Source organism: Lagenorhynchus albirostris, chromosome 11 (assembly GCF_949774975.1).
Source record: "Lagenorhynchus albirostris chromosome 11, mLagAlb1.1, whole genome shotgun sequence".
NCBI classification, from domain to species: Eukaryota; Metazoa; Chordata; class Mammalia; order Artiodactyla; family Delphinidae; genus Lagenorhynchus; species Lagenorhynchus albirostris.
The window spans coordinates 16,433,587-16,577,765 of record NC_083105.1 but is presented as its reverse complement, the minus strand read 5'-3'; the positions used below and the strand labels follow the sequence as shown (position 1 = coordinate 16,577,765).

At 46.6% G+C, this 144,179-nt stretch overlaps 1 protein-coding gene across 1 annotated transcript; it reads right to left on the bottom strand.

The window, feature by feature from the left end:
• Positions 1–74,516: 74,516 nt before the first annotated feature.
• Positions 74,517–139,802, bottom strand: NUAK1 (NUAK family kinase 1). Its single transcript, XM_060165111.1, has 7 exons — positions 139,254–139,802; positions 109,912–110,032; positions 94,176–94,327; positions 91,552–91,617; positions 80,419–80,538; positions 78,499–78,631; positions 74,517–75,686 (listed from the first exon to the last, which is right to left on the bottom strand). The coding sequence occupies exons 1-7, from the start codon at positions 139,506–139,508 to the stop codon at positions 74,533–74,535; spliced, it is 2,001 nt and encodes a 666-aa protein (XP_060021094.1). The 5' UTR covers positions 139,509–139,802; the 3' UTR covers positions 74,517–74,532.
• Positions 139,803–144,179: the final 4,377 nt, after the last annotated feature.

Genomic DNA, 144,179 nt, shown 5'->3' with positions numbered 1-144,179 from the left:
TGGTTGGGAGTCCGCCTGCTGGTGCAGGGGACACGGGTTCGTACCCCTGTCCAGGAGGATCCCACATGCCGCGGAGCGGCTGGGCCTGTGGGCCATGGCCGCTGGGCCTGCGCATCCGGAGCCTGTGCTCCGCAACGGGAGAGGCCACAGCAGTGAGAGGCCCGCGGCCCGCAAAAAAAAAAAAAGCCAAGTAGTATAAAGAGGGCTTTGGACTTCTGAGAACCAAAATCCACAGCTGAAAGTAGGCAAATACATGCCTGGACCCAAAGGCAGCTCATGTACTGGCTGGTCCAGTTACATTCTCCTCATTCAGGGAAATCCCTGCCGCATGCCAGATGTTGCACATCTGTGGTTAGCACTGTTCCTTTAAAGAATAACACAGATTCTTCTCCAGGCAAGCCACACATTTTCATTTCATCCTGTGGTCAGGAGGGAAACTGTGCTCCTTCAGACGAGTTTCAGCTGACAGACTGCTCTGGGGCACGTCTTTCAGGGAAGCTGATTCATCTTCTCTGTCGGCTGCCTGTGAGGGATGCACACCTGTGTCCCAGGATGACTTCAGAGAGAAGGGAGACAAAAGACCACGTTGGGCTCCAGCTGCCTCTGCAGCCACTCTTACCGTGGAGCAGACACAAGTGCAGCCATGCCTGGTGGGCAGTCAACAATGGGGTTGTTTATGTTCAGCTCCTGGGACCCCCCCCCACTGGGGGCTCTTCCTCTGAATTCTGTCCCAACTGGCGGCTTCGGTCGGGGGAGACTGGCTGACATCTGGGCTTGATTTGATCCCCTACTTACCCACCTCTCAGTCATCCACATGTTACATTTTTCAATCACAGCAGAATGCAAGCTGCTCAAAGATGCTTTGATGGTGGAGCCCCAAATGGGGATGGAGGTGCAGTCAAACCATGCCCACATTTAACTGATAAGAATTCTGCTCTGTGGGCTGGGTGAGAAAGAGAAAAAAGAGACTGAAAGTGAACAAGATAATGGATATGAGTGACTTGACCTTCCATCCCACTCCTAGGGCAGATGCCCTTTAGTGAGTGTGAGAAGGTGTACATGATCTGTGGTTCCCACAGTATGTCTCAGCTCCTGTGGGCCTCTCACTTCATGAACGTCTTGCCTTGCTGAGTATACTTGTCAAAATAAGTAGAGCGAGCTGCTCTAACAAACAATACCAAATCTCAGAGGCAACACACAACAGAGGCTAATTGCTTACCCACAGTCACAGTGTGAGGTGGGTCTGGAGGTGCTCCTTGGCGACTGTCCTCTTAGCAGCGATTCAAGGATCCGGCATCTTCCATCTGTGACACTGCCATATGAAACACTGTGGAAGGGGCTGGAAGCTGCTGCAGGTTGGACTCTGAGATGGAGATGAGAGTGCAGGACATTTAATATGAAGTGCTCTTGGGATTGATATTAATACATGCGGAAGGGAGAGAAGGATGTAAGCGTGGGCCGAGAGGGAAGCTGAGATGCAATGCAGCCCCCAAAATGTCTCCTCCAAGCCAATGGAGAACTCTGGGACTGGGTGGCCTTTCAGAACTGTCTTGGGTTGGGGCAGGGTGGCTGTGCTGTTCAACCTCTGTGCTTAACAGTCACTGGATGTAGACGTGGACCATCTTCCAGAAGCACCCCCAGCAGCTGAGGAATTATGTTATTCATTGCTAAAGGGAGATCTGGGCGGCTCATCACAAAATCCACCACAAGGGGACTAGAGCAGGAGTCAGCAAACCTTTGGTAAAAGGCCACATAGTCTCTGTCACAACTACTCTTCTCTGCTGTTGTTGCATGAAAGCAGCCAGAAGCAATAGGTAAACAAATGAGTGTGACTATATCCCAATAAAATTTTATTTACAAAAACAGGCTCACGGGACATAGATGATGGAAGTAATTAAGAGCCAGCTCTATCAATGACTTAGATCACTCCTGTCCAATTTCATTGGCCAGAGCTCAGTACCTGGCCCCAATGTAACTGCATAAAGTTAGGAGATGGAGTCTTTCTATGAGTCCCAAAAGAAAATAAATGGAATTTGTGAGCATCTAGCCAGACTCTGCCACAGTGTGACTCTTGAAAATCATTTCTTAAACATGAAACAGCCCTGAAATACAGCATACATTTCCTCATCTCTATTGCTAAATAAAATATTTTACACTTTAAACTCAAAGGAGACTTGGGAGATTTTCAAGAGTACTTCTCACTGTGTGTGAACGTTGCTCCTTGCACTGACTTTGGAACCTAATCCCCATGTGAACTCTGACTCCACATCGTGTGAAAGGGTGAAGAACAAGAGTGATAAATTAAGAGTTTGGGATATACACACTACTATATATAAAATAGATAAATAACAAGGACCTACTGTATAGCACAGAGAACTATACTCAATATTTTATAATAACCTATAAGGGAAAAGAATCTGAAAAAAAAAGAGAAAAAATATATGTATAACTGAGTCACTTTGCTGTACACCTGAAACTAACACAACACTGTAAATCAATGAGACTTCAATTTAAAAAAACAAAACAAAACAAGAGTGAGGAGTCAGACAGACCTGGGTCTAGAGCTCAGTTCTGCCATTTACCAGTGCTAGTAATTGGTCACATTTCCTTCCTGATCCTCAGTTTCTTCTTGTCTAAAACAAGATGCTAATAGTGCCTACTTCATGTGGGTTTTGCAAGGATGAAAATGCTGCTATATACCTAAAGCACCTAGCAGTTGGCACATAGAAAGCACTCAATAAATGCCAAAGATTATCAATTCTTTCTTAAGAGAAGGAGCCTATAATAAAGGTGATCAAAGCCTGCTGGGGTGGCCCAATGCATTCCTCCATCTCCTGGACCTTGATTACATCTTCTATGAGATGATCAGAGAGTTCCCCTCGGCATGTGGGGTCGGGATGAGTAAGAGTTTCTGTGACGCTTGTAATTAAAAATAAATAGAAAATGATAGTAATACTTACCTGACAGCATTGTTGGGAAGATAAAGTTTATGTCAATAAAAATGTGTTGAGAGCAGAAATATGCCAGGCAGTACAGTAGATTCTAGGGAAACAAATATGAATAAGATATTGTATTGGTTATCGATTGCCCCAGAGCTTAATGATTTAAAACAACAATAATTTTATGGCTCCCAGTTCTGTGGGTTGGCCAGGTGGCTCTTCTGCTGATTTCAGTGGGGCTCACTCACGCAGCTGCAGTCACCTGGTGGCTTGGCTGTGGAGTGCTCAGCTGGGACAGCTGGGAAGGCTGTCTTCCATGAGAACAAGCACAAGAATGTACCAATCCTATGTCTGCATCATGATTGCCAGCATCCCATTGGCCACAGCAAGTCACATGGTGAAGTCCAGCATCAGTGTGGAAGGGGACCACACAAGGGCGTGGCATGGATACCAGAAGGAGAAATTCCTTCAGGGCCATTATTATAACAACTTACCCCCAATATCTTTTATGCCCTTAAGAAAGCTGTCATCTTGCCCGCACCAGATGTATCACTTTCCACAGCCCACCTTCCCTGGTATCTCCCAAGGAAACATTGATAAGAGAATCACCCAGTGAGCTTGCATAAAATTGCATAAGTCTGACTTTCCACCCAGACCATTAGGCATTATTATATCCATCTCACATCGTTAGATCACTCCTATTCAGATCCCGCTGGTCAGAACCCAGTCACATGACCCCAATATAACTGCAAAGGGGGCTGGGAAATGTAGTCTTCCAACAAGTTCTAAAACTGAGAAATGGCTCGACCCTCACAGAGGCTCTTACACTTATGTTACTTCTGCCTCCACAGGGCCCCTCACACTCTGGGAAGCTCACAGTGAGATCCTCCTTTGCCCTTTGGCTTGACTTGGCTGACAGTGAAGCAATGGAGGGGAGATGGTCTAATCTGTGGGGCTTGGACTGCTGGCCTGAAGTAGGATAGGATGGCTCAGGAACATCCAGACATTAGCCCATGGTCTCAAAGTCCTGGGCATAAGCCGCTTAAATGGACACTGGGTGGTCCGTGCAGCCCTGTAGAGTGTGCCTCTACTTACCTTCCAGGAAGACAATGTAGGTTGGGCAATGGTCTGCTTTTCTAGCAAGGCAGCATTTGGTGAGTTGTTCCTCGTCAACACCAGGAGTCAACTAGGACTCCTCCCAGCACACGAAGGACAAAGCCTCACCCACCCCCTCAGGCCTTGGGGTGAGCCCTAGGTCTCCAGGAAGTGTCCCACATGGGGCTTCTTCTCCCCCGTCCCCTACCTCTCTTGTCTCTCCTTGATCCTTCAATCCTCTCTTTAAGCCCTTCCCTATATGGGATCTCTGCTCTGATTTTTTTCTAGACACGCCAACCCTCCTTAAAGGTTGGGTGGTGGGGACATCTCAGAAAGAAGGTTGAATTGAAGGAGATGAAGGAAAGCAGGACCATGGGGAGACCACCAGGCTAATAAGACTCAGGGGACAGATAGAAAAGATACTTAATTGGTAGAACCAGTAGAACTTGATGATGTGGGGCTAAAATGTGGGCCTCATTGGGCTTCCCTGGGGGCGCAGTGGTTGAGAGTCCGCCTGCCGATGCAGGGGACACGGGTTCGTGCCCCGGTCTGGGAAGATCCCACATGCCGCGGAGTGGCTGGGCCCATGAGCCATGGCCGCTGAGCCTGTGCGTTCGGAGCCTGTGCTCCGCAGCGGGAGAGGCCACAGCGGTGAGAGGCCCGCGTACCGCAAAAAACAAAAAACAAAGAAAAAAAAAGTGGGCCTCCTCTTCAATGTGCAGAAGTGCCTTAAAGGTGTTAAAATATTAAATATTTTCTTTCTTCCACAGTCTCTCTTGTAACTTTTCATGGTCCTTTTTCTTTGCTATTTAATGTCATTCTAAGTAAAGAAAAATTAAAATTTTACAATTATTAGCACAAATTTTTTACCATTCATCTTTATCTTGTGCAATGTCTGTTTTAAATGCAAATATAAGAGCACTTAACTCATACACAGAATCATCAAAAGTGCACAATTCTTGTTTCAGAGCTCTTGCATGCCTATGTATTTTGTTTTTGCCGAAGAGCAGAAAATCTGCGCAAACTAACCCAATTGTTTTCATTTCTTAGTAATACATGCACATCCAGCAAGAATGATGAGGAAGGAAGGAAGAAAGGAAAGGAAAAGGAATTACAGATTGCCCTATGTTTCCCTTTCCTTCCCTATCTTCATTTTCAGCCTAAGCAAGGGTATGACAGGGTTCCTTGGTTGTTTGTTTCTTAGAACACCACTGTCTTCTTTCTGTGTTCCAAGAACATTCTGTCTAAAATGGAAAGCATGGCCTCTTGGAGTGGTCAGTGCCTCTACTTAGCCGTCCATAGACATAACACACTTGCCTTATACACTGGTTCCCCCTTATCCGTGGTTTCTCTTTCCACAGTTTCAGTGACCTGTGGTCAACCGAGGTCTGAAAATATTATATGGAAAATTCCAGAAATATATAACTCATAAGTTTTAAATTGCACGCCATTCTAAGCTGTGTGATGAAATCTCACACTATCCTGTCCATCCTATCTGGGATATGAATCATCCCTTCGTCCAGCGTATCCTGCCCGTTAGTTGGTTGGTCACTCGGTAACCATCTAGGTTATCAGATCAACTGTCAAGGTAACGCAGTGCCCTTATTTTGCTTAATAATGGTCCCCAAAGGACAAGAGTTGTGATGCTGGCAATTCAGATCTGCCAAAGAGAAGCCATAAAAGTGCTTCCTTAAAGTTCTTGACTTAATAAGGAAAGAAAAAATCATAAGCCTAGGTTGCTAAGATCTACTGTAAGAACGAATCTTCTATCTGTGAAATTGTGAAGAAGGAAAAAGACATTTATGCTAGTTTTGCTGTTGCACCTCAAACTGCCAAAGTTACGACCACAGTGCATAAGTGCTTAGTTAAGATGGAAAAGGCATTAAATTTGTACAAGATATTTTGAGAGACCACATTCACATACCTTTTATTATGGTGTATTGTTATAATTGTTCTAATTTGTTAGTAGCTATTGTTGTTAATCTCTTCCTGTGCCTACTTATAAATTGAACTTTATCATAGGTAGGTATGTATAAGGAAAAGCAGTATTTATGGGGTTTGGTACTATCTGCGGTTTCCGGCATCCTTTGGGGGTCTTGGAACATGTCCCCCACAGATAAGGGGTACTACTCTATTTATCTGGAGTCTCACTGAACCCCTCCACATCATGAGTCCACTGAAATTTGTGCTCAGGACATCACAAATACTACATGTGAATGGGGCAGCGAGGGCCGGCAGACACGCGTATTAGGCACGTTTCTTCGGCTCACACACACGCTCCATTGTCCAATCAAATTTCACACACAAAACTCAAGTTCAAATGTTTAAACATTTCAAGATGGCAATTAAATCAAGCCCAGGGCCCTTCCTCTGAGTGCAGGGTCCCTCACATGCCCATGCAGCTGAAATAGCCGTTTGGAATTTTCACAGTCATCTCCAGCTAAACACATCCCAAACTGATGTCTTCAACTACCCACCACCACCACCATCAAATATTCTCCGCGTCTCCTCCTCTGCCTCTTGGTAAATTGTTCTTGCTGACATCACACACCTGTGGGCACCTCTCTTCCTCACCACCAGCCCCTCGCCTCCACCACCTCCAAGCCACTGCCAAACCCTGAGGATTTTCAGCTCCAAAATATCTCAGTTGTCCTGGGCTCAGCTGTCCCCTTTTACTTATCTCCACGACTTGGTGTGTAAGCCACCATCAACGCTTGTCTGCACGATTGTAATAGCCTCTTACTTGGTCTTCCGGCTTCCAGTTTCACCCCTTATGCTCCGTTCTCCACAGAGTTTTTGGATCAACCTAAAATGTAAAGACTCCGTTCAACCCCTGCTACTGAAATCCTTTCATGAACAGGGTCCTTCTGACCCTTCAGATCTGAGCTCGAATGTTACTTCCTCGCAGAGGCCTTCCTGGGGCCCCCAGTACAAAGCGGGCCCGCCCCATACCCAGCCCCTTCTTCTCTCTCCGAGAGCCAGTTCTTTTCCTTTGCCACACGTATCACAACTTGAAACTATATATTTGGGGGTGTTTCTTGAGCTGGAGTATACATTCAAAGACAAAGACTCTGTTTCATTCACCACACTATTTACCCAGCAACTAGCACAGTGCTTGGGCCTTGGTGGGCACTCGATTTTTTTTAAGAAATGAATAAAGGGATTTATGAGGTGAAGAAGAAGGAAGGGTCTAGGCTAACACCAGGGTCTCTGGCTGACATGACAGGGGCCAGTGGTGGCACACAGAGGGAGGGGCAGTTCTGCGGGGAAAATCATGAGTTTGGAAAGAGAACGAGGTGATGCACGTGGGCTTGCTTTGTGAGCTACAGACCTTATAAACGTGCAATAGTAACAGAAGCCAAGTCGAGCTAATGTGAGCTGAGGTCACAAATCCTCAAGACCAGCACGCTTGAAGAACGAATGAAATAATTATGCTTGGATCACAGGCATAAACCAGTACTCATCAGCCAACAGGACATTTGGTCACCCTAGGAATAGATTATATAGACATAAAGATAAATATAGACACATATAGGCTGTGTCACAAGGCCCAAGAGCAAGAGTGCAGGGGCACCTCAGATCATTCTAGAACTGATAATTAGAAAGTGCTTGGGAAAAAGGCAGTTTCCTCTCTCTCTCTCTTTCTCTCTCTCATTCTCTCTCTCTCCCCATCATTTCCAGTTCCAACTTCCCAGGGAAAAGCTCTAACTGGCCCAGCTTGGGTGGTGCCAGTGCCCTCCAGTTCACTCTACTGGGACCAGGAAACAGGAGACTGATTCACAGACATGGTTTCCAGGTAGGACATGAAGCTGGGCAGACTCTCAAAAGTGATTAACCACAAAATATAAATAACGTTATGGTATTCCAGCTCAGCTGGCAAGGTGTGATGTCACATCAAATAAGTGGTAGAGTCAGATATTGTCCAAAAGCTCCTAGCAGGGAAAGATAGTCAGGGAAGACTTCCTGGAAGTCCTGATCCTTGAGAGATTGGGAGAGTTTGGATGGAGGCAGAGGAACCAGAGAAATTTCAGGAGACGGGAACGGCATGCACAAAGACCAGGAAGCAGGATAAATGATCATTCGTAAATTGGTCATTCTCATTTGTCTTTTGCTATTCCCCTATTTAGCCTCATGGTTTGTTATTGTGAAGTCATGTGTTTTTTTTTTTTGGTAATAATTTGTTTGAGGACTTGCAACCTTGCTCCCCGTCATCCTCTTACTCCTCGTAGGTGGGCAGCAGTGAGCAGCTGGCCATAACTGGCATCGTCTACAGGGTCCAGGCTGTAGGATTGACTAATAAGTGAAGCCATTTTATGAGAAGCCATTTTTTTACCAAAATTTCTGTAACAGAGCTTTCCTAATCATGCATTAGTGGGTCAACCAGTGTTTTTTGTTTTTTTTTTTTTTTTTTGCTGTACGCGGGCCTCTCACTGTTGTGGCCTCTCCCGTTGCGGAGCACAGGCTCCGGACGCGCAGGCTCAGCGGCCATGGCTCACGGGCCCAGCCGCTCCGTGGCATGTGGGATCTTCCCGGACCAGGGCACGAACCCATGTCCGCATTGGCAGGCGGACTCTCAACCACTGCGCCACCAGGGAAGCCCTTGTTTTTTTTTTTTTTAGTGATTTAATACAACAGAATAGTACATATTAAAATTTATTGCAGGAAGGAAGGGTAAATATCGCTTCATGAAACTGTTTCAGTCACATTTACATGGATGCGTGGGTCATGGTCAAAAATATTTCAGAACATTGAGTCACACTCTCCTTTTATTAACTTCTACTCCTGAGGAATGGCTTTATGGGAGAGAGTATGGAGGTCAATGATGTTTACTGGATGCTCTCCTAAGATTTCAAATGCGATGGAAGGGAATCCTCCGGCTTTGGGGTTTTGTGCTTTAAAGAGGTGCAGACATGTATGTCATGCTCAATTATAAAGTGCTTCTCTTCCCTTCCTCTCCTTCTCCACTCCCATCCTCCTTCTATCCATGAATAGGTCCATGGACATGGAGCTGACAGAAGAGGAAGGGCACAGGCTGATACGTAACAGTGACGCATGGCACGGACAAGAATTTGCTGCTCATCAGCCTTAGTGTGGGTCCCTCTGACGGGCAGCTCATGGAAATGCCTTACTAGTGACTGGTCATGACCCTGGGACTGTCTCGCTAAGCTACAAAACGACCAGACTTCCCTCCCATCCACGAACAGATAACCCAAATCTTCAGACGACCATGCCAGGCATTCAGGTTCACCAGGTTGCTCAGAGTGGACCAGCCCCTGAGGAGCATGCTAAGCAAATTCCCAGGGGTCTAGCTACAAGGTCAAGATGTTAAGAGCCCACAGATTCTGTCCTACTCTTCCCCACCCACGGAAAAGTGCAGCCTTTGGGTCACTGCACAGGCCACTGAACAAATGCCCATTTGGCCCGTGAGCCAAGACTCGCTTACTGCACTGTGGGAGGTCAGTTTCCTTTTTCCCTAAGAATCCAACATTGAGTTTCCCAGTCGCTCTTCTCGTTATACATTCCAGCTGTTTCCGGCAGCCGCCTGCTGGGTGAGAGCAGTGGGCTGGGAAACCTGCCTCCAAGACCAGCCTCCAGCACTCTCTAGCCATAGCTCGGCTACAAATCCTCTGTCCTCCTGGAGCTCTGTTTCTTCATCTGCAAAATGGGAGAACCCTTCCTGGGCTGCCCTGCAGGGCTGTGGATGGGATCAGGTGGCACGATTGCCACTTCCCCTTCTGGAAGCCTAAGGTAGTGGGCATACAATAAGCCACTGTCCCTGATTGCAGTCTGGTGGGAGTCAGAGGGGCAGGGAGAAGGGAGAGGCCGGGGTTGATGCTCAGACGAAATGCTGACCCAGAGACACCTTCATTGTACTTGGCCCTTGGACCACCCACAACTTTCCCAGCAATCTTGCCTCACCTTAAAACCACCCAGCAAGAAAAGGGGGAAACTACTTCCCTCAGTAAAGCCCTCGGGTCCTCCTTCTGAAACCAGAGCTTCAGGAAGAGCAGCGAGTGAGTGGAGACCCAGTGTTTAGTCTGTGGCAGTTCATGTGCATAGGACCACTCAGGAGGGTCTAGCTGAGCTACCAAGGCCACTCGGAGGAGTCTGTCTGTGATGGAGGCTCATTCGAAGGGCAGCTGAGCCCAGGACAACTGAGGCTGAGGTGAGATGCTGGTCCAGAGTGAGTGAGGACCGAAAGGTTTAACAGGCTGTCCTCAGTGTGCAAGCTGGGGTCAGGCATGGGATGGGCTGTGGTCAACCGGATGGGCTTCCAGGTGGAGGCTTCTGGAGTAATGTGAGGCGTTTTGGCAATCTGAGAGCTTCTTCCGCAGTAGATCCCTGAAAGGGAATGTAAACAGCATGTGGTCTCCTCGGGGGCCCCGTGCGTGACTAAAGCTGGGAAGGGAAGAGCCCGGACCCACCCCCCACTTCCGTCAGGCTCCCCACCTTGAACCCTGGGACAAGCCAGCAATGGTACCCCAGCGTCTCAGCCCCTCCAGAGGTGGAAAGTATAACAGGAGAAACATCTGCCTCTCTTCATGGGAGTAAAATGGCCTCCGTGTGTGCGTCTCTGCTTCCCCCTCAGGCCTCCCCTCTCCCATCTCTCTTTCTTCCCGACTTTTATAAACATCATATGCGATGCCTGGGCTCACAAGCCAAATCCCTGAGATACCTGGGTGGTTCTGACATGTGTGGTACATTTTCCCCCATGAAGGCCTGGCTGCCAGGTCAAGACACGTCCCTGAAGAGAAGCAGGGAAGGAACAGGAAGCGGGGATGAGTCGGAGGTGTGAGGAATCCAGGGAATGAAGGACAAGCTAGACTCACCCCCTGGAGGTGTCACCACCTTCTCAGCCCATGCACTTAGTGACAGCTGGGGACACTTTGATTTGTCCCTTCCTGACGTTGAAACCTCCTTAGTCCCAGACCATGCCTTCCACCTGCACCTTATCTTGTCCAAAGCTTAATGCCAGGACTCAGCAAGTCATAAATACTGATAAAATAAAGAATGTCTAGTGGATGTTAAATTGTTCAATACATCAGGCTGACTGGACATCTCCCGCTCTAACTGAAGGGAACAGGGACAGCAAAAGCAGCTGTTCCCTGCTGCCTGCCAGCCACTCAAGCCTGCGTTTTGACCAACATTCACCAAATGTGAGCACCCGTGATTATTTTTTTCCAGCATTATTGCAAAGTCCCCCCTCTCGGGTTTTTCCCTTTTATCTCCCAGCCTCTCTTTTCCTAGACGCATCAGCCCATGTGCTTCATAAGAGACCAGAGATACTCATGCTGATGAATTGCTCTGGATATAGGGAAACAAGTTCGGGAATACAATGGTCCTTGTGTCATAGAAAGAGAGAAGATGCTCAACCCCCTTTCTCCATAACACTTCATTTTATCACTGCCTGACATGATAGTGTATGTGTCATATATATCTTCTGGGTCCTCCACTCCAAGATAAGCTCCGTAAGGACAGAGACCTTGACTTTTAGGGTCAACTGCTCGCTACTGTATCCCTAGTGCCTGGGACAGTGCCTGGAACATTGTAGGAATTCCGTGAATATTTATTCAATGAACAGATGGTTGAGCGAATCTCTGATCAGATTGGATTATGAATGACAAGTGAAATGTCTAACCACACAAACACAGTGGGCACAGATATGCAAGTACAACCACACACAGGACTGGGAGGGTTTGTGCATGAATATGATAATGATAATATTAATGGCTAAAAGTCATGCCTTTCTATGCCAGGGACTGCGCTAAGCATGTACAAGCACTGTCTCAGTGAATATTCACAATGTTTTGTGCTACTTTAAAAATGACAGACCTTTCAAAGAGATTAAGTGACTTTGGCAAAATCAAGACTTAGTTAAGAGCAGAACCAAGACTGAAGGCAGACCCATCTGCCTATGAAGTCCATGCATTTTAACCATGAAGCTTCCTCAAAGTCATCATTTCATTCATGCATTCATTGTGTCCAGTGAAATATTATTATATTATTGTTTGATTTCTCATGGATGCCTAACCTCCATCACTAAGTTAGAACTTCCTAGAGCTAGGGACTATATCTTATTTCCTTATTATATTCCAAGCAGAACCCAGTACTATGAGCTGCACAGAGCAGATACACAACACAGATCTATCCAATTAATTAATTAATATAACCATAGAGGACATCACAAAAGAGAACTCAACTATAGATTACTTTCAAAGAAAGAAAGAAAGGATAAGACAGAGGTGTCAAAATGGCCCTTCCTGGCTGGAAACCCCTCCCGGTTAGGGTCAAGTTTTATTTCTGTTTGTATTTTCAATGGTTCACAAAGTTCTTGGCATCACGCTTGTTGCATGAATTAAGAAAAACTGGTTCATAACCTGGGGTCTCACAGAGTGGTAGAATTGAAGACTCTTGGGGATATTTTATCTAGACTTCTGAAGGTTTTGATGGTTAAGCACCTCATGTGATGTCTAGCATACAGAAAATACTCAAAAAATTCATTGACTAAATCAGTAGTGGCCTCCTAGTAACCGGCACAGTATCTGATATAGAGTAAATATTCAACAACTGGTTACTAAATTGTATGATCAAATGATTTTTGCTGATTGAATAAAAACTAGTTTCCATTTATTGAGCCAGGCACTAACTATTTTGCATGAATCATCTCATCTAACCCTCACATTACTCTACGGAGTAGGTATTATTATAACTTGTATTTTACAGGTAAAGAAACTGAGGCTCAAAAAAGGTTAAGTAATTTGTCTAAGATCCCACAGGTATAAGGGGTGGAAATAGGAATTGAATTGATTCCAAAGGTTTAGCCATGATGCTTGGCCCTGCCCTGTCAGCTCCTTCTGGCAGAGGCACTGTGACCTGACAACATGATGGTCCTGGAAAGACCTAAGTCCATGAGCCCGCTTCCTGGAAAGAACTTCAGGTACATGGCACAACCTTAAGGGGGCGCCATCTTCTGACTTCCCCAGTGGCCCACAGCCAGAATCCCCTCTGTTCTCCCTCCCTTGCAGTAACAACTTCAAGGCTTGGGTAGGAACATAAAAGGGTTGAGGGCTCTTGGTCCACACGGGGTGTCCAGTATCCAAGTTCTTTGCTTCCATTGTGTGATTTAGGTGTCTCAAAACCATGTGACGTAGATACTGATTTTATTCCCATTTTACGGAGGAAGAAACTGACGCTTAAGGAGGTTGAGTTTACTTATCCAAGTTCACGCAGCTGGGAAGTGGCAGAGCTGGGTTATGAACTCAGGTCATCTGGCTTCCCAAGCTCTTAACCACCACGCCTGCTTTATTTACATTTTACAGTGTCTAGGAACTACCAGTCAAGACATTACTATTTTTTCAAATTTTACTGAAGTATAGTTGATTTACAATATTGTGTTAATTTCTGCTGTGCAGCAAAGTGACTCAGTTATACATATATATATTCTTTTTCATGTTCTTTTCCATGATGGTTTATCACAGGATATTGACTACAGTTCCCTGTGCTATACAGTAGGACCTTGTTGTTTACCCATCCTATATATACTAGTTTGCATCTGCTAACCCCAAACTCCCAATCCTGCCCTCTCCCACACCCCCTCCCCCTTGGCAACCACAAATCTATTCTCTATGTCAAGACATTACTATTGATATAATAATTATAATCATGGCATAATTATAATCAGACAGTGAGTGCTTCCTGTGGGCCAAGCATTGTTCTAAGAGTGTATTCCTTATTTGCTCCTTCTGCCAATGCTACAGAATTAGGGCTATTAGCCGCATTTACTAACAAGAAAACTGAAGCTAAGGCAAAGAAGTAAGTGCTAGAGCTGGGATTTGAATGAGGCCTGGCGAATTCCAACAGTTGGACACTTCCAACCCCTCCTGGTATCCATGTCCTTAACCATTAAGCTTTCTGGTCTTCCTATTTTGACTTCACTTTTGCCTTTGAGGTTGTACTACATACCTCATCAACTCTATGTCTTGTGCTGTATATTTCTTGGGAGCAGTCAGGGAGATTACAGGAAGTACAAAGACTTGTTGATGACTCTACCTTCTACTGTACCAGTCAGGGTAGCCCTGGTTTTCTGCCCTTTTCTACAAAATCATCAGGGTAACACTCTCATAGGACAGTAAAATAGATGGACATTGGAAAGATGCTCCTGATCTGCTAGAATACATTTGGTTAGAAAAAATGTGTGATGGGACATAATCTCATTCATGAGCAGAAGGGCCTCCTCAAGGAGAATCTGTTTGAAATCGTCCCTTTGACCAACTGCTAAGCAACAGAAAGAGAAGTAAACCTACGTGCAGAGGAAGAAATGTAGATGCTAAGTGGAATGCCATTAGCAGGTAGGTTTAGACCCCTTCAAATTACATTGCAAAACCTATAAAAACTTTTTGGAAAATGAATAATTCAAAGAGATGGCTCTAGGTGTTTTCCAGAAATAAGTGTGTAACATTGTTATCATTAGAATCAACATTGTCAGAGCAAGTCTTACACATTAATTAAGCTGGCAAATGCTTCTGAGTATAATTTAGGCAATCAGGGAGTGATCGGCATAACTCCTAACATCTGTATGAATTCATGGTGTTCAAAGCTTTTTCACATATGTTGTATTGCTTTGTCCTTACCACAAACCACTGAGATCTACAGGATTTCCATTTAGAATTAAGGAGACTAAGGTTCAGATTTTAGGTTTCCTGAATTCAAATCCATTGTTTTTTCCATTACTCTTAAATATAATAATAATGATAATTAATAATAATGGAAATTAAGGGAATATCCAGGCAAAGCAGATATGTTCCCCTTTAACAATTCTGCCTGGGCCTCGTGTGACAGGTTGGCTTCTTGTATTTTATAAGAGATGATGAACAATGAGTTAAAAATGGATGCGATTCCTCCCTTCTGGATGATTACATTCAGGTAAGGTAATGGTGCTGCCCATCTAAAGAGTAAGCACTTGTGCATTCATCAAATGCAAGGACACAGGGCTTTGCTGGCACATGACGAGGTTTTGTGCAAATTCCAGAAAGGTGCCTCAACCTCTGAACTGACATGACCCCAGGCGAAGACACAGCTACTGACCAGCACAGTACTGGCTGGATTTAGCTCCCATTTGTCCTCCAGGCCAGACACCTTTGTCCAGTACACATATTGCACAACCAAAGGCAAAGATTCACACTCCAGAGGAGGTGAAGACGTACATAAATGGACCATTGCAGCGATGTAATTAATATTATAAAAGATTTAAGAAAGGTACTTCAAGATGATTAACTAGGAGTTCTGCTGAAACTTTTATTTTTAATACTATAGTTGACGTTTGAGAGAGCCCAACTGTTCTTTTTCGCTGACCCTAAATCAATTGAGAGATAAAATTTAAACATAAGCTGATATTAGAGAATGTGACTTTAAGACTATGGGCAAGTAGACTTTTTCATACTAAACCTCAGAATCAGATGAATTTACCCATCTGGTCAGTTATATACCACATTGGGTTTTCACTACCTACAGCCTAGCTGGACCCACCATGGGGCCTGGCCATGTCAAACTCAATTTTCGGAGAAGCCAAGCAGAATGTATGCTTCCTACAAAGTGGATTACATACGAGAAAGAAGGAAGAAAAGATTGAGATACCCATTCCCAGTTCCTTATCCCCAATTCAAAAGACCAGGAATTATAGAAGAGCTTCTCCCACATGGAGAGAAACATCAGAAATGGGGAAGGATTCCCACTCTACCCTTCTCTCCATTGAACAAATATGAAGATGTTATCCCTTTCTGTTCCCAGCAATAGACCATGCGCAGAGACCATATCTGTTCTACTCTCCTTTTTTTCTCCAGTACCCATCACAATACTTGGCATGTAGTAGGTACTCAATAAACATATTTCAAAAAAATAATGATTAAATGTTGACTGAAAAGCTCAGAAAAGGGCTCCAGAAAGGAAATGACATTTGAATTAAGCCTTAAAGAATCAGTAGCAATTCACAGGCATATTCTACCAAACATTTAGAGAAGAGCTAACACTTATACTTCCCAAACTCTTCCAAAGTATAGCAGAGAGAGGAACACTCCCAAGCTCATTCTACAAGGCCACCACCACCCTGATACCAAAACCAGACAAAGATGTCACAAAAAAAGAAAACTACAGGCCAATATCACCAATGAATATAGATGCAAAAATCCTCAACAAAATACTAGCAAACAGAATCCAACAGCACATTAAAAGGATCATACATCATGATCAAGTGGGGTTTATCCCAGGAATTCAAGGATTCTTCAATATATGCAAATCAATCAATGTGATACACGATGTTAACAAATTGCAGGAGAAAAACCATATGATCATTTCAATAGATGCAGAGAAACTTTCGACAAAATTCAACACCCATTTATGATAAAAACCCTCCAGAAAGTAGGCATAGAGGGAACTTACCTCAACATAATAAAGGCCATATATGACAAACCCACAGCCAACATTGTCCTCAATGGTGAAAAACTGAAAGCATTTCCACTAAGATCAGGAACAAGACAAGGTTGCCCACTCTTACCACTATTATTCAATATAGTTTTGGAAGTTTTAGCCACAGCAATCAGAGAAGAAAAAGAAATAAAAGGAATCCAAATTGGAAAAGAAAAAGTAAAGCTATCACTGTTTGCAGATGACATGATACTATACATAGAGAATCCTAAAGATGCTACCAGAAAACTAGTCGAGCTAATCAATGAATTTGGTAAAGTAGCAGGGTACAAAATTAATGCACAGAAATCTCTGGCATTCCTATACACTAATGATGAAAAATCTGAAAGTGAAATCAAGAAAACACTCCCATTTACCATTGCAACAAAAAGAATAAAATACCTAGGAATAAACCTACCTAAGGAGACAAAAGACTTGCATGCAGAAAATTATAAGACAGTGATGAAAGAAATTAAAGATGATACAAATAGATGGAGAGATATACCATGTTCTTGGATTGGAAGAATTAACATTGTGAAAATGAATATACTACCCAAAGCAATCTACAGATTCAATGCAATCCCTATCAAACTACACTGGCATTTTTCACAGAAGTAGAGCAAAAAACTTCACAATTTGTATGGAAACACGAAAGACCCTGAATAGCCAAAGCAATCTTGAGAAAGAAAAACGGAGCTGGAAGAATCAGGCTCCCTGACTTCAGACTATACTACAAAGCTACAGTAATCAAGACAGTATTGTACTGGCACAAAAACAGAAATATAGATCAATGGAACAGGATAGAAAGCCCAGAGATAAACCCATGCACATATGGTCACCTTATCTTTGATAAAGGAGGCAAGAATATACAATGGAGAAAAGACAGCCTCTTCAATAAGTGGTGCTGGGAAAACTGGACAGCTACATGTAAAAGAATGAAATTAGAACACTCCCTAACACCATACACAAAAATAAGCTCAAAATGGATTAAAGACCTAAATGTAAGGCCAGACATTATCAAACTGTTAGAGGAAAACATAGGCAGAACACTCTATGATATAAAGCACAGCAAGATCCTTTTTGACTCACCTCCTAGAGAAATGGAAATAAAAACAAACATAAACAAATGGGACCTAATGAAACTTAAAAGCTTTTGCACAGCAAAGGAAACCATAAACAAGACGAAAAGACAACCCTCAGAATGGGAGAAAATATTTGCAAATGAAGCAACAGACAAAGGATTAATCTCCAAAATTTACAAGTAGCTCATGCAGCTCAATATCAAAAAAACAACCCAATCCAAAAATGGGCAGAAGACCTAAATAGACATTTCTCCAAAGAAGACATACAGATGGCCAAGAAGCACATGAACGGATGCTCAACATCACTAATCATTAGAGAAGTGCAAATCAAAACTACAATGCAGGGCTTCCCTGGTGGCTCAGTGGTTGAGAGTCCGCCTGCAGATGCAGGGGACGCAGGTTCGTGCCCCGGTCCGGGAAGATCCCACATGCCACGGAGCGGCTGGGCCCATGAGCCATGGCCGCTGGGCCTGCGTGTCCGGAGCCTGTGCTCCGCAACAGGAGAGGCCACAACAGTGAGAGGCCCGCGTACAGCAAAAAAAAACCCCAAAAAACAAAAAACACCTACAATGCAATATCATCTCACACTGGTCAGAATGGCCATCATCAAAAAACCTACAAACAATAAATGCTGGAGAGGGTGGGAATGTTCGTGGGAATGTAAATTGATACAGGTGCTATGGAGAACAGTATGGAGGTTCCTTAAAAAACTAAAAATAGAACTGCCATACGACCCAGCAATCCCACTACTGGGCATATACCCTGAGAAAACCATAATTCAAAAAGAGTCATGTACCACAATGTTCATTGCAGCTCTATTTACAATAGCCAGGACATGGAAGCAACCTAAGTGTCCACTGACAGATGAATGGATAAAGAAGATGTGGCACATATATACAATGGAATATCACTCAGCCATAAAAAGAAATGAAATTGAGTTATTGTGGTGAGGTGGATGGACATAGAGCCTTTCATACAGAATGAAACAAGTCACAAAGAGAAAAACAAATACCATATGCTAACACATATATATGGAATCTAAGAAAAAAAAAAGGTCATGAAGAACCTAGGGGCAAGATGGGAATAAAGGCGCAGACCTACTAGAGAATGGACTTGAGGACATGGGGTGGGGGAAGGGTAAGCTGGGACAAAGTGAGAGAGTTGTAGTGTATATATGGACATATATACACTACCAAATGTAAAATAGATAGCTAGTGGGAAGCAGTCGCATAGCACAGGGAGATCAGCTCGGTGCTTTGTGACCAGCTAGAAGGGTGGGATAGGGAGGGTGGGAGGGAGGGAGACGCAAGAGGGAAGAGATATGGGGTATATGTATATGTATAACTGATTCACTTTGTTATAAAGCAGAAACTAACACACCATTGTAAAGCAATTATACGCCAATAAAAACGTTAAAATAAATAAATAAATAAGAATCAGTAGCCAAGACAAAGCAAGGTTGGAAGGGAATTGCAGGGAATTCAATAGGGGCAGCAGGATCTGTGAAAAGGGAAAGATGGGAGGTGACACAGGAGAAGCCAGATGGTAAAATGTCTCGTGTGCCAATCAAAGCAGTACTGGAATACAAAGAAGAGTAAACACGGATGAGCTGTGGATTAGTGGAGTAATGTCTGTGTTAACGTGACAGAAGCTGAGACCTTCTAGATATGCCTTCTCCAAACCTCCGATCTAAATGCCTATAGAGATGCACCAAAAGACAAAATCATCCTCAAGGGAGTGAACAGAAGATAAACAAAGGTTGTCAATTATATAAGTTGTGGGAGAAGTTCCACCATCCACTTCATGGGAGGAGATGCTGCTACAAAGTACATTCTAGAGCTTTGTCTCACGTGCTCTACCTTGAACCAGAATAGCAGAGCCCCCCAAAAGGCAGAAACCAACACTCTAACCCACTCGCACTGCCTCTCCCTATGGGCCCAGAATCCAAAGAGAGAGGTGCCCCTGCCCCAGGTACCCAGAAACTGTCTTCGGAGCCAGCCAGATCCCTGATCCTCTTCTTGCCTACATCAGCTCCTTCATTTATAGATCCTTCTAGAAAGCACTACTCCCAGCATAGAACATGCTACCATCTCGGGATACTTGGGTGCATTGCAAATGAAAGGAAACAGAACAGAGGCAAGAGGCAAGGGCAAGGTGGTGGGGGGACTTCTCATGGCCTTCAGTCCTTAAAAGTAGCTACAAAGTGCCTATAACTCAGAGAACCCATTGGTGGGAACAGGAGATGACTGGTCTCCCTCAGGCCTACCCACACTTGAAGAAGGGCAAACCTGTATAACATGCAGTTAATAGGCCAAATAAGATAAGAACTAAGTGACCATTGGATATGGTCTCAGTTAGGCATTAGGGATCCTAACCACAGTTGTATTAGTGGAACGATGGGGCAGATTGGAGTGGACTTAAGAGAGAATGGGAGGAGGGGACGTGCAGACAGAGTATAGACAACTCTTTGAAGCAACTTGGCTACAGAGGGAAGCAAAGAATAGAAAGGCTTTGGGAAAGTACGGTCACAGAAAGCTCATTTGTTTTTAAGATGGAAGGGATAACAGCACGTGTGTGTGTTTGCGGCTTTTGTACAAGAAAAGGTAAAGATTGATCATGTAGGGGAGAGAGGGGAGAATTGTTGGAGATATCCTTGAGTGGTTGGTTTTAGATTGAAATCACATTTACAGTAAGAAGAGGGTAGGCAAAGAGGGTGGGCATGGGTACTGGTACAGCATGGATGGGAGACAGAATTGTCACAAAATAAAAGATTGGGAACATGGACACTAGCTAAATAGATTAAGGTACATAGGAATAACCATTGCACATATTTTAACTCAAAGCCCTAAACTATAATGAAAAATAAGATGTACATGGTTTAAAGTACATAATAAAATAAATATAATGAAATAAGAAGAAAAGTAAAATAGTAATAAACTTCTTATAGTAAAATAATAATAATAAGAAGCAGCAGCTGGATCTATAACTCCAGTTTAAAGATTTAAAAGACTAGGAAGGGCTTCCTGGTGGCGTAGTGGTTAAGAATCCGCCTGCCAATGAATGGGACACAGGTTCGAGCCCTGGTCTGGGAAGATCCCACATGCCGTGGAGCAGCTAAGCCCGCACACCACAACTACTGAGCCTGCACTCTAGAGCCCGCGAGCCACAACTACTGAGCCCACGTGCCACAACTACTGAAGCCCGCGTGCCTAGAGCCCGTGCTCTGCAACAAGAGAAGTCACTGCAATGAGAAGCCCGCACACCGCAATGAAGAGTAGCCCCCGCTTGCTGCAACTAGAGAAAGTGTGCGCGCAGCAACGAAGACCCAAAAGTAAATAAATAAATTTTTTAAAATTAAAAAACAAATAAAAGACTAGGAAATGAGTGGTGGGGGAGGCAGAAAATGGAAAAGTAAATCCCTCAGGTATTCAAGGATTAAGTCATTGTTTGGCCCTCAAATCTGATAATTAGGGAAATATAGATTTCAAGACATCTCATAATCTCAAAACCCACAAAAATCAGTAATAGAATATAAAAACAGAATGTTTAGCTTCCAAATCACTACCGAAGATAAGTAGCAAACAAAACCATCTATATCACCTGGAAAAGATGAGATGAGAGGAAATAGGAGTATGTAAAAATCAGAAAGGATAAATAAAATTACACATGTAGCACCAATAACATCAGTAAGATCAATAAACTAAATGTGTTAATTAACCCTATTAAATGGCAAAGACTTTTAAGGGGCATAAAAGAGAAAAAAGAAAAATATTGAATTATGTGCTGCTTATAAGAGTTTCACCTAGATGAAAATGGCCTAAAATGATTAAAAACAAAAAGATGAATGAATACATTGTTGACCAACTGACATGCAATGTCTGGGCTAGTGCTGGTGGGAGAATCCATTCATGAATTCTCAGTTTGACACCATGGCAACTAACTCCGGAGAAAAGCATAACCAGAGCCAGTAAAATCAAACTACCACAGTCATTACTAATCTTTTCATCTCCCTCCTGGCTCCTTTCTTTGATTTCTACTGCCTGTGTGCCTCTTACTTGCCCCCAGGATCCAGACCTACCTGGGGCATGCTGTCCTACGTTTAAGGTTACCATCGAAGCTCATTGACTTAGAACTGGGCACAAGATCTTCCTTGAACAAGGCCATCCTCCTGTTCTACCAGTGTTCTTTTGGCCACGAAAGATCAATGAAATGTGTGGAAGTTGTCCAACCTTGACTTTTTTCTACAAATCAACCTTTTAAATACATGGTCCAGTGCAGAACCCCTGTGTCCTCAGATATAGAGGCAGACATGAACAAAGAGAAAGCAGGGGTGCCAATAACCAGAGGATACAGAAAGCAAAGCAAAAGTGCGCTGTATATGGGACAAAGAGGGTCATTTTTGACTGATACAAGGTAAACGCCACTGCAATGAAATCACTAATTTTTATGGACCCGGTGACAGAGCATCAGTGTTCATAAAGTGAAAACTGCCATTGCGTTATCTCAGAGCCGCTCATTTCTATTTGTATTCTGCCAGCCTCCCAGTTGGTCTCCCTACCTTCTCTCCTGCAACTCTCTAAACTCTCTCCCTACTGAAGACAGAACGAGATTTTTATATGCAGTCTGTGAGTGTCAGGGCTGTAATAGCAGGGATTACACCTTATGCTGTTCCCTTCTGAACACTCAGCACCCAGTGCCTAAATGTTTTAGAGTAAATGAGAGAGATAGAGAGTGATGCGGGATGAGGAGGTGGAAGAGGAAGGAAGGAAGGAAGGAAGGGAGGGAAGAAGGAAGGGAGGAAGGAAGGAAGGAAGGGGGGAAGGAAGGAAGGAAGGGGAGAAGGAAGGAAGGAAGGGGGAAGGAAGGAAGGAAGGAAGGAAGGAAGGGGGAAAGGAGGGAAGGAAGGAAGGAAGGAAGGAAGGGGGGAAGGAAGGAAGGAAGGGGGGAAGGAAGGAAGGAAGGGGGGAAGGAAGGGGGAAGGAAGGAAGGAAGGGGGAAGGATGGGGGAAGGAAGGAAGGGGGGAAGGAAGGAAGGAAGGGGGAAGGATGGGGGAAGGAAGGAAGGAAGGAAGGGGGAAGGAAGGAAGGAAAGGGGAAGGATGGGGGAAGGAAGGAAGGAAGGAAGGGGGAAGGAAGGAAGGAAGGGGGGAAGGATGGGGGAAGGAAGGAAGGGGGGAAGGGGGGAAGGAAGGAAGGAACGAAGGAAGGGGGAAGGGAGGGGGGAAGGAGAAGGAGGGAGGGAGGGAGAAAGAGGGAGGGAGGGAAGGACCACTTGGAAGAGCCAAGGATAGAGAACTAGTAAATGTCTTCAACAGGAGGAAAGAAATGGAGTAAGACCCCACTGGAGAGAAGGCGAGAGTCAGTAGCTGAGTGTTTTCTGAGTCTTCTGTTGGGGGAGCAGGGAGTCTGCTCCCAGAAAGCTTCCAGGAGGAACGGGACAGACCCTCAAAGGGATGGAGCAAAGCCAGGAAGATCTGTCAAATGAACCAAGTATCTGAAACCAGGACATCCTAAAAATCCAGGAATTCTGGTCAAAACCAGATAACCCACATGGGACAGACTGAAACTGTACCTAGGATGAGACCCCAGAAATTCAAAGGGCTCCACTAGAGAAGCAAACTAGCTAAACAGCCTATTTTACTTTCATTTCTCCTTTCAGGGGACATGAATCATTTGTGAGATTTGCAAATTTGAAGAGAAGCATCCATTGGGTAAATAAGGACAGGTCCTGTCACCTGGTGGCCACCATCATTGCAGGCCAGGATTGTCATCTTGGGGCATCCACGGAGGGCGGGCTGCAGGGACATTTGTGCTCCTTCTTAAGGACAGGAAGAAGCTCACATTCCTCCTCTCTGCTCCAGTCACCCTCCCTTCATCCCCTTCTCCCCCATCCCTACCCCTCCCTACACACACACACACACACACACACACACACACACACACACACACACACACACACACACACCACCCAGCCCCACTCCTTCCCTACAAACAGCTGTGTTCTCATGATTGGAATGATATGAGGTCTATTGATTTGGGGTTAAGAAGAAAATGTTTATAATTCACAAAGTCAGTGAATGGTTTCCTAGCAACTTTTTATATAACTATTATGAAATAATATTCTTTTGCTTTCTCTGTTTCTGTCTCTGTCTCTGTCTCTCTCTCCCTCCTTCCCTCCCTTTCTCTCTCATATCCTCTCCTTGACCACCAAGGATTCTTTTTCTGCATTAAATAACAGAACACATTGAGGGTTTTATAAAAAACTGCAAATCTCTCCCTAGAAAAACACATGTAAATAGATACATGTTCACTCACACTTCTGTACATACAGTATGAGGAGCTCATAGCACCCTTGAAACCTACCCATGGAACTCAGTTAATAACCCTTTCCTATACAGGTAACATCCCATAAGTTTGATCCCTGTCTCATCCAGGCAAGAAAAAAAATGGCCATGGGGTGGTTATCCCTGCAAAAATGTGATGAACTCAGCTTACTTCAAACTATCTCCCCCACCCATCTCCAGCATTATACATTCTAATCCCAAAGCATCAGTTCTCCTGCCCAGCAGTATCTCATCTGCCTGCTTCTCCCTGCCTCCCCACAGCTAGCTAGCCAGCAGCTAGGATATGTGAACACACTTTATGTCCGCCTGAGGAAATGCCATTAACACAAAGCACCTGCAAAGCTTTCCAAAGCCCAATACGCGTGGCATCAGTCTCCTCTGTGGGTTTCATTCTGCACCAGCCACCGCTGGGCATTGGCGAGAGCCATAGCCAGGTGCAGATGCTGGGATGCTCTCCTCTCCCTCGCCTCCAAACACAGCCCAAGGTCGACTTCACTGCTTCACGAGACCCAGGAGCCTGATAAATGTCAGCTGTCTGGGGATAGCCTGAGGTTCCCCATCAGGCTTCAATATCATCAAGTTGGAGCATGTCCTTCATCCAGTCCTTTATAAAATGAGAAAAAAATGGAGTAAAGGAAGATATTAACAATTATCTCTTAGTATTTACTATGTGCCAGGCACTGGGTTAGATGCTTGCCCTACACACCCTTCTTTAGTTCTCATAAAAACCTTCTAAGGTGTCACTTCCAGGAGTCAATATGGTGTGGGAATTAAACAGGCAGCCTCCAGAGACAAAGTAACCTAGTTGGAAGCCCATCACTGCCACCTACAAGCTGTGACTTCGGCCAAGTTGTTCAACCTCTCCGTGCCTCAGTTTCTTCCTCTGTAAGAGGACTCTCCTTTTACGTTATTTACATTATTATTCTAATAATGTTTTAAAACATCTCTGTTAGAGGGGTGTCATGAGGATTAAGTGAGCCATTGCATATAAGACATTTGGAACAACCTTTGGCAATAGGTAAGCACCCAATAAATGTAAGCCAATACCAATCTACCCATTTTGCAGATTAGAACACAAAGCCTGAGAGAGGTGAAGTGACTCTCTCAAGGTCGCATTTCTAAACTGCATCTCTAGCAAGTGAGTCTAAGGCCTGGAGTCATAAACACTCTGTGATGCCTCCAATCTTTCTCGAATGCCAAACCCTTTGAAATGCTCGCCTTTTCAAAGTCAGTCTTTATGACATCACATCATTCCTGTGATATTCCTGTCCAAAATGCAAACCTGCATCTAACTATAAGGAAACTTCAGATAAATCCAAGTTGTGGACCATTCTAAAAAATAACTGGCTCATACTCTTGACAAATGTCAAGGTCATGAAAGACAAAGCCTGAGGACTATTCCGTGTTACAGGAAACTAAAGAGACTTAACAATTACATTCAACACATGAGCCTGGAATGGATCCAGAGCCAGAAAAATTTTTTTTCTTTTGCTATAAAGGATATTAATTCATCAATTGGCAAAACTGAATAAGGTCTATGGATTACAAATAGCATTATATCAATGTAAATTGCCTGATTTTGATCACTCTAAGAGACTGTCCTTGTTTTGAGGGGAAATACACATTGAAGGATCTAGAGGTAAAGGGACATTGTGTCTGCAACTTCCTCTCCAGAAGGTCAGAAAAAGAAATGATAATATGTATAGAGAGAGGGAATGATCAAATGAATGTGATAAAATGTAAACTTTTGGGAAATCTAAGTAAAGCATATTGGGAGATCCTTGTACTATCCTTGCAACTTTTCTATAGATCTGGAATCACTTTGAAATAAAATGTTTCGGAAAAAGAAAGACAAAGAACCAATCTTTTCACTGTCCATGCCTGCCCCTGAGCATACTAGCTGTGAAACGTATTTTCTTACGGTCTCACCTATAGACACAGCTTCATTCCAGAGAAGGCTTCCTTGTTGCTGTTAAGACAATAGATTTGCTTTTCTAAGAGGGAAAATACTCCTAAACCATCCAGTGGGCCCTTTACATTAAAAGAGAGACTTTTAAAATTAGAAGGCATTGTTCTCTCTAGTCCAGGAGGATATAGCAATTCCTCACCCCTTTCCCCACGCCTAAGAAATGTTCATGGCTACAGTCATCATCTGACACCCACTCACAAAACCCTCTTTTGTCTGCCAGATTTTCACAGGCTTCTAAAGAATGTGGTGAATTTGCTGTTGCTGAATGTGGTTCATTTGTGTAAAATTCCTCAGCCCCTTTTTTCCATCCTCACTTTCATCATCCCTGCCCTTTTCTCCAATAGGTCACTTAAAAACAGAACCAGAGAGTGAAGGGTGGAAAGGCAAAGGCGACGGGAGAGACTGCAGTTCATTCAGTCAGCAAGCATTTGTTTAGTGAGCACCTACTATGTGCTGCCAGCCGGGCCAGGGACCCAGCAGGGAAGGAGGCAAGCCTGACCTGCCCTCGTGGAGCTTGCACTGGGAAAGTGAAGTGGGAGCGGCTAACCAAAGCTTGGAGAATGTTCCAGAAAGGGAGGTACAGGGTGCCGGCAGGGCATGTAGGAAGGGAGTCAACTTACTCTGCTGAGGTCCAGGGAAATCTTATGCCTGAGGGATGATCACATGTCACTTAGTTCAGAGAGAGTTGGGTGGGGAGTGGGAAGGAAAAAGAATGCCTTTCACTCATAAAAATAAACACCCATACTTTCTTAAAGCAAAACAAACAGCCCACAGTTAGTAGAAGGAAGGAAATAATACAGATCAGAGCAGAAATAAATGAAATGAAAAAAAAAAAACAGAAAAGATCAATGAAAGTAAGAGATGGTTCTTTGAAAGACAAGATTGATAAACTTTCAGCCAGACTCGCCGAGAAAGAAAGAGAGAGCGTCCAAGTCAATAAAATCAGAAATAAAAAAGAAGTTACAAAATGACACCACAGAAATACAAAGGATCATAAGAGATTACTAGGAACAATTGTATGCCAATAAATGGACAACCTAGAAGAAAGGGATAAATTCCTAGAAACGAATATCAAAACCTCAAGTTCTAACCCAAGCTGAAGTTTCTCCCTCCACACCCTGGCCCTTCCCAACCACTCAGTTCAAGCCACATCCCAGCTAGGAAGCCTCCAGTGAGCGGTGGGGACAGAAGGGTCTTTTCTAGCCCTGCTCCAGCTCCTCTCTTACTGGCTAATGCTGTTTCTTGCCCCTCCAGGGCAGAGGGAGAGCAGGTGTGAAAGGAAAACCCGATTTGGTTGGTGCTGGAAATGTGGCCATCTGTGCAGCAGATGAGGATGCTTTGGTGGTTATTGGAGACTCTCTCCTTTGTACTTCCCGCTGTCCCCTTCTCTGGCAAAGGTGACCTACCCCGGCTAATAACCACCACCTTCTCCCATACACCCCACACAGCCCTCACCTTACCTCAAAGTTCCACGCAGAAGGGTGAATCTGCCATGATGATCTGCCATGGGTTTCCCATCCCTTCCCTGCCACTGTAGCCCTCGCCCTTTGCTGTCCTGTCAAGTGTCACTCAAGCTAGTGTCTCGCATTTAAACTTCTCCAGGCCAGGGTCTGGCAACAGTCCCTGGATTTCTCCAAACATCCAGGCATCCCAAAGTTCTCCCAAGAACTCTCTGACTACACTCAACTCCATCCCAGTGGAGGCCTGGAGGCCATGAGTTTGCACAGCCCAGCCAGTGAGTGGGGGGGCGATGGGGACATATTTGTTTCTTCCTGGTGGCCTTCTCTGCTCTCTGTGAAGGGGAACTCCCAGTCTCTGACAACTTTCTGCACAGAAATCCTCCCTCCCCTTCATTCCGTGATCTGTCTCACCTTCTCTTAAACATTGGCTGGAGCAAGTGCTGGCTACAGATCACAGAGCTCGTTTGGGACTACCCTGTACATGGACAGTCTAGCACAGTGGATCTCAACTGGGGGCGATTTGGTGCCCCGTCTCCTCCACTTCAGGGACATTTGACAATGTCTGGGAACACTTTAGGTTGTCACACCTGGAGGGGTGTTACTGGCCTCTAGGGGGTTGAGAGGCAAGGATGCTGCTAAACATCGTATGATGAGGGGGACAGCCCTTCATAACAAAGAATTATCTGGTCCAAAACGTCAATAGTGCCAAGATGGAGACACCTGGTCTAGTACCTCCGTTTCTATAATGTTGCGGGGGAGTGGAGAGGTGCCTCTAGTTTTCAGGTTTGGGACCTTGGTCAAGAGTAGGAAAAAGCCCCATTAGACATCTATCCCTTATTATTTGTATTAAGAGCTCCTGAGGGAGAGTAGCTCTAGACTGGATTAATCTAGCATCTCAACTGTGCTTCAAGAGCCTTTGGGGGGGTGGACGTGGGCTGGGGGGTTCACGGTGTCATGCTCACTGTGCTGGCCCATCCGCTTAGCCTGGCTCCCCTCATGTTCCCAAGATGGCTGCTCTACCTCCAGGTGTCGTCTGCTGACTCCAAGGTCTAAGGGCAGAAAAGGGAGTGATTCCTCCTTACCTATTTAATCCACAAGGATAGCCATTCCCAAAGCCCCTGCCGACACGCCCTCCTAACTCCCTGCCAGCACTGCATCATCTAGCCACACCCAAACCTGCAGTGGCAAGTCGAAGTAGGGCTCCTCGACTGGCTTTCACCAATCAGGATTCGAGGATGGTTAAGGGCCAGCCTCTCCAGAACAACACAGTCACCCATTACCTAAGACTGAATTGTTGTCCTGCCAGCAAGTACAAAGGCAGAAGGAGAGCTGTTGGGTAGGAACCCAACGGTGCCTGCTACGTCCTGATCCGACGTACCTGGCCTTCCCCTCTCACAGCTTAGACAACTTGTTCACACAGCGGCTCTAGGGCAGTGCTTCTCCAACTTCAACACACATCATTGCGGCCTCGGGACAGAAGCTTCTGGACTTGGGACCCTTGCAGATTTTGCCTTATGTACCACTTCATCTGGCTGCTCATTTGTATCCTCATCCTTTAAACGGTAACCATTAAGTATAGCAATTTCCTGAGTTCCATAAGGTCATTCTAGCGAGTTATCAGACCTGGGGCGTAGGGATCGTGGGAACCCCTGAATCTGTAGCCGGATAGGATAGGATGTGGGTAGCCTGGATTCACATTCCCACGATCACACAGGAGGAAACTGTAGAGTCCAAATTTACACTTAGATTTGCACACCGCTGGGGGTACTGCTAACATTGTGTTCATGGGGATGACCCTCCTGCCACTGTGCATCGTTGTGCAACGAACAAGGGCACTTCCGCAGTGCTGGCCAGACTCTCCCGACCATCAGCGTCACCTGGGGCATTTATACAATAGGCGTTCCCAGCCTCACGCCCCGAAGATGCTGATTCAGTAAGTTTGGGGTGGGGCCTGGGAATTTTTATTTTTAACAGGCTCCCCCGGTGATTCTGACAATCAGGCGGTTTGGCAAACACTGTGCTGTGCTGTGTTTACCAGCCTCCTCACTCAGGTGTGTCCATCTGCCCGAGAGCCCAGCCCTTCTGTTGCCTAGTTTGGGTCGAGGACCTGACACATTCCTGGGCAGAGTCTCTAAGAGCAGGATATAGTCTTTTCCAATCTCCACACTGTTGCTCAGTCTTAACACTGGGAAGAAGTTTAATGAATCGGGCAATGGGAATCCCACTCAGCAAAGCCATCGACAGCCCCCTTCCTGCTTCCTGCTCTTCCTCCTAAATTCCCCACCTTGGCAACTGACCCACCATTCACCCAAACGGAGGAGGCGGGAATGTTAGGCACATCCTTGCCCCACTTTCTCCTTCACACCTCATTTCCTGATCACCACTTCCTAGCAACTTCTACCTCCTACGTAATACATGTCAGTCTCTCCTTTTCTTCTCTTCTTTCTTACTGCCTGTATGATACCCAGCTCCACTTTTCACCCAGACCGGCTTGCTAACAAGGCTTTCCGCTTTCATCCTTTGCCACCGCCCCACAGGAGGCAGATTGTATAGTCCAAAGACGGTTACAGAATCCCCCATCTCATGTATTCTTCTAGAATCTTGCCACTATCCATCAAAAGGGGGTTTAATATCCCTTCTCTTGAATACGGGTGTGTTTCGTGACTAATTCAATCAATAGAGTAGGCAGAAGTGATGCTACATGACTTCGGCTAATTCCTAAAAGGCGATTCAGATAACACTTTGCTCACTATGACCCTCACTCTCGATACCCTTGGTCTCCATTTACGCCTCCACGCCAGCAGTCAACTGCCCTGAGACCACCATGCTGGGAGGAAGTCCAAATTAGCCCACGCAGAGAGGCCACATGAAATGGTCCTGAAACTACACAGAGAAAGAGAGGTGCCTGACCAGCCCCCAGCTGCTCCAGTCCTACACCATTACAACTCCAGCCACCTCTGACTGCCACTGCATGAGAGACCCCCAAACCAGAATTGACCAGCTGTGCCCCTCCCAAAATTCCTAACCCAAAGACATCATGAGAGATAATAATAAAATAATTGTTTTAAGCCAGGAAGTTTTGGGAATGACTTTTTTATGCAGCAGCAGCTAACCAGAGCCCCATTTGATGGGCACACAGTGGCCAGAACCGTATGAAACAGAGCTACTCAAAGTGTGGTCCCTGGCCCAGGGCTGGAAAATGAACTGTATGTTACCAGTTAGTATAGAAATTGAGTAAGTGTTTAGAAGCTTTCACAGGGTGATTTTATGTTTGTTGAATCTAATAATAAAAAAAAAAATTGGACTTATGTTTTGTCTGGATTTGGTCAGAGCTGGGTTCAAACAGCAGAAGGGAAACCACTTTTGATTGGTTGATCAGACACAGCCCCTTTTGGAAACTGCAGGGCATTGAAAAGATGGAGTGAGACCTTGGGTGAGGAAAGGGAGGGGAAAGTGGACCAGGCAGAGACGTGAGTATGAGGGGACACCCTATCTAACGCAAGAAAAAGAGTGACATGTTGGGTGGACTGAAAGAAAGTGACGTGTCTTTAGACCAATGCTCACCTTGCGAATCCCTTCTGCTGCAAGTAACAGAAAACCCTACTACAGTGGCTTCAGGAAATAGTGGTTTTTCTGACTGCATCAGAATCTTGTGGAGACACCCCCATATCCTCTTGCCAGTGGACACTTCTGTGCACACTAGCCAGTCTTCCAAAGATCAGAACGTACAACTCTTCGAGAGCTTTCTCCAAAGTCGCCGTTCACTCTGCCCTTGGGGAGGGATGAGAAGTGCTGTTCTATATGGGCTCCCACGACCCCAAGCAGGATTAAACTCCGGGCGTCCAGAGGGGTCATTCCTAATAACTCACTCTTTATTGCCTTTCTTCTCTTCCTTGTCTCCTGCCCCATCTCCCTCGTCCACATTTCCTGGGATCACTTACTAAATAAACTACTTGCATTCTGCAAAGCTACAGCAGCCTGAGCAAGACAGAGGATGGTAGGTGGCAATGCTGGAAAGTAGACAGGGACCAGAGAGGTAGAAAGGTGCGGACTTGCCTAAAGACAGACAGAAGTAGTGACACAGCCGGAATTAGAAGATGCTCCCGGGATGGCGGGTCTGTGCATTTCATGAGGCTGCGCTGTGCTCACTAAGAAGTCAGGAGCAAAATCGCCAACCTCAAGTTGCCTCCAAAATGACCCCGGTGATTCTTCCTACAAAGGACCTCACCCGAATTCTGGCTTCTCATGGTTTCCTCCAGCCAAGCAGCACCCACCTCAGAGCATGTCTGATACTGAGGCTCTGAGACCAAAAAGAAACCAAAAGAGGCTCGGAGAGACTGGGAGTGCCGCTACAAGTATATCCACATCAGTCAGCTTAAAGTGGAAGAAACGGAGCACTTGAAGTCACAGACTCTGCTGTGCGTATGCCTCCTTCATCTGCTTGCTGTGTGACTAAGGGCAATTTTCTTAACGTCTCTGTGCCTCCCCTGTAAATAGACATAAGCTCATAATGCTACCTTGCTGAATCATTTCAAAACAAAACATAAAACATGGAAAAGTGACTTTAAGTCGTGCCTGATATACAGTAGGTGCTCAGTAATGGCCAGTCTCCTCTCTTCCCACACACTCTCTTTCACAACAGAACGAAAAATCAAGCAAAGATGTACTGACCAAATAATCAACTGCATTTGTCTGGCATTTCTCAGCCCGCTTGCTTTGCACGATTGTTTCTATGAGGCTAATACCTCATTACAATAACTCTACACTCTAATACCAGTGGGCCCATACACAGAGGCCCAACTTTTAAAAAAAAAACCCATTATAATCATGGCTAGTGGGCTCCCCGGTGGTTTGACCAAGAGCCAGGCCATAGTCAAATAATCAAACTGCAGATGCTGGGATAGCAAATCGGCTTAAATGTAAACAGTGGCAGAGACTCAAACTACAGAGGGGAGAAGAGAAGAGGAGGCTTGCGCAATGTTGGAATTTCCCTTCCATGTCCTCCCAAGTTAATTGGCCCATAAAATAACCAGGCTTGTTAATGAATAATAAGCTCATTCCTGAGAGGCACCTGGGTCAGGCGGTCACTCGGGGCCCGCTGGCTGTTGACTCTGTTCTTTGAGCTGAAAGGAACCCCAAGGGTGACGTGAAAGCAGAGGCACTGTGATCTCCATCCTACTGACTGCTCACGGCTACTCGGCTAGTTGGAAACAGGATCACAGGTCGTAGAACCAATCAGCAGAGGGAAGAAGAGGCAGATCAGTTTGGGGAGCCTGAAGCTTATACTTCGGGGTGGGGGGACCTTTTTGAGAAAAATCACACAAAACCATGCCTATAAAATATGCGCGGCCATCCAATACCGCCTTGAAGGAAAGAGTGGTCACCCCAACACGACCTAGCCCGAGAAGTGTGAGGGGAGGGGGAGAGAGGAGGAAAGAGACAGCAGACTGAGCCCACTGCAGCTGAAACCGCTTACAGAAACACATGGCCAGGTGAACACAGAGCCAGGGCCACCCCAGGCAAGTGAGGGACCCCAAAGCTTCAATAGCTTCATTGATGGAGATGGAGAACTAAGACCTTGAACTCCTGCGTTTTCCACATTTTGCTTCCTGATGTCATTCCATCAAACCAAGAACCTGATGCTATCTAACTTCAGAGCTGGGCTGCCAATAAGGGCGCGGTTTAACTAGTCATGGTGGGCAGGGCAGAGGATACCCAAGTGTGAACGAGGGCACCTGAGATTGTTTCCAAAACCAAACCACCAAGGGCTTTTTGATTCCCCAGGCTGTAGTTCTCTCTTCTATCCATAAGAAACTATTTCAAAACTAAATACTTCAGGAAATAGGCAGACACCAAAGCCCAATTCTTCCAAGGAGCCTGGACATTCAAAGAGAATTGTGGTTTAGACCCTCTGCGGGGTAAGGCTTTCAGTGGCTGAGAGCATCATGGTTAAAGGTGTAGGCTTTTAAACTAGGCAGATTTGGACCTGAGTTCTGGCTCTGCCGCTTACTAGTTCTGTGACCTGAGATAACTTACTTAACTGCCTTCAACCTCGATTGCCTCTTATGTAAAACTGAGGTAAAGATAATCTCTGTTTCATAGAGGAGGAAGGGTTAATTAAGATAATTCACATAAAGCCCTTAGCTCAATTTCTGACACATAATCATAGGAGACAGATTCAGTGGGATTAAGAACAAATTTACTGCCCCTTCCTCTAGGCTGAAAGTTTGTTTCCCCCCAAAGGCGGGAAGCCCCAGCCCCCAGGGGAGATAGGGCTTTAATGGAGGTAATCAAAGTTAAATAAGGTCATAATGTGGGTATCTGATCCAATGGGATTATGTCCTTATAAGAAAAGACATCCACCAGACAGCTCTCCACCACGTAAAGACACAGGGAGAAGGCAGTTGTGTTTAAGCCATTAAGAGGGCTCTCACTAGACACCAATTCTACTGGACTTTGATCTGGGACTTCCGACCTCCAGAACTATGAGGAAATAAATGTCTTCTGTTTAAGCCACTCCATGCACTATCTGGGGACTGCCAATCCCCCCACCCCCTCTTCCAGTTAGAGGGGTGGTCCAGGAATCCGGGATGGCCAATCAGAACACTTTAGCTCTCCAGCCACAGTGAATGGACAAGAAGTGGACACATGACCTGAGCCAAGCCAATCAGTCTTCACTGAGACTTTTCTGCTAAAGCAACCTGGGAAGATAACTTCCTGTTTATGGCAGTTCTTGGGAGGATGTGTAGTTATGGCTTCCAGTGGTCGTCTTCCTCCATCACAGGGAGTTAACCTGTCTATAGGAGGAGAAAATAAAGCCAATACAGAGAGGGAAAAAGAGCAAAGAGATGAAGAAAAAGAGGGCACTCTGAAGATGAGTGTGGCCTGGATCCAGCTACGCCTGAAACCTACATTGGACTTCCCAGTTATGTGAGCCAACAACTTTTATACTTTTTCCTGAAGCTAATTTGACTTGGGTGGTTGCGGGGTTTTTTTTGTCACTTTTGTCAAAAAGAATCCTAATACACTTCCCATGATATGCACTCTGACTGAACATTTTTGGCCTCATTTGGTCAGATGGGTCACCACTGGGCAGCATTCTGCCACAGTACGTCATACTGAAAAGTGGCCATTCTCCCTTGCTGTCCAGTCGTCAGCCACCAAGTGACATGGATGGCATCACGCCTACAGACCTCTGCAAAGCACGTGGCTGGCCCACACCACAGCATTTAAAGCAGGAAAAACCAAGTCAGGCTGCTCTGCTTAAGTCTATTCCAGGAAGGTTTAAACCTACAAGTGCAGTTATCTGAGAGAAAGTTAGAGGAGTCTGCCAGCCGAACAGGTTCAGCCAGAGGGAGTGGTCAGAGTTTTCCTGCCTCTCCCCAACAGGTGGCTTCCGAAGCTGGGACCGCGTGTCCAGCATCTGCTCTGGAGAGAGATGCAGTTTGTCGGTCTTGGCTCCTGTGTGCTGATGGGGTCGGCGTAGGAGGAGCCGGCACTTCTATCCACAGGATACAGAGAAGTGAAGCCAGCTTGATTTGAAGAGTGTCCAAGCCATCTGATGTGGGATCAGAGGGCACCGGCTCCTGGGGAAAGCACATTCCCACGTGCTTTTCGACAGCCCAGTGCAAATGGAACAGAGCCACTGCTGGGCCGCCACATCACTGCCCCAGCCTTGTGGGTGACAGCCCACCTGGGAAACAAGAAAGCAGAGCTTGAGAGCATTTCCTTCCCTCTCAACCTGTAAGAGGCTTTCACAGATGTCAGCTCATTTGAGTCTCCCTTCGAGCTTAAGGACAGGAGGAGGGGACAGGGCAGGGGTGAGCCTCTCCCATGTTTTACCTGGGGACACTGAGGTTAAAAGAGATTAAGTTGCTTTGTCAAAGCCACACTGCCAGTCCCATGCTTCAGTTTCCCTGCCTCAGCCTTTTCCAACTGTGCCTTATCTAGGCCCACTGACCCATCCTCCCGCAAAACCCACGAAGGCTTAAGCGATCCCTGCATTGTCCTGCCTGACCAGCTTGGAATGAAGCAGAAATTTCCTCAGTACACAGACAAGCACCCCGACACATGCACACATTCTTACGCATCTACATACACACATGGGCTTACACTCATTCACGTGTTCACAGGCATGTACATATGCTCATATATTCATGCGCCCAGGCTTATCGCAAACACATACACAAATACCAATGCAGGATACACAACAAAAAGACACACACATTCACCTATGGTGTGAATGTACCCTGGCGCCCCTTGAGGCAACTTCACAACACTGACCCCTAGAACTGATGCCTGCTCTCCTCTGTTGAACTGAGTCTTCCAGCCTGCGACCCCCTCCGCTACACCCCCTGATTCTAGTGATTTTATCCAGGACCAAGATCTGAGTTTTCTTTACTTACAGCCTCTCACTGATGCTCCAGGGCTATAGATCCGTCACGACAGCTGGAAAAAAATGTGTCACTAACGTATGTGGAAACGCAACAGAGAGGAGGTATGATCCAGTGGCAAAACCAGTGACTGTTCACTTGTGCCGAAACTAAACAAGGAGAGAATGCAAATAAAAAACCGTACTCCATATTCACTAAAACAGATGATAACTTCCAAATAAATATTAACAGATCAGATTTAGCACTGTAATAAAAGAAATACAAGAATCATGAAGAGAGACGTGTATCATTGTAATTCATTACATTAACTCACTCAAAAATACTTATTGTATTGTTTGGACATTTAACTCTTTGCCAATGTAGTACTGGCTCAAGTACAGAGCAACAGAACAAAATAGATGGATGAATATGATTAAGCCTACAAATATATTACTGGAACAGGAGATTCCAGAGACAGATCCATATCTAGACACTTACCATACTTTTTAGATAAAGGTGACAATTTAAGAAAGAAAAAGACCATCCAATACATGATATTGACACAATTTCTCATTTACAAGGGAAAAAATAAAATTAGATCCTACTTAATGCCATTCAAAATAATATATCCCAGATGCTTTAGACTTCAACATAAAAACCAAAACTACAGAGTATCCCCCATAACAAATGAATTCAGATATAGCACGACCAGTGATTGGCAACTAATTCTCATCTTCAGCACTGGAACACCAACCCCACCTCCTAAGTGACAACGTTTTGGGCCCTGCGTCCAGGAACATAATGGGGTTTTAGTATACCAGAAGAGAACTTGCAAGAATATTTTTACAACCTTGAGATGGTGAGAAGGCCTTTGTAAATAAGACACAAAACTCAGAAGCTGTAAAGGAAAGATTGACAGACACAACTACATCAAAATTTAAAGTCCTGTTGCATTAACACCAAGTGAAATTCAAAGGTGAAGCACTAAAAACAAACCAAACGTTCTCAATGGAGTAATCACTAGTAAATTTGATTACATAATTTACCCTACAGCCATTTGATGGACTCTTAATAGTGGTTACCAAAACTAATACAAAGTTATATACATATATATACAGGTGTAGAAAATTTTCCGAGACATAGAGCTAAGTGTCAAAAATGAGCCACAGAACTGGATAGAGGGATAGATAACAGATGATAGATCTCACTCACATTTAAAGAGCACGGTCCGGAGGGGTGGGATAGGGAGGGTTGGAGGGAGGGAGATGCAAGAGGGAAGAGATATGGGAACATACGTATACGTATAACTGATTCACTTTGTTATAAAGCAGAAACTAACACACTATTGTAAAGCAATTATACTCCAATAAAGATGTAATAAAAATAAAAATTAAAAAATAAAGAGCATGGTGAAAATTATTAGGGAAGTTCATAGAAAATGGGCAACACTCATCCATAATAAATTATGAACAGTTGTTATCTCTGAGGAGGAGAGTAGGGTCAACAGATAAGGGACAAATTTTACTTTTCACTCTTCAGCTTCTGGTTATTGAGTTTTGACAAAAAGAAAGCATTCGTGAATTTCATGTACTATGTAAGAGACAAAGAAAATCATAACATGTGGAATCAGTCAGGCTGCCATCCTGGCTCCGACGTCTATCAGCTTTGTGAGCTCTGGCAGTTGGCTCAGTCAAAATGGGGCAATAACACCTTCCTCCTAATAATGTTCTGATCACCAGATAAGTTATTACTACTGTTTATTGAGCACCTACTGCATGCCAGGCTCATTAAATGCACTATTGCCTTTTAAATACATTATCATGCTGAACTATAGTGGCAGCCTCGTAGCTACTGTGTTTTGCATGTAAGGAAACTGAGGCCCAGAGAGGTGAAGTCATTTGCCCAAGGTCACAGAGCTGGTAAGGAGCAGGCAGAGCTGGGAGAAAACCTAGATCTTTTGGACGCTAAGATCAATGCTGATTCCTCCCATATTTGCCACTAGAGGTCCTTTCGTCTTCTCTCTCAGATGGGTGGTGCTTACACTGGGCTTAAGCAACACTCTAGAATAAATCTTAGACTAGCTCCCGGACAGCCCCCAGCCTAGACCCTGCAGAAGGGGGACCAGGAATTACTGACTCATAGCCGCAGCCGATTGCTCACAGACAGTGTCTGGAGGCGCCTATCTCCCACTTCCTCTGAAACAGATAACAATGGCTATTTTAGTCTGAAATGCCCCTGGCATAGACACACAAAGAGTAATAAATCTGGACTGAAAAAAAAATCCTTGTAAAATTGCAGTCAGGGACTTGCATTTTAAACTCCCTTACCCTGCTACAGCCAGTTGGGACACCCACTCTGGGGACCGCCTGCCAAAGAAAGGAGAGAAAGAAGACCAGGAGACAGATACCACAAACAGGGGCAGGCTAATTAGAACCTTTAGTGGCAGAAGCTGAACAGATGTAATTAGCCAGGAATGGCTAGTTGGCTATTTGAATTGTTTACAGCAAGGTACAGATTTCCCTCTGTGAACCCGAAATTTTCAATATACCTACAAATATTAACCTACCCCTTTTAAGGACGTATTACATGCCAGGAACTGTCCTAGGAATTTTCACAAATTAACTCATTTAATCCCCACAACAAGTTAATTATTATCTCAAATTTCCAGATGAGGAAACTGAGGCACAGAGGAATTAGGTAAGTTGTCCAAGGTCCCAAAGCTTGTAAGTGACAGGCCCGGGCAGTCAGACTTCAGGATCCATGCCCTTCACGGCCACGCCACACTGTCTCTCAAACACTTGGTGGGCGGCAGGGTTGGGTGGAGTAGGGAGCGTTGCTTTGCGTTGAAATCAAAGTAGGAGCTGGAAGTCAGGTCGGGGTTAATGTGGTTCAGAGAGGTTAGTCTCAAGGCAAAAATGGCTTGGAGGATGTCAAGAATATCCAGAAATCTGGAGGAGAGTGCTGGACTGCCTGGGGAATGGAACGAGTTTTCAAACCAATCTTATCTGGATCTCAGGGGTTCCAGAAACCCAGCTGTTGTCTGAGTTATGTTTCTGAAGGACTTGACCATTTTCTCTCCCCCAGATCTCTTTGGGGGTCAAGGATTCCTACTGTGTGCTGGGCCTGGCGTCCTCGGGTCCTTGGCACCTGGGCCCCTCCCTTCCAGTTCCCCTGTCGGTCCCCAGTTCTAGTACACCCTTGTCCTCGCTTGATTGTGTTGGGATTTGAAGGGATCCATCTCCCCTCTGCCCCACTGCCCCCAGGGACAATACAAATACCTCAAGAACTATAAACACAGAAGTCAAATGGAGGATAAACTGCCAACTTGGTGTTGTCTGGCTGGAGAACACGGCTGATACCCCCTGGCTGATGCGGTTCCTATGACTTCCCCCAGTGTCCAGCCCAGTGCCATCCAATCAAACTTTCTATGATGAGGAATATGTCCTGTACCTGCGCTGTCCAATAGGTAGCCACAAGCCACCTGTGGCTCTTGAGCAGTTGAAGTGTGGCTAGTACAATGGAGCAAGTGAATTTTAAATTTGTGTTTAATTTTCATTTTAATAGCTACATAGGGCTAGTGGCTACTGCTGTGAACAGCACAGCTCTAGACCTTGGAGCGCAACTCATGAAGAGCCAGGCACCACGGCAGCAAGAAGGGGAGCTGCTGTTTAATACCAATTGAGTCTGTATTAGTATCTACTGCTGCTGTAACAAATTACCAAAACCTAGTGGCTTAAAGCAACACACATTTTTTATCTTATAGTCCTGAATGTCAGAAACCCAACATGTATTAATTTCACTGGGTTAAAACACTGTGGTCACAGGACTGTGCTCCTTTCTGGAGGCTCTAGGCGAGAATCTTTCCTGCATTCCTTGACTCACGGCCCCTTCTTCCATCTTCAAAGCCCCCAGTATAGCATCTTCAAGTCTCTCTCTTTCCTTATCACATCACCTTCTCTCTTATAAGGATGCTGTGATTATTTTGGACCCGCCCAGGTAATCCAGGATAAGCTTCTCATCTCAGGATCCCCAACTTAATCACATCTGCAAAGCTCCTTTCACCATGTAAGGTAACGTATTCAAAGGTTCTGGGGATTAGAATGTGGACATCTTTGGGAGTAGGAAGCCATTATTCTGGCCACTAACACAGCCCTATCCTGGGACAGCAAGAGATGCACTTCCAGAACTGCCTCTAAAAACTGTCTCGGAGCCCTGATCCAGAGGTGTTTACTCCACTGGGGGCTGGAGCTGGAGGCGAATGCAGGGCTAGCACCCTGCTCAACTCTAGGGAGTGCCATTTGCCCTCATTATGCAAAGGACCACGTGGAGTTTTGCAATGCACAGCATGAGCAGCTGCATGTGGGGACCCTGGGAGAAAACTTGCTCTATAGACAGACCATCATGAAGGAAGAAAAAGGGGAAGAGGTGAGCATGTATATTCACTTCCTTCTCCTGGTTTGGCCAGTCAGATTAGATCCTCTTCATCCCTTGGGGGAAGATTCAGTGAGCAAAGGTAGGAAATGCATTACTTCCAAATACTTTCACCTCCTGGAAAGTGGGGCAAAAGTTCCTCATGGAAATGTGAGAGCAGAGGAAAATGTTTCTCCTAAAGGGCTTCCTGGCTCAAAGCGTCCAGACTCTACTTAGCCAAAGATTCCTCTCCACATCACAACACACGCCCACCACCTTCCCACCCCAAACGCTCCTCGGACTGATGCAGCCAGAAGACGGATAAACCCAAAAGTCCCTCATGACCAAAATCACCCTTTACAGCCGGCCCACAAAAATGTCCTGTGGGGTTGGCCTTTCCCCACTGCGGAGGACCGAGTGAAATCAGCATTCCTTAACACTCTCTCGGCCTCAGTCCAGTTAACCATACCCCACCTCACTTAAAGAAGAGGATTTGTCATTTTAGCCACAGTTTTCCCCTCTACCCAGTACCGGTAACAAACAGAATTTCTCTGGCTCCAGACCCACACAGTCAGGGGAGATCCAACCACCACCAGATTCCCCCCAGTGAGTTGTGGGAGCCCTCGGCAGGGCTCAGATGTGCTCACCAATGTCGCCTCCCAGCCACCAGGTAGCAACGGCCACTCTCTTTCTCCTACTCTCACGATGGCATCTCCTGGCCCTCCTGGTGTCTGGGGGATCACATCCTCTCTCTCCTCTGACTGCATTATAGGCTGGGGCAGCTCACAGCTCAAGTCACTCTTTGTTCCAGCCCCTCTCTCAAAGGCTACAGTGCTGAGTTGCCTTGAGTCACTGGGGTCTGACAAGAGCTACCGACATGGTCCTCTTAACATCTCCCCCTACTTTGTTACCATGGCCTCTTTCTGGGGCTCTGCCTTAGACAGTGATGAGTGTTAGGAAGATGATGAAACAGGGAGATAATATACCTGTGACTTGAGGGCAAGGGAAGGGCAGGTTGAGGGGCGTGGGCATGATGTCTTCTCTGAGGAACAAGATTTGAGCTAAGACCTGAGGATGGGAAGAACAGCCATGCAAAGGACTTGGAGAAAGAGTGCTCCAGGCAGAAGGAAAAGGTTGTGCAAAGACCCTGAGGCTGGGACAGGCTGGCTTTTGTCTGAGAAACAGAAAGAAGACCAGTATGTCTGGAGCTGAGTGAGAACAAGACAGCCAGAGACAAGGTTGGAAAACAGAAGAGTAGAAAGTGGTCAGACCATGTAGGGCTTTGTCAACCATGGCAAGACATTCGAATGATTCCTAGGTTTGGGGACCTTAGAAACTGAAGAGATGGGGTGCCACTTACTGAGGTGGAGAAGTGGAGGGGAAAGGAGTAGGCTTGGGAGGATTGTGAGATGGAGTCAAGAGTTCTGTCCAGGGCTTCCCTGGTGGCGCAGTGGTTGAGAGTCCGCCTGCCGATGCGGTTCATGCCCTGGTCCGGGAAGATCCCACATGCCGCGGAGCGGCTGGGCCCGTGAGCCATGGCCGCTGAGCCTGTGCGTCCGGAGCCTGTGCTCTGCAATGGGAGAGGCCACAACAGTGAGAGGCCCGCGTACCGCAAAACAAACAAACAAAAAAAGTTCTGTCCAGTGGAGACAGCAGGGACTGACCATCAGAACACTGGACACTTGGGATCATTTGCCCAGCAAGAAAGGTGGTTTGAGCAAGGTCGCCCACTCTCTGCCGTGATGTCCCTCTAGAAGTGGTCAGATAGCCTTCTGGCTGCAAAAATAGAATGAAACCCACAGATGCACGGATAACTGAAAGGTTCACTCACTTCACTAGCACTAGCCCCTCGCTCAGTCAGCTAACTACATCCAAAATCTTAAAGCAGCCACAACTTAAGTTGTATGGTCTTGTGCTTCCGCTAAAAATCTTCTAATGGTCTCCCGTGCACTCAAGAAAAAAAATTCATGCTACTTATCCAGATGTTAAGGCAGCTCTAGCAGCTGTATCAAGCACCTCAGTGACAAAACCCAACAGAAGTTTAATTCTTACACTTGTGCTATGGACTGAATGCTTGTGTCCCACCTACCCCATACCCACCCAAATTCATATGTTGAAGCCCTAATCATCAGTGTGATGGTATTTGGAGCTGGGGCCTTTGGGGAGTAATTAGTTTTAGATGAGATAATGAGGGTACAGCCCCCATGATGGAATTAGTGTCCTGCTAAGAAGAGGAAGAGACTAGAGCTTTTTCTCTCTCTCTCTCTTTCTCAGCCATTAGAGGATACAGCAAGAAGGCAGCCATCTGCAAGAGAGCTAGCACCCGATCTTGGACTTCTCAGCCTGCGGAACTGTGAAACATAAATGCCTGTTGTTAAAGCCACCCAGTGTGTGCCAATCTGTTATGGCAGCCCAGGCTAAGACAATGTCTAAAGTCCAAACAGGTGGTCCTGGTCAATGGGCAGCTGACATCCAAGTAATGATTCAGGATTCGGGCTCCTTCCATCTTATGATTCCACCATCTTAAACATGTGGTTACTAAACCACATTGTGGTTGAAGAAAGAGCATCAAGCACTGGGGAAATGGAGGTGCCATTGGCTAGAACTCAGTCACGTGACCACACCTAACTGCAAGGAAAGCTGGGAAATGTAGTCTAGCTGTGTGTCCAGGAGGGTGAGGAGGACATCTAATGGACCTGCCCTTCATGCTTACAATGTCCCTCACAATCTGGCCCTTCTCTACGTCTCCAACCTTATCTGCCAAGATTATCCCCTCACCCAATATGCCTCAGCCTCCTTTCTGTTTCTTGAATACCAACACCCAAATCTCCCAAGTTTTTCTTGCTATGGAACCTTTGTACAAGTTGTTCATCTGCCTAGAAGCTGTTCATCTTCTCCTGATCTCTCACTGGCTGAATTCTTCTCGTCAGTTTCATCTGTATTTAAAGGACACTTTTGCCCTAGAAATTCCATGGCATACGACTTTCTGATATATTAGCCAATTTCCTAAGTCCTTAATATATTTCATAACTTTTTTGCACAGCAGGCTACAATTGCAAAACATCAGTACTTCCAACAAGACAAATAAAAAGAAATTATATGGACAAATGTCCTTATGGTGGTGATTGGGAAATGGTATGGATTGAATTGTGTCTTCCCCAAAAACTTATGTCAAAGGCCTAACTCCCAGGACCTCAGAAGGTGATGTTATTTGGAGACAGAGTCTTTACAGAGGTAAGCAAGTTAAAAGGAGGCCATTAGGGTGGACCCTAATCCAATATGACTGGTATTCTTAAAGAAGGGGGAAATTTGGACACAAAGACAGATCCATAAGAGGGAAGATGACGTGAAGAGACACAGGGAAATGTTGGCCATCTACAAGCCAAGGAGAGAGGCCTGGGACAGAGCCTTCCCCAACAGCCGTCAGAAGGAAACAACCCTGCTGACACCTTGATTTTGAAATTATGGTCTCCATAGTTTCTTGTTATGGCAGCCCTAGCAAGCTATTATGGGAATATCTTAGTTCATTTTCAAATTTTGGAGTGAAACTAATCATGAGTTTTTCTTTATTTTTTTAAGTTTGGCACATGATTTGAAATCTGTCTACCATCTTGGGTAGTACAATAAAAACTTCACAGCCATAGCTATAGAAAAATGATTAATATAGCAAGATATTCCCATCTATTGCCAAATGAAGTTTGGAGTCAAATTGCCAAGGTTTAAATACTGGCTCCATCACTTGCTGCTGTGCCACCTTATTTAACCTCTCTGTGACTCAGTTTCCTCATCTCTAAGTCGAGGATGATCATATTAATACCTACCTCATGGTGTTACTATGAGGATTAAGTAAGCTAGAACATACAAAGACATTAAAATAAAACCTGCCCATAGGAGGTCCTCTATAAATATTAGCTATTACAATTAGTAGTGCAATTTGATTTCATGTTTGTAAAAATCACTTACATATATATATGTAATATGTATAGGTAAAACTTACAGGTGTATATATATGTATAGGTATTTATTTATTCATTTATCTATAAATATTTTTAAATCTTTGATAAATAGCAGTGATTAGGTCTGGATGGTAGGATTACAGGTGATTTCTGTTTTCTTCTTTTTCTTTGTATTTATTAACTATTCTACACGAGGCATGTGTTACTTACATAACATATTTTTAGGGATTTTTTTATTATTTTAGAAATGTCTTTTGAGACTCCAAAAATTATATTGCAACACAGTGATATATACAAGTTGATCACCAGCCAGTGAACAAAAGAACATTTTCATCTCTGCCACCTGGGCTTGGATTGTTGGTTTCAGGGAGAGAGAGACCTGCAAGTTTGCTGTTGGTAGGGTTGAACACTTCTTCCTGTTCTTGGACTGGTTAGCACGGGGAGGAGAGGTGTAGGGAAAAAAGAAGGGTCCCTAGACCACAGCCCAGGAACAGAGGGGAAAGCTAACCCTTGCAGATGGTGATCTGACTTTTGATGATTGCTCCCTCCATATATGATGTGTGTCTACACTAGGGATGTCTCAATTACTTACTAACTTATGTTCATTATATTTATGAATTCAAGAAACATTTACTAAGTACCTACTACACACCAGGTCTTGTGTTGACGATAAAACGATGATTCAGATGTAGTCCCTGCCTTCAGAAAGCTCATGTTGCTCTTGACATTTTGTTCTTTGATAGTTACACAACCAGCTGAGGAGACGAAATCAGACATCCGAAAACAGAAAACATTCCAATCCCACAAAATGCAAGCATTCCGTCTGACACAGGTACACCCCTGCCAGGTTAATAATAGCTAATAAAACACATGTATAAAGCTCTTTGCAAATTTGATAAAAGGCATTGTAAAAAAGCCTGGCCAATGTGGAGAGGTACATAGATGATCAACAACAAGCGGTAATAATGGGATAGCTTTCTATAAACTCTCTCTAGAATCTCAGGCCTCAAGCCAAGAAAAACCTGCTGCTTCACGTCATTGTTTCCCAAAAGCCGAGCTGCCTCCTTCTGAAAGCTCTTCCCGTGGGTTGCTTTCTTTTTGACTGCACTGCCTGTTATCCTCAAGATGCCTGCAAGACACAGGGACAGGCTCTGCAGCTGAGGAAGTTCAGAAAAGAAAAAAATTTCTGAAGCCTGGGAAGGAGGAGATGAACAAGTCCTCATCACCTCCAATGTCACTGCCAGCATGACCATCATCATTCTCGTCTCCAGGAGATTTTACTGAGCACCAACTACGTGCCCAACATGAGTGAGGCTACAGCATGAGCAACACAGAGGAGGTTTCTGCCCTCATGGAGTTTCCATCCTCATGGAAGAACGACAATAAAACAATTCCAGAGAATGTCAGATAATGATAAATGTTATGAAAGAGATAAGACAGGGTCACGTGGTAGAGAGAAGCTTGGGTCCTCAAGGGGGAGAAAGCTTAGATAAGAAGATGAGAGGAAGCATCCTTGGAGGTGAGAGCCTAGAGATAAGAAGGAGCCATAAGTCTGAAAATTCATGCGGACAATTCTCCATGCAGAGGGAACAGAACATGAAGAGGCTTGGAACTTGCTTGGCATGTTGGAGGAGCCAGAGAAAGACCAGTGTTTGCACACTGTGTAATAAACCACAGGGAGGGGAGAGGAGATGGGATGGGAGAGATCTGAGGGGCCAGAGCACGTGGGGCCTGCAGACCATGTCGAGGAGATTGGATTTTGTTCATAGTTTTACTGAACACCTATTATGTTCCAGGCATTTTTACAGACACTCTCTCTTTAAATCTCAGGGTAACCACACAAGGTCCGTGTCATGACCGCCATGTTATAGATGAAGATGATACAATGCAGAGAGGTTACAGGATGTGTTCTATATCCCACAGTAAAGGGCAGAGCTGGGATTTAAATCCACATTTGTCGGACTGCAAAGCCCGTGCAGCTAACCACTGCACCACGCTGGGTAGAAGGATAGGATTTTAGTGGTTACAGTGCCTCTGTGTTTTCCCCTCTCCTCCCTCCTCAATCCCCCCACCAACTCTTTCCCTCAAACATCTGTGGTATGTGAACAATTTGAGGGTTAGGGCAAGGCAGCTTCCCTAGAACCTTCCATGAATCTCAGAGCCCAGGACTCTGCATCAGCAAGCAATTCTGACCCTTGAAGGGGAAACTTCCTCTCCCTCCCCTGGAGTAACACTCTCAGCTTCTCCAGCCCCTCTCCCACCTCTCCCCAGGGAAGAAGGGGGCACTTAACCTGATAGGTGAGGTTGAAAGGAAGCCCTTTCCCCTCCCCTCCCCTCCTCTCACTTCTCCTTTCTCTTCCCTTCTTCTCAGGACCATGTTGCCCACTTGGAGCATTCATTCTGCTCTCCCACCTCCCAGCAGCTCTGATCTCACTGGGTAATCTGGTGGAAATCTGTCTATTCCAGGGTTAGTATTAGGACGCCCATGAGTCTGCCATCTGATCCAGAGCTAACTCATCTCCTGCTGCTTTTTGAGGGACAAATGGGGGGAACGCTTTGTAGGGAGACCATTAATGCTCAAGGTTGTGATGCCATTATTAGACACTCACTGCACACCACCATCATCAATGGGCCTCTCTGCTCAGGTCCCCTGGGCTGTGGTTGTCACATCAGTAACAGTTGAGTTAATAATCTGAGCTCTGGGCTTCCCTGGTGGCACAGTGGTTGAGAGTCCGCCTGCTGATGCAGGGGACCCGGGTTCGTGCCCTGGTCCGGGAGGATCCCACATGCCGCGGGGCAGCTGGGCCCGTGGGCCATGGCCGCTGAGCCTGCGCGTCTGGAGCCTGTGCTCCCCAATGGGAGAGGCCACAACAGTGAGAGGCCCGCATACTGCAAAAAAACCCCACAAAAAACAGACAAAAATAATCTGAGCTCTGCTTACCTCCCTGCATTATTGTGAGGACAAGCTGAAACAAGATAGTGAAGGCAAGGTGGTCCCTAAAACCACAAAGCCCTATTAATAAGGGTGGAGGGAGGAGAGCATGATTAATACATATGTACAGACCTCCTGAGAGTAAAAGTAGGATCTCAGAACCAGGAGTAGCCGGAGAGAGCAAGAAGCATGCGGTGCAGCACGTCTTCAGAAGTAAGCAGCAGGCAGGGCGGGGGCTTTGGAGTTAGGGGGACCTGAGTAAGAAGCTCTGTGGCTCTATTTACTGGCTGTGACTTGGGCAAGGGACTTAACCTCTTGGTCTAAGTTAGCCTCAGTTTCCTCATCTGTGAATGGATGCATCATCTCTTCTTCTGCAGGCTCAGCATCCATGGCACCTTCTGGATATAGGCTCCTGAGTTTCTTGCAAGACCACCTGCCTCCAGTCTCAGCCCATGTTGTGAAGCTGACCTCACCCTCAGGTCCAAGTTTGGCATTTGACAGAGACCTGAATGATTTGAGCATGAAATTCCCATAGCCACAGCGAGTTGCTCAGAAACCAACATGTGAACATGTGAACCTATTCTCATTCTGAGAACTTTATCAGGAAGAGAGAATCTCTTCAGATTGTGAAGTGGGTAGATTATAATAAAACTGGAACTTCTAGAAGACGTGTTGTCACAGTAGGCGGCCTGGTTGAGAAGCAGATCCAAGAGATGCAGAAAATAAGAGCAGGACTCGATGACATTTTCTGAATCCCTGGATCTAGCCATGCATGAAGCCAAGACTTTTCCAATGCCAATAAATAAATTATCTTTATTTTGATGAAACCAGTTTAAGATGTCACCTGTTGCCAAAAGTCCCAACTAATAGAGCATTTAATTGAATAATACATATATTCCAAGGGCTTAAAGCCATGCCTGGCACACAGTAGCTACTCAATATCTGAAGACCGTTATTCTCAAGCTTACATGACTCCACCTTGGTGATGAGGTCTGAACTGAAGGTCTTAGGGAGGCCTGTGTTTTGGGAAGCAAAGGAGACACTAGCCTCCTCTGGCTCCCTGCCTCCCTCCAGGAGCCTGTGAAGTATCTCTGATAGGAGCCTCTGGCTGCCTGCCTGTCTGCCACACTAAAGTTCACATCATCCTCAGGACAGTGAAGGAAAAGTCTCACCCCTTGTCCTGCCACAAAACAGATGCAGTGACTGCCTCCCTCATTATATCTAAGCCAGGGTTTCTTAACCTTGGCACAAGTGACATTTTGGACCAGATGATTCTTTTTTTTTTTTTTTTACATATTTATTGGAGTATAATTGCTTTACAATGGTGTGTTAGTTTCTGCTTTATTACAAAGTGAATCAGTTATACATATACATATGTTCCCATATCTCTTCCCTCTTGCGTCTCCCTCCCTCCCACCCTCCCTATCCCACCCCTCCAGGCAGTCACAAAGCACCGAGCTGATCTCCTTGTGCTATGCGGCTGCTTCCCACTAGCTATCTACATTACGTTTGGTACCTTACGTTTGGTAGTGTATATATGTCCATGCCTCTCTCTCGCTTTGTCACAGCTTACCCTTCCGCCTCCCCATATCCTCAAGTCCATTCTCTAGTAGGTCTGTGTCTTTATTCCTGTCTTACCCCTAGGTTCTTCATGACATTTTTTTTCTTAAATTCCATATATATGGGTTAGCATACGGTATTTGTCTTTCTCTTTCTGACTTACTTCACTGTGTATGACAGACTCTAGGTCTATCCACCTCATTACAAATAGCTCAATTTCATTTCTTTTTATGGCTGAGTAATATTCCATTGTGTGTATGTGCCACATCTTCTTTATCCATTCATCCAATGCAGCTCAATAACAAACAACCCAATCCAAAAATGGGCAGAAGACCAGATGATTCTTTATTGTAGAGGCATTTCTGTGCATTGTAGACATGTAACAACATCCCTGGCCTCCATTGTGACAACCAAAAATGTCTCCAGACATTGACAAATATCCCCTGGAGGAGGAAAAAAGTCATCCCAGTTGAAAATCACTGATCTAGACCAAAGCCACGAATGTTAAATCCATCAAGTAAACTTGGTGGTGAAATGTACAGCCCAGAGACCCCAATATTTTCAAGGGCACAAGCAGTGTGAGGTTTGGAGAATTTAATAGGCAGCTTGGAAATGCAACTTACATGATAGTGGTGAGGGCAGCAACATAGGTAAAAATTAAAACAAAGCTTCTAAAGGCATCGTCTTCTTCTTCATCATCGTCATCATCACCATCATCTCCTTCATCACCATCTTAGCAAGTTGGCATGTATTATGTGCTACCAGGCACCTTTCACTTCTTATCTCTTTAAATCCACATAATAGCCCCATCATATTCATAAGAGGAATGACTATTAGAGGTAAATCACAGACGAGTAAACAGAGGTTTAGAGATACATATGACCTTGTATACTCAAGGTCATACAGCCATCAAGGAGCAAATGGCAGGTCTGGGATTCAAACACAGAGAGTCTGACTTCACAGAGCAAAGTTTTAACCAAGATACTATACTTGGATTTTGGCTGAGATCCTGTCAACTGAATCTGCTGAATTTATCTAATAATAATCCTAGGTGCATCAAAGGAATTCCTGAGATGTAAGCCTAGATAGATAGATAAATAGAAAGATAGATAGGTAGATAGATAGATAGATGATAGATAGATAGATGATAGATAGATATAGATAGATAGATAGATAGATAGATAGAGATAGATAGATAGATAGATAGATGATAGATGACAGAAAGATAAAATCAGAAATATGGAACCAGAAAAGTTCTTAGGTATTATTGAGGTCTGTCAGTCCCGTCCTGGAGACCAAGTATACCAGCACTACTTACTAGATACCGATTAGAAGCCCTGATTGACTATCAGGGCTATCATAAGAATTCCTAAAATGTGATTTTATTATATTATAGTTAGAAATATTTATACATCTGAATCATAAATAGCAGAAAAAGAAAATTGGTTATTATTTAACAAACAGTCTGTTCAGAAGACAATATCTTTTAAAACACAGAGAGAAAAGGAATTGGAAAAAAGTCCCCAGGCATTGACAAGTGTGAGACCCTACTCCAGCCCATCTTGTTGCTTCTAATGAAGGTGGGAAATTATGGGAGCCAAGTTGGACAAAACTGTCAAAGAAAAACTCAATTTTTCTAAATTCACAGTCCTAAGGACATTGCCAGAGGAAGATGTGCCGGTACAAATGTATTTCTTTTTTCTAACTATAAGTGGATTGAACTTTCCAAAGAGCTTCTTACTATGGCCGGTGAGTTGGCCAACATTTCTAGACATGGAAACATTCCCAGAGAACCTCATTAAATGTTCATGTGACCAGCAGGGGAATCTAGAGAAGACAAAAGAACAAAACCACCAGCCTCCTTCATCCTGCTCTGACTTGGGCAAGAGTAGGAAGAAAGCCTGGCTTGGCCAGTTCACACAGATGATCCATGTGACACGTGCTCATTTGCAGATGGAAACAGAAATCCTGACTGTGGCCATTTGCTTATTTACTGATCTCCCCTCCCAAGACTATAACCTCCTCTTTGTATCTCTAGTGCCCATCATCTTTCTTGCATGTAGTAAGCACTCCAAAAATGTTTGTTGAATTAATTCATTTTTTTTATAGAATAAGGCATTAGCAAACAATGATTAATATGGACTTAAAAGACCAGGTCTCAAATCCTGGCTCTTACTGGCAAACTCTGTGACCCTCCCATCCCTGATCTAGGTCTCATTGCCTTATCTGTAAAATGAATAAATTAAAAAAGTAAAAACTCTATGCCATGTTGGTGGAAAGGTAAACATTTCAGAAACATTTCCAAAAGCAATCTGTCAGCCCTGAGTGAAATTAAATGTGTCCAAGTCCTCCTGGGTATGTATATCCCAGAGAAATTCTGGTTCACAGTAATGCTTTATGGTAATGGTTGGCGCCAGGGGAAATTACAAGTTAAACATAATGAATGTGGTCTATGGAACACAATGCTACAAAGAGAATCGACAAAGTATACATCCCTAGAGCAGCGTGGATAGACTTCAAAGGGGCAGTATTAACATGAAAAATAAGCAAGCAGCCAGAAACACAGAAAACACCTACACCCTCGCTCATAACAAGAAAAAAAAAAAGCCAATTAAATCTATAGTAAGATACCATTTCTCACCTATTAGATTGCTACAAACATACAGGTATGATTTCACTCTATTGGCAGTACTGTGGATTAACTGGCATCCCATGCATTTCATCATGTAAAGGATGCAATCGCTATGGAGGGGATTTGAAAATATCTCATAAAGGGATAGAGCATTTGTCCTTTGACAAATAAGTCCATTGCTAAGAATCTACACTGGAAACGCACCTCCCTAAATACAATATATACCCAGGGTTATTCATTGTGGCATTGTCTGTAACAATAAAAAATGGAAGCAACCTAAATTTCCAATAGAAAACTGGTTGAAGAACTATTGTACATGGTCACAATGGGTTTCTATGCAACTCTAAAAAGAACAAAGAATTGAGACTTCCCCGGCTGTCCAGTGGTTAAGACTCTGTGCTTCCACTGCCAGGGGAGGTGGGGGTGGGGGGGTGGGGGGAGGGTCATGAGGTGCAGCCAAAAAAAAAGAAGAGCTCTCTATACTGATTTGGAGTAACTCCAGGGTATATTATTAAGTGAAAAAAACAAGGTATAGAACACCTTGTATAGAACATGTTTATACATGTACTATATTTCACGAAATGAGAAAGAGAAATAAGAATATATATACATGTACATGTATATGTGTTTGCTTTTGCCAAAAAAAAAAATTTGCCAGAAACATAAACCAGAAACCAGTAATAAAGTTACTCTTACAAGTATGAGGACCAGAAATAGGATGGAAGGGTACAGATGGAAAGGAGACATCTCTGAGTTCAACTTTTAATTTGGTTTTATCTTTTGAACTATGTGTCTTACATATTCAAAAAATAAACTAAACCGAAAAGAGGGGGAAAAAAGACATACTCCAAAATTGAAAACAAACTTTTGAGCACAATATCCTAACTATTCATCCTTAGTGGGGTCTATTCTAAGAACCAACACAATAAAAAAATTTTGCAGAGAAATCTTAAACTTCACTCAGTAGCTTTATTATTAATAACAATATTTGTGTGGTTTTTTTTAAAAAAAACATGTATTGTGTGAGAAAATAAGGAAAGAATAAGATTTATAGCATAATACTATTTGTGAAAATTAAAAACACATACACCAGCAGTATCTCTCAAGGACACACCCATAGGTAAGGATATATCACATTAGAATGAGTACCTATTGAAGGGAGAGAGAATGGACATGGGTGTTAGGACAAAGGAAGGAAAAAATAAAACAAAAGAGAGGTTTTGCCGGGACTAATTATGATAATGTGCTGTGAGCTGAGAGGTGTGACTTCCAAAATTCTCGGACCACGAGGGGAGATGTAGTACAGATACTACCTAAATAAAGCGAATGGGTTGACTTTAGTAGTTGCTGAGGTTTCTCCTAGCTCTGATCTAAATTTCAAACAAAGAGAAATTGACAAGACCATGAGCTACATGTTGCCATCCTTTTATTTCCAGAAGCCAGAACAACGTCTAGCTTGTAATAGATGCTCATTAAATGTTTACTGAATAGATGCATATCAGTTATGAATTGCATTTGACTGTTACTAACACAGACGGAACTTCATAAGAAAGAAGTTTACTTCCCTCATACCTAAAAGTTGTCTCGAGGTAAACAGTCGAGGGCAAATATGGTGAACCCATAGTCACTGGGTACACGGGCATCTGTCTTTCTGCTCCACTGACCTCACTCTATGGCTTAGGCCTCAAGGTCACATCATGGTCCAATACGAATGCCACAGTGCCTGTCATTTCATCTGCATGACAGGCCAAATGAAGGGGGAAATGTGAAAGATCAAAGGGAAGGGAAAACAGTTCGTCCCCTCCCTTTTAAGGAAACTTTCCAGAAGCACCAAACAACGCTTGTGATTACATTTCATTTGATATAACTTAGTCACTTGGTCACACCTAGATACAAGGGCTCAGTAAGGGAAGCCAGGAAACGTCATCTTTTATTCTAGATGGTGTGCCCAGCTGGAAATTACTGTTTGTTACTGAGGAGAGAAAGTTAACAGGAGTTTGGCTAGGCAGCTAGCAGTGTCTGCCATAGGAGAAGGAAAATAGGGTTTTTGAGCACAAACTACCTGCTAGGTATTTTAACAGACTTTGCATGTCTATTACATGGCCATAGCGCATGAGATATGCTCATATTAAAAATTTATTTCTGGTGTATCTGAAATTCAAATTTAATTGTGCATGCTATATTTTTGTTAGTGAAATCTGGGAATCCTACCCCCTCAGGTGGTAAAGGCTAGCAATTAGCTGGGAGACTATATGGTTTAGCAGCAAAGCAAGCCGACTCCAGTGTCTGAGTACGAGGGTTCAATCCCCACGGGTGATGGGACCTTGAATAATTTCTTAGTGTTTCTAGTCTCTTCCTACGCTTCAGGTTCTTTGATTGTAAAATGAGGATAATCATAGGCTCTCTTAGGGTATAGTTGTTAGGATTGGATGAGCTATGTGAACAAAGTACCTGGGACAGGGTGTGTCTAAATAGATATGGGAAGTGGGTTTTGGATAAAGAACCCGGTCCATTATCTTGTCCCTCCTGGCTGTCACCCCAACAGGCTATGGTCCAGAGAGCCTCTGTTACCATTGATCCTCTATATTTCACAGTCATTACTATTGCGAATTATAATGATTAATCATAACAGCAGTAATTTTAATCATGCACCCGCTGTGCTTTACAAGGTATGAAAACAATCTCCCTCATATTAGCTCGTGCGCTCAGCCTCCATTTTCTCATCTGTAAACTAGCAGCTGATGTAACTAGAAACTGATATCACGTGTGTTGAGTGCTTGGCACATGGTAGGTATTCAACAGTCCTTGTGCTTTGTTACCGTGCTCTACTGCGTAGCCCTAGGTGTGCACCAAATATCGTGTTTATATATTGAATCTTTATTTCATATATATTTGGATATTGAATGTATATTAATATCTGTATTGAATATATAGGTTTATATTGAATATTTATCATAAATAAAGGTCTAAATGAACCAATCCTTGTCAGTGCCACTAGTCATCCTCAAAGATAACTTTTATAGGGGGAATCACCCGAGGCACCTTTGAATTGGGGGTCCCTCTCTCGGGGGTCTGAGCTTAGCTGTTTCCATTTAGCCTGGCCCTCACGCCAGTACAGTAACTCAGACCTTTTTTTAATCACTGTCCTGCGCCTGGTCGTGCTCCCAAAACCCCGAGTCAGAAAACAGGCTCCAAATGAGAGGAGGTTTTTGTTGCTGTTCTTTCTGGTGTTGGCCTGGCTCAGAGCTAAGAGCATGTGGGGCAGGAGAAAAGAGGATATGGTAAGGATGCTAGGTGGTGCCTGGGGTGCTGAGCGCACCAGGTGGGTCCCGTGACCCACGGAATGCTGTGACTGCTGGCTATTCCTGGGTGAGTGGGATTCTCAGGACTCCGTCCCATTTCCTGGCAATGCCAGGTGGAGAAAGACAGCGAAGGGGACCGGAGAGCTGGTATCCGGTGTGGGTGGGCAAGACAGACAGAAGTCTGAGGCTTCCCCATGGGGTTCTCACCAGAAGGGCCTCAGACATCCCTTGTCTATATTTGAGGTTGAGAGAGGGCAGGCCGTGTCACACAATCAACAACCACCAAAGAGGACTGACTCAGAACAGATGTTAGAAGGCATATTTCACCAAATAGGGAAAATAAAGTTCTGCCACACCCAGGCCTCACAAGCCAATGGGTCAGAACTGTATCTGGCCAGATACAGTTCTGCCCACATTCAATCTATCTACCCAGAGTCCTCCGGACCAAGGACCAAATGGTACGTACCTGCCTCATCTTTCCTTGGAAGGGATCAGAACCTTGACTTTCAGCCAGCTGAAGTCACAACAGGGAGAACCCAAGTGATGGGCTCAAGACTTCGGTGGCCTGGCTTCAAGTTTTAGCTCTGCCCAGTGCAAGCTCAGGACTCAAGAAAGCAGGTTCATCTCCCCAGGGCCTCAGTTCCCTCACCTATTAAATAGGGATCATAGTAACCCCCTGCTGGGTTGTCATGTGGATGAAATGAGTCCATGTAGGATAATTTGTCATTAATTGTGAGTCATTTTGTGGCTTCCCAGCATCGGAAACTTCTAGGCCTATGACCCAGGCCAGAACAATCAGACACACCTGCCCAGGATCTCAAAACTCAAAATAAGGATCCTCGGAAGCAGGGAAGGGGGAGAATTCATTTTAGCAGCTCTGACCAGGGCCATTGCCTTTTCTAGGGCAGCAGTGCCCAGTGACTGGAGGTCAGACCTGGCCGTGGTGGCAAAGCCAGTATGAGGGCAGTGTCCAGCCGTGGCCGCTACAGTCTTCTCAGCAAACAGGCTCTGTGGCCCAATTTTGGCTGAATTCTGGCCACCTTGCTTCCTTTATATCCCCAAGCTTTCCGTTTTCCAAGACTTGTTTCCCAGACTTCCTGGAGATTCTGGGAGCTGCCCCATATTCTTTCATAAATTCCTTTTCTGCTCAGATCAGCTGGAGTTTCTTTCCGTTGCTTGCAACTCAGAGCCCTGTCCCCGGCACAGCAGTGGGAAGGACTTGCCACAGTGCCTGGTCAGCAGCAGGCGTTCAGCACATGCGCACCTCCCTCGGGATTAGTCTTCTGGTCCTGTTAGTTTGCCAGGGCTGCGAGAACAAAGTACACCAAATTTAGGAGCTTAAAGCAACACCCAGTTGTTCCCTCAGGGGCTCAGGAGACTGCAATCAAGGTGTTGACGGAGCTGCATTCCTTTCTGGAAGCTCTGGGGAAGAACCCACTTGCAAGCTCATTGAGAGGTTGACAGTTCAATTCCTTGCTTCTGTAGGACTGAGGTACGGGTTTCCCTGACCTGTGGTCTCCTCTATCTACAAGCCAGCAATGGGTATTGAATTCTTTTCATACTCCCGATCTCTTTGACTTTCCCTTCTGCTTTCTCCTGCTGTGAAGAGTTCGTGTGACTATTTTGGGCCCACCTGGGCCCATCTTCCTACCTTAATGTCAACCGATTCTAACCAAAATCACATCTATGAAGTCCCTCTGCCATTAGGGCTGGAATCTTACGGGGGCTGTAATTCTGCCCATCACCCCCTCGCCCCCCAACCCACTCTGCCATGCCTCAAATTTCTCCCCTTGCTAATGAAACAGCAGTAAAACATTGACCAGGTTAAATGGGGTTTGCATCCTTAAATGGGTTGATTGATTAGTCAAACCTCGAGTTATTTTACAGAGACAGCACTGCACATGTACAAGACGGGAGGCCGGGTCTCCAGGATGACCCGGGAATCTTCAGTCTACAGAGCTCAAAGAATAGAAATGCTGCCACCAGTGCCCTTCACGAAGCGAGAAGTGCTTCAATGAGGAAATTCTGGCCTCCAGCAGCCCGAATAGCTAATACGGACGGATTGGAGACTAGCCAATCAGCCTCCAACTTTGGAGACTAGCCAATCAGCCTCCAAGTTTGAAATTCCCCTGACCGTTTAAATTTCGCCCTGGACGCTGGATCGGGGAGATAGGTTTGCGAGCTTCGCCTTCTGTCCCCTTACCAGTGGACCTTGCAATACAGCTCTTTCTTTTCTCAAAAGCCAGCGCCATGATATTGGCTTCTTTGCGCATCAGGCAGCGAGCCCCTCCTCAGTAACACTAAGACTGTTGATCTCTCCTAGAAAATGTTTTCAAGCGAGGTCTGATCTGCATTTTAGAAAGACGACTCGGTGGCAGTGTGTACGAGGGAGTGGGGAAGGAAGAAAGCAGTCGGGGAAATCAACTGGTGTGGGAGAGAATGAGGGTGAAAACCGGGGGCCTGGCAGTGGAAGCAGACGGCATGGAGAGTGATGGAGAAACCACCTGGTAGACGGAGGTCGGGAGGTGGGTGGGGAGGAGGAGCCAGGCTGAAAGAAGGCTGGTTCTTCCCAGTTTCCATCCTTCTTATCTGGTGCCATTAAGCAAAATGGGAAACCAGGGAGGAAGAAAAGCGGGTTTGATGGGTGGGAAAAAATGGTTTTAATTTGAACGCATTGCATTGGAAAGGCCTAAAGAATATCACAGTGGGGCTTCCCTGGTGGCGCAGTGGTTGAGAGTCCACCTGCCGATGCCGGGGACGCGGGTTCGTGCCCCGGTCCGGGAAGATCCCACGTGCCGCGGAGCGGCTAGGCCCGTGCGCCATGGCTGCTGAGCCTGCGTGTCCGGAGCCTGTGCTCCGCAGCGGGAGAGGCCACAACAGTGAGAGGCCCGCGTACCGCAAAAAAAAAAAAAAAAAAAGAATATCACAGTGAACATGCATCCCCAGGTCCCGGGAGGAAGCAGGAGGACCTTGAGAAAACAGAAGTTAAAGCCAAAAACAGTGAACACAAAGACAAGGGAAGGCGGAGGAACTCAGAGGGAGTGGAAAGTGCAGTCACGGGAGGGAGGATAAGAAGAGTCTCAAACATACTGACAGCGCTGCTAAGGAGTCAGAACCTGCTGGCTGTGCCCAGTCCGACCTGTGATTTTTAAGTCTCCATCTGCTGCGGAATCATGCACGTTGCCTTCCTGCCCCATGAAACAGTGGAAAGATCATGGGCTCAGGAATCCAACAGACTTAGGTTAGTACTTTAACCAGCTGTGTGGGCTCAAGCAAGTTACTTAACCTCTCTGAGGCTCAGATTCTTCACACATATTATGAAATCAGTAATACCTGTCTCAATAGGCCTGTTGCAAGTAAATTGCCTATTACAGTGCAGAGTAGAAATCCAATCGATGTCAATCCCCATCCTCTAGCCTAGCACACACGCCTGTGGATCTCTTTTCAGAGGCAGTAAGGTACAGCCAAAGGCCCCAGCGCCAGAATGACCGTGGTGAGCACAAGCTTTACAGTGAGAGGGACTGAATTGCCACCTGTCTTTGCCACTTCTTACTAATATAACCTTAGACTCATTAGCTAACCTCTCTGAGCTTTGGTTTCCTGGTCTAGGAAATAGAGGCAGTAGTAGCATGTGCCTCTGCTGAGGATCTGCCCTGCGCCCGTCCAGATGTACTCTCCACCTTTTGCCATCTGCTCTGAGCCCTTGGAAGGTGACAATTACATCAGCAGACATCCCTGCCCGCTGGCTCCGGTTGAAGCTCAGCTGAGGGGGCGAGCTGGCAGATGAGAGGAAGGGAGAAGAGTGACGTGGCCATTTCCAAGTTTCCTCCCTGCAGGATCAGTGTGGAGCAGAGTATGGTGCCGAGGTTGCCAGTCCCAGGGAAGGGTTCTAGACACGTCTGCCACTGCATCTTGGTGCCAGAGTCACCAAGAAGGACACGACGCAGTCAAGTAGTGGTTGGAGCAAAGCTTTACTGACACAGAAAAGAGACAGGACAAGATCAGCTTCCAACAGTGGGTGTGGGTCCCTCCTGGCTGGCAGGTCTCTCCCAGTGGCTGATGCAGGGCAGTTGGCCTACGTGCACTCCTCTGTGCCACCGTGGAAGGAAGGACAGCTACGACAGTGGGGCTGGCTGGGTGCCATGTGACACACATGCTGTTAGACAAAAGAACATTCATTGTACCTGAAGCAGGGAAAGCTGATCCCACCCCAAGCGGTAGGCCCAGCGCAGGTGGGGTGGGCCCTGTCTCTCTCTAACGTGGGGTGGGCCCTGTCTCTCTCTAACGTGGGGTGGGCCCTGTCTCTCTCTAACGTGGGGTGGGCCCTGTCTCTCTCTAACGTGGGGTGGGCCCTGTCTCTCCGTAAGGAAGCGGTCCTTACGCAGCTGAGCGGAGGCTGAGAGACTGCCGGCCAGAGACTAACTTTCCCAACGGTCCCCTCAGGCTGCTGCTTCCCTCGATGACAGCTCCTATCCTTCCAGAGACAAGGACCTGCCCCCTTCCTCACATCATCCTCACTATCCCTCGCTACTTCGGAAACTGTCCTTTTATTAAAATCTCCAGGTGTCCTGGTTCATATCAGGACCTAAAGCTGATGAGGAATGAATTGATAGATGCCAAGGGCTTAGAAAATTTTCTGGCATAAACACTAAATGGCAGCTCTTATGTTATTTCATAGGGTTCTCATGAAAATTGAATGAGATAATTTTTGTAAAATGCTCGGTAGCGTGTCTGACACAGAGGAAGACCCCAATTAACGGCAGTACTAGGAGAGTGTTTATTCCTTTTGTGTTGACAAAGGGAGAGGAGCTCCTTTTCTACTTAACAGAGGGAATGTTAGAAAGGGGGCACATCTCATCCTTCTCTTCCCACTCTCTCCTGCGGCACAGAGTGATCGATTGTCTAGCTGGTGAGACCAGAAAAGGGGCACAGGGCAAGGTCACCCAAGGCCTTTTGGGGTCACTCTCTTGCTCAACACCCATCCACAGGAGTCCCAGCTTCTTCCCTTGGTCCCAGGTGAGGTACCCTACGTGGAGGAGGCTTCTCTGCCTCTGACAGCTAGACAAGTTCACCTGAAGGTAAGGAACAAAAAAAGCCCCATATGGCCGAAGGGCCAAGCTGTAGTCTCTAATTTTGCCTGATCATCAATAAAGCTAACAGCTGGGTCGGTTTCTCAATGGCGTTAGAACCTGGCGCAGAAAAAGTGAAAATTGTTATCCTATCCTAAACTAGAAGTTGATTTGGTATCATCATCATCATCACCGTTATTATTATTATTATTCTACCAAAAGATACCTTGCAAACAAAAGAGAAGCAGCATTCATTGCTTGGCTTTCTGAGGAAATATGCCACATGAGCCTGTTTTGCAGAGTCTGTCCAACCCGGGTCTTCCCACACAGCATACACCACAGTTCTTGTAGTTGGGGCTGAAGATGCTGTGTGTTCACACTTAACCTTCCTTAATATGGTCAACACTGGATATTTGTTATCCTGGCTGCCGAACATCTCTGAACGCTCATCCTTTGTCCAAAGAAGTCCCCATCTTATGAGGCTTAGTGCAAGGTAGAGGTTACTGTAGAAACCAGATAGTCACTTCCCTTGCCCCTAAGGTACAGGCATGTGACCCAATCCCCACCAATTAGACAAACCCATGCCCAGCTTTGACCCACAGGCAGGCCCCACGTGTAGTCTATTCTAGGAAGGGCAGTGGCAGGTACCTCCAATTTTCAGTGGCATCTGTGACAAATATTGTATCATTAATGGCCTGCCCCCAGCATCACCCTGTCAGACGTTGGCAGGGCAAGGGACAATGTCTGTGACCACTGGGGCTGGCGGGGGTGTCTCCACCTAACGAAGTCTACAACAGAACCATTTCTGCACTTGCAGTCTCAATGTCTGACCCTCTTGAAGGTTCTGTGTTTACTAAATAGTCTTTAATAATTTCCATTTCTTCATAAAAGAACCAGACCTTGTTTCTAATGTTTGAAGCTAAGAACTCTGACTGATATAGCCATTGAAACGACAGCCCCTTGGACCGTGAACAGCATGAGGGCAGAGGCCAAGTTTGCCTTGATCACCATTGTACCACTAAGAGTTCCCTTTGGCTTTATCTCCCAGGTTATGCTCAGAGACTCTATCAGTCAAGAATTCTTTGGTTGCAAGTGACAGCAATCCAAAGCAAACTAACTAAGAACCCCCTAAAAAGGGACTAACTCTCATAACTGTAGTCTTGGGTTAGTGTTTGCTCTAGGAACAGCTGAACCCAGCAGCGCAAACGATGCTACAGTGCATATTTCATGTACTTTCTTAGTTCTTTTTCTTTTTTCTCACTTGGCTTCATTCTCAGGCCATCTTTCTTATCACTTGGTTATAAAACTGCCACCATTAGTACCTCTAGGTTTACATCATTTTCATGATAATTCCAGGAAGAAAAGAAAAAGAACACAAACCTCTCTCTCCCAACATTCACACCTGATCACCCAAATGGCACTGATTGGCCTTGTTTGTGTTTTGGAGTAAATCCAGGACCACTCACTGGGCTCAGGAGAACAGGAATTCCAACTAGATAGAATGGGTAAGGAGCTTACCCCTGCAGTGTAGAAGGCAATGACAGCTGGGTGACGCCCCACTGGAGTCGCGTTGCTTTGGGCGGGACTGTTCCCCAGAGTGATGCAGAAGTGACAAAAAGGGCAGATTTCCACCTCGGAACCATAAGTAGCACAGAGTTTGTAGTCAAAAAAAGCTACTAGAATGGAAAGGAAACATCTTCTCCTAAGATTAATACAGTTCGCTATCTCTCCTGCCTCACTGGCCCACATACACACACAGAAGGAAGAGGATTCAAACAGTTCTGGGGGCCCTGGAAAACGGCAGAGGAGCAATCCCAGTATTACTTAGGGGACAAAGCTGACGTCTCTTGTTACACCAGGAGGGAAAGGGAAAACCACGAACTGAAGCATAAACTTCCTAACTGTCAGGACCACGTCTGGCAGGCAGTGAATACCTCATCATTCTCAAATAGACCGTAAGCTTCAGGAAGCCTTCAGTAAATATCCTATTATATTGACAGGAATAAAGTTGAGAAGGCGTGGGCTATGTTTAAGGCAGTAGAGGCTGAAAGAGAAAAGAAAAAATCCTTGTTTCTGATGTCCCTTTGTATCTCACTCATATCCAGATACTGAAATTGAACCACCGCAATGAGCCAAGTATCATATTCCCAAAATATCTGCCAGACATTCTTGCCATTTCAGCCTCATTGAATTACTGTGTGGTGCAGCCTTAGAAATATAAATCATGGAGAAGCAGGAAATACGTTTATTTCATTAACCCATCTAGGCCTTCATTTAAGGCCTGCTTAAGCCTCTCTTAGAAACAGCTCTGCAACCTCACCCTGCAAATATTGGGTTGGCCCAAAAGTCCGTTTGGGTTTTTCTGTAAGATGTTACAGAAAAACCCAAACGGACTTTTGGGCCAACCCAATACATTGCATTTTGTTTTCCAGCAGCAGTAAACCTGGTGATAGACTATCCTTTAATTCCTGCCTTTCCTCAAAAGTCCTCTCTTTCCAATATAGTTGCCCAAATGGAGTGCAGAGCTTTAAGATGAGAACATCTTTGTATGGTTTTGTTTGTCATTTCTTGGTCTCCCGGGCAGTCGTTGGCCAGACTTGCTTCTCACTTCCATTCCAATCAACCAGTCACAAAGGGGAAGAAATTATTCCCAAGATTGGCAACAAACATCTGGATGGCATGCAAGCGCCCAGATGACCTTCAGCACAGAACTTGGTGCTCCGTGGAGGGGCTGCACAGACAAAATGTTCAACTGATCGCACGAGTAACGAAGACAGATCATTCGGTCATAGCAAGCAACTTTGCATGCTTAGATGACAGAGCAGATTTTAGGATCAGAGGCCCTGGAGTTAGATGGCCTGAGCTCAGATTCAGGCCATGCACTTACCAGCTGGATGACTTTTGAGCCCATGACTGCCCTTCCCTAGCTTCCATTTCCTCAGCAGTATTAATGTTTACCTCCAGGGACTATTGAGAGGCAGCCTCAAGGAAAAACTGTGTATAGGGGGAAACTATAACCTACAAAATATTACTGACTTTGTTATTATTATGACACCCAGACCGAGGAAGGCAGGAGACGCATACTTAAGTGGCTCGGCTTAAGGTAACATTTCAGAGTATATCCTTGCCACGTTTCTGTGAGAATTCCCTTGCTTTCTCATCCTGTCCCGTTTCCCAAGAGGCCTGTGTTGTTCTTCATTCTTATTCTCAGCACTTAATACGTTTCTCCTAAAACATTCATGGCTGGCTCAGGCTTAGTGGCTTGATGTGTGATTCCTCCCAGGGGTATTGACGTTTAATAGGGAAGGAGACCCTAACTTCTCTCCTAACCACTAGAAGCTTCACCAGGGTCCTGGGAGACATCCTGAAAATGTCACCATCTGGGCCTTTCCCACATGATCATGTTAAAGGTTTGGGAGAGTGAACAAGGAGAGGAAGAAGAAAGCAAAAGAGAACCCGTTGGGAGTGACTTCTTGCTCCCCAACGTGAAGAAGAGCCTAGTGCCTGGAACGTGATAGCTGTTCCATAATCTTGAATGGATGAATAAATGATAGAATGAATGAACGAATGAACAGATAAGTGAAGAGCTGCCCCAATAGATTCTTCACTCACAAGGAAAAACTCAGTGCAAGCTCACTTTGGCAGGGCACCTCTGAGCAGTAGCCAACTACAATGGCAAACTCCCTGATTAATCCTTTTTACTGGACTTACCAGTAAGCAGAATAACTGACTTGCCTTTCACTGATTGGATTTTTACCTGCCTTCTTTCTGGAATGTGTTTTTAAAAAGAGGATGGGGGTGGTGAGGAAGAACACGATTTTCATAACAGTGAATGGCACAGGCTTTGAAGTCTGTCATATCTGAGGCTAAGACCCAGTTCAGCCATGAATTATTTCTGTGATTGGGCAAATGACTAAACTTCAACTTTTACTTCTATCCGTGAAGGAGAAACTCCTGTGGGATACTCCTTTGCCCCACTGTTTTTTAAAAAAAACCCTGCAAGACAGAACAAAAATATTAAACAGTTGTTTTCAGACATTAGACAACGAGCAACATAGGACTATGATCTCCAAAGGAAAGGAAACAATGAGGTAACGATTTAACCTGGAGGCAGTTTCTGGTGAGAATCACAAGGAGGGGGAACCCAAACAGAGAAAGTGACAGCTATCAGGGAGACCAAGTCAGCTAGATTTGGGGCACAGAGTACTGGAGAGGAGGGCTCTATGCAAAGAAAGAGCTCCAGAAATCTGCAGAGGGATACCTTGAGTTTTTAAATACTAATCTGCTAATGTGTAGGGAGAAAGTCTATGAGGCTGAGCAAAGAAAAATAACATAATAAAGAACTTGCCGAGGAGCAGCAGGCCAAAGGACTTCTGAGATCACCCAGGGCTGGAAATATTCAAACTCCCACCAGCCAGAATACAGAGATATTGCTGAATTCATATATGTACCCAAGAGAACCTTTAGAGATGAAAATTTCACTGGATGGAATTAAAAGCAGATTAAATGCTACTAAAGAAAACATCAGTGAACTTGAAGACATACCTCCTCCAAACAAATCCAAAACAAAGCAGAGAAAGAAAAAAAGACTAGAAAAAATGCCAAAAGAGCCTCATTGTCAAAAAAAAGAAAATGTGAACAATATCAAGCAGTATAACCTATGTAACTAGAGTTCCAGAAAGAGAAGAATAAATACAAAGAGTATTTGAATACATAATGGCAATTTTAAAATCCAAAATTTGACAAAAACAATGAACGTATAGATGTAAGTAGGTCAATGAACCCAAAGAAGGATAAACACAAAGAAAACCGTACGAAGAGAAATCACAATCAAATCGCTAAATAAAAAGTGATAACTAGAAAATATGAAATGTTGCACAGAAAAAAAGACATACCATACATGGAGAACAAAGAGGAAAATTTTCACAGACTTCTCATCAGAAACTATGAAAACCAGAGGACAGTGGAATGATTAAAGAACAAAAGATAAAAACTGTCATCTAAAATGTTATAACCAGAGAATATCTTTCCAAACTGAAGTCGAAGTAAAGATTTTTTTTCAGACAAACAAAAGCTGAGAGAAGTTGTCACCAGCTAATCATCACTAGAAGATATGTTAATGAAAGTTTTTCATAAAGAAGGAAAATGATAACAGAGAGAAACTTGGCACGCAGAGGAGTGAAAACACAGCAAACATGAAATTATGGTAAACATAAAAGATATGGCCTGATTTTTAATTTTTAAGATAATTAAAAACAAAAACAGTAATAATGTATTGTGGGGTTTAAAACATGTAAAAGTAAAACATGTGAAAACAGTAGCATAAAGAACAATGGGGGAAATGAAAGTGGCATAATATTGGAAGGTAGACTGTGATTAAAGATGGATGCAGTAAACCCTAGAGCCATCAATTTACAAAAATAAGAAGAAAATCTGTCTTCACGCAGCTATGTAGCTGCAGAAGGTCTGGGGGATTTCTAGCAGTCCTCAGACCATACCTTGCAAACCGCAAGAAAAAAAATCTCTCCATATGTTCCATAGTGGGGTTCTGTGGCTTAAGATGCCCCAGCTACCTCTTTACATCATCTCTAGCCATTCTTCCTACTGCTTCCTCTGCTCCAGACACCCGGGCCTTTGTTGTTTCTTGAGCCCCTCAAGTGTACTCCTTACCCGAGGCCTTTGCACTTGCTGCTTTCCTCTGGCTGAAGACTTTTTCAATACGGAGCTGTAGGGCTTACTGCGTAAGTGTCACCTAGTCAATAAAGTTTTCCCTGTTGACCACTCTACCAAAACTACTGCCCCTCATCCCACCCCCATTTCCTTGTCCTGCCTTATTTCTTCCATTGACTTATCATCATCTGTCATATTATTTATTTGAATGTTAATTGCCTGCCTCCTCCCCCCCACCACTATTCTGGATCCCCGAAAGACCTTTTACCATGTGATTATGAGTTGTTTCTCTCAAAGGGGAGGCATTTTTCCATGCCTCTTAGTTCATCATCATTATGCCCAAAATGGTGTTTATGAGGAGTCAGCCTAGGCAGCACCCACTACCACGGACCATCTGTACTTCACAGGGGTTAAACCCACAACCATGTCCTCTTTGGAGCTAACCAGCAGGCCTGGTTCAGAGGTCTGTATCGGGCTTTCTGCTTTGCACACATCCTTTTGCGTAGACTCCAAAGTCTGATGGCTGAAGCTTCTGCAAGACCCTAGGCACTGCTGAATCAGATGTTTTTCAGCTTCAGTGATTCACAAGTTCCAATTTGCAGAACTTTCTGAAGATAGCTATTTTGGGGAGCTCTTTTTCTCCAGCTACCTCTGAAATGAACTGTTCCCCACACTCAGTTTCACCTAACAGCAAGGTGTTCCTCTGGAAGCCCAATCTGGGGCCATGCCTGTATAATGGCCCTGCTCTAGGCCTTGAAGACATGGCGATGCTCTGTGTTTAGTGTGATAAAAGTTGCTGTTGCAGTGCCTGACCCCAGGCAGGTCCATGCAGCCAAGCCTGACATCCTGTGTTTTCATGTAGCTCCAAGAAGTTGCTTTGTGCTCTCAGCTCTCTAGAAGCAGGGTCCCCTGAGGCACACCAGCACAGGAAAGAATTGTAGAGCTCTCTTGGGGGGTACATGTGAATACACAGTTTTGGACAGAAGGGACCCAGCCACTGAAGACCTACTGTCCCATCTACTGAGTTCTAAGACACAGCAGGTTCTCAGGATGGGGAAAGACTCACTCTTCCAACCCATTTCACTCTAGAGTCATTCAGAAATCTGAATCAACTCTGTTAACTCCATCTGCTGAGATTGGGTCTTCTAGAAGCTGATACCAATGGGGTGCGGGGGGACGGTTGCTCTCCTGTCCGTGTTTGTTTGGAGAATGCACAGACTTGGGCCAGTGTCTTCATTCCTCACGTTATCTGCTTAGCTCCTGCAGGAAAATGCCACTTCCACGAACAGGGATGGTGACAGGATGGGGCATATGATCAAGGAGCCTGACTTGAAGAAGGATCATCCCGGACGCACAACAGAGCAATTAAAATCCTGGGCTCAGAATCCGGTCAGCCCACCCTGTATTTGAATCCAGCTCCACATTAAACCGTTGGATGACCTGGGCAAGTTACTGCATGTTTCCAACACTGTTTCCCCATCTTGGAGGTAAGGGAACACGAGGAACATTAAAAGAGGCGATGTATTAAAGGGTAGGCACACCGCCTGCAGTTCAGTCAGCACTTGGTAACTATTAACAATAATGCTTTCTGTTTATGCTGGGACCACCACCCGCCAACGCACGGTGAACTGACAGAAGCTGTGACAGGCACTGTTATGTGTCCATCTGATTCCATTTTACTTCTCACTTTCTAAGTACTATAGACTTGAAGACTATGCAGGAAGTTAGGTTGGGGTCAGGTGACTGAGTTCTGGCCAGTGGGATTTGAGCATAAATGATGGATGCCACGTACAGCCCTGCTCCTTAAAAGGCCCTGACTTGTGCTTTCTCTCACCCCCATTGGCACAGCTGGAAATAAAGGACCTCAAGAAGGCAGGACCACAGGATGAAAGAACCGCAGGGTGAAAGTGCCTGCATGGAGACAGTGTGACAGGAAGAGCTGCCCAAGCTGTACTGCACTGGGTGAGAGTAAGAAATAGTCATTCACCATATTGTGCCCCTGACATTTCAGGGTTTGTTACTTTCACATAACATAGCCCATCCAGACTAATTCAGAAATGAAAACTAGCTCAGGGAGTGGATGGAGGAAACTACTGGTGAAGATACAGTGGATATTCCCAGTCAGGTAGAGATGGGCAGTGTAAATTTTCATCAATAAGAAAATAATTGTCATAATTTTCAAACAAAATTGATTGCTAATTTTCTATACAATTCCCTACTGGAACCAGAAAGTTGTAATAGCATGGGGCAGGTTTTATGACGTGAAAACCTTAGACCCCACTTTCTGGTCTTTACAGAGCATCACTGCTGCTCCATTTCCATACCCCAAACTTCACAGGATTCTGTGGATTAAAAACATCCTCTCCATAAATTTCAGTAAATTAGCAGTGAATTTCTGCAGTGAAAACATATCCTCCTTTAAAAATTGCATGTGTCTCATCTGGGGACCACCTGTCAAAGGAAGCAGCCACTTGTAATTAAGGATACACAAAATCATAAATGATCACAGCCAGTTCATGTTAGAATGTGGCCACAGATGTTTAGCAAAACACCAGACTTCCTGGACCATGGTTGTCATATACAGATGGACCAGATATTAACCCTGTAAAGCTCTGTTTTGAAGACATCAAGGCCTTTGCATGTACTGTTCCCTCTGCCTGGAACGCTCACTCTTCATATAGCTAATTCTTCACCTTCAGACCTCTCCCCAAGGGTCCCTCTTCAGGTTTGCCTTCCCTGACTACCCTTTATACAAGAGGCATCCCCTCCCTTAATTCTTGATTCTGCACCCTATCCATTTCCTTTATAGCACTTACACAATCTGTAATTTTCAGGGATTTTGTTTACTTGTTTATTATCCATTTCTCCCCCTAGACCTACGTAACCATGAAATCTACCATTATCTCTAGAATTCCAAATATATGAGCTAATAAAGCCCCTGTAGTGTTTAAACCAGTTTCAGCTGAATTTGCTGTTACACCTGATTTTTACAGCTAAAAATCTTCCTAACAAATATCTCTCCTTTCTATAGTATATTTCCTGATCTTTTGTATATAAATTTAAAATCTTGTATGTGTCAAGTCCTGTATTAAGTGATTTACTTAATCTTCACAATAACTCTGAAAGTTAGGAATCATTTAATGCTACTTTATAGGGGAGGAAATTAATGTCCAAAAGTTGTAACTAACATGGGTTACTTTTTGTCAAGCTTGCATCCCTTCTTTTGGGACAGGTGCCCTCCCCAACTCTGTGATTCTGAGGGAGTTGTCATTCAAGTGTACCACAAGGGTAGGCACAGGATCGAGGCTAGCCAATTGGAGCATCTCTCCACCTGGACTCTGTGACTGGGCCAGAGGGAGACAAATGACCCAAAAAAAGCCAATCACAGTCCTTTCTTGGCACATAAATGCTAGGATAGTAAGAATCTCTCTCTGACTCTAGGATCACACAGTAAGAAGACCTCATAACCCTGTTACTACGGGGGGATCTCTCGCTGCCATGCAGAGAGAGCCTGCCTAAGAGTAAAGCCCACATCCAGCGACAGTGAGTGAAAAAGAGGCCAAGGGCATCACTTGAACTCCTGGATCCAGCTGTGCCTGAGACCTGCATCTTGGACTTCTCAGTTGCAAGAAGCAGTAAATTCGTCTTATTACTTAACATGGTCTAAGTTGGGTTTATACCACTTGCCACTGAACAGGATGAAGTGAGCACCATGTAGAAGCTCAATAAATATTAATTCTCTTGATTTTCCTCAAAGTGACCACTTCCCATTGACTTCACTGACCTATCAGTTGACAACATGTCAGCTGTGCCAATCCAGCCACCCCTATTTCCTCTCTACCCCTTACATGTCATATTTGGTCCAGCCTCTAGAACAGGCATATGCTATTCCTCCTATCTGACTGTCAAATTATGCCTTTCTAAAGGGGTTCACTTTTATTTATTTACTTTTTTGTTGACGTATAGTTGATTAACAGTATTGTGTGTCAGATATACAGCAAAGTGATTCAGTTTATTTTTCCAGATTCTTTTCCATTCTAGGTTATTATAAGATATTGAACATAGTTCCCTGTGCTATACAGTAAATCCTTTGTTTATGTACTTTATGTATAGTAGCTTGTATTATTAATCCCATACTCCTAATTTATCCCTCCCTCCCTCTCTTTTCCCCTCTGGGAGCCATAAATCTGTTTTCTATGTCTGTGAGTCTGTTTCTGTTTGTATTATTTTTTTAGATTCCACATAAAGTGATATCATGTAATATTTCTCTGAGTTACTTCACTCAATATGATCATCTCTAGGTCCATCCATGTTGCTGTAAATGGCAATATTTCATTCTTTTTATGGCTGAGTAGTATTGCATTGTGTGTGTGTGTATATATACATATATATATATATATGTATATATACACACACACATATGTCACATCTTCTTTATCCATTCATCTGTTGATGGACACTTAGGTTGCTTCCATGTCTTGGCTACTGTAAATAGTGTTGCTATGAACATTGGGGTGCATGTATCTTTTCAAATTAGAGTTTTCACCTTTTCCAGATATATGCCCAGAAGTGAGATTGCTAGATCATACGGTATCTCTATTTTTAATTTTTTAAGGAACCTCCATACTGTTCTCCATAGTGGCTGTACCAATTTACATTCCCACCAACAGTGTACTAGGGTTCCCTTTTCTCCACACCCTCTCCAGCATTTAGCCAAAGGAGTTCACTTATAGGTGAATCTACCCTTAGTCTCTTATCCTGCACGACTGACAGGCCCATTTGCTAACAGCAGTAGAGACCAAAGCAAGAATTAAGAGTCTCCAGACCAGGCAGATTGTCTCAAACGTCCTGTTTTAAAAGTCAGTGAATACTGCCCTGTAAAGAAAGGACCATAGTTTCCCATTCATAATGAGTTTTACTCTCAGGCTAACTTCACAGAAATACTCTCCTTCCTTCTTCAAAGCCCTGTTAAGAGTTTGGCAAAGGTAGCAATAATATACCCACGAGTCAGATGAGAAAACTGAGGCCCAAAGAGGTGAAGAAATTTGACTCAGTAGCTATCATCATGTCCAAACTGGAAAGTTGCACTTTCGTTGGAAAGTCAGACTTCTCTTGCTTGGATCCCTAACACTGATATTCAGTGCACAGCATGACTCTCTAACATTAGAGACTAGGGGTAGGATTGGATGTCATTTGATATCATGACGGGGATCCAGGAACTCCTCAATCTTACCCTGTTATTCATCCCTCTTTCCAAGAGCTTCCTGAGGGTCTGTTAGCACAAAAAACAATGGAAAATGGGACTAAGGACGGCATTTTATTATAGGCAGAGCAGTGGCCTTCCCCATTAGGAAATATGGCCCAATGATTTGGACTCAGAGCAACCATATGATCGCTTTGTCTGCCCTTGGGATAGAGGGAGGCCGAGGCAGGGGGCAGGCAGAGGAAACTGACATGTGGGGAGCAAGTGTGGCTAAGGGTTAACCTTTGATGCCATCTCTAGTCCAGACTGTGGGAAAAGGGTCAACTTTTTGGAAACCAGAACTGAGAACATGTAAATTTGGAAGCTATGGGGTAAGCCAAGGTGGGTCATAAAACCAGGGAGGAGAAAGTGAGGCTACAGAAGGAGAAGAATGAAACCGGCATGCAAGGAGGAGCAGAAAAGAGGGACTGGGTCCTACTTTTCCAGTTTCTGGTTGCAACTGCACGGCCAGCTACATTTCCTCTTCTGGGAACTTCGAAGAAATTCCCCCTTTGTGCTTAAGCTAACAGGTGGGTTTCTGTTACTTATACCCATTCTGTCATTCTCTTAACTAAGAGAAAAACAACCAAATAAAGAAGCAACGTCCCAGTTCAGTTCAGTTCATGGCAATTTATTTAATTTAAAAATAAAAACAGAAACAAAAACAAAAAACAAATCAGTTTCCAATGAAAATACAAACACTTTGGGTGGTTATCCAGCTTTTTTTTTTCCCCTGTAGGCTGTCCTGGGCTCAAACCAATCAAATGAATGAAAACCAATTTTGACTGGAGACATAAAGCATGTTGCACCGTTTAAATTACACCAATATATTATTATAATACCTTTGAAATGCCTTTCAGACCAATAAATAAAAAAAGACAAATTCAAATAAAAAAGTCAACTTTTTATTACCAAAAAAAAAATAGAAATTAAATAAAAGTCACAACACGGATTAAAAAAAATGTGCAGTCAAGTTTCTCTCTCTCTTTTTTTTTTTTCTTCTAGGAATGATACCATGCCAGTAAATCCCTACAGAACATTTCCAGTTTGGCAATAAGCAGTCAGTCAGTCATTCACATTTGTACTCAAGACAGCAGGCGTGGCCAACACTCACCAGAGTCTCACCCTGAAAGATGCACCTTGCCATCTGCAGAAGCAGCACCTTATAACAGGGATGGAAATTCAGAGAGTACTTGGCATTTTCATTTTGCCTGGGGTCTTGAAGCACTTCCTGAAAACTGATCATGCCTTGAAATTTACCTGTAACAAGAAGTATAAGTCTACTCCTTTGGCAGATGTGTAAACTAAGACACTGAAAGGCCCACAGAGGCAAGGAAAGGACCAGGAGAGCTGACCTTGAATCTCCTGCTTGGTCCACCAGGTCATCAAAGTGTCTCTCACTTGTAATTCCATGGAAATGAATCAAGCATAATTTCCTTGGCTGGGATTGGCTGGAAGGGATGATAGGACTTAATCAGGAAGCAAGGGAGCTGCTTTGAGGGCCTGTCCCTCTATTCCAAGTTTTTCCTTAAAAGGACAGAGTCAGCATCACGTCCAGAATCAGAGGATGTTAGAATGTCAGAACTAGGCAAGGCCTGAGAGACCAGCTAATCTACCCCTCTAGCCCTCATTGAAGGGAAAACTCAGCCCCGGAAATACTGCAGGTCCCTGAGGCCACCAGCACACCAGGATTAAACTCAGGGTCTCTTCCTCTGAGTGGAGGACTGTCTTTACCACAATCCACTGTCTGGTTCTACTGACAAAGGAGAACATACATGTGTTTTGGGGGTGGGGGTAGAATGACGTTCCTTAATAGTGTCATTTTTACTTGAAGATTGTAAGGATGGAAAATACCAAACAGACACAATCACTTGGGCAAGAGGAAAAAATACACCAACCAGTAGGTAGGTGTTATACCTAAGTCATACTGACAGCTACCAACCAGGCTGGCTGCCATGCATGAGGGACCAGCAGTGTGGCAGTGCAGGCTGTCCAGAAAAGCTTGCGTAAAATGAGACAAGGAGGGAGCTTTAGAGATTGCAGAATGCCCTCCGCGCACCCACACGCCCCATACACAGTTTGCTAGCTACGGAATTTTTTTCCCTTTGAACCTATTTTGGAGTTCAGGAAGGAGGTGGAATTGAATGGAGGGAAACCGGAAAGCTTCCCATATTACACTACTCAGCTCAACCCGAAGGGACGCACAAGCCAAAGCCCCAGAGCTGGTGACAAGGGGAGAAATGGAGCCATCTCCTTAGGGAAAAGGGCAGTTTCATTCTAATCAATGTTCTTAGTACCTGAAGGTGAATGCCTTCTCTTCTCCCCATGAACTATTATCTGTTGGTTTTCCCCCAAATACCCCCAAGACTAGTTCTCCTTAAATGTCTAGCTGGCTTTCAGAAGTCAGCCATCCTGAAACAAAAGTTTCAATTAGCTGGGGCCAGTAGAACCTGAAGTTGTCCCAAACTCCCAAATAAGACCATTAATTCCAAACTCGGTATCTGAAGATGCCCCACTGTGGGCGTGACATCTGATCACCTGTCATCCGGGTGTCTAGAAGTTACACTATGTTAGCTATGTTACTTTTCAAGCTAAGAGTCCTGTCACACCTCTTTTCTGCCTCCTCCAGAACCATCTGGAGGACTTCCAGGGAAGTGTTCCCTCTCCGCTCTGCTTCCTCCCAACCCACTCTGCTCTTGAAGCACCTTATTCATCTGAGTGGCTGGAACGCTCCCCCTAAAGCCTAGGAGTTCTAGGCAGGTAGGACACAGAATACCTAGATTCGTACGGGGAAACACCTTCTGCCTGACTTACCTTTCCTCATCCAAATACCCCACCTACACACTAACTCCCTAGAAGGAAACTCGCCTACCTCTGAGGATTCTACCCTTAGTGGATGGGGAAACCGTTTGCTACGAGTAAACAAGGTTAATGGTTGAGCGAGTTACTCCTTTGGGGACTATGGACGATATCACATCCAATTCAGAACATTCACACAGGTCAGAACCCACAAGGCAGCATTCCAGTTACTATTGAGATGTTAAAGAAATGGACAAGTTGTCCCCTTGCCGGTGTGGATCAACTTCCACTCATCTGCAAAAGATCACAGAGGGTTCCAAGCTCTGTTATACACCATAGTTTTGACCTCTGACACCACCTCCTTTTCCCTGTCTACCCTTGGAGGTTGTGCTGAAGAGCCAGGAAGACACCAGGAAAGAAGAGGCAGACAACAGAAAGCCAAAAACTCACCATGGGCTGGCTCTAAGTCCTTAGCAGTGTTCAGAGCACTCTCTCTCTGACCAAGGCCCTGTCTTCCATTCAAGGCAGAGTAGCAAATTAACAAATGCCACACCAGTGGCATGAAAGAGTGGCATAGATCCCACGGGATCTACACTAGCACTCCCAGGGCTGAGCCAGGTCAAGGATGGCAGCTACACGGCAAGAGTGCTACTGCACCCCTTCCCATCCCCATGGCAGCCATTACTATTCAATCACAGCACTCCTTCCCACTGTCTGGGCTACTCAAACCAGCACACCCAGCAGCCCCTATCCATCGATTACCGATTCAAGCTCAGATGAAATCTACGTGCCCACCCCCTGCAGGCAGACCAAGCCTGCTAACGCCAGGAGACAAGGAGCGAGCTCTGAGTTCACTCAGAGCAGATGGCCCCAGTCTGTCTTGCCGTCCTCCAGAAGCACGCGGACGACTTCTAGGGAAATGTTTCCTCTCCCATATGCTCCCTCCCCACCCCCTAAGTGCTGGCCAACACCACCTCCCCTGGACTCTAGGAGGTGCCGTAAAGCAAATGCCAATGAGGATCCCATTTCTGACTGGCAGTTGGCAGGACTGGCCGAGAGCCCACTTCTCCCTCATACTCACTGGCTCAAGGCTGCAAATTTGGCCAAAGCAAGACAGCACCGATCCTTTTTCAGTCTGTTGTCATGGCCAGCAAAGAGGTAACCAGCTCTGTCCATAGCCCAGTCACCACTCCCACTCCTCCCTTGTACCCACCCCGACCCACCCCTGCACCCTGGGGAGCTAGTTGAGTTTGTTACAGATCTCCAGCGCTTTCTTGTAGACCTGAGTCACATCGTCCATGTCCGTGAGGAGGGAGAAGCTGCTGTCTCCCAGCCGGTTCCGGTACCGCTTCAGGTACTGGGGCCGGGGCCGGTTCTGGAGCCCCTCAAAGTCCTGGATCTGGAGGAAGTTTTCGGCAGAGACGCAGCTGCGGATGCGCTGGCGGGCAGGGCGATTCTCCTGCAAGTCGAGCAAGTCGAAGGAGTCGCTGGACAGGACGCTGTCGTCGCTGATGACGCTGGAAGGCCGGCTGTAGCTCCGGGAGAGGCCCTCGGCAGGGATGCCGGGCTCCAGCAAGGATTCCAGTGTGGGCATTTCGGGGCTGGCCAGGGCCAGGTCCATGGTGCCCTCTGAGTACTTGCTGCTGTGTTTCAAGATGCCCTTCCTGTGGCAGGAGAGGCTGTGGGACGTCACCCTGGCCGGATCCGGGGGGCTCGGGGAGGGGATGCCGCCACCCAGCCCATCGTTACTGTCCAGCAGCTCCGAAGACTCGCTGCGTTCCGGGGACGAGTAGTAACCCGATTCTCTCTGCTGGGTCTTTTTCAAGATGCCTTTCTTGGGCATCGTGGCCGACTGTTTGGGGCTGAGTTTAGCGGGCACCTCCGCCTCGGGGGCGCTTGGCAGGGGCACGGCAGTCCGGCACAAGTCCTGCTCCAGCTTGAAAGCGGGGGGTAAGGCGGGGCTGACGACGCCTTCGATGAAGCCGGTGCTGTGAGAGCGATGCTCGCTGTTGCTCCGCTTCTTCAGGATCCCTTTGGGCCGCTTGGAGCTCACCTTGGATGGGCTCTCAGGCACCGAGTCCTGGCCGGACTGAGCAAAGTCGCTCTCCTTCTTGGACTTCTTCAGCGACCGCTGCCGCTCCAGCATGACCTCGGGGGCCCCGGGTTTGGCCAAGCCCTTAATTTTGGCTTCGGCCTCAGCCTGTAGCCCTGTGGAACGGTGGTGCCAGTCGATAATGCGGGCCAAGAGTGGGGACTCGGCGCTGTGAAGGGCATCGCAGTCGCAGACGCTGCTCTTGTAGCCCCAGTTCACCCACCAGTGGTTGGCAATGTCCTCGATGGTGGCCCGGCGGTCGGGGTTCACCATCAACATCCACCGAATGAGGCCTCGGGCATCTGTGGGACAAGAAGCAGAAGGAACGGTACATTTTACGGGAGTTTTGGGCTTTCCAAAGCTGACGCTCCGGGGGCGCAAAGGAGACACACTCATTTGAGGAAAAGGCCAAATGGAGCCCTGGTGCAGCCACGTTATGGAGCAGCAAGCCGTAGCCTTCCAGACTGTCCATCAGGAAGCGTCACCAGGACTCAGAGCCACAGGCCAGTGGGCTATCAGAGCCCGGCATGTTCCTCCACGCTACTGACGGAATGTCAGACTGCTGACTTTCCATCAACTCAGATCTGTATAAAATGGGGAAGGCCAGGTAACCAGGAAAGAATCCAGACCTGACCCCAAGCAGGGCCCCACCATTCCTTTGGTGGATATCATTTTACTAAATGGGAAAACAGGTATAGATTACCATGGCTTTTAGTCCTCCAAAGTTAGGTTTATATAAACACACAGTGCTCAGGTCACCAGGAAAATGTGTCAGCACAAAAAGGAAATTTAGGGCTGAGACGGCAAGGAAAAGGCTTCTCATCAGAGAGGGAGGGACAGAGAAGGATGGAGAGGTGTTCACACCTGGCACGCCTGGGCCTTGAGAGGGGGCCGTCCCCAAGGCTGGCCTGACCCGGGCCTTGGCCGGGCTCTGAATCCCACACCCAAGTGCTCACCTCCTGTCCCTCTCTGACATAAGCCATAGCCTACCAAGCTGTCAGATCAGGGAGCTGATCTCTATCTGCTATCCGTTTAAGGCCTGTCTGAAAAACTCCATTTGTCAATTTCTGCTGCCAAAGAATTAGGGGAAAGCCCCAAAGGGATGTTGAGGAGGCCACAGGAACCAACAGACTCTCACAGCTTATAAATCGCCTTTTAAGATCAAACCGTGCTCCCCAAATGGGCGTTGAATTATATCCTGGGAAGGCGCCACCTCCCCTCAGCTACTTATGTAGCTAATGAGTAGCTGGCCGGGACCTCGCAATGGAGCCAGGGGTGAGCTGCAGCCCTGAAAAGTAACAGGATGTTCATTCATTCAGTCAATAAATATTTTCTGAACCCCTGTAGTGTACCAGAAACTGTGTTGACACAAGTTAGCTGGTCAGGCAAAAAGGCTGCCATAGATTTCACCCTGAATTTTCTAAAAACAAACAAACAAAAATACTCGGGTTAGCTTATTGAAAAAATGTACAGATATAGATATCTGCATATCTATACCTGTTTATACATATGAAATACTCAGTGCTCATTATTCACAGATTCTGTATTTGTAAATTCGCCTACTCATTAAAATGTATTTGGAACCCCCAAATCAATACTCAAGGTGCTTTCCACAAACTGGCAAAAAATGTGAATTACCCCCCCCACACAATGCGCATGTGTGTTCCCAGCTGAAGCAGAACCAGGTGACAAGGCACTGCCTTCTTGTTTCTGCTCTCATGCCGTAAGCAAGTGTCCTTTTCACAGTCCGTTTAGTTCATGCTTTTCACATATTTGCACTTTTTACTGGTGATTTCACTGTTTAAAATGGCCCCCAAGCGTGGTGCTGAAGTGCTATCTGGGGATTCTAAGGCCAAGAAGGCAGTGATGTACCTTACGGAGAAAACATATGAGCCAGATAAGCCTCATTCAGGCATGAGTTAAAGTGCTGTTGGCCGTAAGTTCGATGTTCATAAATCAACAATATATTTTAAATGAGGCGTCTTTAAACAGAAATATACATAAAACAAGGATATGGATTGATCAGTTGACAAAAACGTTGTGACCAGAGGCTCCCAGGAGTCGAGCCCTGTATTCCCCTATGAGTAGTGCTTCAGTATTCACAAACTCAGCGTTCATAGCAATGTTATAGGACACAACTGCGGCAAATAATGAGAATCAACCGTGTGTGTGTGTATACACAGGTAGGATGCGCGGACTGCAATATACGAAGTGTCTGTTAACCACATTCCAAATATGGCCACCTGTACACACCCCTTCTGCACTCAAACAATGCTCTCCCATCAAGAGATGGAGCTTATGGCCTTGGTCGCTTTGACCAATAGAACGTGGCAGAAGTGACATCATCTGGCTTCCAAGCAGACGTTAAGAAGGCCTGGCAGCTGCTTCTTCCTCCATCTTCGAGCCCTGAGCTGCTATGTAAGACGTCCACGCTCCTTCCTAGAGAGAGAGGCCTGGGGAGGCAGCTCATGGGGAGAGAGCCCACACAGAGGGGCCCCGAGGTGTCCCCACAATCAGCCCCAACTCCAGCTACCGTCTGATTGCAACTGTAGGAGAAACCCAAGGCAGGCCAGAAAAGCTCTAACCAATCCAGGGAATCAAGAGATAACGGCTAATAGATGTTGGTTAAACTGCTGAGTTTGTTTGGGTGTGGGAGCGGGACGGGATAGGCTTGTTCTGTGGCAACAGGTCATGAAAGAGCACCCATGCGCCACACCCCCCGGCCAGGGCAAGGTGTGCAGAAGAGCAGCTGCCCCCTTAGAGTCTACTGAGGGGGTCTCATGTCTACGTGGACTGGAAGGGACTTCACGTAATACCTTTTCCAAAATGTGGATTTACAGTGGAGAACCAGAACCTAAACAGGGTAAGGGCCTTGCCCAAGTTCACACAGCAAGCCAACAGGACTCCTAGCCAGCAGAGTAGAACAACTGTTCTGGAAATATCACAGCGGGAAGGTTTGGGGAAAGCGGCCTAATAAGCCAGCTCTGCCGGAAGGCAAAGATCTGGGGGGAAGAAAGAGGAAAAGCAGGAGTCTTCTTACAGACATGGACACAAAAGCAGAAAGCGTGAGCTGGCCTCGCCCGGCTTAGCTGCCGACCCTCCGTGGGCACACACCTGAGGGCTGCGTGGGCTCCCGGTACTCTCCGCTGCTGATCTGCCGAATGAGGTTTTTGTGATCGAAACCATCGAAGGGCATCGTTCCATACACGAGCGTGTAAAGCAACACGCCCAGGGCCCAGCTGTCCACCTGGAGCAGAGAGACAAGACATACAGGAGCTGGGAAGCAGATTCCCTTCCAAACCATTAGCATCACAGACCATGAGCAGCCACCCTCAGTGACCCCAGGAATGGAATTTAGCACCTGGCAGACAGGTTCCCACCACAGCCTGACACCTGATACGCAGTGCACCTGGGGCCTGTTTCAGAGCCTGACTTTTTCGTTGCAAACTGAGACCAACGGTTCCAACCCACGGAAGAACTTTCTTGAATAGACGATATTCTTTGATCCTCACTATAATTTTGTGAAACAGGTAGGGCCCCGGATTATTTTCAGCCCTATTTGGCAGATGAGAATACTGAGGCCCAAGGAAGTTAAATGGTTTCTCCAGAGGCCCCTCCCCATCCCAGTGATGGAGGTAAGACTGGAACATGGGGTTCTTGACTCCTAACCCAGGAATCCTGCACCTTCTTCAAATGGATCAGGGGTTGCAAACTCAAGTGCTTACAAGAGCCAGGCAGACAACAACCATGAACAAAGAAAGAGAGATGGTGGGGTCCCACGTGGAGTGTTGGTTTGAAGACAAACTGTAGGGGGCATTCACCCATCTTACACAGGCAGCCTCCTCTGGCTAGTTGCTGTCACATAGTAATATAGGCCCAGCACTGCTAGATCCTTTGTTTTTTCAAGGGAAGTCAGAAAACAGATTTTTATGCAAAATCTCCCATTTATTAAACGTTCAATTTTTTTTTAGAAAGATGGCCAAATAAAGCACTCTTGCTGGCCAGATCACAGGCTGCCAGCTAGTAACCTCAGAAACGGATCATCGAGGATCAAAGCAGCATTCATTATCTGCGATAAATTTACAGTGTCAGGTTTCTGCAATGTTGTAAATTGGACCTTAGGCTCCTCCCTTACATTCTTGTTTTGGAAAGACTTTCTCCTTCCTGCAAGTGATGGAGGCTCTTGGCATCCATCTCTTTACCCTCTAGCCCTGCCCCAAACACTCTCAAACAGATAAATACTTGGAAGGAAACATTTCAACCCACAGAATGGCTGCTACTTAAGGTATCCTGAGTGGATGAATCTCTCTATAAATAGAACTATCTCTTTAAAAGTGAATACTCAGCCACAACTCACCCATTTTCAGAATGATATTTTCACATACCTGTGTCTTACAGTGGCCCTGAAAGCTTTAGGCACACAGAGAAAATGTATTTCTCATGAATCAGAAGATGCAATTAAAATGTATTTCCTTGATCAGAAATACATGCTGTCAAAGATACACGCAAAAAGGTTCGCTGCAGAGTGAGGCTGTTTGCTTTCTGTTTTGCTTGTCTTATTACAATAGGGAACAACTGAAAACAATCTGTCTAACACTAGGGAAGTGATTAAATAAATTACAGTATATTCATACAATAAAACATCATGTCATCGTTAAAAACCATGTTTTCAGTAATAACAAATTCAGAAAAGTCACGATTTCAAGTTAGCAATAAAAGGAGAGATGTACACCTATCATAGTGACCTCAATTGTTTGAAATACAAGATCTACACTGGAAAAAAAAGCCTAAGAAGAAGTCACATAAATATTACGTGGTTATCTCTTGTGGGGAGATCGCAGGCAACTTTATTTTCTCTTTTAGGCTGTTCTGGATTTTTCTCCCAGGTGTGTATATTATGGCTTTTATAATCATATAAGGAAACGGTTTTTTGTTTGCTTGCTTTTATGTTTGTTTGGTTTTTTTAAGTATTCCTAGGTTCAGTTCTTTTCTCCTCTCCAGCCCCCCACCGTACACACCAGGCAAGCTGCTCACCTCTGGCCCTCGGTAAGGCCTCCCGTTGACAATTTCGGGAGAGGCATAGAGCGGGCTCCCACAGAACGTTTGCAAGAACTTGTCCTTCTGGTACAGGTTGGAAAGCCCAAAGTCGGCAATCTACAAAGAGGAGCAAGACCCAGGGAGCCTGTTAGCGTTACAGTCAGTGTCTGCATCGGCTCAGCTCACACCACACGGACCAAAGCAGCTGAGGCGCCCCTGCGTGGCTCTGCCAGCTGGGTCACCCTTTTCTTTTTTTTTTTTTACTTTATTATTTTTTATTTTTTTTAAACATCTTTATTGGGGTATAATTGCTTTACAATGGTGTGTTAGTTTCTGCTTTATAACAAAGTGAATCATATACATATGTTCCCATATCTCCTCCCTCTTGCGTCTCCCTCCCTCCCACCCTCCCTATCCCATCCCTCTAGGTGGTCACAAAGCACCGAGCTGATCTCCCTGTGCTATATGCGGCTGCTTCCCACTAGCTATCTACCTTACGTTTGGTAGCGTATATATGTCCATGCCTCTCTCTCGCTTTGTCACAGCTCACCCTTCCCCCTCCCCATATCCTCAAGTCCGTTCTCTAGTAGGTCTGTGTCTTTATTCCTGTCTTACCCCTAGGTTCTTCATGACATTTTTTTTTTCTTAAATTCCATATATATGTGTTAGCATACGCTATTTGTCTTTCTCTTTCTGACTTACTTCACTCTGTATGACAGACTCTAGGTCTATCCACCTCATTACAAATAGCTCAATTTCGTTTCTTTTTATGGCTGAGTAATATTCCATTGTATATATGTGCCACATCTTCTTTATCCATTCATCCGATGATGGGCACTTAGGTTGTTTCCATCTCCGGGCTATTGTAAATAGAGCTGCAATGAACATTTTGGTACATGACTCTTTTTGAATTATGGTTTTCTCTGGGTATATGCCCAGTAGTGGGATTGCTGGGTCATATGGTAGTTCTATTTGTAGTTTTTTAAGGAACCTCCATACTGTTCTCCATAGCTTTTGCACAGCAAAGGAAACCATAAACAAGACCAAAAGACAACCCTCAGAATGGGAAAAAATATTTGCAAATGAAGCAACTGACAAAGGATTAATTTCAAAATTTACAAGCAGCTGGGTCACCCTTTTCTCTGCAACCCTGAGCTTTCATGAAAGGACCAGTTGGCATAACTGGGCCAGTGATTCCCGACTGCAGTCCCTGGCACCCACTGCATGCTCTGTTACTTAAAATCACTCCTTGCAAGGACTCTATTTTCACGTCAGTGTAGACTTGTCCTGAGAAATACCCACAGAATCACATGCTCGATGTTTCTGATGAATACTACAGTGTGTAACTATTAATCTGAGACCCGTCGTCTGTGGCCTACCTAAAGTCTCACTGCCTTCCTCCACAGTGGTGTACGTACCTACCTGTGCACTGGACATCACCACCTTTTATAGACCTACGCACCAATCAGAACTGTATTCTGCCCACCTTGGGACCCTAGATGAAATGGACCCACAGCACCGGGTTCTGAGTCATCACACTGCAGCCCAAACTCTGCCACTAGCCATCTGTGTGACATGGAGCAGGTCCCTTAGCTACTCTGAGCCTCAGTTTACCACCAGAAAATGGAAACCCATGATCCCTATCCTCTTCTGGATCACAGGATTATTGTGAGAATGATTTAAAAAAAAAAAGAATTAATCAAGGTGAACGAAAAAGTGTCTTGAAACTTTGTCTACAAGTTCCAGGCAAATGTTTTCCCTAACCTTGCTTCTCTTGTATTGCACACCCCTTGGAATCACTCTCTTCTCCTTTGGCTTCTTGAAGTGTTTTACTATCCTTTATGGCAGTGCTCTTCTGTGTGTGTGTGCACCTATTCATATATACATATACTGTATATATGTTACATGTATATACGTATTATCACATATATATGTATAATGTATATATTATACATGTACATATCATCACATATATCACATACATTCGTATAATATATATTACATATGTATGTACATATGTATACACAAATATCTATATTATATGTATATAAATTCATCTTGCCTACTAGGCTGAGTCCCCCGAGGCAGGTGGCAGGTTCCACATCTGCCCCTCATCTCTGTAACATCCACTGCTTAGCACCTGCCCTCACCCAAGAAACACCTGTCACCAGAATAGGCATTATATTTTGAAAAGCACAAGACAATTAGTAGATAATACAAAATAATAATAGTAAACTTAGTTACCACTTACAGAACAACCTCCAATTATCAGGCATGGTTCTAAGCACCTTACACTCTCTAATCTAATCCTATCTAAAATCCCATTCACACAACCATGTGAATGTATTTCATGCCACTGGCATGGTACATTTAAAAGTGGTTAAAATGGTAAATTTTATGTTATGGATATTCTATCATAATTTTTTAAAGACCCACTTAACAGATGAGAAAACTGAGGTTTAGGAAAATCAGGTTATTCGTCTCAGGAGAGCTACCTAGCAAGCAACAATGTAAACCGAGTGTCTCTAAAGGTTCAAACCACTGCCCAGCGCTGCCCCTGGGTAATCTGCAAATCTCACCCAGTCTAAGCCAGCCTTCCACGCTGAGCCTCTGCGGACTTCTGCCCTTCCCCAAACTGATTTCCACTTGAAGCTTATAAATAGGATGAGTGATTCACACACAGCCCAGCTGAGGCTCTGTTTTGAAGGCAGCGCCCAGAAGAAGGCTACTTTGTAAAAGTCACCCCTGAATGAACGGAATGGCACTGAAAGCAGGTGGCGCACAACCGCCCTCAGAAAACGCAGTCTCGGGGCTCAGCTTGCACTTAATTGCCCTGAATTCCACTTTCTTATCAAGGACCCTGACTGGCTTGCAGGAAGTTGGTTGCAAGCTTTATGAAGTGTGCCCTGTCAATCAGGACAGGAAGGGACCAGCTGCAGCCCTGGAACATCCCGAGAAGTCGGCTAAGGCAGGACACAGCACTGTGAACATCGGCGGCATCTGGGGCACTGCATGAGCTTCCAAACACAGGCGCACACGCACACACACGTGAGAGGCACCCGCCACCACCACGTGCAAAACCCCCCACACACACCAGGAGTGCTCGAGTCTGGGCATCCCTGCTTTCTTTGTAGCCCTTCTGAGAAGTGTGTTTATGTTACGGCCCACTCCCATCCTCACAGACTAATGTTTATCAGCCTCTCCCAGTTAAACTGTCATTGTTGCTGACATAAGATTAATAGAAATCTAGATTAGTCCCTGTTCTTGGCACTTCAGTGGAAAAGAAATATTAACACACACACACACACACACACACACACACACACACACACACACACAGTTCTCCATCCTTGAGCCACTTAAACTTGGGCTGCAGCTCTAAGATTCCACGCTGTATGGAGCTTATATCAACTATAAGACGGGAAATGGCCACTGTATAAAACTTCTCAAAGCCTCAATTTCCCATCTGTAAAATGGAGGTAGGAATAGTATCCAGCCCCACGGTGTCATAGTGAAAATTAAATGATGTAAAGTATGTGCCAATTACTATTTTAAGCATTTTACAAAGTTGGAGCTCAAATACATGTCCCACCTTTAAATCCACCTGGGTAGCTTTATTAGCTTCATGATACTCAACACAATACTGGTTTTCCATTGGAGGTAATTATGTAAGGTTTCTTTTTCAAATACACATGATTTCTTAAGTGAATTGCACTAAATAAAAGTATTAAAGTGAAATAGCACAGAAGATACTAGGAAAAGGCAAAATCCATGAAGAGAACAAAAGAAAAGACATTTGGGAAATTTGGGAAATAATGATTTTAAACATAATAAAACAAAAAGGAATCCCAGAAATGGTTCCAACCTGGAAGAGTCGTAAGCGGTGAACTAATCCTGCCCCTCGCTCTGTAAGTGAAGCAACTGAAGGTTACAGGACTTAAGAAGCTCCGCTGAAGGTCACAGACAGAACAGCTACGTGAACATTGGGTTCTGTACGATTCTCTGTAACAGAACATCAGTTGTGTATCGAGGGTGACTCCACCAACGAGGCATCCAGCTTTGCTTTCAAAGTTGTATTTTGCCGACACGCTGGTAACCTTTGGAGAAAGGTAACCACTTTGCTGGTGATGGGCTGTTGCCCTGCCCCGTTCAGAACCACCCTCTGTCCTCACACTGGGCTATTCAGTTCAGCCTGGACTCTGAAAAGGAGATCAACACTCATGTCCTTAATTTCTAGAGTTTTTGTTGTTTTCAAACCTTTCTACAGGTGTGCCCTGCTGGATGAAAATCAGAGTTATACAAAGTGGGAAGTGATTATTCACATTTCAAAAGAATTAACCTCACTACAACATGGATGAACTTTGAAGACATTATGCTAAGTGAAACAAACCAGACACAAACCGATAAATATTACAGAATTCCATTTATGTGAGGTACTTAGTGGAGTCAAGTTCATCAAGACAGAAGGTAGAAGGGCGGTTGCCAGGGGCTGGGGGAGGGGGGAACGGGGAGTTAGTGGTGAATGGGCACAGAGTGTCTGGTTGGGAAGATGCAAAAGTTCTGCAGATTCATGGTGGTGATGGTTGCACAACAATGTGAATGTACTTAATGCCACTGGACCGACCGAAAACCTAAAAATGGTAAGCTTTACGTTACATATATTTTACCACTATTTTTTTAAAAGGGGGTTAACCTCGGATCACTGTGACTAATCCCTGCGAGCTCACCCAGCTTGCTGATGACTAACCCCTGGGAAAGGATGCTGATGTGGATGATAATAAAAGCAACGGTCTGACAGTCATTTGCAGTGTCTGACAGGAAGTGCACTGCACAGATCAGAGGTTGTGGAGCCAGAAGCACCTGGGGCTAACCCTGGACTTGGCACTGCTAGATCATGGGTGGGAACTGCCACCAATTTCCTCGTCGGCAAAATGGGAATAATAATAGAACCCACCTCTAAAGCTGTTCTGAGGATTGAAGACATGCACGTAAAGCCCCTGGAAGAGCCCTGGTACTGGCTGACTCTATAAACTACAGCCGTTAGGATAACGATGGTGGTTTGGTCTACTTAACAATTGTTTGCTCAGAGCCGATGCCCACCGAGGACCCAAGAGAAATGACTACCATTCATTTCCGAAATAAGCACGTCCAGCATGAGAGGCTGCACCGTACGACAGGAGAAGTAAGGGATGCTGGGTTTGAGTTCAGATCCTTTTGAGTTCAGCCTTCTAGCAGCTGGACCAGCAACATCAGCACCAGCTGGGAGCCCCACCCCAGACCTACTGAGTCAGCATCTGCATTGTCACACGGTCCCCAGGGGATTCGCTGCACGTCAGTCACTCTGAACCTGTGTTCCTTCAACTGTAAAATGGGGGCGGGGGGTGATGATTATAATGTAACCTACCTCACAGGGCAGATACGAAAGCAAATGAATTGATAGATGGAACGTGCCTTAACCCACGCCTTACACATGGTAGGCCTTCGGTCAATGTTAAGCGATCACTACTTTCACCTGAGTCTCAGTTTCCTTTGTTGGAAAAGGGAATTGCAATAGCCTCGACCACACGGTGTTGTGAAAAGCAAAATCAGATTAAATGAGATAATAATAATAACAGCAGCATTGCTACGTGCCAGTCATTGTTCTGTGAGCACTACGTATATTAAAACCTCACACCAACCCAATGAGCAGGGTTCCGCTGTTATCTTCATTTTGCAGATGAGGAAGCTGAGGCCCAGGGCAGGAAAGCGGCTGGCCTGAGGTGTGGGTGAAGAGCTGCACTGGCTGTAAAGCTCCACATTAAGGGGATTTAGTGTTCTCGGGTGGCTGAGGAGGAGACGGGCTTTCTGTGTCACTCTCCAGAAAGACACACTCCATAGCTCTGTCGGGCCCTGGAGTTCATTGCTGTGGCTTTCCCGTGACAGCCTCGCTCAGGCTGTCAGGAAGTGAAGGTACGGAGTGAAATGGTGAGCAAAAGTGAGTGGGGTCAGCTTGTATCGTCAGATCTAAGGTTACACCTCCTCTCGAGAGAGATGGGAAATAACGGATCCCAAGCCATCTGGGGAAGCTCTTCACTGAGGTACCTCCAAGAAGCAGCCTCTCAGGGGACGTGAACACACAATCATCCAGCTCATTCGACCCTGGCAGCCCCGCATGGCTACTCTGGCCACAGTGACTCAGGCAACCTGGCCATGGCCACCATCAGCACTTGGAGAGTCTCCCCCAGGGACAGCTGTCTGCAGGCTGCCTATATACAAGGTAAGGCCAGCTGAAGCAAGGATGAAAAAAGTGGCCTCCCCTTGTGAGTGTGAGGATGCTCTGTTGGATTTAGGGCAAATCTGGGTGGGTGTAGTAGAGAATTTATCAGGTGCCCGGTCTTTGGAGTCAAATAACCTTAGGTTTGTAAGGCAACCCCATTGCTTATTAGCTGCAGGAGCTTCCTCATCTGTAAAATGGGGGTAATCAGACCCCACCCCAGTGGAGACATTCTGAGAACCAAATGAAATAAGGCGTGTGGAAGGTCTGCCACAGGGTTCTGGCTTCTAGCAGGGGCTCCAAAAAGGTTACTTTCCTTGTCTAGCCTCCATGCCCTGCCCTGCTCCTGTGCTTGCTGCTCCTTCCCCTTGGAAGCCCATCATCACATCCCTTTCTATCAAACTCCTAGCCATCCTTCAAAACCCAGTTCAATCGCCACTGCCTCGGCAAAAGCTTTCTGATCTGCCCATAGTTCAGACCCACCACTTCCTCCTCAGCACTTCCACGACAGATTACAAAGGGACTATGAGGCACACAGCAGAGTCACCTGGGCCTAAGAGATGAGGATCAGGGAAGGCTTCCTGGAAGAAGAGGCCTTCAAGCTGTAACTCTAAGGAGGGGTAGGAAAAGAGCAGTAGGAAGAGCATTTCAGGCAGAGGCAACTGTGTGTGCAAAGGCCAAAAAGTCTAGTGGATTTGAGGAGTTGTGTCCTAGGCAAGGGAGCTTCTCTGACTGCCCCCCACCCCCCACCCCCTATAGCTCAAATAACACCTGTCATTCCCCATACTCATCCCGCATGGATTTTCATCACCTCCAGAGAATTACACTACGTATTTGTTTATTGCTTGTGTCCCCAACTGGAATTCTAAGTCCATTAGGACAGGTACCTTACCCTCCTCATTCACCTCTGTATCCTTCTCACGGCTCATTATTACTGCTGGTTTAACAACAGCTAGATTCTGAGCTCCAAGAAAACAAGGGCCTGGCCATCTGGTTCACTATTAAATTCCCAGCATCCAGCACCATGCCAGGTACACCGTAGGAACTCAGTAAATATTTGTGGTCAAATAAATAGTGCTCACGGGAGGTATTCAATTTGCTGAATGGATAAGTGCAGGAATGGAAGAGTGAATGCAGGCATTCATGGATATGTATGTATACACGCACATACACATAAGTGGACAAATGAACAAACAGATGAATGGATTCATTAATGCATGACTGCAGCATCCTCACATTCATATAGTCAAAGCCCAGAGGCCTGTACCCTGAGCTGCCCTTCTTGGCCTTGTTAAGCCTCGGGGTTTCCATCTTGACTTAGCCCTGGCCATTCAAAGCTGCTCTTCTTATCCACAGCAGCAGGCATTTCCATTGTCATCAGGGGCAACGGGCCATTTCCCCTATGTCCCTCTACTCTGAGCCCTGGGAGCTCACCAAATTCCCAGCCCTCTTTGTGGAGGTCTGCTGACCCTGGTGCCTGGCCCTCTTCTCATTGTCAGGCACTTTTACAGGAGCTGTCTATGGGAATTGCAGCATTCCATTCTCCCAGAGAGTGGGATGTGAATCTGGCCCATTTTTATTAATTGCAAATTAATGCTGTGCTGGGTGTCTATTTTAGTAGACATGCTTCTCTGCAAAGTACGGAATGCAACCCAAAGAAGCACATTGCTCTCATTCTTTCTGCCGACCGACTGTGTGAATATTTTTAGAAGCCACACCCTCGCGCAGTGGCCAGAAAAATAATTCCCAGTGCCAGATGCGCTCTTTGCAAATCAACATCAGGCAGGGAAGGGGAGAGGAACAAGAGCCATGGCTCACACCAAAACTGCAGCGACAAGTTTCAACCAGTAGCATTTTTATAGGTCTTCTGGGCAAAAGCCCTCCACCCTCGAGATACGCAACATGGACCCACATTTTGAGAAGCACCTCACTGCTCATACTCTGCTGGTTGGTAACAGGCCTTCAGGGTCAGTGGTCCCCCGGTGCAGACACTGATGACATGGACTCTCTTGAGCATGGAGGCCAGCTTGTGGCCATGTGTCTGCCTGCCTTTGCTACGAGTGCCCTTTCTAAATATGTTTCCAGCAAAATGCTGAGTCAGGAAGAGTTGAGCATATGCAGCCGGAAGACAGATCAACAGCAGCTGAAACACATTTTCAAAAACCTTGGAAGTGGGTGTAAGACGATATAAAGAGAATCTGCCTGGAAGTCAAACATGTGAGTTCTAATCCTGGCTGTCACCCCTTCACTCCAGAATCGAATAGCTTAGAGTACCGACTTACGGCGGCGTGTGACAAGCATTGTGCCGCATTCCAAGGAAACAAAGACACAATGACATACTGATTCATTGTGTACGACCTCGCACAGGCACATCACTTAGACTTTCTGGGCCATAATCATGAAAACAAGGGGTTGGAAAATGACCCTCAAGCTTCTTTCAAGCTCTAGGATTCTCAGATCCTCGTAGGATTCCTTGAACAAGCAGAAGGAAGGAACAGCGTCAGAGAAAGGGGAGGTTTGCGCGCGCGCGTGTGTGTGTGTGTGTGTGTGTTTTACCTTGGTAAACGCCAGGAGTAGACATTCTTAAGGATTCAGAATGCTAAGGAAAAAGGACCCAACCTTACTTTTTATAATGTTCTATGTATCTGTTATTTCCCTACCTAATGGTTAGGGACCCTGGGATGAAGGACTTGGTCCTGGGAGCTGGGAGGCCCCCATCATTGCCCTTGTGCTTTATGCAAATGAGCCGTTCTCCCAGGCTCCTGCCCATTGTTCCCCGCACAATTGCTTTCAGCATGGTGACCATTCTTCTCTTCCATCGGGGAATTCTATGACTCCGTAGGAAGCTATGTGCCTTATCACTTCTGGGACTACATCATGGGACCATGAGGTCAAGCTGTACCACAGAACCCGATCCCCAAGTGACAGGCTCACATTCCAGGCCCTGTAAAGACCACATTTCGTCTTGAGAGCTCAGGGGCAGGTGGCAGGAAGACTCTGCAGAGAAAGTTACCAGAGTGGATGACACAAACCCTTAGCATGTGCCCCTCAGACCAGAACCCAATTCTCTAGCCGTGGCCTGACCGCCGCGCCCCAGCACCTTCAGAGAGCTCACTTCCTGTTCAACGCCCTCCCCAATGGCCAGCCTTGTCAGCTGGGGCCTTGGGTATTAATAGGTGAGTGCTAAGTGCTTTGACCACATATTGTCTAAAATCCTCACGTTTGTCACTGACTGTCCAGGGCTGGCATCCTTACTAGACAGATGTGGAAACTGAGGCTTAGATATGTGAATAATTAATCTAAAACACTGCCGTTAGTAAGGGGCAGGGTTGCACTGCAAACCCAGGCCACGCAACTCCAAAGCCACCGCTCTTAACCTTGACTCACTGCACTGTGCTTAGACAAAGCCAGAGGCAGAGCATCTTGTTCAGTCCTCAAAACAAGCCCGTGGGCATTACCCTCTCCCCATTTTATGGCTGAGGAAACAGGGTTTTAAGTGGCTCTCGCGATGTCAAACAGCTAGTAAACCACACAGGATGGAATTTTCTAACTCTGCAGCCACTGCTCCTTCTGGAATAATCCAACCACTTTGCCAGAAACGGAGAGACCCTGAGATTTCACTTCCTGTTCCTAGAAAGACTAATTGGACCGACTGTTTCCTCCTTATTCTGTGGGCTACGGAGAAATATGTGATCACGGTCAACCTCTCACAAAAAAACAAGAGGTCACCCGGATGTGGCTTCCAGGGGCCTCTCAAAGGACGATGGTGACTAATGGTTGCCACCGTGATCTGCAACCAGAATGCAAATACCAAAGCAACTCCAACCGTCCCAGCAAGGAAACAGCCTCCCTGTGATGCACTCCCTCAACGCAAAGCAACAACAACAAAAAAAGGGGATGATGCAAGGTCACTCCCATGCTTGGTCCAGGGACCAGGGATGAGGCACTAACGTCACCGGCGGCCAATGAGAGGGACCCCTGGTGCTGGGAGTACTAAGGCCATTTCATAATGAAACCCATGCGGCAAGCTCCAGTTTATTTTGAAACCGTATTTGCTTACTTTGCAGCCATGATCAAAAGGCCATTCGGAGTGCTCTGCAGGGGGCACTTGAACCCTGTCGGCCAGGAGAGCTTTCTCTAGCTCCGTCAGCAGCCCGCATTAATACTCCCCGTGAGAGTCAACCCCATCATTTGCTGGCATGTTCTTTCCCAAAAGCCACCACCGCCACCATTTCAGTCGGCTTCCCAGTTCCACAGCTGGCGGGGGGCGGGTGAGGAGACAGGGGGTGGAAGTGGCAGAGAAGTGGCAGGGACAGATAATAAATTGCGGGCCTGCGGGCAAATTCCAGCAGAATGGTTCAAACTTGGGCTCAGTGGGTCAGAGAGACAGGGGCTCAAACCCCAACTCCACTACCTACCACTGTGTTATCTCAGGAAAGTTACTTAACATCTCTGTGCTTCAGTTTCCCTATCTGTGAAATGATGTAAATAACAGTATCTATCTCATGATTGCTGTGAAGACTGAATTTAAGTGATATCGGGCAAAGATGCTATGAAACACAAACACACTAGGTTATTGTTGTTAAGTAGTTTGATGGTGCTAATTACAGACTATGAGCTTCCCGAGGACAGGGACTGTGTTCTAGTCAACTTTTAGGACAATGTCTGGCATGTAGTTGGAGATCGATAAATGCTTGTTGAGTGAATTCAACCACTGGAACTGAACTGAGGGCTCAAACACAGTGATTCTCCCCACCCGCCTGCCGGGAAGGAAGTGGCCGCCTTATTCGTAGGCTGCAGCTTGGAGCAGAGTGTAAGCCTTCAACCAGCTGTAATCCCCAGGTCTGGCATATCAATCAATGAGGCAAGAGCTTTACCTTAATATTACAGTTGTCATCGAGCAGTATATTTTCCAGCTTCAAGTCCCGGTGGACCACACCATTCTGAAATGAGAAGACAGGCAGGGAATTGAATGGGAGCAGTTGGGATGAGAGAGAAAGTGGGAGAGGGGGAGGAAGGAGGAGAGTAAGCAAAGGGAAATCTTTGACAGATTAAAGAAATGCGTCAGCGCCGGTGGTCTTCACCCCCATCCTTCAGGGCCTCTCTCACTGTCATGAAGCTCCCTGCCAGCGACCAGCACAGCACCAGCGACAGGAGAGCATTAGTCACTTGCTGTGTGGTTAAGGGAAAAATGACAGGAATCCATTCTCCCCCAGAGCCTGTAAAACAGCGGGGGGGATTCTTTGTCGGAATGTAATTCCACGTATAGTCCCAGGCAGTGGCAAACATTGTCTGTCTGTGATGCGATTCCCAGGGAAGCAGCAGATTTCTCTGCTGGGGACTCAGAATGTGGGGCTCACAGACCTTGCTTGTCTTGTCTGTCTACCTGTCTCCCCAGTGCCTGGCTCAATCTGTTCTGACCCAGGAAACCATGCAGATCTGTCCTGAGGATAACAGAAGCATTCCCAAGGGTTATTTCCTAAGCAGCTGGAGGCAAGGTTCCTCTCTGCTGGGCAAGACTCAGTGTGGAGTGAACGGTGAAGGTGGGAGAGGCCACTGAGACCAAAGCAACCTGCCGCCATACGGTGGGACCTTTCCATGCAAGCAAATGCTGGCAAAGCTGGCAGAGGAGCCCAGTGACAAGCAGGCAGACAGCCAGCTGAATGGTGAAAAGAAGTCCTTAACCACCAGGCTGTTGGTCTGTACAGCAGTAACAACTGTCCTGCTCAATTCTTTTCAAAACCCAGTGATCTTTTAAGGGGATGGGTGAGCAGGGGAAGAGGAACTGAAAGAACCAGCTATTGGGGCTGGGAGGACGTTTTTAACATCATTCAGCATAAAGGACCTTGGCAAGTGAAGCTGCCCTTTCAAGAAAACCAACTGGCTAGGAATTCTTTGTCTTCCATTCAGGATTTCTTTAGTTCAGAATCTGCATGTTCACAGCTAGTACTTTATTGCTTATTTTCCTTTCTATTTGACAGTTCCTAGTATCTCTAAAGACACTGAGACTGGAGAGGTGAAAACATGTATTTCTACCACTCTTTCTAACCCAAACCTTCAGGGATTCAGAAATGCACAAACCAGGGCTCCTGGAGGAAAGATACGGAATGCAAGGTAGCTGATTTTGTTTAATTTTAAATATTGGGAGTAGTTTGGTTTACACTGTTGCATTCCCAGTTTTCATAGGATGGAATGAGCATACTAAAGCCCCATTCATACAAAAGCCAAGTTTCACACACTTCAAATAATGAAGACAGGATCTGTGGTGCTTTATGATGACGCCTGATGATAAAATACAAAACACTGTGCGATCTGAATCATCAGTGCCTTTTGAGTCAGCAGAGAGAAGTTAAATAATGTCCACACGGGTGAAGGGTTTTAGATTGTAAGTAATTAGAAGATGATCATTCCAGAGTTGTTCTCAGTTAACCAGCGTATTTAACAAACCAGAAGGCCCCGTGCTACAATCATTCAAATGAAGAAGCTGACTCTATTTTGGATGGCATGTTGGGTTCAAGTCACTACTGTCCTCAAAGTGAAGGACTGTTCCAGGTGTGCAAAGTACGAATGGGATGGAAATCAGGACTAAAATGATAAATAATAATTTGTTGAAGTATGGCTTGGAACTATCTGTGTACTCCAGAGACCAAGGGTAGCTAAACTGGCTGGATTAAGAGCACATCCCATTAGTTGTGTTGCAATAAAATTGTACATGTGTGTATGTAACCTCTGTGGATATAACCTACGCAAGGAAAAGAAACCAGGGCATAGAAAGGTTCAGAACCTATGGCCCGCTAATTGCACTTCTGGAATTTCTCTTAAGTAAATTATTCAAATGAGAGAAAAAAGGTTAATGTATAAAGACGTCAATCGCTATTTCTAATAACCAGAAATTAGAACCAGCCTAAGTGTCCAACAATCACAATCATTCCAGAGACTTTTCAGTAACATAGGAAAATGTTTAGATTAAAATCCTAAGTGAAAAAGCAACACAGAAATGTAAAAATACATGCAGTGTGTACCACATTGATTGCATATGGATTGCATCCTGGAAGGGAGAAAGGTCACTGGTGTAAAACTGGCGAAATCCGAGTAAAATCCGGAGTTTTGTTAATAGCAATAAATGAATGTGGGTGTCTCCAGTTTAGCAAGTGTCCTACAATCCTGTAAGATGTTAGCATTAGGGTAAACTGAGTGAGAGGTGCGTGGGAACTCTCTGTGCTATCTCGGAAACTCTGCTGTAAATCTAAAATGATTCAAAATTAAAATTTTGAATGAAAAATAGATGTGAGGAGCAGGGGGAATAAGATTGGAAAACAACAAACAAAAATGTCAATAGTGGGTTATCCCTGGATTCTGGGTGACGGTGATTTTCTTCTTTCTGGTTTATGAATTCTCCATACATACTACTATGAACAGATGTCACCTTCATAATATGAACAGAATCACGTGATGCCATGAAAGCCGTCTGCGAGCAAAGCTGTGGTAGGGCTGGCCGTACCTTGTGACAATGGTGCACGGCGGAGACGATCTGCCGGAAGAAGTGTCTGGTCTCCCTCTCGCTAAGGCGCCGCCGCTCGCTGATGTAGTCATACAGCTCCCCTTTGCTGGCGTACTCCATGATGATCACAATCTTATCTTTGTTCTCGAACACTGCGGGAGGAACGGCGATACACAAACACCCTGTTTAACTGACAAGCTCGCTAATAACTACAGACCGTGCGAGAGGGGACAACAGAGATGTCGCTGGACAAACAAATCAGTCCACAGCGTCACGAGGAGATGGGCAAGTTTCCCAGCCAGGTGGGCAATGACACCATCGCTGCTGTTACTGGACTTGTGTCTGTAATATCACGGGGAATGTGCCTCTCTCTTCTGAGGACCCCACTACTCCCTTTACCAGGTTCATTTCCCACAAGAGCCTCCCACCAGAACTGCCTCCCTGTAGATGGGGAACAACAAACACGACTACCATTTATTAACCATTTGATATGGACCAGCTACCCAGACCCCAAAACGGGTGGCGAAACTTGTCGTCTCTTTGCTCAAAACCTTCCAGACTTTCCATTTCACTCAAAATAAAACCCGAAGTTCCAAATGTGGCCACCAGGTCCTACATGTCCTATGGACCCCTTTTAGCCCTGTTACACATCTAGTCTGTGCATTTATTCTGTCTGCCTCACTAGAATCTAAATGAGGGTTGGTTTATTTCATTCACTGACGTATCCCCAGCACTCAATGCCTTTTGGCAAAGGGGCTCAATTCATATTTATTAAATGAGGGAATTCAAAACCTCACAAATGCATTCTGGACCATTCTACTAAATAACTACATGGCACTAAATGCTTCTCTCTCCACAAACCTGATATTCTCTAGCAGTAATGCTCAAACTCTGCTTGACTGAGTCCTAGGAGTTCCAGGCAGATGCCCCTGGGGGTAGGTCAGGGGAGATCATGAAGGACAGGCTCTAGGTCCTCAGGTCCACCCCAGCCAAAGCCACTCCACTGCTATCTGCTTTATAGTTGGGGCTTTACCATAAGACATCCTTTGAGCAAAGACAAAATAAGAATTGTGTTGAAATCCATCCTTCCAAGGGATGTGGTATAAAAACGTTGGTAGGGTACCCTCCTTCCCTGAAGGACCCCTGCCTACCTCCCTCCATCTCGTCGGCTTCTACCACTGCCTGTCAGGCCCCCTATGCCCACTGATGCCAGACTGTTCACTGTTTCTCCCAATCACACACAAACACACTGCTGTTTCCCACCTCCATGCTCTGCCCTCTGCCTCTACTCCCACCTGTCTTACCCGCCAGGGACGCTCCAACTCATCAGTCAAGGATGAACTCAAATCTGATGCCCATGTTGCCTCCCTTCTACTTCTCATAACGGATACTTGCAACACAGCACTTTCGAACTGTGTGGATATATTTGCTGATTTACGTATTTATTTCCTCTGCCGGGACTGTGAGTCTGGACTTGGAGAGGTAAAAACTGTAGTTTTGGAATCAGACACTCCTAAGTAGATTCCTAGACCTCCCTCTTGCTTGCTGTGTGACTCTGGGGGAATTGCGTACCCTCTCTGTGCCTCACACTTTAGTCAATGGCAAAATGTGAATAATATCAGTAAGTACTTCCTAGAATTGTTGGGAGGGTTTATTGATATCAGGTATGTGAAATGCTTACAACGAGGCTTGTACTTATGGCATACACTCAATAATGTTAGTTATTATTGTTGGTATCACTACTATGGGACCCCAGGGCCTAGCACTGAGCCAGACACACTCGATGAACTGGAACGTGCTCTCAGCCTGGGTCCCCTGTCCTCCCATACCTTGTCACTGGCTGCTAGAAGCTCAGGCTCCTCCAGTTCCTTTCTGGCTCCTTCAAGTCAAGCCAAACCTCTCTGATAAAACGAAGGGAGGGGCTTCCATGGTGGCGCAGTGTTTGAGAGTCCGCCTGCCGATGCAGGGGACACGGGTTCGTGCCCTGGTCCGGGAAGATCCCACATGCTGCGGAGCGGCAAGGCCCGTGAGCCATGGCCGCTGAGCCTGCGCGTCCGGAGCTTGTGCTCCGCAACGGGAGAGGCCACGACAGTGAGAGGCCCACGTACCGCAAAGAAAACAAAAACAAAATTGGCTGCTCCCGCATCTGCTGGCCTCGGTGTGCCCTGCAGCTTTGGCTCTTGCCAGGAATTTCAGCCTGTTGTGCGCTTTTCATTAACAATAAACTTTGGAAACTGGAAAAGCTGCCTCAAGATGCATGGCTCAGCCTCTAAAAATGATAAGAGTGACAGGTCCTGGAGAGGGCAGTGGGTTTTCTAATTTTAAAAACCAGTGGGGTCAGGGCGGAGGAGGAAGAGGGAAAGTACTTCGACAGGGAAATAAACACGGAGCCTCACGCCCCCAAAGAGTCTGATGCATCCTTGAAGGAGGTCAAAGCCACTGGCCCCTTCAGTGACCCTCAGAAGGTGTGGGTCACCGGCTGCACGCAGACCAAAGGACTGTTTCAGTGACCAGATGTATCCCTTTCCAACCGGCTAGCTTGGTATCAAGGAGATATAAACACAATTCAGTTTGACACAGTTCAATATGTCCAATGTTTTACTAAACAGCCTCCATCAGTAACTCCTTCTGGTCCTACCTCTAAAATAGAGCCTGATCCTGTCCACCTGTCTCACGTCCCTGGCCACCCCCTTCTGAATGATCTCCCCTCTGTTCACTCTTGCCTCTTTGCTGACTGCATTTGGAGGGGGTGCTGGGGAACAGTTCCCAGTGCATGTTTCATGGAACACTAGTCCCACAAGACATTCTGGAGGAAAAGAAGGGTTCCATGGTAAAACATAGGTAAAATATTTGGAAAATGCTAATACTTGATCACCCCCTGGAGAACCTAGTTTCTTTAACTCTGAGTTTTGCAGGGCGATTTGGCCACTGCAGTACTCCTACTGAACTAACTGGGAGCCAGTTTGGGAAACAATGGATGAACGAGGCAATAGCCTCACTGTTGCTGGTAGGGCTGGTGGGCAGCCGGGCGAGAGAACTGTCCACGGGGCCAGGCCTGGCTCTGAGATCCCACCCCCCAGTCCTCCAGCAGGAAGCAGCTGGAGTCAGGGTCAAGGCCCTGGTGGCAGCCCTACATTTCTAGACTTGGGGCATCAGTGATTCATCCAGGAGGCTATGTGGTATTATACATGAAGCTTCCTGAGCCCTTCCTAATAACAGCAGCATTTACTGAAGGCCTACTATGTGCAGGCACTGTACCCATGGCATTTTGCATGCATTATTTCATATGGCTTTGGTCCTATGAGTATCTCTGTTCTACAGATGAGAAAGCCCGGGTACAGCAAGGTTAATAACTGCCACGGCCACAAAGCAAGCTCGAGGCCTGGGCCCACGGTCTGATGGCACACTCCACCCTCTTAGCCCCTATACTGCTATCCATATACATCAACCACTCTGAACCTCAGTCTCTTCATCAGTCAAATGAGGCTAACAACTTCCTCACACGGTAATGGGGGATTCAGTGAGCTCATGGGCCTAGCACCCTGAGCACGGTGCCCTGGCCACTGCTCAGTCAATGGGAGCTATTCTCATAATTACTTCATCTGCCTCTTAGGCAGCTCTGGCAAACAAAACCCTATGACTTTCCTCTCCCGGCCGGCATCACTCTTTAAAACACGCTGTGGCTCCGCAGAATCACAGGATTTTCGAGCAGGAAGAACCTTAGAGATCAGCTATTATTTTTCCAGAATAGCCCAGGATTTATAATGTATAACAGCAAGGCCTTGGGAATTCGTCCTGAAGAATGACCGGCTTCCGCACCCCTGGCCCACGACTCCTTGCCCGCGGTGAGGTCCCTATCCGCCAGGTGACAGGAACACTCACAGCCATTCTTCTGGCAAAAAGGGCTGCTTCCCTTGGGTACTTTTACAACTGGTTATTTATAAGCCCAGAAATCTTGTCTGTGTTTTTGTTATTAGTCACTAAGCAAAAGCTTATTTTCCACCAGTTGGGAAGGGTTTCCTTTCTGAAAAATGAAAGCCTGTGTCTCTTGGCCAGACAGTTCTACCCAGAAGCCCGGTAGCTCCAGAATGGTAGGGAAAACTATGGCCCTTGACATGCCAAGCCTACCAGGAAAATTAAGCCCCGGAATAGAAACTGAGCTCAACTTGAGTCAGCCCGCAGTGCAGGCGCCAGGTCCGCGTGGTGCAGACCCAGGTTTCTAGAAGAGCCACAAAAACTGTACAAAGCACCCATGACGTGCATGGCGCTGGGGATACTGGAAGAAATCTTTACCAGGGTGAGAAGGGGAGGAAAGGTCAGCCCGGCAGAAGGAGCAACACGAGTGAAGGGGGGAACAGGAGCGCCGTAAGCGGGACCCCCAGAGGGGACAGGTGCCAGGGACTAAGACAAGAGAAAGAAGCAACAGACTATGAATGAAACACAGAGGCCTTGAAGGCCCCCAAGGGGCTTGACAGACACGCAACCAAACATCGCCAAGAACAATAAACATATGGAACGAGGGACAGGGTGGCAGCCAGGATCCTGGACCCATGAAAGAGTGCAGGGCTCACATCACCCCAAGAGCCTCCCCAGTCAGTGATCTCTCCTCTCCCAGAAGGCTGATTCATAATCACCGTAGTTAACACTTACTGAGCAACTACTGCATGCCATGGATTGTCACATCCAACACTAACGATCCTATGAGACATTAATATCACCCCTACTTCCTAAATAGAGGACCAGCGCTCAGATCTAGAAACAATGTGGCCAGCACCCCCCCGCACGTCCTCTTCAGTCACTAACCATCTCCCCAAGGATATGTATATAAGCCAATATCATAGATTCGTTTTGGACTTTGAGTTTTCTAAAAATGAAATCACGCAGCATACAGTATATTCTTTCGCGTCTGGCTTCATTCGTTCAATATTATATTTGTAAGAATAATCCATGCCATTCCATGTAGTCAGAGATCGTCCATCCTCGTTGCTGCAGAGTACTCCAATTTGTGTGTCATGCTAACTTATCCATTCTACTGGTGAGAGACATTTGGGTTGTTTCCAGGTGAGGGTCATTACGAATCATGCTGCTATGAACATTCTTGTGTGTGTCTTTTGATGCTCCTCTGTATGCATGTCTGTTGGGCAGATAACCAGTAAGGATCTGATCCCAAATGTGGCTGACTTGAAAGCTTATATTCTCGCCATGACTCCCCACCACTTTCCTCCATCATAGGTTTACTCTCCTTGCCTAATACTCAGTAAAGATTCTCCTTCATTAAGGAGAACCAACATCACTCCCTTTTCTGACAATGCTTGTTTATCAGCCTATCTGAAGCATTTACCTGAACATTTTGCTATGTGTTAAAGGAGATACAAATGTAGCATAAGACGGTCTTTGTTCTCAAGGAGTTGCTATCTAGTTGTATAAAACTAGTACTTATAAAATAAATCAAATGCTAACCTGTGGGATATAGACTTTAAGTCCCCAGATGAGCAGCGAGAACGATGGGTGAGGCAGCCTGAGTGGGCCTGAGGAGATTCCTAGAGAAAACAGGCGTGGAACTCTCCTTTTGCTTCTACTGTTCCGCAGAAGGGCCTTCTTCCCGGATACCCACTTGAATTATTCTTCTTGTTTTCTGTTTATTTTCCATTTCAAGGGAGAGTGGGAATTGGCTGCTATATAGTAACAGCTACTTCTCCCAATTAATTCTGAATTTCGTCAGATGTTCAGTTTGACAGGCCAGTTCTGCCTTCTGATTGTCTGGCTTTCACAACCACGCTAATTACCCAACTCCTAACCATTCCCTCCCTTGGGGTTAATAACACAACTTGTATAACTTGAGAAAATGCATACGATAAAAACAGTGGCCTGGCCTGGGAGAGACGCTGATGAGTGAGGAGATCTTGAGATTTCAACCATCCACTGGTCATTTAGAGCCAAATACGAGGCCATGTAGGAAGAAAATGGGCTTGGGGAGGGAGAGGGTGAGAATCAATTAACAGGACGTTCCATGAGAAGCAGGTTATAAAAAATGGAGGCTCTCTTTCTGCTTAACATGCAACCTCAAGAGAGGAAGACTCGTCTGTTGGTTTTAAGTGAAAGGCCAAGAGCCTAGGATGGACCAGTCTGAATTCTCTTCATGCCTTTGCCTTCCATCGACTCCATCTCCTAAATCACTTCCAGGGTGCTGCCATTCGCTCCATGGCAGGGCCTCCTCACATTAGCAGCATTTTTATTACTTTCCTAAGCCCTCAGATAGAAGCACCATTCCACTCCTCAGGGTGCTCTCTTATTAAAGTTCAGGAGGATCCTCCCAGAAAGTCATTTTCTCTTTCATTTCAGAAATGGAGTGATCTTTCCTTGACAAGAACTGTCTGCAGCCTAATTGGGTCATTTAGTCAATACAAGATTCATACTTTAAGAGTTCCCTCCCCAGAACTAAACTTCAGACACCTCATGGGCTTAGACCTTCATAAAATGGTCCTCTAATCCCTTAAGTCTGAAAGCCCAGGGCAGTGAGAGTGAGAAAATTAACCTAGACTGGCAACTCTCCCATCATCAGTGAGTTGGTCAGAGTTGACTCAATGTGTTTCCTGGTTTGGACAATGAAAGGCTCTTTAGTTCACTCATTGTCTTTTCTTAAACCAAAACTCTTTCTGGATGTCGGTTGGCATGCCCAGGGAGAACCAGAGTCAAGAAGGCCACCCATTGCCAGCAGTGGACTCCACAGAAGGCAGACGAAATGAAAGAAAGTGTATAAGCTGCCCGAGGAAGAGTGGATGAAAAAGGCTGGCCAAGTACCATTTATTAGTGCTATCTGGGGAGACCAAGAGCAAACCCTAGGAGGGCAGGGGACATGACCAGGATAGAGGGGCTGTGTGGGAGAAGGAATCAGGGCGCCATGTAGGACCAACCATTGGACTCCACCCTCCTCCACAGTGAACTTCTGGAAAAAAGCATGCTCCCCCAATTTGCACAGTGAAGGGACAGAAACCCCACCCTCTGTGAAAACAGCCTTAGTCTCCCTCTCCTGAGAATCCCCACAGGTGGCTTTGTTACATGGTTTCACCCCACCCTTATCACTTAGGGTGGAAAAGACAAACATGTGGGCATCACACCTCTGGCTCTAGCCACTGCCTGACCCTGAGGTATGGCTCAGGACCATCTTGTCAACCCTAAATTCTAGTCTGCTTCGTCGGGCAACAGAGTGCAGAGCTTAAGAGCTTGACTCCCGAAGCCAGGCTACCTGGGTGCAAATCCGGGTCCTGCCATTTACCCATGTGAGTGACCCTGGCAAGTTACTTAACCTTTCTGTTGCCTCAGTTTCTTCATCTGTTAAAATGAAGCTTCTATCCTCCTTGTGAGGGTTACCCCAGCACGCAGCAGTAAGCAGACATGTAAGTGTCAGCTGTTATTATCAGGCAGCAAATCTTAGTTTAAGAAAGAAGAACAAACAAAGACATGCCTGGCTCAAATCCAGGATTATTATGGATCTGCACTGGCAGAATCCACATTTGCGATTGCATTTGTGCCCTTGAGGGATGGGAGAGGGGTAGGAGAACAGAGGAAAGAGTGAACTAACACAAAGACATCAAAGGACTCCACAAGCCTGGTTCTCTTAACTGCGGTCCATTCTTCAGTCCCCAGTGGTGCTCCAAAGCACAGATGTCAATCTTGGAGCCGTACCTACCAGATGAACCCACTGTCAGAAGTCACTGGAGGGGGCGGAGCACAAATTCCCAAATCAAAAAACCCTCAAACTCTGCAAGTTAGAAGTTATAGTTCATCTAGTCCAATCCCCCTTCAATATCCAAATCTCCTCTGTAGGGTATGGTCACTGTAGAGACCCCCCCTTCTACACTCCATGAGCCTTCCTAATTTGCATCCTCGGCAAATTAACAGAGCCATCCCAGTTCATTTCAAAAGACCCTAAGTTACATGGCAATACAGTTCCTTTTTTTTTTTTTTTTCCTTTAAAAATCAGCTTCAAGTACTAGTGGTGTTATTTGAGGCACTAGAAAATATTGAATTCCAGGAAACCCAAGAGGGCGAGGCAGGACAGCCAGGGAGTAGCATTCGTGTTGGGTTGTTTTATTTCTAATCTCCAGCCTCTAGAAAAATGACTTGGGTGTAATCAAATGAAAACAATGAAAATAATACACTTGAAGGTCAAATAGCTAACTTCATAGGAAACTCATTAGAAACGTGACTGGACAGATTCACAGCCCAAGAGCTTGTTTGTCTGATTATAAGTGAAGAAAACTCTCTGGAGCTGTGTGATTAACGGGTGGGTCCTTCATTTGGATGCAGTCTGAAGAGACTTCATGTGGAACTTGTGAATCTGACAGCAGAGGGAGCGTGTTAAAATGCTCAGCAATTCGCCATGGGTTCAGAAGAGTAAACACAAGCATAATACACCACTTTGCCAAGTTCAACAAACTGTTTCATGGGGCTCTGAGTCCCTGATGAGGGCAGCAACCAAATGGCTGAGGAAGGAAACCCAAGCCCAAAGGTATCGCCCACGGCTCACTGGTGACAGCTGCCAGACACATGTTCTGCTCTGGAATCCACTGATGACAAATGATCGGACCAAGACAAGTTTCTAGAGCAGGGCTCACTTCCTCCTGGTTGGAGGATCAAGCCCATCTTTCTCAGACTGGCCAATTAAATTGAAATCCCTAGGGGCGAGGCCCAGGCATCAGCATTTCTTCCTGCAAATGCCCCATGAGGTTCTAATGTGCATCTAGAGTTCAGAATCACTGAAATGGACAATCTGGCCTCAACCTTCTCTGCTACCACCTCCCAAGAGAAGTTTCTATTCCAGCCAGAAAGGACCTCTCAGATCTCTAACTCACATCACATCAAGAATGATCAGTATGGTTTATTGAGCGTGTATCTGGGACCAAGCTTAGCCATTTTATTCATTATCTTAATCCTCACAATCTTATCTATAAAGTAGCTAGCTATTGACCCCATTTTATAGCTAAGGGAACCAAGCCTCAGAGGGGGTAAGTCACTACCCCAAGGTCACACAGTAGCAATTGGCAAAGCAATCGATTAATTCAAATCTAAGCCCATTTGGACAATGCCTACATATTCACCCTGCTAGACCAGTACCTGGCATATAGGTGCTCAATACATCTTTGTAAAATGAATGAATGATTAAGTAAGCAAATGAATAAGAACACGGGGTAGTATTAGTGACCCACAGACCTTGTTAGATCAAATCAGCTGTCCCTTGGTTTTGAAAGAGCCTAAATCAGGATTTGCCTGCTGCCTGAAAACTCTGGATTGAGCCAGAGAAGAAAAATGTTAACCGCTTCCATTGTAGGAATTTCCAAATCACTGATGCTTGCAATGAAGCCCTGCTTTAGTTTCTAACCTACTGAGCAGGGGTTTTTCTAATATGGTGCTTCTCAAACTTGAGTGCATCAGAGTCACCTGGAGGGCTGGTTATCACACAGAACGTCAGGTCCACTTGCAGGGTTTCTGATTCAGTGGGTCTGGGATGGGGGCCCAGGAGATGCTGATGCTTCTGGTCCTGGGTCACCCTCTGAGAATCGTGCTCAAGTGTATTATTCGGCAGTTTATCGGGATCCTGCCATCCTCAAGGGGTTCTCTTCCAGGGGCAGCAAAAGTTTCTCACTCCAGGACCTCTGCTGAGTTCTGTGGAAACAACTTGCACTGGTCTCATTGCCTCTGGCCACAAGTTGCAAGGGAGGAGAAGGCAGGAATGCCCGTCATCAGAGCCTGGATTTTTAAAGCAGTGATTTTCACCAAGAGACAAGAACTAGATCCCCTTCCAGAAAGATCTATCGGAATCTCATAAGGCACAGGTAGCTTAAAAAAGCATATTGTAATGTATACTTCTAAGAAGCTGGGAGGAGCTTTTAACTGATAGTAAATTCATCCTAAACGTCTCCACAGTAGGAGTTCGGAGAATTTAGTAGAATATGGACTCTTTTACATCCTCTCATGGACAGCAGGTTTAAGGCTCATGGAGCCAGGGCATGAAACTCACATGATTATTAAAAGAAACACATTTGCTTGCTACAGTGTTTTTGAAGTTTGAGAGACTCTCCCAAAGGCAAGAGATCACAGCTGACAAATGCCAAATAGCCATCCTACTTTGTCCCCAGAAAGCCAGGCTCACCCTTACCTAAGACAGGGGATGTGATGAAAAGGCTGGCCAGTCTGGCATATCACAATGTAAAAAAGGGCCGAGAGAGAAGATGTAATCTTGCAGGGCCAAGAAAAGAGATTTCCAGGAACAAAAAAACCACAAGAGCATAAAAGTGAAGGCACGGTCCAATCTCCCCACTCCCCACCTTTTCGCTTTTACATGCTGGACTGTGCTGTTTCCCTGAAGTGTTGGGCAGCAAGATGCTGGGTCGTGGTTTTGCAGACTGAGTCTCCTGGGCTTCCAAAGGGGAAATGGGGGTGAGACAATGTGCCTTTGATGTTTGAACTTGGGTCCTGAAATCAGAACCCCAGGCAAAAACCGTTTTTATCTCTTCCATCCTAGGCAAACCAAGTTGAAAGCTCCGGGGCACTTCCTTTTCAGCTGTTCTTTCCTTATTGTCAATTACCTCCCTGCTGAGAGAATGGAATTCCTTTGACTGAAAACAGGGTCCATCCCAAGATGGTGCCAGAGATTTCTTTCTTCCTTTTCTCTCTCGATTAGGTTACCCTTATAGCATCACACGCTAGAAGGTATATGTCTATCCTCTTTTATTTACTTAGCATTAGAAGCCAGTTATGGTTGGTGTGTTTACACAGAGTTGACAAATTTGAGGGTCAATCACCTTCACCTACGTGTCAATAGGAGAGTAACCCCAGGATCTGGTTTGGGAAAGAAACATTTAAGAGGAATTATTTTTGAGATCTGGTGAACAGCAGCACTGATTCAGTGAAGCTGCAGGTTTTATGAGCCTGCAGGTACTGTGAATAATATACAAATAACTTACATTTCCATGAACTGCAGCTGAGGAAACACTTGACCTATGAATTTACTGGACTGGGGACCCAAGCTTCTTCCTAACATGTATGCAGAAATATTCTCTAAAATACCCACCAAGCTGGGATTTAATACTCTTACATATTTAAGACAGTAACCTCTATGAAGGCCAGGAATTATCTGTATCACAGGGTTTAGGACAAGGCTTGCCCCCAATTAGGGGTCGCTGCAGACCACCAAATACCTGGTTAGTATCAGCAGCACAAGCTTCAGAGTGTCGCTAAGTTCAACTCTCAGATCCACCAGTTACTAGTAGTTGGTATAACCTTGGAAAATGCACTTAGCCAACAAGCTGAATTTTCCTTACCATAAAATAGGGATCTTAACAATTCATCTTTCATGGATATAAGGGTTAAATGAGATCATACATACACATATCCTAGCACAGGGTAAACACTCAATAACTCCAAGCTATTATTAGTATTACTTTCAAGTGTTAATTTTAAAATGTTACTTCCTTCCTCAAAACCAGTGGCATCCCCCTACTCCTGGTGTAAAAAATCCATACTCTTTCCTTTAGCCAATGTGGTCAAAATATGGCCCTCTCCAATTTCCTCTCTCCTGCCACCCTATTCAGTCCCTCAGTCTCAGAGGCCCTCTGTCACTTCTCACAATACAAGCTGCTTCCCTCCTCTGAGCATCTGCACATACTGTTCCCTCTGCCTGGAATGCCCAGGTCTTCAAAGGGCTCACTTCTCATTCCATTCAGGTCTCAGCTCAAAAGTCACTTATCTGTTCGCCTGTCTATTCACTAAATTTCAGCTCCATAGCCCAGAGCCTGCCTTGTTCACCTTTGCATTCCTAGTACCTAGAACAGGGCCTGGCATGTAGTGGGCACTTAGTTTTTTTAATGAATGAATTATTCCTCTGGAACTAGTTATTACAATATCACCTGATTGTACAGTCCAAAATGGTGCATTCCCCACATGAAACCCCAGAGGTCCTAAACGTACAGGGTTAGGCGCATCATTGCTTTGTCATGTTGCTGCTATTATTGTTATTGCTACTGCTGCTTTTGCTAGGATGTATGTATGTATGTGTGTGTGTGTGTGTGTGTGTGTGTGTGTGTGTGTGTGTGTGTGTGTGTGTGTGTGTGTGTGTCTGTTTTAAATCACAAAGGTCCTTGTTGAAGAAGAAATTGTAAAGTTCACTTAGCTAATGTCCAAACAGCCAATTAGATGCCTGGGCACTGATTTTTCACTCAGAAAATTAACACATGTCTGAACTCAGCTAAGGCTCCTGATTGGCCCATCAAACGACCAATCAGCTTCCAGGGAGAAGGTTTCACTTTGTGAGCTACAGAGGGACCAGGGTATTAACTCACAGACTCAGTTCCCACCACCATTGCTACCTCTGCACTGCCCCTGCCACACCCCAGGGTTGAAAAGAAGGGAAAAGGCCAGGCTGAGGGGGATGCCTGGGGCACAGTGGTGGGCTGCAGAGCCAGCAAAACAAGACACAAGGTCAGAAATACAGGGCTGAGGCCTGGCAGAGGGAAAAAAACAAGTGGGGTAAGAAGACCTGTGTGCCAGGGCCACCAACTAGCCAGCGTACCCAGTATTATAAGCTGAATATTCCCAGCCCCACTGCAAAACAAAAAACAAACAAACAAAAAACGCTATGTTGAAGTCCTAACACCTAGTTCCTCAGAACGCAATCCTATTTGGAGGTAGTCTTTAAAGAAGTAATCAAGTTAAAATGAGGTCATTAGGGTGGGCCCTAAGCCAAAATGATTAGTGTCCTTCTAAGAAGGAAAAATTTAGACACAGACACATACAGATGTGAAGACGCAGGGAGAAAATGGCAGTCTACAAGCCAAGGAGAGAGGCCTTAGAAGAAACCAACTCTACTGACACCTTAGTCTTGGACTTTCAAGCCTCCAAATCCAAGAAAAAATAAATTTCTATTGTTTAAGCCACCCAGTCTGTGGTAGCAGCCCTAGCAAACAAACACACCCAGGGAGTCATGAACCTTCCAGAGCCTCAGTTTCCACAACTTCGATGCTGTCCAATATGGCAGCCACTAGCCAAATGTGGCCGTTGAGCTACTTGAAATGTGGCTAAAGTGTCTGAGGAGCTGAATTTTTATTTCAATTAATTTTAATATCCATCTGTAGCCAGTGGCTTAGACAACGTAGTTACATACTTAATTTCAGAGGATTTACAGACCCCCTGTAGCTCACTCATGAAATATCCTGTCAATGGCCCAGATTAAGAACTACTTAGGATGATTATGGGGTCTTCATAACAATGACCTTTTTGAGCTTACCAGTATATGTATCATCTCATTTAATCCTACTGACAAACCCTAGGAGGGGGTAGAATTGTTATCCCAATATAGGTGCAGTCATTGAGGCACTGAAAGGCCCACCATCCTGCTCAAAGTCTCAAGTCTGGTGTGAGAACTCAAGCTCTTCCCCGACTCCCTAAAGCCAGTTCTAAGGGTTTTATGAATTGAAGCCCAAGCTCTCACCTGAGGCCTTGGTGAAAGTTATTTCTAGTCACCCAAAGAACTTTAATTCATGCTGATACCCATCTTTAAAGTTACGAGCAAGGGCTTCTCTTCTTGAAGCCTCCAGCAGGGGCTGGATGAAGGCCTTGACCTTGATAATAGGATGTTCTTCCATTGAGGTTCATCTCTGGCCTTCCCTTGGAGGGGGACAGACTCCTGTTCCCCATTCAGCCTGAAGGATTCCCAAGGTCAAGGACGGCATGATGCTAGTAAAGAAGTAGGCTTCTTGATGCCAGACTTTTGTGACCACAGACCCGTCTCCCAAATAAAGAACTGGAAACTTCATGCTGGATTAAAACTCTGCTTCCTGGTAAAGAAGCCTCCAGCTCTAGGCTAAGAAATCTCACAGAACTGCACACAGAGCACGTGACCCACACTGGTCCACACTATGCATGATGGCCTTCAGGTTTCCATGGCAACACAAAGAGCAAAAACACTCCACATTTAATAAAATTCACTCTCATCCTGCATTTTGTATCTCAACTCACTTCTCACTTCTGGAAATTCCCCCCAATTACCAGGCATATTCAGATTTGTTTTATCTGCCTGGAATTCTACTTTTGTCAATTCTTCCTCCAAAAAACTCCTTCAAGGCCCAGCTTGGATGCCATATATTTCCATGAAAACTTCTAAGCTTGGGCCTCCTTGGTCCCAGAATATGTTGTTTACATATCTACGGCAGGTCCTGGGCAGGGCCTGGGACTCTGCATTTCTAACAATCCCAATTTATGCTGATGCTTCTGGTCCAGGGACTGCAGTTTGAGACCCACTGCAAGAGATGTTTGTGGAATGAATAAGTGACTGAATAAATGCAGATTTCCCCCTTAAAAATCCTATCTCCAAGGGTCCCAAAAATGAGCTTTAGAAAAATATTACCAGCATTTACTTCTACATGAGGAGCAAAAATAGAAATAGCAGGGGGAAAAAAGCATAGCAAAACCCAGCAGGGAACCAGAAGAAGGAAAACTGAAATATCAGAAAAACTTTAGGGTCACCGTCTGGTTTCCTCTTAGCCCTTACTGTATAAGTTATGATGAACAGACCAGAAATTAAAAATAGGTTTATTTTTCTGACTCAACCATATATTAAAAAATATTCTACAGAAATGTTTTGACTCAGTAAATCCAAGACTAGGGATTTTTCATAAGAAAATAATCAGAAATGAATGTAAACATGATGTACAAGGAGAGTCTTTAAAGCCCTGTTTATAATAACCAGAAATTTAAAACAATTTATATATTTGACAAAAGAAAATAGATCCAATAAATTATGGTATGTCCATAAATGGAACACTATAAAGCCTTTTAAAAGGTTCTTATAGTGGAATATTTATTGATATAGGAAGAGATGCATGATATAAAAAATGGAAAAAAATCAAGCTAAAACCCAGTATAAACAGTATGATCTAACTCTGGATAAAAACCACATTACAGATATAGAAAAGTAGACTAAAAATATAAATATGTATAAAGAACCATTCATCAAAATGAGAGAGCAGAAATTATTTTTAAAATTTTAACAGTTGTATTTCAATCATTTCTGCCATAAACACATGTTGCTTGTGTAATTTTTTAAAGGATAGTTTTTTAAATGACAGACTGGGAAGTTTATACTCTCCATTTCTTCCCATGAGGAACTAAAGAGTTGAAGCATGAGCACCTTTATAAGCTCTTCCCCTCCCTGTCCTTCTATAAACACCAACAACTCGAACTGCATTTGCAAAGTATCTGTCACACCAACAGATCCCTCTTCTTTCTTGGCATTTCTTGGACCTGCTGGAAGTTAATTCCTAACTCAGAAAGGCTAACTTTGAATAACTCACGACACCACCCCTGAAGCATCAGCTTTGGGGAATGACATTTACAATAGATCCACCGTTACTTGGCCACCCAGAAAACTGCCATTTTCCAGAAACCACGGCTGTCTCACATAGTGGTTTTCAATAAGGTGGGTTGCTTAGCAACCACCAAGAAACGGGGAAGACAGAAGGAGGCACCAGCCACAGCTACTTTATCACCAAAGTGCGCTGTGCTACATGTGTCTGGTTGCACTCAAGGTAACCAAATAAGAGATAACACCCAGCTATTTTTGCATCATGAGGAAAAAATACTTGGCTCCTGCCCAGAAGGGCAATTACCTAAAAATCTTGGCAGGCCCCATGGTATGAGAAATGGTAACTGATACGGGGGTGAAAAAAAAATCACTGACCTTCATAAATACTGATGATATGAGGATGGTTGAGGGATGACATGATCTCAATCTCTCGTCTGATGTGAACCATGTCTTGTTCATCCTTAATTTTGTCCTTACGAATGGATTTTATAGCAACCTATAAAGTCAGGAAATGAAATGTTACTCAGAGAACTAAACAGATGCAAATCAGCCATTGGGAGAGTTTGAAAAATAAATACAGATGTTACTTGTTGGCAGAACCGACAATAACCAAAACAAAGCTTCGAAATACCCCCGTCACATCTTTCATTTATAGCAAAAACACCCTTCTCCAGACAACAGAAAACATCAGGTTTTAACAGCCTGGGTTTGGGATGGTGGCTTTTTTTTTTTTTTTTTTTTCCCACAGAGCAGAGGGCTGCTTCACGTGGCCAGATTCATTTACTCTAGGAATCCTGATCCTTTGAAAAAAGAAAAAAGGAGAGCTTGGTGTACAGGGTGTCGATGACTAAACATGGAGAGGTGAAATTAGCATCACTCAGCCCCACCATGCAGCTGCAGCAGTGATGGATAGAAAAGGCTTTACTGCGTGGCCTGTCTCAAGGCCAGTTCTGCTCAAACCTTGGGTTTTAAGACTCCGGCTTATGCTATGCTGATGCAATTGTTCAGAAGCCAAATCCTTCCTACATCCTTCCTCTCACTAAGGCACCTTTGACAGCAAGTGATACGACCAAAAGGCCCTGCTTGAGAAAAGTCAGAGTAAAACCAAGGAAGCTAAGCGAGACTCCCTGCCCAGCCCCAGTTGATTCCAAAAGCTCCGTGCCAATGTTGTCTGCAAATCCAAACTGCAGAGAGTTGCCAGGGCCAAGGCGCAGAGCAATTACTCAAAAGAAACACATAAATAAAAAGACATTAAAGGACAATGGGAATCTAATAAGGAAGAAATATGTTTGCCAATGAATTCATCTCTGCTCATAAACAAGTTGGTTGGTAATTTAATCCGCCTTGGCTCTAAGGGGGGCAAAAACTACTTTGGCGGAGGGGGTTAGCCATGGGTAACAAGGAAACCTGCCAATCGATTTGCTGCCAGCTCTGAAAGCCTGCTTAGTTCCCTCCAAACTGGTCCTCTTGTGACCTCGACCCTCACCTTAGCAACCTCTCCTGGATGAAAGGAAGTAAAACTACCCCTCGGACTGCAAAGGCTCTGGAGGAAAAAGTCCTTGTTAGCAGCAGCCCAGGGCCACACCTCGCCTATCACAGGGTCAAGCATGGGCGGCTGCAGCAGGAATGCACCCACACCTGTGATCATCTGCAGTTTCCGACTGGGCACCAGATCCCCATGCAGCGCTATACACGGAAATGTCTCTAAAATACAACCGGTCCATCTGTGACGCCACAAGACTTAGGAAGCTCTTATTATTCTTGATTTTGCTCTTTGCTGGTTAAATCAACTAGCAGGTCCCCGGATTTCTCCTTTGCAGACCTTTCCTCAGCTGTCATTAAATCAGTATTGGTGTCATTCATTACCTGACCCTACACTAGTGGGGATCTTGTTCACTGCTTTCTCTCCAGCGCTTAAAACCATGCCTGGCGCGTGGCAGGCCTGAGAAAACACTGAGCGTGGGCAGGGAGGCAGGTACATAGAGAGGGAAGGGGGAAGGAGGGAAGAAGGGCAGGGGGGCAGGGGTTGATGTTATTAGGTGGATGAGAGGCCAGACCAGGGAAGTGATAGTAGAATTGGAGCAAAAACGGAGGGACCACTCCAGTCAAACAGCACCACCAAGACAGGCACGTCAAGAAGGTGACTTAGGATTTCTTTGGCGTCCTACTTAACGTGGGCAATTGAGGAATGGGGAAAGAAAACAGGAAACACAGGACGCCCTGCTGTAAACCCAGGGGCAGGTAGCACCCTCCCTGGAGTGTGGATGGACCACGCGTCTGGGGAGACAAGGAGGCTGCACAGAGATGAATGAGCTTCCAGCTTCAAGGCCCCCTTTCACCAGGGTGCCAGGCCCCCCAGCTCCCCCAGGCCCTCACGACAGCCCCATTCAGGATGCAGCAAGAAATGCCTGCCTTTGCTTACGTCAAATGTAAAGACGTGACTTGAAGGCTTTAATTTATCTGAGCAGGGCCTGCGATCCTGGGAGCTTGCGCTGGAGGAAGCCGACAGTGAACGCACTCAGGCCGTGGAGGATGTGGGTGGCTCTTGGACCAACTCCTACATTCCTCCAGGAACTAAAGATGGGCCGAGTGGTGAAACTACCCCTTTGATTATACAGCAGGCTGAACTTGGCCTTGGGGAGGCCCTATTGTCAAATGACAATAGAAATAAATTCTTTCACCATCCAAGGTCAGGGGAGGGTAGTGACATTCCGGGGGTTGAGAAAATAAGTGGACTTGTCAATCCCCCCAACCATGGAGCGAGAGGCCAACGGTCCCACGGTGTCTTTGCCAGAGGGATGTTTCCAGCCCAGTGTGAAGAGGAAAGTGCCCACATTCTAATCACACCCCGCTCGGCACTGAGGAGACTAAAAGGGCTCCATAAATGTTAATAGCCATGGTGGTTGTCCCTCCACAAAAGCTTCCCTCTTCCGACAATGAATCTTCTATTGAAAGTGTAAAAGAGGGCTCATTCTGCCCCCTATTTCAAAGGCGTGGTGGGAGACAAATGCTAGAAATCACTGAGAACTGTCAAGGCCAGAGGGGAGACATTCAGTTCAACTCCCAAGAGCGGGAGATGACTCACCCAAGGTCATAGATCCAATGAATGGCCAACCACGAAAGCAATAAGGATAGAAATAATAGCGGCATTCACGACGCACTTAATATATGGTACAGACACTGTGATAAGTGCTTTACACACCACGGATCTTTACATCCTTATCATTCAAGCTTCAGCTCCGTGGTCCCTCAGGGAGGCCTTCCCTCACCCCTCTACCTGATAAGGACACTCCTGGCCTTATACTCTCCCTACACCTTTCCCACACCATCTGAAATTATCCTGCTCCTTTGTTTGATGCATATTCAGCCTGAGGCCAAATCCAGCTCCCAGGATGTTTCCATAGGAGCCAGATAGCTAAAAATGGTTGTCACATTTTTGAAGAGTTGTTTAAAAAGGAGAATGAGATCTAAAAATGCAGCTTCTGTAACGTAATGCAGCGCCTCCTTTGTGAAGTTGAAGGATAAACTGAGCCAGCACACGGTGAGGCAGCATGATGGTTAAGGACATGGCCTTGAGTCCTGGCTAAAACCACTCACCAGCTGTGTGACCTTGAGCAGGTCGCAAAACCTCTCTGTGCTCCAGTTTCCTCATCTGTCAAGCAGAAAAATACAGGACCTGCCTCACAGGGCCCTATGAGGATTAAATGGCTTAGAACATGCCTGGCCCAGGATAAGGGCTTAATAAATGTCAGCCACATTTAACCCAGAGACAATACCCCATAAATTCCTCCTGCTTCCTCGTGGGGCAGCAAGTGAAGGTCTAGGGAATGGAGACCACATTTGTTCCCAAAGTGCAAAAAGGGCAGGAGAATCTCTCTCCTGGGTCTTTAAATTGTACCCTCATCAGAAATGTCTGGAAGCTCAGAACAGCTGAGCCCACATGACCATCCGTGGCTCCTGAGTCTGAGACCAGACAGGAGGACGAACAACTGGAACCCGAAAAGCAACCTCAGGACCATTTCCCCTTTCTCCTTCCAATAGTGGCCAAAGGCTACCAAAGAGATACACAGAGATGCCCGATATTATGGAGCAAACCTCCTCCCCAGTTTTCCTCAATCCTCACCCACATCTACAAAGCAAGACAGAGGTAAGGGAAGGGCCCAGCAGGAAGAGGTTACCAAATGTCTGAAATCAATACACCCTCCAAAAAAAAGTCCAGTTGGTTCCTGCAGGCGCTGGAGAGATTTCACTCTGCCTTCAAAATGATTGAAGCTGGGAACTCAGGTGTTTAAGCCCAACGCACAGCACAGCCCCTTTCCTAAGTGTTCCCAAGTCTAGACATCACCGTGTGCCTTATAAATGAGGCCACCCTATCGTTCAATGATTAAACCTTATGGCTGTGGACCTGCAAATTCTGCCCTGCGGTGCCTGACTGTTTAAGAGGCAAAAAGCCCGGCCAATGCTGATCCCTTGCTAAATATAACAGCCTTCTCTTCTGCAGTGGTTGTTTTTCCTTTTTTGAATAATCACCCAAAACTACCTGCTCTGCTGCCTGCTGGGCTTCCTTTTCCACAGTGGCCGTTGTGAATGTTAAGAGCTCGGGGATCTAGGCAGGGCTACGGGGAGCAGAGCAGTATGATGAAAGCTCAGGCTTTTGCTGGCTGGATGACCTCAGGTAAACCTGAACCTCACAGGTCTCAGTTTCCTCATCTGTAAAATGAGGTCAGCAAGCCCTAACTCTTGAGGCTGTTGTAAGAGGGAGAAGTAAGTACAGTGCCTGGCCCTCAGGTGTTCACTGAATGGCAGTGACTATAACGAGGCCTGTCAGAACGACACGGTGATACAGGGTCTTGGGCCACATTTAAAGGGGTGACAAGCCCACAGCACATCATCACATGGGCCTCTCCCCTCCCCATTCCTCCCCCACACATCCTCCCCTTCCCCACATTTGTACTGAGGCAAGAACAGGTTAAATTTAATATCCAGCCTGCATACCTACACAGAGCAGGGCAGCCAGCCATCTTCCTGGGCTGCTTTGGGGAGTGGAGAAAATTCCGGGCAGACTGTGTGTATTTGAGGCTCCAACCAAAAGAATCACTACCCTCTTCCCTCCACAGCCACCTCCCATGGTGCTCATGGATTGACATCTGTCAGCCTAAAGGGAGGCTGTTCCAGAACAGTGCCTCTCAAAGGGGTCCCGGACATCTGGTCAAAATGAAGATTCTGAATCCACAGGTCTAAGGTGGGGCCTGGGATTCTGGGGTTCCAGCAAACTCCCAGGTGATGCACCAGTGCTGTCAGCCCAGGGACCACACTTGGAGTAGCAAGATCTTAGTGCTTTGTCTTTGGCCTAACAGATCAACATTTTTAAAGCAACGGCAATATTCTTAACAATAACAGTAACTAGTATCTATTATGTGTTAACCACGTGCCAGTGGACTTCATCTCATTTAGTCCTAACTACAACCCCGTCGTACAGGGGCACCTAGGCACCGAGGAGATAAACATTGCCCAAAGTCACACTGCCTGGAAGAGATGGAGCGAGGACTTGAACCCAGGCAGGCTGAGCCCAGAGGCTGCTGATTCTCGAGGCTGTGGAAAAAGCTGGGATGGACAGCAAACATGGCAGGTGACAGAATCTCTCAAAGGATCCCAAACAGTCCCCAAAGCCCAGTGTGATGGGCCCCCTCCAAGCAGATGAAGTTTTTTACAGGGTCCCATGTGAGGTCCTGGGAGGTCAGGAGTCGGGGACTGAGCAGCAGGGAAGAAACAGGGCCATAAAACACGGCGTTAGCATCACTTAGTGAGAACAAGTTTGAGTTCTAATCCCGGCAACAGGAGCTGGCAGCTTCCCTGCCATTCACAGGTGTGATCTCACACCCGGCCACGTTCCACAGCTCCACGGGAGCTGCAAGGCACTGAGTCAGAGGCAGCTCAGGGGACCTTTTCTTACCAAGAGGCCCAGAGGCCATCTGCAGTGGGAATGAATGGTTAGCCAAGTCAAGTTGGAGGCCAGCGTAGGGCGTTCCTGCTCTGGCCTGGTTGATGGTCCGAGTTCAAGGCAAAGGCACAGCTCCGCATGGGCCCCACGGGTCCAAAGCTCCCCAGGATCACCAAACGGCTTTCACTTAGAAAGGCTGTGCCCGGCCATCACCACGGTGACACCAGCCAGGAGGCCACCTTGCAGCCAAGGCCCCTGATTAATTAAATGCCCCCCAGCTCTTCGTGAGGAGTCTGGCCAACTCAGGACAACACTCTAGCAAGTTGCCGTGATGCAACCAGCCCCATGGGAATCCAAGGCAGCTCCACCGTGGGCCTCTTCCTCTCTGGCCTGTTGATTCATGTCAATGCGTGGATGTTTCTTCAGACAGAAGCAGGTTGGAAGCCAAGAGTTGTATCAGCAGGCTCTGAGGAGAGGCGTCCTGACGCCAGGGAGCACAGCATATAGAAGAAAGACCTTTTTCTTCAAAGAACGTTATCCTACCATTCGCCACCACCAGCCTTTTAACCTTCTAAGAGCTTCTGAACATATAATCCTGTGTAAATCAGCTCTCAATCCTCGATTTCCCAAAACTCCCCATAAGAGATGGTGTTTCCTCAGATGACCCTGATTTTTTTTTTTCTCCTGCCATGAAAAATGTGTTCTATCTCCAGAATTGAAACAGCAAAGCAGATTTTTATTTGACCGGGCCAGGGCCCACTTCGGAGGTCCTCAGAAGGGCCTGGGATGTTTCTATCTACAGATACAGTCATCCCTTGTTCTGGACCTGCCCCCTTCAAGGGCTGAGCGAAGAATGTCATTATTGCATGTGTCGATGCCACAAGGGAAGTGGAATTAATGACTAAGAAACTGCAGGCAGATTTACACTCCCTGTATGGCGCTGAGGTTTGTAAACAGGAGACAGTGGCCAGGGCTGACCGGGCAGGCACCGATGGAAAGTTAGCGCCAGCAGCAATGATAGAGCAAGCGACAAGCCCACCCCGAGCACGCAGTTAGATTCCAGGAGACAGCACTTGGCCAAAGGCTGGCTGGCGTACCACCTGCGTCAGATCCTCCGTCTGGGGAGGAAAGGGGGATGCTGACTGCCATAATGCAGATTCCAGGGCCCAGCCCAGACCTATTGAATTCGAGGATGAGGACAAGCTGGGACAGGCACTTTTTACAAGCTTCCCCGGTGATTCTGCGGCACTCTTTAGTTTGACCTTAAACCACAGTCAATGTGGCCGGGATGGCACTCCTTCTGTAACTTAAATACTATGCAGTCATATTAAATGCTAGATGATTAAGGAAAATTCATGAACTGCCCATCTAGAAAGAGGGGAATTTAAAACAAGCTACTTCCTTGAAGGGACTCAGTGACCTGTATTAATTTGCCCCTGGGAAAGGGAAGGTTTGTTCCCAGAGGACACCTGGCTCATCCTAGCCCGAGGCAGGCCTGTGGATGCCCAGAGGCCACGGAAGCTGGCTGCTCATGGGTTACTTCATGCTCTGCAGGCCACCTGGAGCTCCCACGCCTGGTCAAAGTGAATGTGTCCAGAGGAGGAGAGAGGAGGTGAGCTCCGGAGCCCCCCATCCTGCCTGCTCTGTGAGAGAGGGTCTAGCCGGGGCTGTGAGAAGCCCCCTCTTACGGGGATCTGCTGGAAATCTCTTAAGAAACCATCCCAAGGCCCCCTGCAGGAAATGGTCTCCAGTAGCACAAGAGATGCTACACAGGCAACACCAGCATCACAAAAATACTGAAAACGCGAGGCTTGTTCAGCTGGGACTCGAGTGGCCAAGCAGGGGGTTATTTTTGGACTCTCGCATTCCTGAAAGCCAAACGCAACACCAACTCAGAAATCTAAAGCTCAATGACTCTTCTTCCAGGTTTCAATAGCTCTGGGGGGAGGACAGACCAGATCAGAGGGCTGAGGTTACTTCTAAGTTGGACAGCCTCAAGTAGTAGCATCTGATCACTCTGACACTGTTTATACCACAGCTTGAATAAGCTCAGGATTGTGCAACTTCGATTTATCAAGCTCCAAGCCCAGCAGAGCCCCAGCCAGAACTGCTAAGAAAGCCAGCCTCAGCCCCTTGGCCCTGTCATCAGTCACAGGAACTTGGCCCAGGTGCCCCCTGCACAGGGAGGTACTCAGACAAACATGTCACAGCCTCAGTTTCCTCATCTGCAAATAAGGTGACAAGAGCACGGACCCCACGAGGTTGCTGTGGGGATCGTATCAGATTGTGTATATGATGAAGGGCGAGAAGGCATAACCAGCAACATCATCACTGGCAGATGTTAGAGCTACAAGGGCCCCAGAATGTTCTATGCCAGCCCCCTCGTTTTACAGATGAGGAAACCGAGTCCCAGGGAGATTAAAGTACAGGCCCAAGTTCACGAAGCTAACAGCAGTACTGGAACGGCAACAAGCGTCCTGATTCCCACTCCACTCCTGGATACATCATACCCTGGGTGGGGATTCCTAACCAAATTCCAAACCACAGCTAGCAGCAGGACTGAAACTGCCACCCCAAAAAAAAGGGTTTAAATTCACATTTACATGTGAGGCAGGCCCCAGCACAGTGAAGTCCCCAGAACTGCTGCATTATTAATAAACTGAGGTGGGGGCGTGGGGCGGAGGTGACAGCCACTCCTAAGCGTGTTGGCAATTTAGGACCCGTTTCACAGCACGATGCGTGATTTCATTTCCATCTGACGCCAGGGGGCTGTCCTCACACAGACCTGCTGGGGACACTTTTCAGTCCAATTCAGTCCGATCCTTGTTCCAATATCTGAAGCTTGATTTGATATCACACGTGAGTAGGCATACCTGGGCGGTTCTTCTCCCATTATTTCTTAATTCACTGAAAACATTGCTTTTAAATATTAACTTCAGGCGGCCACTGAATCACTGACCTTGGGAACCAATGAAAAAGGGACACAAAAGACCGAAGAAACATTAGTTTTCCAAAGGGAAAGGAAATTAGCCAACTGAGTTTAGCTGATCCAGGTAAGCAGAACAAAGAAAAAAAGAAAGTTTTTTAATTTCTTAAGATGGTAGGATACATGTAACACACACACACAAATTAAAGGGCATGGCTTTAAATTTTATATTTTAACCATGGGTGATTTTAAAGATAAGTGAAAGGGAAGAGTCCTCAGAGGTTATTTTTATACTGACAGAATCCCTCTTAGGCGAAAAACGGGCATATAGCAATTAGAGCGCAAAGACGGATCAGAGAGGGAAGAGATATGGGGACATATGTATATGTATAACTGATTCACTTTGTTATAAAGCAGAAACTAACACACCATTGTAAAGCAATTATACTCTAATAAAGATGTTAAAAAAAAAAAAAAAGACGGATCAGACAGGGAAGGAATAAGAGCCCGGGCTGCAGTCTGTCCCCGCCCCCACCCCCAGAGGCCTCATTCATCATCTCCTCACAAGCAGCAGCTTCTTTTCCTTCCAGGGGAAGCTCTCAGCTCTCAGTGTCCATTATCCCTGCTCCACAGCCGCTTCCCCCCTCATCGCCCTCCACTCCCCCCCACCATCCTCTCCCCCCCACCCCCACCCCACCCCCACCCCCCACCCCCGGGCACAATCCATTTGGATGCTTGTCAGCCCGCTAATTACCGCCCGGCCAACCTGCTACCAGGGATGTTGTCACAGAAGCACCTCCAGCTACAAAGGCACAGCCCCCACCCAGCTCTGCCAGCCCAACCCCCAAGGCGCATGCTCAGTCCCAGGTGGAAATTTCCTGCCACCCCATCAGGCCGGTTGCCTCCATGGGCCTCACCCACACCCATCACTCAGTGCCTACCCTCAGGGAGGTTGGGGCAGGGGTCTGTGGACATTACAGGGACTTAAGGAGCAGCCTGGGTGTGTCCATGCCCCTGGACATTTATGCTTGTCATTTCCTCTGCCCGGATCCCCCCACACCCTACTGTCTGCAACTAACTTCTCCAGCTGACCCCCTCCTCCGCACCCACCCCCTGCAATAAGCCCCCGAAACGCACATATAGGTCCCCTTTCCTAACCTTGCTCACCATTACTTACAGGCTTCATTCACACAGAGACCGTTTCTGTTTTATTCATTGCAACATCTCCTCTGCCTGGCAAGTAACTGGTGTTCTGTATACACCAAAGAGCTGTGGCTGACATGGTCCCCAAGTATGAAGAAGGACCTTTATGAAACCATACAACAGTAATAGGGCATCTGATTCCACCCAACCCAGCCCCCAGCCCCCTGCCACTGAGTCTTCTTTGACCTGGCTAAACTCTCAAGTGTTGAATCCCTGCTTGTCCCAAAATCATTGAGCCTCAACTTGCTCATCTCTAAAATGGAGCAATAATAGTGCCCACTCCAGAAAGGCTGGAAGAGAATTCACAACAATAGCTAGTGGTAATCATGCTAATTCCCAGTTATCAAGCCCTTACTGTGTGCCAGGCACTGGGCACCATCCTGTTAAACCTCTCAACAGCTCATTCATGAAATTCTTACTAAAAGAGTATTTCTGCTTTCTCAGTGAATTTAAACTGAGTCTGAGGAAGGTGAAGTAACTTGCCCTAGGGCACACAACTAATGAACAGGAGAGCTGGGTCTCGCGAAACCCAAAGACCACACTCTGAAGCTCGGTAGCAACACTGACAAAGCACGTAGCACAGCGCCTGGCGTTTAGCGGGTGTCCGTAAAGAAGGCTGAATCGGAGTCTCCGGAGATGCAGGCGCCACCCAAGCCACACCGCACCGCCTTGTCCCCACCCCAAGTCTTTTCTTATTCAAATCAGTCCCATCTTCAAAAGCACATCCACTGGTGTTTCTCGCTGCTCTCTGCAGGGCCAGGCAACACAGCTGAACAAAAGGCAGAATCAGACCAGAGGGTCCGGGAAGCACGTCCCTAAAATGATGCAACAGTGAGTCAATTCTCCAGCAAGGAATCCTGGGAAATCTGCTCTAGATAAGGTACCGATCAAGGTCCTGCAGATCATGGACCGACCCCTCAAGTTGCTTACAATCCCATGGAGAGGGCAATGGACAGGCTCTCCCTGCCCTGCACCCATTCATCCTTCTACTAGTAGGAGCACCCTGACATTGCACTGGGGCCCACCCCTACCCCACTGCTAAAGAGACTGACAGTCAAGATACTGCACCCTCCCCATGCCAATGGGGAGACACATGACCTACAGTTTGGCCAAGGAGATGCTCTTCCTAGGACTCTGAGACCCTTCCCAGCAAAGTGTTCTTTTGTGAGATCACAGGCAGAAACTGATGTAGAAGTCCTTCCAGGCCTCATTCTCCCATTTCCACCCCCAAGTCTCCCTCATGCTCCTAAGAGGAGAATTGAGTCTCACTTTGCCCAGAGTATGGATTTTCTCATCCCTGACAAGAGCCAGGAGAGAATCTCCCCTGTCCTCTTTGCTCACTCATGTCATGTGCCTTACACTCCATCATCCCCTCCATAAGATGGGCCTCTGACTACTTCACTTGACCGGTACTAGTTGAAATACCATCTTCAGGACCCACCCAGATTAATTCTTACAATAATTTCCTCTCTCACCCCGATAAAGACATAGTAAATTACTGTGGAATTTGGCCTTTTTTTCTGGCTGACTGGGGGTTCAGTCAGGTTGTTTTGACCAATCTTGCAAGAAAGGTGCAGAAAGTCCAACGATATTCCCTGCCAAATAATATTCTACCCTATAAAATATTACCAGTTGTTATAAACTGAATTGTCTTCCCCTCCCCCCAGCAAATTCAAATGTTGAAGCCCTAACCCCCAATGTGACTATTTGGAGGCAGGGCCTTTAAGGAGGTGACTAAGGTTGAATGAGGTCATAAGGGTGGGGTCCTGATCTAACAAGACTGAAGTCCTTGGAGGGAGAGGAAGAGACCCCAGGAGCACGTGCTCACTGAGGAAAAGCCATGTGAGGCCACAGGGAGAAGGCAGCCATTTGCAAGCCAGGAAGAGAGGTCTCACCAGAAACCAACCCTGCCGGCACCTTGATCTTTGACTTCCAGCCTCCAGAACTGTAAGAAAATTAATTTCTGTCATTTCAGCCACGTAGGCCATGGTATTGTTACAGCAGCCCAAGCAGACTAATATGCCAGTCGTTGTCTGTACTACCTAAATCACAGTCAACACATAACATAACAAGAAGGAGAGTCATTCACGGTCAATACCAGGAATAGGAAGCAGAGACGGCAGGATAGGAACCCTCATTCACGCCTGCGTCCCCAGCAATTAGGGAAGAGTCCGGTCCCATAACAGACATTCAATAAACACGTGTTGAGTTGAACTGAATTAAACATGCTGAATCCCATCAGTCATAATTTTTATAAGAATGTTCACCCAGGGCTTCCCTGGTGGCGCAGTGGTTGAGAGTCCACCTGCCGATGCAGGGGACACGGGTTCGTGCCCCGGTCCGGGAAGATCCCACATGCCGCGGAGCGGCTGGGCCCGTGAGCCATGGCCGCTGAGCCTGCGCGTCCGCAGCCTGTGTTCCGCAGCGGGAGAGGCCACAACAGTGAGAGGCCCGCGTACCACAAAAAAAAAAAAAAAAAAAAAAAAAAAAGAATGTTCACTCATCCACCCACTACCACCAACCTGGGCCAAAATCTACAAGTTGCTGATGTCAGATTCCCAATTCCACACTGGTCCACGTTGATTCTATACTTGCGGGTGAGACCGCAAACCCGTGTATGCAATACCAAGGTGTTTAAATGACCCCCCCCATGTATACAGTGCCATCTCGCTTTATTTTACTCTCCCTACCACCCATGAGACAAATTACTTATTTTGCAGGAGAAAGAAACTGATCCTGCAGAAAGGAACTCTCTGAGTCCCCACAGGTCATAAAGGCAACACCCCAAGTTCCAACCCAGGTACTTGGATTCTGTGGCCAATACTACCTCCACTGGGCCACACCTGTTTCCAAGTGTCGTGAAATCCATGCAACCACGGGGTGAAGGAGAAACACCCCAAGTCCTGGCACTGTGATGCTTCTTTTCTCCATTGTTTAAACCCTGGGGAGAACGAGCTCAGATATCAGACTGTTCAAATGTCGTGGGCGATCTGGCTGGGGAGCTAATCAGAGCAATTTGAGTGCACGGCTAAACGAGGACACCCCTTCCTGGACCAAGCCCTGCCTTTATGGCAACACTTCATAAGAACCATTCCCTTACAATACAACTGTCAAATCCAGCAACCGCAGGCCAGAAACATCCCAGCTGAACCCCACCAAGCTGCTTTCTGATGTACTGTACACACAAATACCAATATTCCCCAGATGTTCTCCATGTAAAACATTTGGTTTGAGACACAGCCCTCCTTTCCCAAAAATTCTTACATTTGTTTAATGGACTCATACAGTTCAGCTAAAATATCCTGGAGCAGACATCTGAAGCCAGCCAGGCTCTGATGCAAGCATCCCATCTGCAGAAAAGAAGAACAAGTAAATAAGACGGTCCTCCCCAAGATTTATGCTCCCTGCATCTTTAAGCAGGTCATAAAATGTAAGCTATGTACGGATAATAATGCAAGTTGCTTTCAAGTGTGTTTCTGAGTCCATCTCGGTACTAATCTAAGACTGATGTTCAAAAGGGCAGTGGGTCTGGCTGGCATGCTAAGGAGGAGGCCACATTCTGTTTCTTACTCCCTCAGAAAAGAAGTTAAAAAGATCTGTCACTTGAGCAACCTAGATGATTGAGGTGAAGGTAGGTTTTCTCTTGGTTTTAGTTTTCCAAATATAGCAATAGCTCCTTTATTCCAAAGTCACTTGTCCCTCCGGAACACAGGTAAGATGTGGCGAAATGAGAAATGTACTGGACCTTGAATCAAGAGACTCATCTCAGCCACATACTAACTGAGTGAGCCTGGCCGGGTCAACTCTCCCCAGAATGGCTCATTCTTTTACAAGAGAAAACAGAATCTCATCAGGTTCGTTGTCAGGGCCCATTCAGCTCTGAAGACTGTATGAGAAAGGAAACGAACTCTTAGAAAAGCCACCCCAAGAAATGGCACAGACTCCATCCACTGAGCCCCTGAAGATGGTCACCCAATGTTTTCCTGCTGACACAATTCTAACAAGCTTGTCATGGCAAAGCTGTAGAGAAGTGGAAATATGGAACTAGAAAGCCACTAGAGACAGCCTCCCTGGTGGAATCAAGACAGGACGACTGGCTTTTACCTTTCGTCTTTAACTTTTCTGTGTCTTGTGAGTTTTCAGTATTGAGCATGCATTATTTTTGCTAGAGGGAAAAGAAAAATGTTATCATTTAAAAAAGGGTCACAAAAAGGCATGGAAGCTGATGAAGGAGCAGACAGACAAACTATAAATAGCAGACATGAGAACTCCAAAATACAGTACTGAGAACCATTTAGAAGTTCCCCAAAAGACTTCGAGAAAAGGTTTAACTACCTTCAAGGTACTTCGTTTTAAGAAAGCAAGAAAGTGTGCATCCAACTGAGAAAGATTTCCATAAGAAATGGCTACAATTTTTTAAAAGATTGGCTTGTATATAAGCGAGCTTCAATTACCTGGAAAACTATATTTAGAGCTCTCTATTATAACCTTTCAGTATTTCCACTTAACCAATGCATCAGATTAACAAGAATTCTCCACTTTCTTGACTGGGCTCATGTCACGTTGAACCCTAGGGGCCGCTGGGCTGCTCTCTGCTTCTTCCACCCTCTTCTGTTTTACTAGCCAACTCCCCACCACCATCCCAGCCAAGCCAACTGCCCCAATACGGCAGCTTCTATAGTCCATGGAGCACCTCATCCTCCCAAAACGCCAGCAAATCATGATATAATTGTAACTTCCTCCATTTGAGGATCAAGATCCCCAGATTCATCACTGCCAAGAAAAGGCAAAATGCAATGAGACAACATACAAAAAATGCCCAATACTGTCCAACATACAGTACATACTGCAAAGCCCCTTTTTAAGTTATTATTATTAACAAATAGGCCACACGCAGAAATGTGTGTAAGAACCCTGCAGCGAGACCTTCAAAATACGAGGTTGAGAGGATGGTGTCAGAGGGCAAAGTGAGACAGGGCTTGGGAGAAAAGGAACAGCTGCAGCCTCTTTTGAAAGAGGACATTTCGGGTCACCCCAGTAAAAGAAGTCCTTCCAAATGTACTTCTGTAACCCCCAGGGAATCGATTTTGCAGGACGGAATTATTTCCCTGAAATAAATAGACACACAAAAGTCGCCACAACTGGAGCCGAACAAGAAAACAAGCCAGCTGCTGACTTACAAGCAGCGTCTGATGCAACAGAGCAAAAGGTCCGCGGCTCAGGTCCAGCGGGATGGCTCTGGACACACCAGCCCTCCGTGGCGGAAGCACGCTGGGAGCCACATAGGGGAGGGGCCTCACCTTGCTGTGGGCAAGGTCCCAGGTGGACCAGGCATGGATAGGACACCTTCAGGAGTGCAGACCCTTGGGCCTCTGTCATCACCCTGCTCCACCATGGTCTCAGCTCCAGCCATGCACCTAGGTGTCTGTTTAAAGATGGTGATGCCCGGGCCCCACCCACAGAGAGCTGCTAAAAGGTCCCTATAGGTGATTCTAATGCTCCGCCGGGACTGAGAACAAGCGGTGTAGCTGGAAGAGCCCACAGAGGGGTCAGACAGACCTGAGTTTTTAACTCTGGTGCTACCTTGCTTGCTTGAGCAAATCAGTTACCCTTCCTGAGCATCAACTTTTTTAACTGCAAAGTGGGAATAACGGTCCCTTCATGACAGAGCTGCTGTGAAATAAGATGATGCACGTCAACGGCCTCATGGAGGGTGATTATTCTACAAATGTTCTCTCCTCTCCCTTCGCTCCCCTTCTTTCAAGGTTCTCCCAAGTGGGTCAGGAGTTCTGGGCATCTCCCAACTCTAAGGGGCTTCCTGCCTTGCTAGGTGGGAAAAAAAAGGACGGGAGGGAGACACATCTTTCCTTATGTTGGATGCCCCCCATCACACATACAAAATACACGCACTCAGAACCCCTACTGGTGAAGTGGGCATATTATTCCACAGCAAAACTATGCAAAGAATGGAGAGTCACAAGAAGCAAAATGAGGGAACACCTAGCTTGTAAGATTTGCTTTGCTTTTCCTGGCGAGAGGAAGACCTAACCTGGGTGTGACACTTTCTCGGGAAGTCCCTGCCTCTGCCTCTGTCTCTCCTGTTAGCTGCGAGCCTCGTACACCTGGCAGCACAGGGGTGAGGTATAGTAGGCCCAAGGGAATGTCTGAATTAATTATGCTCTTTGAGGCCAGGGATGGGCATTTGTAGATCAACAGAGCTCCTAAGGCCCACACGTGTTAATCCCCTAAAAAGGCATTTCCTAAATATACCTGACTCTGATTCTGAGCAACTGGCAGAAAAGGATATAAAGGCACATTCGGCATTTGGGGGGCAGCAGCTCAAGGTCTAGTGACAGAGCAGCAGCCCCGCAGCACTTCCACGCTGGCATTCCCCTTCAAGTAGTGCAGACGTGGGCCAGTGCCTTAATTTTCTGTGCCTCAGTTTATCCACTGTAAAATGGGGATGACAATGCTGTGCATCTCCTAGGGTTACCATGAGGATGAATTAGGTCAGTGATCCAACGTGCTTAGACTACCGCCTGGCACAATTCCTGCTACGTAATTGTTTGCTATTATTATTACTCCATGGGAAAACAACAGGCAAAGAGACCTCAAACTACGGTTCCAATATAAAGGCGTGGGGTCTTAGGGCCCTCCAGTTATCACAAAAGAAGGTGAGGGCTAAAGAAAGTGGGGGGGTATATCCTCACACGAAAACAACGAGCTTTCCATTACTGTGTTTCCCGAGGACAGACCATGGACCAACCCCATCACCTTCCCTTGTGTTATCTGGTTAAAGTGCTGAAGATTCCCAGGTCTCCCTAAGTCGCACCCCAGCCCTGCTGGACCAGGCTCTCTGGGGTGGGTGCCAAAGATGGTGCATTTTAACTGGTACACCCAGGAGATTCCCATGTCCCCACAAATCTAAGAGCCCTTAGACTGGCTAAGCTCATCAACTAGAGGGTCATGTCCGTTTGCCCACCATCATAGCCTGAGAGGCTTGCACATAGTACGTGCTCAACAAATATCAGATGAATCCATTCAAGAGTTACAACTCAATAAGTAGTCAGTCAGTTGTTTTGAAGGAGGCAGGCACATGCAAAGCAATGCTAAACCAGACAGACAACTTCATTCATTTACTCTAAAAATCTTCACCGTGCTTACTATATACCAGACACTGTTCTAGACACTGGAGATGCAGAGAAGATGATGAATGAGGTTGTTTAGAGATAATTAAAATGGTGACAAGTGCTGTGAATGGAGCTAATAAAGCAAGGAAACGGGTGGAGCACGTCTCTCTGTCATTAAACTCGGCCTCTAGAACAGCGCCACCCTTTAGAACTTCCTATGATAATGGAAATGATCTTTCCTGCATTGTCGGATGGTCGCCACCAGCCCCATAGGGTTATCCAGCACTTAACATGTGGCTAGTATGCCCAAGGAGCTTAAGTTTTTAATTTTATTTCACTGTAATTAATGTTAACTTTAATAGGCAGGTGTGTCCACATGAGACAGCACAGGTCTAGGGGCGGAAAGAGATTAGTAGACTGGAAATTATAACACAAAGCACTCAGTGCTATGAGGGTGAGGGAGGCGGGTAGAAGCACCATGTGTTATCAAATGCCTCTCACCCAATTACCAGATGACCTAACGTTCTCTGGCTCTCAGGATTGAAAGAACAAGGTGAGGTACAAGGCATTGTACTCGGGCTGGAATTTTTATAGGCCATGATCAGTTGGAAGTGGTATGCAGCCCGGCCAAGCCCCAGAGACTGTGGTTCAAGAACACACCACCATCCACAAAGCCTGCCCACAGCTGCCAGAGAGATCTCTCTCTTCCCCGTCATTCCGCTGATGGTCATTTTGTCCTTGGCTACAACGTCCCACTGGGCCCTGCATGGATTTTACGAGATTTCTTCGCTTCAAGCATAAGTACGGATACAAGCCTCCTAAATTCCACCGGAAAATTGGTGGCTAATCCAAACATTTCATAAAATTAGAACTCATTGTGGGGCTGAAAGGAATTCAGACTGTGCCGCCACCAGAGAAATGCAAAATATTTGTTATAATTTTTTCCTTCGTGAGCTGTTTCGAGCAGCAAGTGCTTTTTCAGCTTGAAGTTAAAGGAGGCGCTGGGGCGGCGGGGGGAAGGAATGGGAGAGTTTTTGTTTTTGTTTTGTTTTCTCTGTGGTTTGCAAAAAGTATCACCAGATGATAAAAAATCGAGGAATCCTGCTGACTCCCTAATCCCTCGGCCAGCAGAGATAATAAACTTTCCCCATCTCGGCTGCACCTTGCCTTTATAAAGATGGTGTTTTTCTTGGAAAATGGTACATCTGCTCCTTAATTTTCTTCTTAGGCTTTAGCCCCAGAATCTCTCCTATGCTGAGATTTCATCAGCAAGAGAGAGACGGCCATCATTCATGCAGGCATGCGTGCAGGCGCGTCACCAGTACTGATTTGCCAGGCACCATGCTAGGCACTTGAGGTAACACCAGTAAACAAAACTGGTGAAAATCCCTGCCCTGGAAGAGCCTGCCTTCCAGGGAAGGAGGACAAACAAGGGAGGAGTTGGTGACTGCCACTTGCAATTTGGAGACAAGACCTGAAGACTCACCAAATGCAGAAACTGGATGGGGCTGGAAAGTAAGCTCCAAATCAGTCCCAGAACTCTCATCTCACAGAGAAATTAGCTGAAGCCGTAGAAGAGGCGTAATTCGCCCCAGGTCACACAGCTCAAGTTGCGGCAATGGTGGGACGGGCCCCCAAGCCTCCTGACAACATCCCCAGACTCTTAACACTCCGCAGCCATTCCACAAACATGAGGTGCCTTCTTCCTGTGCACCAGGCGCAGAACCAGGCACAGGGAGGACATAACTGAGTAAGACACGGAATAACTGGCTTCATGGAACCAAGGTCCTCCAGCTGCTGTTTTCACAAGCCTGGACACAACTTCTCTGAGCAGTAAGTCTGGGTTCAGTGGGAGTCCACCCCACAGCGTGTGGGTGAAGGACCAAAGCAGGAAGCTGCAGAAGCCGCCAAGGATCCGCGCCCATGAGAGGCCACGGAGCCCAACGATTAAAACCTTGACCCTGAAGTCAGACAGCCCAGCCCTAGATCCCCGCTCTGTGACTTTGGGCAAGTCTTGTGACCTCTCTAAGCCTCTCCTTCCTGGTCTGCAAAATGAATGTACTAATAATACGGGCTCAAAGGAGAGGTAGCACGTGAAGTAATTAGAACAGTGCCTGGCTCACACGCGCCACTCAATAAATGTTTCCTGCTATTACAACCGTTAGGGAAAGGATCCTCCTTCCGCTCTGGACCTTCCTACACATTCAGGAAGGTGGATACGACTCAGTGGAGATTTCCACTTCATTCCTCCCCTCTCCAGGATTTCTGCCACGAGCTGCCTGCACACCCACTCACACACTGGTTCCTTCCCCGAGCATTCCATTTGATTCTGCCTGGGAAACAGATATCAATTAACCACAAGGAAGATGCAAAGCGGGGTTCTCCCTGGAGCAGGTGCATCACTGCCCTGCCTTCCCACCCAAACACATTCACGTGCTGGGCTCCGAGCTCACCAGATCAACCCGAGTAACAGCCTCTTCCCTCCCACGGCTTCTGCTAGTTGGAGAAATATTCACTTTCTAATCTACCGAGAGCTAGACGAGGTAGTAGCGTTACATCAAGGACCACTGAGACCTTCTCAAAGTTTGCTGTCTTCTCTTCTAACTGATACTGAGAAAATCATGGCTGCATAATGAATGTACTTGATGTAAAGGGATGAAATTCTAAGAGACCAAAGCACACACAAAAGAAATACAATAGGGAATCAGTGTCCTTAAATGGACCAGCAAGGAGGGGTCAGCATTGACCACAAAGGCTGGGGATCTAGAAATGACAAGGGGCATCTGCACGTTCTAGAACCAAGAGGTGGCTGAGCTCCTTTGGGGCAGAGGCTGCTCCCTGTTGCCATTGCCCAGCCCCACCCCACCACCTCCCTGGTGCCCACACGGGGTCTGGCACAGCGGTGGAGCTCAGCAAATATTTGAATAAATGTGTTTAAACGTGCAACCTGGGAGAGGCAGAAGGAAAAATGACAGCTATTTCTACTCCTCCTTGGAAGCCGTCTAGGGTCGTAGCCGAGAGCTCAGACAGATGTGAATTTCATTCCTGCCATCATCCCCCGGTCACAAATAGTGTGTCCCTGGGCCTCAGTTCCCTCTGCAGTATAATGGGGGTTGTGAGAGCATCTCTCTCACTGGGACGGGGGGTGTCTAAGAACGACCGGGAATTCAGTGAGACGATGCACGCAACACACTCAGCCCAAGGCCTGGTGAATATAAAGCGCTCCACAGAGGTGAGCTTGATAGAGTGATTTCATCTTTAAGGATGAAAGGCTGGTAAACATACCGGTCAATTCTTCCTTTTAAGTGAGGATGCCAAAAACATGCCTTCCACTGGGGAGAGGGCCCCTCCTTAGTCTTCTCCTCCTGCCTGGAGTCTTGCCTCCACCCACCTGTCCCCAGGTAGAAGGAGCTCCCTGGATGCTGAACGCCCCCCCCACACACACACACACCCCGTCGATGCTAAAAGCACTGGGAGACCCAAATGCACAACGGAGAGCAGAGGCCGCCACAGGCCTCCAGCCTCACTGGGACCAAAAGCAAAGTCTCCTAAACGCGAAGTCGCTAAGGAATGAGTGAAGATTCCTCCGAGCAGCCCAGCAGGATATGAGTTTGCCGTCCTCTGAATCCCGAATAATAACGGCTAATTTTTATCGAGAACTGGCTACATGTCAGGCACAGTTCTCGGCACTGTCCCTGACAACCCAGGAGGCAGGTTCTATCATCATCCCACTTTATAGATGAGAAAACTGATGAGGTTCTTTGAAAATGAGAACGGTCTAACTCACATAGAGCCTAGGCCAGAACTCACTTCACAGACATGCAATGTCTGTGAAGCAATGTCTGCCTTGAGCTGAATGGGAATGCGGACTCTCCTTACACTTGACAAAGCCCGCACCTAACAATCTGAAAAAGGTTTTGGGAGCTGAAGATACTTCCCCTTCCCGCAGCAAGACCGCCTGCCAAAAACCGGGCAGTAGGAAATGAAGTCTACATTTCACCAGTTGCATTCAGCGCATCCCAGGATTCTCTTCCTATGCGCTGGCAGGGACCTTGGAGAGCATTTTGTCTTGGCCCCTAGATTTACAGGTGAAGAAAGGGGCTTCAACACCTGGGCATCTACTCTGTGATGCCCTGTGTCCAGGCTGCCCAAGGTACAAAGACAGCTGAGACCCCATCCTGCCTTTCCCAAGAGGGCTCCTTCCAAGGATAACATTCTCTGTGGGCCACACACTTTTCTAAGAACTTGACGTACAACGCATTTATCCTCACAACCACTCCCATTTCACAGCTGAAGAAACCGAGTCAAGCTGACCATCTCAAATTTACACAGGAGGTTGGAGCAGGGTCTCAAACCCAGGCGCTCAGAACCAGCCCACACTCCCTTTGGATTCCTGTATTGGATCGTCCACTTCCCTTCCACCTTCCTGTGAGTGTCATTGGCAGCTGGGGTGAATCATACATGAGCTGAGCCCAACTCACAATGAAATGACAACAGCCAGCAAGGATTCCTTCCAACCTGCACCCATGAGCCGCTTGTGTGGCTTTCGAGCCACGTGAGCTACAAGGAGCATGACACCAGCGAGAGGGAATTGGGGACTTAAGGAAACACTGACAACGCAGCAGCTCCCTTTTTTTAAACTCCCTTTGGCCACAGAGTTGCAAGTTGTGCCCTGAGCCATCTGGACACCGCCCTTCCCCTCCCCTTCCAGGGAAGGAGGGAACCTACCACAGCAGCCTCTTAGCACCCTCCCCCTGGAAATATCCAGCTGCCTCTCAATACCTCTAATGAAAGTAAGCGAAGTGGCATTCTTTTCTCGAGTTTAAAAGGCGAATCACGATGGTGTTTTTTCCAGACATACATTAAACTCCGCACTCCAGCCGGTTTACAATTCCTTAAGTACTTGATTTACAGCCCAGGGAGAAAATGTTTTGAAAATCTTGCCAATGCATTTCGTGTCTCCAGCTTGCCTGCTCTGCAGAGCTGATCACCGGGGATTCTCAGATGGGGGGCGGGCGACTCCCGGAGTGTGGGAGTGACCCAAGGAGGCCACAGAGCTCCAGAGAACCACGGGGAGCAGCCGCCAGGGGTGGGAACCGGCTTCCCTCCTCCTCCCTCCAGCCATTCAGAGCCGCAATGGAGACGCACCTGGCCGCGTGGGCCCTCCACCGCGGTCCACCTGGTGGTAAGGAGAGGGGTGACCCAGAGCAGGGTCACCCAAGGGCCCTTCCCCACCTTCTCAGGACTGCTGGTGCACTCTCGATGCAGCTATTCATTCGTGCATTCATCCATCCATTCATTCATTCTTACTGAACACCTACTGTATGCCTGGCACCCGGCTACAGGCCAGGATGCCGTGGTCAGACAGTGACCCTGCTTCCCTTCTAATGGGGGAGGAAGGGGAAGCTGTATACAGACAAAGCATCAAACCCACAAGCTCTGAAGGAAACCGACACAGGGCCAAGACAGGAGGACAAGGGAGTGAGAGTTTGGACAGCCAGTCAGGACCTGAAGGGTGCGGCAGATTCAGAGTTTAAGTCCTCAGCAACCCATGGGAGGGTTTAAAGCAGGGACAGCCACGACCTGGTATAAGAAGGCCACCAGGTGCTCGACGCTAGTACTTCTCAACACAGTAGTAATACCAGCTCTGGTTTTCAAGATACTATGCACAGGATCTGCGTTGCAAGCTTCCAAATCCTACTTCTCATGGCAATCGCACTTGGTCGGATATTGGTCGCCGCATTTTCAAGACGAGAAAACAAAAGCTCAGAGGAAACGTGCGGCTTGCCCAGGATCCTCCAGCCGCCGAGCCGCAGGGAGGCAAAGGAACCCAAGTCTGCCTGATTGTACAGCCATGATTTCTTTCTCCTCATTTATATACTCCCCTGCATCATTCTCAGACTCTTCCAGATGCGCTCATGACACGCCCCAACTAAGTTCTCGGGACCTCGATGGCAGGTCATATTCTGCTCTGAAACTTCCCACTGTCCTGGGCACTTTAGGAAGCCCTCATGAAATACACCCGGTTTCCTGCCAGATTGAAAGGAAAAGGGGTACCACCCCCAGCGGAGGATGTGTGTTCATCACGGGGAATCTTCAGCCCAGCCCCGGGTTAACATGCAGTTAACAGCTTACCGGAGAGCCTCGCCGTGAAGTCAACATCTGGCTGCTTCTGGACCATTTCCAGAGAATTTTATCAATACAGCCAGACTCCACTCGCGGTGGGTCATCTGGCCCAGCCCCTCCTGTGCCGGGGCCTGGGATCTTCTCATTCCTGCGCTGTACAGTGGCGTCTGGGCCAGCGGAATGATAAATGCATTCTGCTTTAAAGCAGATACTTCACAAATCATAACTTACAGATGCTCCAGGACTTTCATGTGGGAAAGACAAATGAGACTTAGGCTGTCTGACTCCAGAGCCACTGAGGACAGGAAGCCACAGCCAGGAAGGCTCTCTCCCCCCTAACAAGCTCATGAGCAAATGTAACAGAAAGAGAATTCGTGCAGGGAAGGGTCTGCCTGGCTTTGCAGACTATGCTACGTAACCCGCCATTCATTTCCAGCCATTGTCTTTCCTTGCCCACAAATCGGAAAGCTCCTTGAGGTCGGGGGTGGTGACCTCCAGCCTCCACACCTCCTAAAACAGTCCCTCGCTCACTGTACTCACTGTATTCCCTTCTGTGCCATCCTACAAGCCTTTGCGCGGGACCTACTATGTGCCTGGCACACTGCTAGGCACAGACAGTAGGTCCAAGACGGTTAGAAGGGGCTTCCCAGCAGCCAAGACACCTCAACTCAATCCTTATCTCCTGCGGCTTCCCAGGAGGAAGTGAGATCAGACGTCCTGGAGTGGGGTGGGTGCATTTCTGTCTGCAGGCCGGGAAGTGAACCAGCTGACCGCCCGAGGCCCCCTAGGGATTCCAGAACCTGAGGATGCTGAAGGCGCAAAGAACAAAGTGTGTGCCCAGGAGGAGAGCTCTCTGACCTGCTTCATTAAAACAGACCCGTGGCCCAACAAGCAGAGGCCTCTCTCCCCCAGCACCGTGCTGAGCCTTATCTTCTCACAGCTCAACTCCTGCGAAAACCTCCAGGCTGGCTCCCTACTCCAAGCCGGCACACCAGACCCATGGGCTCGGAGCCCCCGCTGCGATCAGCGCCCAGCTCAGCCCACCTAGAGGAAGGGAGCTGGCCAAGGTCTCTGCATTCACGCTGCCTGGGTCCAGACCCTGGCTCTGCTGCTGCGTGTGACCCTGGCAATTAGCGAACCCCTCCGTCTCTTCATCTGGGAAATGAAACGATTGCAGGATTGTCACGAGAATTAAATTAGTTAAATGGACCTGGCACATTAGAAGCACTCAAGAAGAATTAGCCGCTATTATTATCATTATTATTATTAAACGGTATTATTATTCCCCCCATCCCATATCACCAACCTTGCCTCCCACTATGTCCCAGCATACACCCTGCATTCCAAGACATCTGGCCTGCTCACCCTGGAATCTGCCCTCTGCCCGAAAGCTTCCATATTTCAGTCTTCAGAAACCCAAATCAAGGGTCATCTTCAACAGCCCCTGCCCTCCTTAATCCTACAGTACGCCCTCTCTCTATACCCTTCCTGAACAACAAGAAACCCCCCCAGGAGAAGAACCTCCCCATGGCTAATCTTCCGGCACATGACTGAAACACCGCACCCAAATCCAGAGGTCACCTGCAGTGCATCAAAAAGAAGGTTTTCCATTTCACCAGCAGCAATGGGTCTCAGCATAGATAAACCTGTCTGACACTGCCTAGCTATTTGATCCTGGGCAAGTTACTTAACCTCCCCAAGCACTGTTTTCCCCACTGGTTAAATGGGTCTAACAAGAGTGCGCACCTCTTAGGATCGTGGTGACGATCAGAAAATGTCCGTAAAGCACTTAGCACAGCGTGACACACCACAAACTCTCAAAAGTATCCGCTGGTAGTAATAACAGCGGCAGCAGCAGCAATACAGGAGGGGGTGTTCCTGTCTAGCACGGAACTCAATTTAATGAACTGATCTTCGATGAGCCACATTCCCACTTGAAAATCTCCAGAAGTAATCAATTCCTGTATAGAAGAGGTACCCATGGCCTAGCAACTGCTCACTCTGCCTCTTCCACCAGACTGTAAGTTCCTCAGGTCTTATCCATGTGTATGTCCCAGAATTTAACATGGTGAGAAGCATATGGCAGATGGTAATAAATCTTTGTTGAACTGAGCAGAATTAGTTCAATAGTTGTAAGTACATTTCATCTTTGCTACTAGATTATAAGCTCTTTAAGAGTGAGGCTCGTGTCTTGCTCCAGTAAAGATTTATTAAATGAGTGATGGAAAAATACCAAACTAAGAATCAGGTTTCTTAGACCCAGCCCAGTCACTCACCAGCTGTGCAACCTCAGAAAAGTCACTTAACAATTCTGTACCTTATTTTTCCCGCCTCGAGGATGAGAAGTTTGGACCACGTGTCTGCCGAAGTCCCTTCCCCCCTGAAACTGGGTTTGGGCCTTAGCTGCGACAGGGCACCTCAGCCACCATGCGTATGACAGCCACGCGCAGGCCAGCTTACTAATTTGCAACCCCGATCTGCAATTTTCCAGCACCAGGCTATCAATAACTTTGGGCCAGTGCTTAAAACACCCGTTTTTAGTCAAATCAGTCCCTTTGCTGGGCAAGGATGCCCCATCACCCACGCACCATGGCAAACTGGGGGCAGGATTTGCCCGCCAGCCCTGCCACTCCCATGCCAGACCCCTCCCGGAGACCTGCTTCCTGCTCACACCACGTCACGTACTGCTCACAGGAGCTAACCTGGTGCAGAGGGAGAGTTGAACTTAGCCCTTGACGGTGAGGTGATCGCATAACACCTCTCCCCAAAACGTTGTTTGTTTTTGCCGTTGAATTTTTTGGCAATGCTCTGTGCAGCCTGAGGGTCCAGGGAGTTTGGCTCAAAGAAAATGCCATGTTCTAACATTGGGGCTCACTACACAGCCCTGCCTGAAACTGTATCAAAACAAAAGTTGTGCAATAAACAAAGCCCAAATTCAAGGCCTTAGAAATGTGTTCAGATCCTGTCAGAAGCTGGCTGACTGTCGTGGCTTCCTATGGGTGCACTTCCCTAATTAACCTGAAAAGTTGATGATTTCTCCTTCCTCTCTCTGAGTGAGTTAACTGTCCAATGCATCATGCCTCTCTGATGGTCTTAAAATCTAAATGAAAGTCCAAGTGATATGAGAAAAAACATCTTTTAAAAAAAGAGGAAAGTAAATTTGCTTATTTCCCTTTTTGAGGTTTTCTATAGGTTATTTTATTCAATTCTCACAACTAGTCCATGAAGTTGGTACTATATTAGCCCATTTCACAGATGAGGAAGTGGAGGTTTCTGAAAGTTACATAGCTTGCCCAAAGTCACAAGGCTAGTCAGGGATCAGTCAGGACTTGAACGTAAGCCAGGACTCTTAGCCCTTCTGCAAGAGTGCCTCCTTTGTGGGGCTTGTTAATCTCTGGAAGAAGCCACTTTGAGTCCTTTCTCGTGGACATGCTCAGGCAGCAGCAGCAAGACTACATTTGGGATGAAGAGGGGAAGATGCCTGGACCACGCAGAGGGCTGGACTAGCCAACTCCCAAGTTCCAGACTCTGCAACTCTCTACGGAACTGCCTTTCACGGAGCGCTGATGCTGCATGGTATTTTGCTTGATTCAGAAGGCCCTTGCAGACGTGCAATGAAAAGCCACAACATTCTTATTCTTAAACACTTCTCTGTCTCAGGGGGGCTGATTTCACAGCATCTCATGGAGCCTGACACCCAGCACCCGATTTCCGCCACTCGCATTGGCAAAGGAGCTGAAAGTCACAGCTCCTCTTGGGAAGTGCTCTGAAGGGCGTGGGGACAAACGAAAATAAAACATCACTTCACAATTCTACCCAAAGACCTACAAGGTAGAATTGAGACAGCGTGCTCTGAATTCTCCTAAACTGCACCCCAAAAGCGAATTGCGGATGTTTAGTGCATCCTTAGAACCAGAAGAAAACTCCAAGTTCACACTTCAGATGAAAATTCCTTGCTGCTCTTGACAGCTTCTGAGTCACCAAGCACTGTACAGGCAAGAACAACTTGCTGACCAATTTTTTTGATGTTTGTTTTATTTTCTGTCCAGTCAGGCACAGGGAATTTTCCACCTGACAATTCTTGTTTCTCACTTAAGTTCTGACACCATCTGTGAGCAGTGTGCTCAGCAGGGGAAGGACTTGAGGCCAAGGAAGGCTTCCCTTCACCCAACCTCGGTTTTCCCATCTGCTTAATGCAGGGTTTTCACCAGATGATTTTGCTAACATCCTAAGTTTATCTATCAAGTAGAAAGCAGTCTGGGGATTGCCAGTTTCTGGATGTGGATATGCTACCAGATTCAAAATCTTTGCATAATTTTTGAGTAAAACATGAGATGGAGCTGAAATGAATAGCACAATGGGAAACTGAACTAGGACTGGACAATACCAGAGCAGGACTCAAATCTTGCGGCTGTGAAATGAGCCTCTTCCGTTCTCAGGGCGCCCCCTAGTGGCCACTCGGCTAAATCCCGACGGAATGCTCAGAGTTTCTGCAAATAAAGGGAAAGACACCCACCAAAAGAGAAAGGCAGGCTCCCGTCTACTGATGCAATCCCTTTCACTCTACCCTAGTCCGTGGATCAGACAGCAAGACAAATACCTGAGGCCCCAGTGAAGCTCGGAAAGATGTCTGCCATAAGACAAGCTTTCACTCTTGCAGTTAGTGGCAGCTCCCCAGGCTTCTGGTATCTGTGTCCCCTCACAAATCCCAGACACACCCTTACCACTCAACCCCTCACAAGCTCACATCCTCAACCTGCAGCTCCAACTGCGTCTGGTTTTCATTACTCCGCTTTCCAACTTCCCAGCGCGATTCTTCAACAGCTATTAAGACAACATGAGCAAGGAGCTAGGCTTAGTTTTTGCTTATTCAACATCCAGCCTGGGGAATATCACCTCAGACGAAAAGCATGAATGAAGTGCACGTTTCTCAGCCTCCTCTTCCACAGACCTGCAAGTGTGCTCCTCAAAGGTCATCTTTACAACCATCTCCTCTTGAAATTTTTCAACCTACAAAAATGGCACCTGCCCTCTCAATGACTTGCTTGCTATGGAATTTGTTGATAGGCGACAGCTTAAAAATACAAGGTACAATCTCTCAAATTTCCAATTAACCTATAACAGACTTTTTTTAGGCTATAAGATAAAGCCGTATCAACCCAAAGAGTGAAGCCTAGAATGAGGGAGTTACCCAGGTAACCAAATATTTGAGAATTGGGGGGCTGAACTTTCTGACTGATGCCCCATTTTGTCCACAGAACTGTCCCTGCAAAGATGCAAAAGAAAAATACTGACATGAACCTACCACTTCATCCAACAGTCCATTTTGCTTTTTCCCTATGGTCATTTGTTAAGTTTATAATCAACCTGGGACCTGAAACAGCCCCCAAAAGTGTACACAAGGAGTGCCATAATTAGTTCCTGACTTTGGCCCCAAATCGATTAAAATCCATCTGATATGCTGCAAATCAAAGAACCATGTTAATTTCCTGCCACACACCACACAAAATCTTTCTGCAACAGTCAGTCACTTTGAACCCAAACCTCCAGCCACAAGCAGTGTGGATTTCAAGGGCCCGTTCTGCAGAAAGGAAAATGACAACACACCGAGGTTGGGACAATGCAGAGACCCCAAGGCACTCGAGGCGCTACTTGGGGCTGTGTAAATGGTCTTGGGACCCTGGCAGGGTTTCAGCTGTCACAAAGAGTGGGGGTGGCTGGGGCAGACCCCTTAAGCAGTGTAGTAGCCCTGCAGCCAAGGCCTGAAATGCAATTGAGTCTGCAACTCAACGTCCGTGTGGCTGTCCATGCCCTAGGCATTTCAGTCCTCCCAGAAGCCAGCAACAAACTGTCACAACCCTCAGGCATGCAGCAGCCTTTACTTTTGTCCCCTAACCTTCTCTCTTAAAAACAGGCAGGAGTGCGTCCTCCCTTGCAGTGACAGCAGCATCGCGGTAACGGGGAGTGGGAGGATGCAGGGGAGGGGGGTCTCATTCATCTACAGGACATGGGGCTTGGGAGACCAGCTCCGAGCTGAGTTTGTGGTTCTGTCTGGAGTTAAAGCAATAAGGCATTCCAGGGAATGAATGCGTGCCCGCGAGGGAGACCCCAACGGTCCCGACGTTGCAAAGTGTTTGCAAATCATAAACACTACTTTGCTGATGGGATCAAAACCCCCAAAATATGCGCAGACAGGATGTAACAAGTGTTTCGGGAGAAAGACACGCCTGAGTCACGGGGAGCTGGGGGGAGAGTGAGGAATCTGTCTGGGGGTTCCCGGGAAGCCCCCTCTCGGACAAGAGACCCTCCTCTGCGCCCCAGACCCCGCCGCGCGCGCGCTGGGTCCCCAGCCGCGTCTAGCCCAAGCCCCCCGGGTTTCCCCCCAACTCACCACTCGGCCCGAAAACCTCTCGGTGGCCCTCTTGACTTTGCCGTAGGTGCCTTTGCCCAGAGTCTCCTGCAGCTCGTAGCGGTGTTTCAAGTTGTGCTTGTGGTGATGCCGCTTCACCCCGTGCGGCTTCCTGGGCTCCGGGGCCGCCGCCGCGGGGGCTGCTGTCGCCCCCGCCCCCGCCTCCGGGGGAGATCCCGGAGCCCCCGGCCCCAAGTCCGGGCAGTCCCCGGCCGCGGGCGCAGCGGCCCCCTCCATGTCCGAACGCGGGGCGAGCCGGGCCGGAGAGGGCAGGACAGGGCACGGCGCTCGCGGTGTCTGGGTCCCCGCCGAGGGAAACCTGGGCGCGCTCAAGGTCACCCCCGCAGCATTGGGTAGGCGGCCGGCTCCCGCCCGGGCTGCGGCTGGGTCACTGGCGGCGGCGGGGACCGCACATCTGGCGCCCCCGGCGCGCACGATCCGCGCACCGCCCACCAGCCGCGGCGAGCTGCGGCGCGTCGGGCGAGGTGGCGGCGGTGGCGGGGGAGGCGGTGGTGTTCGCAGGAGGGAGGGGAGAGGGGTGGCTCCGAGCGCAGGAGGGGGAGTGTTATGTGGGGCGCCGCGCCCCCGGACCCCTCCCCGGGAGGACGCGCAGACGGGGCGGGGGCGGAGGCGGCGAGCGCGGGCCGGCCCCGGGGGAGGGGGCGAGGGGCGAGGGGCGGGGCGGCCGGGGCTTCCCCCACCTCCCGGGACCCGGGGCCACCCCGAGCTGGGAGGGGGACGGGTGCGTGTCGCGACTCGCCCTTTGTGCTGCGCCGCCTAGGCCGCGGCGGCGGCGGCCGGCGGGCTTTGTCCTCGCTCGGCCGGGACGGAGACGGGGGGATTCCCAGCCCGGGCGACCCCTCCCCGGGCGCGCCCGCCGCAACTACCGCGGGCCCTCCGCCGCCGCCGCCGCCGCCACCGCCACAGCCTCCTCCGACTCCTGCTCCGGCCGCTCGGCCTCCCTTCCTGCCCGCGCCCTGGCGGCGGCGGCGGCGGCGGCTCGCCGAGCCCCGGGGCCGGGCAGGCGAGAGCGCTCGGAGCCGAGGGCCGCCGGGACCCTCTCGCGATCCGGCCGGGGGCGCCGCGGGCTCGGGCGCCCCTTCATTTTCTTTTGGGTGTCGCCGCGGCCGCCAGGCCGGAGACTGGGGAGAGGCTGGGGGAGGGGAGCAGCGCGGGTGTTGGGTTACAGGCGGTGAGTCACGGCCACCCCGGCCCAGCCGCGGTGCGCACCCCCTCCGCCCCACCGGGGCTGGCACCCCCGCCTCGCAGACCCCCGCCGCGGCAGCGGAAGGGCTGCTCGCCCCGGGCAGCTGCGCGACCCCGAAAACCCCAAGAGGGGCGCGCTGAGCCCGGCGCCGCGCCCTCCCCGAAGCAAGGCGGAGTCGGGGAGGGAGGGAGGCTAGGAGGCTGAATCTGGGGCCCGCCGCCGCACTGCCGACCTCCGGCAGGGCGACGGCTGACAGAGGAGGAGAGCTGGGTGCCCACCCTGCCCGCCAAGGCTGCCTTTGGAGGTGGGCAAACCAGGGGCCTCGAATGGAGCAGGGTTGGGGCCTGCTGAAGCCAGAGGTGACTTGCAGGCCTCTCGGCCCCTTGGGCCGTTAGAGTTTTCCTTTAACTGAAATGGCCAGATCCTGGACATGGTACCAGGCACTCTACCCGCCCCCGCAAGCGAGGGTCAGGCAGGAAGGACCTACGTCTGCAGCCAGGCTGCCCCGTTCTTCTAAGAAGGAGCGAGGAAAAATAAAGAAGGCAAAGGGAAAAGAAGCCTTAGGAATTTTTTTTATAAATGGTTCAGTATACCAGACTAGGATGGGAAGAGTGAGGTATGAAGGATGTCTGGTGTGTTCTGCAGATGGCTTGGTGGTTCTTACTTTTTCACCAGTGAGCTGGGCTCGCCCTTCCTCTGCAGCTCTCAGGTTCATCCCTTCTGCATTCCTGCTGTCTTCACTCCTGTCTGTCCCTTATCACCTTACCGAGGACTCCAGCAACAGCATGTCCTCCACGCAAACCCCCTCCCTGCTGCCAGAGTCATGGCCTATAACACTGCAGTCATCATATCCTCTCTGTGCCACACTCCTGTGCTTGGTATTCTTCTCTGTCCAAACTTCTCTTCTACTGATGCTTGACATAAACCCCGCTGTCCCTTCTTGCCTTCCCCAGGAGCACACTGGTTATCGCTTAATACAAACACAAAGGCCATGTTTATTCAATTCCTATTCTGTCCTCCACGCTTGCAGGGCCTCTCTTCCCCCATCCTGCAACTATTCTGCCTTTATGCAAAGTCTGTAGATTAAAAAGTCAGAGTGAGTAACATGCAGGTTGAGCCTGGCTTCCCAGTGGATAGGCTGTGTGACCTTGGTCAAATGACTCAACCTCTCAGAGCTTCAGTTTCTTCTTCTTAAAGTATAGATTAGTGGGTCTGTTTTACAGATAAACAGATCGTGTCTGTAGCGGTAATTAAAACGGTTAACCAAATATTTTCTGGGTCTTTCCCTTCCCAGGGACATGGTAAGAATCTACTACCCCATCCTCTTGAAATTAGATTTGGCCGTATGACTTGCATGGGCCCATGGAATGAGAGCAGTGATGTGCGAAGCTTTTAAGGATCAATGGGCAAATGCCCATGTCTGGACAATCCTGCAAGTTCAGTCTTGGCAATCTTATCGTGACAACCATGAAGTACAGAGAGCCTCCGTCATCCAGCCTGGGCCTCTGTAGAGATGGCAGAGCTGTCCCAGTTAACCTGCGTTGGAAAAGTAGTGTGAGCAAATATTAAACACATGTTAAACCAGGGAGATATAGGGGTTATTTATTATAGCAGCGTAACGTTGCTTATTCTGGCTGATAGAGATGCTCCCAAGTGCCTGGGACTTAATCAGTATTTGTTGCATGAATAACACCTACCATGTACGGAACCTGTTTTATGACAGGAAACCCTGTTTTTGGTTGAGGAAACCATATCAGAAAGGTTAAGTAATTTGCCTGGGATTACACAGGCTGTAAATAGCAGTGCCGGGATTTAAACACTACCTGTCCAGTTCCAAAGTGTATGTTGTTCTTCCACATATGCTGTGCTACCTCTCCTTAAATGGGAAGGATGGAAACAGTACAATGCCTGGCACACAGTCATGCCCAAGCACAGAGAGTTCCTCTCCAGACTGAATTCCTATAGCATTTATAATTTGAACCACACTTCAGCACAATGTTCTCATGCATTGTGCTCAAGTGTTTTCACATAGATAAAGCATTTCCTCCAACAAGATCCCAGGCTCCTTGGTTAAGAACTTGAGTTCTGGAGTCAGACTGCCTGGGTTCAAATCCCTGTTCCACCACGCATAACTGAGCATCTTGGACAATTCTTTTCCTCCTCTGCCCCTCGGTTCTCTCATCTGCAAAATGTCAATGGTAATAACATAGGATGTATTGGCAGGGGTAACAGTATGTCCCAGGGGGTTGGTGTGAGGATTAAGAAACATAATGTATACACTCAATAAGTCATGGCTATTAATATTATACTTATTTTTCGTCTTCTTAGGGCTCCTACTAGAATTCATGCAGTTACAAGCAGGTTGATCATACTGCTTGATTAGCCTCTGATTTCTGGCTTCATTCTGGATATGGGACAAATGTTGTCACATCAGCAGTTGGAAGCATGACATCCACACTGTCCTACAACGTATATTTACATAAGGCTCCCTACTTGATTCTTTACTACACTTTCTATTTTCAAAGCAATTTAAAAGAAAGAGTGTTTGCTCTCTTGAGAAATCTTTGTTCAGAAAACATAGTAATACCAGTTACGGTTTATCTACTGTCTGCCACGACCTTTATATGTATTACCTCTAATCATCATAAAACCGCAAGATGGGTATTATGATCCCCACCTGGCTGTTATGATCCCCCACTTGGCTGTTAACACTGAGTCTCAAAGAGGTTAAGTTACCTGTGATGGGGCTTTGCTCTGACCCCTGTTCCAAGCTGCCTGACATCCCAGCTCATATCAATGAATGCATATGCTTTGGTTGACACGAGTCTTCCATTTTTCTAGATGAGGTTTTGGAACGTTACCTAAGGTTGTGACATTTCTAACTTGTGTTGTCTGGTAGACGACCTACAATAAAAAGCAACCCAGGCAGACGCTTATTCTTCACAGTAGCGGATTTCTAGATGCCTGCCAAATATTCATGCTTCTTCCACAGCTGCTCCACTGGGGATATATTTCCCAGCCTCCTTTGCATCCCACTGTGGCCATATGACTGGTTATCTCTAGTGAGATGTAAGCAAAAGTGATATGCATTACTTCTAGACCAGGGTGTTGAAAAATGGGTATACCTTCCCCACTTTGCCTAGCTGGAAGCAGAGGACTCCAAGGCCCCAGAAGATGATGGAGTCAGCAAATAAAAGAAGCCTGTGTCCCTGCATCACCTTGAAAAATAAAGTCACTCTCTGACCAGGATATTAGACTGGTGCATGAGTGAGAAGTAAACTTCTATTGTGTTAAGCCCCTGAAATTAGAGGGTTTCTTTGTTACAGCAGCTAGTACTACCCTAACTAATACATAGAGCTTATACTGTCTGTATTTACATATAAAAAGCAAAATGGGAGATTATAACAACCCTCTGAATAGCTGGAACCCAAAATGCCACTTTTATGTTCTCTGTCCACTTGCTTATTTAAGAAGAAAGCTTATTATTTGGAGCAGGAGTTTTTCCTTTCATTTTTCCCAGGTTACAAGTATCTGTGATCAAACAAGAGTAGTATTCAATAGTCATAAAACTAGTAAGAAACAAATTTAGTCATTCAACAATATTTCTTTTTTTCTCACTACATACCAGGCATCTGGGGCTGAGAATGCACTGTAACGAGACAGGCCTAGTCTCATCTTCCTGAAGTTTCTAGTCTGTGGGT

Excerpts from the sequence above, each read along its gene's own strand:
- NUAK1 (XM_060165111.1), bottom strand. The coding sequence starts at position 139,508 with ATGGAGGGGGCCGCTGCGCCCGCGGCCGGGGACTGCCCGGACTTGGGG. Across the intron at positions 80,539-91,551 it reads ATGACAACTGTAATATTAAG|ATTGCCGACTTTGGGCTTTC; the intron begins GTAAAGCTCTTG and ends TCCTCTTTGTAG. Across the intron at positions 75,687-78,498 it reads GGAGCCCACGCAGCCCTCAG|ATGCCCGAGGCCTCATTCGG; the intron begins GTGTGTGCCCAC and ends CTTGTCCCACAG.